Below are 101,796 nucleotides of genomic sequence, written 5' to 3'. Positions count from 1 at the left end.
GATTTTTACATGTACATTCCTCCCACGGGCAGTTCAAAACCAGAATATCTCATAGATCTGCAATATGCTAGCTGGAGCTCACGTTTCTCACTGAACAACAGAAAGTAGGAAAGTGGTAGCTCTGTAAGAGGAAATGAAAGAGAAGAGGAGGCATTACAGCTGTTCAGTTGTGTGTTTATTATAAAATTGGTTAAGACTACACTTCATCACTTCAAGCTACACTTTTTGTTACATTTTAGGCACTTTAATTTAGTTTACTTAAATTTAGAATTTATTATTTGAATAGTTATTTATTATCCTTCCAGTTTGATGTGAAAACTGACTGAAATATTATTTGATTTGACAGTCCGTTGTTGACTAAAAACATGTGTTGATACAACTATAGGTTATAGTACTGAATAATAACGCAAGTTCGTCATTTTGATGTTCCGGACCTTTGCTTCAGGAAATTTTCTCTAACTAGACCTCTTTGAAATCTAATTGAATACCCCTGATCTAGATACATTCTTCTGGCAACATAAAAGCATACAAATAATGTAACCTCGGTGTTAACAGTTGAATTTTAAAATAATTTATTTACATAATCAATATCTGGCTATTTGTAGTCAGATTTTCAGAATTTTCAGACTAAATGTGAGCTCAAATTTGAGTCTGGAAAAGTATTGAATTTTGAAATGGAAAATGTGTAGGACCCTAAATTTAACGGTCTGTATTATACGAACTCTACACTTAACCCAAGTTTGGCAATATTGGCAGCAGTGTTAAAGCACAAATATTAACAGAAGTCCTGCTACATTGATTATTTGTGGAAATCCACCTAAGGGAACTTAACGCTAACAAAAACCAAGCTCAAAACAGCGTCACAAATCTCTTTCTACCCTCTAGGCAACACAAGCTGCCAAAAAGCCCAAGACTGAGGGCGCTCAGTTGACGGACAACTCCTTTGCTGGGCCTTCCATGCTCCAAGATCAAGGTGATGCCTCACTCCTTGGAGTCTCCTCCAACCCAAGTTTTTCCAAAGCAGGCGGCGCCTTCCCCGTGCCTATACCTGGCCACGCTGGAGGTGCACCGCTGTCTCTGGACACCTTAACTGGCACATACAATCCAGCTAGCCACAGTGAGTGGCCCCAGGGCAGTCAGGGCCTAGCAGGGTACCCTTCCACCTGTATAAAACAGGAACCTCTCAGCATCCCTCTCCAAGAGCCCACACTGTCCTTGCAGACCTCCACTTCGTCTTTGCTTCAGCATCCGCCAGTATACAAGACTGAGAAAATGGTAGACTTCAACCCTGTCAAACAGGAACCGAAAGGAATTGGTGGAAGCGGAGTGGGCAAGCATCAGCCACCACCTCAGTCTGCCTACCTTCTGCCAGCTCAGCCTCCTCCCCTTCAACCTTCTTCAGCTCCGAAGCTGTCTCTGGACAAATACAGAGAGAAACATGCGGCAGAGCTGGTTGTCTGTGGGCAGAAACGTGGTCAGGAACAGTATGGAGGAGTACTGGATTGCGATGTGAAGGTGGATATATCGTCTTCCTCCTCTTCTACCTATGCACCATCCTCTACGGGCCAAGTAGACCATAGAAAACATTCACTGCCCCACCAAACATCCCATGGTGGTGGTGGCAGCACTGCCTCCCCAATGAAAATTAAAGTCCCCTCCTCAGCTTCAGGGCAAGATAGACGTCATCACAGTGACAAACGTGACAAAGGCTCGCTTAAACTCCGTCTGGCTGTTCCTGGGTCCAGTGGCAGCTCCCAGCTGGACAAAAGTGGTCAACCAAACAAAGATGAGCTTAAGATGAAGATTAAAGTTTCATCATCAGAGCGCCACAGCTCATCAGATGAAGGCATGGCGACTAACAACAAGAGTAAACATTCCAGTCCTCTGGTGAGCAAGGAGAAACAACATTATGGAGCAGATCACAGCCTCCACCGCCACCACAAGCACAGTCACCCTCATCCACACACACACAGCGGGAATGGACGAGGAGGCCCAGAGGGCCCAGGTAGCGGGGGAAGCCTTCTAAGAGGTCCTCCAGGACTGGTCAGCATGGAAGGGGCTACACTGGCTCCTCCCGGATCCACCTCTTTGTCGTCATCGCGCAAGAGGGCGTACCCCGAGGCCAGCCACAACCACCACCCTTCCTCCTCATTCTCCACTTCTTGCTCCAAAGTGAGCAAAATCTCCAAGGGTGGCACTGGTGCTGCAGGTACTACATCTTTTTCTTTCCCCTTTTTTCCTCCTTGCTCCTCTCCTGTACTGCAGTGTGTCTCGTCCGGCTTGCAGCTCTATGGCTAACCTCCTCCCCCTCCTCCTCCCCCTCATTCTTGTTTCTCCTCCTCCTCCCCTCCTGTCACACCCAGGTGGGCTGCGGACCTCTCAGCAGTACTCTCCTCCTAGTGAATCGCCACATGAAGTGGGAGAGCAGAGACACTGAGTCCATCACTCTGCAGCCATGGCCAGCACATGGAAATGGCAACAAACTACCCACAGTTCAGACTCTGAAGACTATGCTCACCCCCCTGTTAAGTGCCCTAGGACAATTAACTCTTTATGTGATGATAAACCCTTTACTGAAAGGCAGAAAAATTTATCTGCAAAGAAAACGAAAAGTATTGTTGGACATCTCAATTTCTGAGAGACATGAAAGATGAAAAATTATGCTTCCTGACTGTCAGATCTCTGGGCTGTGTGTGTACTCAGTCCTGTCTTTCTGTTAGTTTGTTTAATTGCTGCTTGGTTCACCTTCCTCCTCAAATGAGTAGGGATGTGCAAGGGTGGGTTTGTGTGTGTTTTCATCGGGAGGAAAGTCCTTCCTTAGATTTCAGATCTCCATATGGGAAAACAAAAGTATTCGTAAGTACTATAAAAGGCATGGAAGGTGCACTTTATTCATTTTCCTCCAATTTTTTTTAACGAGTAATTTAATAGAATCACATTTCTGCGGTTGTATGGAGGAAGCCAGCTGGAGATGAGTTCAAGTTATGTTTGCTGGCAATCCATTTAGTATTGTTGATGGATGCAATTATTTTTTTTAGGTGTGAAGTTTCATCTCCTCAATTGCTTTCTTGTCTTGATTTCTTTTTATACTTCAGTACCGTGCGTATGATTTGCATGTTTCAATCATCAAAGGGATTTAAAAGGAGAACACGTACTTGCTGTTTACAGAAAGAGGAGATAAATGTTCATACGTTTTTGTATGTTTAAAGAAAAAAATCTATACCATGACTACTCAGGTTTGGAGCTGCTTGTAAGTATAAAAAGACAACTATAATACCTATAAAAGACTTTTATTTTGTTGACCAACGGATTGGGCATCATCAGGTGAATGCAGCATTCTACTGGTGTGTGCTTCTTTCAGCCTTCCTACAGAGGGCGCTGGACTGTGCTTTTCCATTATAGGAAATCCGTTGATGCCCTCAGTAACACAGGCACATCCAACACCTACTTATCACATCAGAGTGATGCAATTTGTACCAAAAATAATTTTTTGGACCTCTAAGTAGACCTTAAGCTGGTTGCCAAAGGCTGTGCCTCAAAAAGAAAAACACTGACGGACAGTAGTAGTGTGCTATTACAGTTTACTTAACCCTTTTTACTTTGAAGTGCAGACATAATTTCAGCTGTAGCCCTTTGATGTCAGCCCATGAAGGGCATACACGTAAGTAGTATTCAATCCGCCTTTAACAGTGTGCTGTTCAGACGTAACACCCTTATTGGCTCTGTTCCATCCCAGCAACAGTTGGCCGAACAGTGACCAGCCATGCAACCTGATGTGCTGGATATTTTTGGAAAACTGGCGTATCTACAATATGGATGTCCCTAATAGGTTTTGTCACTGATGTCCACATACACTGATTGTATTTACATTTACAGCCAAGTCCTTGTCTGCACACGTCTTTCCATCACTTTCATACATTAAAGTCTAAATTGTCCAATCTTGTCACAACACTTCCCTCTATTCTTGACTAGGTTACTCATTTATTTTAAGTGCAAAATACCAATAAGCCTGAGGCTGGACTGGTTGTACCCTCATTAGGGATTTACAGTAGGGCACACAGAACAAATGCCATTGTGGACAAACTTGCATAAGCCACTCTTTACATCCTTTTTTCTTTTCATTTCTATATTGCAAATAAACTTCAAAGTTTCCACTACCCCGACACAGTATAAACCCTGGTTGTTGCTGTCATTTATTATGCATATATCCATGTTACTAGAACCTAGGAGTGAAGAAACATTCTGCTTTTATAGATTTGAACATGAGATATGCTTGATTAGTAGCTTGTAGTAAGTAAAGTTCTTATGAGTGTCTCTTAGGCAATATCCTACACAATGATTCTGCAATAACTCAGAGGAAAGCTAACGGGACATAGTAGTTCACATTCTAAGCCCTGAAAATGCTTGCTTATAATGTATAGTATAATGTCATGTATGCTGCAAAATGGATTACACATTTTATAAGAACCTAAATATCACGCATTACGGACACCTAGAGCTGCACGTATAAATTGAAAATTACAGTATTTATAAGATTGGCACATTTATTAGATTGCTATAGGTCGGTAATAACAATCTGGCATCTATCTGTTCACATTTTATAGGTTCTATCAAGTGAAACATAAAAGTGCTTTTCATGTACTGCGTTTTAGGGGCCCATGCTCCTAAACACACAACAGGTGGATCCCTGGGGATATGTGGCAGGCCCCTCCAAGGGTCGCAAAAGAAAGATATGTTTTGAGTCACAATCTAAATTGAATCATTAAATGTCCCCTTGTACTCAAAAATATTCTGTTGTAGCGTAACTCCTTGTTAACCACAATGTCCCTCTGGGTGACCACAGCAGTTCTTTTTCTGTGTTTTCCAAGCGTTCACTCCACTCTCATTTTGGGGGATGAATGAATGCTTCAGCAGCTGCTCTGCAGATGGCCGCAATCTCTGGTCACTGAATTTAAGAGAAAACAAATGAAAATAAGAGCATTTATTCCCAAACATCTATGAATAAGAAAGTGCACTGAATTAGGGCCTTAACTTGATTAGATTCAATGTCCTAATAAGCATATTTTCTATTATATTTAAATCAGGTATAGATTGAAAGGGTGAGTGTACGAAAGGAATTTACCATACATTCAACAAAACATCTGTTTGAGTTTGCCCTGCCCAGGAAGGACAATGGGTCTCACCTCGTCAAGCTGATTTTTACAAAATCTTTGGCGTTATCCGAAAACCCATCTGGTAAGGAGGGCATCAACCCTCTTTGAGCACCAATGTAGAACAAGGCAGCCATCTTGTCCATGTGTGCCAGTGGTGGTTTCCCTGTGGCCATCTCAAATACTGTGCAACCCACACTCCATATATCTGACTTCCTGCCATATCCTGTCTCATTGATAACCTGAGGAGTGGAAAAGATGCCAAGAGTCAGACCAGACCAATGGCAACCAATGCAAAAAATAGAACTTAAGTCATTCAAAAAGTGTTATCTTCACAGATGAGAAGACCACCTTAATGAGCTCTAGCTTTACCTCTGGTGCCATCCAGTAAGGTGTGCCATGGACAGACTTGAGAACATCTCCGCTGTTGCTAGCAGTGTGGTTAAGGCAGCTGAGACGGCGTGCACAGCCAAAGTCTATGAGCTTGATGACACCTGTGGGCATCAGCATGACGTTGTTTCCCTTCAAGTCACGATGAATCACTCTGTTCAGGTGAAGGTAGGCCACCCCCTCCAGGATCTGATGGGTGTATAGAGCCAGGACACGCTCGGGCAGAGGACCAAACCTAAGGACAGTGAAAAGGACAATGTGTGTTAAAGGCAGAAGTAAAAAAAATTTTTACTATTCTGCTCTGATTTTTTGTCACACATTCCTAAAGCTCAATGTTTCAACAGGTACTTCTGGGTAGATTTTCAAGCTGGTTTAAATCAGCCTAACCTGTGAAGGATGCTAGCGATGGATCCTCCTGGTATGTATTCCATGAAGATGGAAACCACATGCTGATGAAGTGAGGTACCCAGGAAGCCCACAATGTTGGTGTGTCTAAGAGTTTTAAGCAGCTCCACTTCCTGCTGCAAACGACTGTACTCCCTCTTTGCAGCGTCAGGATCAGAGGCATCCAAACTCACCTGCTTCACAGCTATCAGCTGGCCCTGGCTGGTCAGCCCACAGTGCACCTGTAAAACAGGCAGCAGTGAATGCCAGGGTTAAATGGGCATCAATGTGTGCTGTTGTTCATATAATATTTTGAGCATTTGCATGGTTGTATGAACAGATAATACCTAAGGAAGTTGGTGTACATTTTTTTAAGCTTCACGAGAGCTTCAAACAGCAGGAGTTGTGATGGTCCACATACTTACAGTTACAAAGTTGGTGATACAATATACTGTATCTGTTGTTATTCTAAATGAGCATACTTACTGTCCCATAGGCTCCCCTCCCGAGTACTTCACCCTTTGTCCATGTGATGGTATCATCTACAACCAACCCAGAGCCAAGCAAAGCAGCATTGTCTGTTGAATGAACCTGTGACAAAATGAGGTTGAAGGTTACCGAGAGAGCAATACAGGGTGGCTTGGATTATCAACAGAAAATCATTCTCATTTTGTATACAATTACAAAAACCAACTGTGTGTTTGAAGTTTTAGTGGATCAGAATATTTTGGTTTGTCTGGGTTAAGGTGTTGAATTAGTTAGTACCTCATTATGTCTTATATGTAAGGGACTGTGTGGAATTGATTGCGGTGGTGAGGCGGGGATGAATGTTTCGAGGCCTTTGCTACATTTGGTTACAAATGTAATCATTTTCATACAGTCCCTAACATTTGTAGAGTTATGAAAGAACGTGTTGAATGAGTAGAGATAGTTTTTGAATATGTGCTTGATCATGTTATATTATGATAATGAACAGTTCTCCTTCTTTTGACCAAAATAAAGCCAAAAAGTTAACCTCATGAAATGCATTTCTTTCTGATACTGGATTGTCTTCTCTGTGGGACTCGTCTTTACTCAGTCCCAGGTTATCGGGACATGGGCCGATGGATACATCCCTCTCGTCCAGTGAGATCAGCTCCTCAGCCAGACATTGCAACAGGTCATCTGTAAGCGGCCCGTCCCCCACTTCATCCAGAAACTTCTGGTAAACTGGTGACATGATAGTGTGGATGCTGCTGCAAGTGTTGATCTTCAGCATTTGGGGGCTTTGAGATCCTATTGATGAATTCCGGTTTTGTTCTTGCTTATTCATGTGCATGTGACTAAAATCTTCATCATGAGATGAAGTTGCTTGCGTAGTCAATGTTTTGTGATTTGATTTCAATGTTTCAGACCCAAATCTAGAAAGAGCCTCCTCTATGGTACCTAACGTGTGATCTTCAGCCTTTTCTTGAGCATTATTATGGCAAATGTCAACATCCTTAGAGAGAACTGGATCAGCCTCTGTGTCCCCATCCAATATAGGTATATCCTTCATTTTCTGTGTGCCTTTCCTTGATACGGGTGTGAGGTGAGGTCTCACCCTAGAGGACGCAGGTTTTGGTTTGCTTTTAGCTGAAACCACCATACACTCTCCTGCACTTCTCCTCAACTTACTCTGCCCTTGTTTCAGTGGTCTGTGTTTGACTTTATGGCACTGCTGTGTCTTCCTAGACGGAGCAGACTGCACGTGTCTCTCCTTAACTTTCTCACAGGAGCTGGAAACTCTAAGGTTTTCATAGATAGGACCAGCAAACATCTCATAGATGGCCGGTCCTTCATCCCTACTCTGTATCTGCTGAAACATGTCTTTGTAAGTGATGAAGTCTACAGCAGATTTAGACCTTGCCGTTCCCGCTAGACTGGGTCCCTTCAGCTCCCTCAGTGGTGGGTGCTGTTGAGCTCTGTTGCTGTTTAACTTGTCAGGATTTGCTCTTTTGCTCTGTACATGATCTATAACCTTCTTTCGTGGCGATGGGATGCCAGTTTTAAGGTGAGGACCTTTAACAGATTTAAGCTTTGATTTTACTTTTGTAACAGTCTCTCCACTATTTATTAGCTCTGGGCTTTTCCTGGTTTTATCTTTAACTTGTGTGGACAGTGAGGAGTGCTTGAGATTGGTTTTGGACTTCCTATGCAGGATGCTTCGGTCTTTGTGTGCTAGGATGTTGAAGGACTGCTGGTTCGTTAGAATATTTTCCCTTAATTCACAGTTCATGGTTCTTCTCTCCTTGTTCCAGGCAGGCTTTAAGGTTTTCAACGTCCTCTCATGTCTCTTGAGATCTATGTCTGTCTGTGGAAGCTTTACATCTGGAGTAAATAATTGAGTCCTCTCCTCCTGAGTTATATGGTTATCTGCTCGGGGTTCTTCATAACAGGAATCCTTCGTTGTTCTTTCTGTCTGTTTCATTTGCTGCAAGTCACTTCTGTAATTCCCTTCAGAGCGTTTGATAGCATCACTCTGGTCGTTTGTCATATTAAATGTTATCTCGTGGCTAATCTCAGTCTCATGTTCTGTGGTGTAGACCACATTGTTCTTTTCCTCCTTAGACTTTGATGTGATAGGTATTTCATCGTTCACAGTGTCTTTAGTATGATTTACAGAGTCTCCTTGCTGTGCATAGTTATATTTTATAAAAGACTGACTCTCAACGGGCTCGTTTGTATAATTCATATTGGTGGCTTTGCCTTCACAATGAGAGTTTATAGCTTTTTCAGTGCTGGGAAGATCACTTGTTTTAATGATAGGCTCTTCATCCAGGTTATGTGCTGCTCTGTGGATCGGTGGGATATGGCCGACCCTTGACTGAACTTTAAAATGCAGCTTCATCTCCCCGACCAAATCAGCCTTAGTGTTCGAATGCTGCAACAACCTGTCTCCAACAAACTTCAGATGGCTCTCTGCCGAAGTTCCCTCATGTGTATCCCTCTCATCTTCCTCATCCTCCAGATTGATGGAACTCTGGCTGCTGCTACTGCTGGACCCGCTCTCCTCACTACCACCTTTAGTGGTCACAGGGCCAGTGCGTGGGCTGCCCCAGGACAGCCTCTCTCTCCTCAGCCGGGTCCTGGAGCAAAGGGGGCTCTGGCTGATGGGCTTCAGGGGAACGTGGTGCTTTAGTGCTGGCAGAGCCGCAGTGTCCCTGGGCCTGCTGTCTAGTGGCGCCAACAGCTTGGGTGTTCTGGGATGCGGAGCTGGCAAGAGACCCTGCGAGGACATTGACAGTAATTCAATGGCTTTGCCTGGTGAGGTAGACAAACTTTGGTATGGATGAAAAGAAAAAGGAATATAAGTATAATGAGACAATTAGGTGAAGCTGATATAAGGAGTTTTTTGGTTGAAATTCACCTTTTGTTCATTCACTGTATCTTGAGAACCCAGTCCTGCAGACAGAAAGAAATTATAGATTTAAAATGACGTGCACATGCACACAAGCATAATCAGCAAATTAAATGACTGATTTTAAATACCTTATACCACTATTCAAACAGTTGTATTTACACATAATATTCAACAATGTTTCCTTTTGAATATTTATAATATATAAGATAAAAATAAAATTCAACTTCTCCTCTGATCTAAAAATAAAACTGCTTTGTAATTCTTAAAAAAAAATGAGTCACAGCTGTAGTAACAGATGATTTTACTCAATAATAATAGATGATTATCTTATTTGGAGGTTTATACACTTCAGTTGTACATTTACATACGGGTCTGGATGTGTGCTCTGGCCTGCATCACAGTGTTTGAACACAGTAGTGGTTCCATGATGCTGGGGGCTGACTGGCTGAGCTGGCTGGACTCAGCCACGGACAGCAGCCCTGGGGAGGATAAGCATGCTGCGACCACACTTCTTGTTCTCGGCCTGTGAAGAACAAATCAAAATCTGATTTTAAAGAGTTTGCATGAGTACCACAGATGTATTGTGTCTTCTGAACACAAAAAAGTATAAACTCAGAATACAGTAGTGCGGTAAGTAAGATTTCCGATGCCTCATAGCAATAAATGCATTTAATATGGCTATTGGCATACATTGTTGATCAAACATTAGCTAAATAATTGCTTTTGATTAATAATTACTTTTCATTTTTTAGTTTATCACTTGTGTCACACACAAGCCACCATAATTCAAGGGGATAGCAGATGTTAAGACCGGGAGCCATGCCAAAGAACAAGGTGTGCAGAACAAGATGAAGTGTAATCAAACCTTAGAACATGGTTCAGGTAACTCAGACATCTGCTTGTCATTTTATTTGATAAAAAGAATTAAGGAGTTAAGTCAGATTCTTCTTTTAGTCTATTTCATCTCCAGCAGTCACATGAGACTGGCAGTATTTTTCCCTGCTCCACTCTCTTTCTATATGACGTTGACAAGCATGGTACTGAACTGTCGATCTGCTATTGATTATTCTTTCTTAAATAATCTCAGCTACCGTATGTACCTGTGTCTAGGAGGTACTGGCAGGCAGGAGGTCCTGGTACTCAGCAAACCAGATGAGGGAGCAGGATCCAGATGGCTCCAGCGTCTGCTGTTGTCGCTCAGGCTGGGCAGAGACAAACCTCCTCTGTCGAGCAGAAGAGGACAGAACACAGGTGAGTGGTTAATTTTGCCTTTGGCAAGAAGAGAGGAAAGGCAACTCTGGGAAATTTGTTGGGGCTCAACTGAGAAATTCTTGTTAATAATATTACAATAAGAATTCACAGATGCTGATGAGCTTTATTACCTTGTGCTGACGTGAACATGATGCCAAAAGCCTCATTTTCCTCCCATCTCTCTCTATTTCTGGAAGCTGATGCTATGAAATTAGAGACCTGCTCAAAGGCCTTTAGTCTCTTTGGAGAGGTTGGAATTGATTCAGTGGTGAGAGCTCCGCATCTCAGACAATGGGCTGATTCACCAAAGCCCTCTCTCCCCGCCTGTGTGTTTCTAGCCTGTTTGGGTAGAACAGGTTGTGCCCTGGACACAGTGACAGGTGCCTGTGTACAGGACAGGAGTGTAACCGGATAGGACACTAATCTGCTGTTTGTGTAAGAGTAAGGGGAAGTTGCTGACTAGCCCAAGGAGAGTGTGCTGTTTATACAAGTGACTGTGTGTTGAGGGGGTTGGAGGGTTAACTGTACGCACAATAATTGTTTGTGGTTAAATATGAACAGATGTTGATGTGTTCACATGTTTGCACTGTCAACAATATCAGCTGAGTGCCATCAGCTTCCCAGTGCACCTTCAAAAAGAGTGCACATGAGAATGTGTGTGTGTGTGTGTGTGTGTGTGTGTAAAAGATTGTGAAATTTCACCCGACCCACCTGCTTCCCCTCCCTGCATCCTGGTAGGCTTGCCTGATGTCTCTCAGTGTTTCCATGGCGTTTTGGAAACAGAGGGGGATCCCCTTATCTGCAGACAGCCACACACACACACACACACACACACACAGTTGCACCCACCAACTAAATTGATTGTGTTCTCTCAGTGTTCACAATAGCACACAAATAATGTTTCCATTTCACACATTTGTTCAGAAATAGTAAACAACTATCACTGATACAAAAAAACTTGAAAAGCAACAAAAAAATAATTCACATTCCATTTCCTGAACTTTAAAGTGGTTTTTGATGCAGTTTGATAGGCTGGAGGTTCATAATTGCTGAAGTACAATGTAACTCCGAGGATTCGGGAGTTCATGTAGCAGCTGTATCAGTCGACAGCCTACAGATTTGTTTTATTTGTAGATTTCAAAGCCCTATCATAACACTAGAATGTGCCTTGATAACCACGGGTGAGGGAGAACAAACTCACGCACAACATGTTGATTCTCAAAAGAGAGAAAACAACGGGCAGTACCTGTTTCTGAGCCAGCTGGTCCACTCCGCTCCCATATGAAGACCACGTTTAACGATTGAATCAGATACTTCCTCTCTCTTTTGTTCTTTATTTCACAGTTGGGTAAGAAGCTAATTATTTCACCATTATTCTGTTTTTTTACTCTACATCGTGTCCATTCCTCGCTGTATCGTTCTCCTTTAGTGGTCTGCTCTTTCCTCTCTGCGTCTAACCCATGCTGTTATGGCTGAGGTACAAGACGGGCAGGCAGGTTTCTCAGCTGAGAGGTGGTATTGTGTGTAAGACCCCTCCCACCCAGTCACGCCTCCCTCACTCCCCTCCTTTTAGAAGGTGATTTAATCTGATGACCTATTTGGGAGCTGACCAACAGTAAAAAACACTGACCTGTTTAAAGTAGTTCGCTGGCATCCAAGACACCAATTTCACCTTGCTCTGATTTCTCGTTAGTCCTTTTATCCTCTAGGACTAAGGATACAATTTTTGTCTTTTTCTAACAATCCCACAAAGAGATAAGAAAAGTTTCACTCTAATTTCACATATTAATATCCCACACCTTAGCCCACAAAAACTCCAGGAGTCCTTTAAAGAGTTCGTACCTTGGCTGAGCCCTTTATGATGGTCAGATAGAAGAGGGTCCTCTGGAGACTCTAACATTTCCTGTAAAGAACAAAAATGAATACAGTGAATTCTTCAAAGCTTAAGGACTGATCACAAAACAAAGCTCTGCTACCAAACCACATAGGCATGCATTTCAGTTTAGAATTGTTAGATTTCACTGATAACAATTAGAGCTACCAATGGCTCAGTCACCGCTCATATGATGGAGCTTTTGCACGTGTACAGAGGCAAAGCTTAAGTCTCAGATATAGCTCTCTTGGTGGTTTGGAAGTCAACTTAAACATTATAGTTTGAATGATGTTTGATTTGTTCTAAGTAAACCCTTGGTATAAAGTTTATTTACTGTGCATGTACACATACATACAGTTAAATGTGTCAGTGGGCCTCTGAGATACGTACACAGCAGCTTTTCCCCGTACACCACCTGCTCTTCTCTTCCAACTAGTCAGCTGCCCTGCTAGTCTGCTCCAGCTACAAGCACACTCAAAATACAGTAGTATGGCAGCTAAGTGTCAGCTACCCAGAGCACCCCTCCTCCACACACTTACACACACTAATCTAAACATCCAATTACTGCTTCCACATATTTGTCTTCGGGGTGACTGCTCACTGCCAGCCTGTCTGTGTGTCTGTTAATTGTGGCTACATGAGATCAACAGCCCCACTGCAGTCGCACACACACACATTTAAATACAACAGATCATTATAAAGGCTAATCAGAAGGGTTTGGTTGCTGTCTCACTTAAACAGAGTGCTGTTTGCTAAAATGTGGACAGTTCAATCAATTAGTAAATACAACCAATCTCTCTCCCAAAGTGTTGAACAAGAATGACAAAAGCTTTGACATCTTGATATAGAAGAGACATTTAAAAGCATTTTCTTTCAGAGGGACTTGTTATTTATCACTTACCCCTGTGTGGCTGTATAGTAGAAAGCACTGCTGATGGATTGGTGTCTGCGTTGGGGAGGCAGCTACAGACTGATTAGGATAAAGGCTCTCAAGGTCCAACTCTGTGTCTGAATCCCCAAACTCCAAATCCAGATCCTGGCACAAGTATTTGTCAGGGGCTAGGAGTGACAAGGGGGCAGCATCTGCGCAAAATCAGAAATAATTCTAACCCTTTGTGGCTGATATTCACACATAAAGAAGGAAAAATCCAGCTGTTTCTCCCAGTTACAAGCAGTGCAGGTCAAGACTTTAAAAAACTCTATGTTTGGGTCCACACTCCTGGATTCTCTGCTGTTTACTCAAGGTAAGGAATTAGAAGTGTTCTAAAAGTCTGAAAACAACATGTTCTACCTTTCTCTGTTTGTTTTTCATTTCTTTCTCCACCCTTGCGGTGTCACCTTGTTTCTGTATCGCCATCCTTGATACGAACTCTGACTCACACTCTCATGAAGGTTCTTAGCTGCGTGGTGGCTCACAAATACACAGACAAGCCTTTCTTATACCCTCCCACATAAGTGCGGGCTTTGAGTGAGGTTTTCAGAGGTTTTACTTTGAAAAACAGCTTTATGAATAAAGCTGGTATGCTGTTTGTGTGTATGCCTGTATGTGTGTGGGAGAGGGAGGAAAATGCGTGTGCTTACACATGCTCGCAAAAACACACAGTTTAATGAGTAACTGATCAATGAATCAGTAACCAAAGTGAAGTCAATGACATGAGGAAGTGTGAGCATGCATTTGACCCATTAATTTAATGTAATGAGAAGGCAAAGATTTGTTGCTTAAGGTTGCATATAGCTACCTATTAATTAACGTATATAATGCAAGTATTGCCTTTACTTTCTTAGTTTCCATGTGGTATTTTTTCAGGCCATATGTTGTAGGTAAACAGCATACAAAAAAGGGCAACGTAGTGCTGGGAAACAGTGTTATGGTGCAAGTCTAATGTGCAGGACCCCTTTCAACTTACAAAAATGTTTGTTAACTGCCTAATTCTAATTATTATTTTGAAAGAAACATGAGAATGGACACATAACTGGATAATCCTTACTTTCCTAAAGCAGATCACATGCGCTGCTGGAATTAAGATCAGAATGTTCTCACAACTTTAAAGCAGCATTAGTAGATTTACACTGAACAAAATTATAAATGCAACACTTTTGTTTTTGCCCCCATTCATCATGAGCTGAACTCAAAGATCTAAGCCTTTCTCTATGTACACAAAAGGTCTATTTCTCTCAAATAATGTTCACAAATCTGTCAAAATCTGTTAATGAGCCCTTCTCCTTTGCAGAGATAATCCATCCACCTCACAGGTGTGGCATATCCAGATGCAGATCAGACAGCATGGGTAGTGAACAGGTGTGCCTTAGGCTGGCCACAATAAAAGGCCTTAGGCTGGCCACAATAAAAGGCCACTCGAAAATGTTAATTTTCACTGTATTGGGGGGGGGGGTATCTGGTGGGGTATTTGCCTCATGCAGTGCAACACATTTCCTACGTATAGAGTTGATCAGGTTGTTGATTGTGGTGTGTGGAACGTTGGTCCACTCCTCTTCAATGGCTGTGCGAAGTTGCAGTCAGGTCGAGAACCCGATGAGGACAACGAGCATGCAGCTGAGTTTCCCTGAGACAGTTCCTGGCTTATGGTAGAGAAATGAACTTTCAATTCACAGGCAACAGCTCTGGTGGACATTCCTGCAGTCAGCATGGCAATTGCATGCTCCCTCAAAACTTGTGACATCTGTGGCGTTGTGCTGTGTGATGGAACTGCACATTTTGGAGTGGCCTTTTATTGTGGCCAGCCTAAGGCCCAGCTGTGCAATACCCATGCTGTCTGATAAGCATCTTGATATGCCACACCTGTGAGGTGGATGGATTATCTCGGTAAAGGAGAAGTGCTCACTAACACAGATTTTGACAGATTTGTGGACAACATTTGAGAGAAATAGACCTTTTGTGTTCATAGAGAAAGTCTTTGAGTTCAGATCATGATGAATGGGGGCAAAAACAAAAGTGTTGCGTTTATTATTTTGTTCAATGTATTTTGGCCATTTGGGGCTGCGGAAAAAGCTGTAAACACAACACTGATATTTTATCACCATATGAAGTTGGTATGGCGAACTTGCCAGTAAGCAGTTAGCTACAGCACTTACACATCTAGTAGATACAGAGCAACATTAGCATTGATTTGATGTCATGTTTTTGGCCACCTGACGAATATATTCACTCACAGCTTTGTTTTGACCTCCACCAACTCCTGAGGTAAAGATTTGGATATTTAGCTGCTAAACATTCCACAGTGTTCAATGCCTGTTGTTTGGTTCTGAGACGGTATAGTGTATAGTCAATTCATGAGCTTTGTCGCTGAAACAGCTGCCCGCTGCAGTTAGAAACAATACAAATGACTAACAATGAGAGTGGTGAGACTGAACCAAAACAGTGAAGTTGTTGTGGCTGTAAAATCGAAACAAGGAGCTGAAAGACGCTAAAACCTTATGTAGAGCTGAGGGGAACTGTTCATTTGGGCAACAATTCTCTGTGGGTTCGTCACTATGAGTGTCCCCTTTCACTATATGTAGTAATTTCATCCAAAGTTAACAGAAATATAATGATTAGCAGAGCTTTAAATTGTGAACGACAAAAACCGTGTGTCCTTGAGCTGATGGATGCGTGCTTCTTCTGTCCAGATGTGATTAAGTGGGATGTGAAATGCATGTGACGTGCGTGTCCAGTGCTTTTTTTGTTTGAGTATAAGTGTGTACCTGTGTCACTCAGGGCCTCTACCATCATAGGAACGATCTCCTCCTTCAGTGGGCTTTTTATGTTAGCGGCGTAGTGGGGAGCTGAACAGCCGCTGTGGTCTTGTACCCGCAGATCACTGAGCAGTTTAAAGACAGATGGAAAAGGTCTAAGTGGACAGTTTTTCTGCATCAGACAGCTTCAGATGGTCTATAACGGTGTTCCCTTTGCATACATATTTACATTTGGTGTTTTAATGTAAGCAAAAATGTATTACTCGATGCCAAAGCAACCCAAACTAAGTAGAGTATTTTAATTCAAGATGCAACCTCCTCTGCTGAAGACTTAACAAATAGACAGCGGGCAACTGCAACTGTGACTCTAAAGAACAGCTTGAGTGTGTGCTTGTCTGTACAGTATAGTCTACGTATCAATGCATGCATGAATGTGTGTTTTCTTACGCTGAGAGTGCCAACAGTTCCTTGACCACTTCCACAGGTCTGTGTTCCCATGCCAACTGTGTCGCTATGCCTTCAAACAGGTCAATGTCCCTGACAGCAAGCATCACAGCTGTCACGCCGTCGCTGTTAGGGACATTCACATCCACCCTGTCTGTCTGAGCCTGAAACATGCAGACAAACACAAACAAAGACATATTACAAACATGAATAAGACATGACACACTTAGTTTGGAGTAACTTACTAAGTGCTGAGGTCACAAACGGGGGAACATAGCACACATACATAGACAACTGACCTTTAATGCCCTGCAGCCTTATGCACAGCTGTTTTGGTTTGTAGTCTTTTGACATTTAGAAGTTCAGGCATATTTCTAATTTTTGTATACAGTATATACACATACTCTAGCAGATTGGAACAGAATTTCTCAGGAAGTAGAAATAATTTCACTGGTTAAACCTCAAACCAGAGCTTTCTAACTCCATCCAGATATTTAAAAAAAAATATGAATAATACTACAACATTAAGGCAACAGGTGACAAAATATAAAAATGTAATAAATATATTACAGTACGGCTCTATGGATAATGGTAGGGATATGTCCCTACTAAATTCTACGCCCTTGGATAAAACAATTTACAAAAAAATCATTTTGATTTAATGAATAACATTCACACGATTCATGTTTTTACATAGTTAGATTAGTAGTAGTCATAGTTAGTTACCTCCAGTAACACAAGGTCACACAAGGACATCATGATACTGACAACCCTGTTTGTTGCCCTGAGCTGAATGCATTTAATGCGCTAAGCAACCATCTCGTACAGTCAGTGAGTTGTTTTTGAGACATTTTGATAAAATCCCCACAAAAAACCTTATATTCTTTAGAGGTATATACATATTTTCAGTCAGGATCCATATGAGAAGGGTTTTCTTTTTCAGCATTTCACCATTATAAAAATAGCATTTGGAGTCATTATATGCTACATGTTCAAGATAACCCTAGCTTGGCAGGTATACAAACTATTCCTAAATGTAATGCCTGAACTGTAAATTGGATCTCAACAACTCTAATCCCACATCACACACCAGAATACCCAGTTGTGTTTTTGAAATAAGAAAACTGTGTTGTTTCCCTTTGCTTTCTTCACTCATCAGGGGAATCCTTAACCACTCAATCTGTATCTGTGTGGGAGCCTTACTAGCAAGTGCTGTAAGGAGTGCAGGTCGCCCTGCCAGGCAGCCTGCAGCAGGTGTGCCTGGGGAGACAGATGAGGCCTCGACATCCAGCCCAACACTTTTCCCTGCAGCTCAGGAGGGGCTATGTGGAGCGCAGTCTGCTGGCTGCAGTTACACAGGGTCACATCAGCCCCGGTCATCAGCAACCGCCGTACCATCTGTTAACAGCACCAGCAGGTAAAACAATAACTGACACAAAAAATGAAAATGTGTAGATTTTTAGCATGTAGACTTGGTAGAATTTGATTTTGTGAAGTTTTTTAGTTCATTAGTTAAAAATGAGACAAAATCTAAAAAAGAAATAAAATTGGAGCTAATTTCTACTATTAATGTGCTATCAGACAACTATTCCAGTGTTTCCGAGATACCCTGTAAATGTGCAGGCTTTCGCAAACATCTTAAGAGCAAAGTTCTGCTCAATATCAGCTGTAATTTGGTGTGACACAGGGGATCACAGAGGGAGTGTCTCCCCTGTGTTACCGCTAAGTCATGTGCTTGTTTTGAACATGCCCACCCCAGAGGATGCAGAGGAGTTACCTAAAGAGCAAGATTCAGGTCACTGGGCTCTCAGATACACATAAACACATTTTATTGTTATTGACTGAAAAAATACAACCTTACACCTCAAACACCAGTTCACCAGTAGGAATTTTCCACTGAACGATTGACTGATGTCACATCTGCTATAGTTATGTAACAGCTAGTTGACCAGTGCTAGACCATCATTACACAAAGATAGTCATCCCGATGTTACACTCACACACACACATCCAGCACATAACTTGCCTCAGCAATGCCTTTCTGACATGCAGTGATAAGGGGAGTGGACCCTTCCTCCTCCTCATCTTCAGCGTCGGAGACCTCCAGCTCCTCCCGGCCCTCCAACTCTTGTCCAACTCTCACAACCATGACTTCTTCATTTTCCTCCTCCTTCTCTATTTTTAGCATCTCAGCAACACTCCCTTTCTCTCTCTTCTCACTTCTCTCCGTAGTTCACAGGTTCCCCGGTCAGATTTGTGTGAAGTGCAGCCACACAGGAGAGCAGAGACTGAGCAGGAAGGCAGACGGGACTGGAACTGTTTTGTTATTGTCTGTGTGTGTGTTTGTGTGTGTGTGTGTGATCATTATCGGGATGTTAGCCCTGTGATGCAAGTCTCTAATGATCCACTGGTCCCTGCAGAGACAGCACAGGAATTATTCTCCCACGTTATGACTGCTGGTGAGTAACATTAATGCACATCATAATGCATTAAATGAGCTTGTCTAGCAATGACAGTGTTTACGTACCTGTGTGTGCAGAATAGACATGACTCTTTGTGGGCTGAACTGGTTTAATGTTTGACAGAGCAACAGTCAAGATGGCTGAAGTCTTATAAACTATTTTGGTATTATATTAGAAAGGTGCCTTTCAGAAGATATGATGGAACATTTGGACCCTAATATGTGTTAATCCTTAATGAATGATTATCAGCACTTTGAAATAAGACTAGCAACCCTGAATTACAATACAATGTTAAAATGAACTTTTCTTTACTTACTGTAGTGATGTCATTTCATTTGCCTAGCTCCCGTCTTTCACATTCCTTGATGAACTAATCCAGCCAAACGTCTTATCCGAGCTTCTGTGGACATTTGACAAGCAAACCTTTGATTCTTTTTAACAGACTCCCCGCTCTAGTGTTTCCTCTCCTTTCTTCTTTTTTTCCTGCACGCCTCCTGCTGTTGGTTTACACTTGGTCACCTTGGAGATGTTCAGACAGACAGGCTAGCAATGGGTTTAAATGGCAGCAGGGTGTTTGTTGCCTGACACACTAAGACAGAGTGAGACTTGGAATATCAATGCTAAGTGAACATTTTTCTGAGTTTCTGAGTACCATTATGTCAAGTGGGGAGTAATCTTGAGGGCGCTAGACTTGAAATCTTTGCACTTGTAAACATAACTGATTTTTAAAGGAACTGTAGCACCCAATAATGTTTACATTTTCTGAAAAGCCTGAAAATGTCATAAAATTTGCACTTAACCTGATCAAAATGTAATAAAGTCCAATAAGGTTATAAAAATATCTTGATATTATAATCACATTTCTTCTCTTCCTGTCTTTACCACATAATTTTAGAAAAAATTTATATTGTGCTCTTGGCTCTTCTGCACCAGTAGGTGGCAAAATTGAGGAAATAGGCAGTACCAAAAAATTATACGGAAGTTAAAGCAGTGATTCAAACTTTTTTGGTCAGGCCCCCCTTTGAAGTAAACTCACATAAAAGTAAACTCACATAAAAATGAACCATTCGCCTGCTTTGTTGGTCCCTCGGTACAGCCACCAAGCCGATGCAAGGCTTGTTGTTGGCTTCATAACGGTCAATTTAGATTAGAACTTATAATGTACAATTCGGTATGCATTCGGTACAGCAACGTTACTTACTACAGTCTGTTATGTTAAAGTGTGGCAACAAACTCATTTATAATATTCAGTCTAGCTCGGTTTTCGTTATCGTCTAAAAAATTTAGCTGCGCTGACCTTTCTGAGCCTCTGGTCAAAGATGCACAGTTTTTATAAACTGTCGGCTAAATGCAGTCACTGTAATGTTATCATGCAAGTGAGCTTGGATTAGTTTGTCTGTGAAGATTCTCAGTCAACCAGGTCATAGTTATCCAAGGAAGGTTAAAATTAAGGGCAACTGGACTTGATTTTAACCTTCCTTGGATATCAATGTCAAGTTGTCACAGTTTTTGGTCTGTTTGGGGTTTTCTGTCAGTTTACTATTTTATTTAGAAGTTGTCTGTTTCTGGCGCTTGTCTCCTGTTGTCTGATAATCCTGATGTGTTTCACCTGGTGTTTCTCCCTCCCCCTGCTCATGTGTGTCTGCATATATTGTCTGAGTTTAGTTCAGTCCATGATGTGTGTTTCCTACCCCCAACACTGCCTGCTTGTTTGTTGTGTCTGTGGATTTATGTTTCACTATTTTGGATCATTGTCTGTTTTGTTTGTCAGTAGACTTATTTTTTGTTACCTTGTGGATTACTTTGCTTATTGAAAAAAAATGGCTTTGTTTGGACTCCTTATTTGTTTGGAGTGTTTGGATTTAACCACAAGAGAGTGAGTGTTTTTATTAACACACACACACACACACACACACAATTACTGTTTTATTTATTTTAATTTTTAATATTTTAAAATTTTTCTAACACAAACACACACAGGCTTTAATTACTTTACGCTTTAATTACTTGTTTAATGAAATGTATGGGGTTGATTGTTCTTATGTAGTTTGTATGATGCTTTGGCAATATTGTTGTTACACATTCATGCCAATAAAGCTAATTTGAAGTGAACTCAGTGTGTGTGCTTTATGTTCATTAATGAATCAGTTTAATTTATTCTGTTGAAGTGTGTGCTTCTGGCTGACTCAAGCTGATAAAAACATTACTGTAACGTTGCAGTGGGAGTTTACTTGAGTTTCCAGCATTTTTTGTGATGCCGTCTCTGGCACCCGAACGGCTTTTCATTCAGAACCACTTCTGCTTGGATTAGAATCCACTTCATTGTCATTATGCAGAGAACGGGTGCATAGCTAAGAAAATGCAATTAGCATCCAGCCAGAAGTGCAGAAATATATTGTTTTAACAGATGAGTGCTGTTATGCTATATCTTACAATATGTACAGTTGAGTTACACAGATATTATACAGTATAAAATAAAAATGTATAGAACAGAAGTTAAAGAATGGAGAGTGCAAAAGTATGGATGTATGTATAGTATGAACTGTAATCTATCTGTATTGTAAGTATGTATAACAATGTATATACATTAGGTTATACAGTTGGTCAATGTACAGTAACACCATTAAACAGTGTAGGGGTTTGGTCCATGCAGAAATATGGTCACTACCTAAGTTACATGCCTAGCTGTTGCAAGAAATAAATATGCAAGATTCCTCATCAGCGGTGGTTAAAAAGTGGGATCTGTCAAGAATAATATCCTAGTTGTATAACAACCTAAATAACACACTACTAATGACAATTAAATAGTCTGGCTGTCAGACGGGAGCCGGCTCCCATGGTTCACTTCAAAGAGCTGGCTCATGTTGCCTACTGTGCCGCGAACGAGACGGGGTCAGTCCTGTTTTGACTCACTCATTATTTAAAGCATGCCCACGAGCACACCCTTGGGAAGGTAGCTGTTGCAATCTGAAACCTCACCGCTAGAGGCCACTGAAAATTACACCTGGCACCTTTACAACTAGAAAATTTGTGATTGGATCTCCCCAACATAATCCATGGGGGTGCAACTGAGTAAAAGTCAAAACGTTTCTACTTTTAAATGTACTTTACTATTAAATTAAATATTAAACTTTTTTCTTAACTTCAAATTCAATTTGAAACACATTTTGAATGTGTACATTTCATAGGATCAGGCAAGGTAAAGGAGACCTTCATTCAAAAAGAATCACTGTTGACTCAGATGGAAAAGAACATTTAGTGGAGATTGAATCCACTGTTTTATGTTTGCTTGTGTGCTTCTGCTTTGCTTTGTTTCCTGCTTTAATACCTTCTGCAGTACATGCTGCTCCTATCATTCTTTTCCTTTTGAAGACTCTCTTTAAGGGAGGTGCTGTACTTGACTTTCTGTTCCATCTACTCTAAATCTTTCTGCCTCAAAAACATGGTTAAAGATGAGAGTGAGATTTTCAGGCTAGAGTTGTCCTCTGCTTTTCCTACTCTCTTTATCCCTTCCACCCTGTGTTAAACGGAGAAAATAAAACCATTACTTTTTGTCTTTTCTTTTTATGCCATCCTCATAACTTTCTTCTTTGCCTCTCCTCCTTGCTTGGTTTTGTTTCTTCCACAACAATATTCTATTTTGTCCTGAATGGACCCCTGGGTGAATGCTCCGTCTTCTTCTGGTCGTTAGTGAAGCCACTGAGTGGTTGAATAAGAATATTTGTTAAGCCATTGTGCTCCTTCTGAGAGTAAGAAGACTTCCTTTATAATCTTAAAAGTCTATCTTCAGGCCATCTTCACTGTGTATACTTCAACCATGAGCTAGGCTTATTTAATCAGTTCCTTGGTATCCTATGTTTATTTTGGAAGCTCTTCATAGTCCTTTGGACTCCTTATGAGACTGACAGCCTCTTCGTGAACCACGGCTGCTGGTTTTGTTGCTCTTTTCTTTTTGTCAGTGATATGACCCTCCTGACTGACCTTATTTCTTCCTCAGGTCATGACTATAACCATAGAAAGCCATACAAAAGGTATTTGAGAACAACATAAAACAACTAAGGTTTAGCTTAAACTACAGTCCCTGCACCAACCCAGGTACATGAGTCTACAAACGACTGTCACACTGGGTTCATGGTGAACTGCAGCCAAACAGATACTTTTTATACACTTCAATATTTCCAGCTAGATTAGTCTTTGAAATAAAAGGTTAAGAAAACTCCAATTAATTTTTTAAGGGCATTACATAATGATGGAAAGGACTAAAGGACTTTTTTTAAGTCTCTACTTAAATTGATTCCTACTAAATAACGTTCCTGCCATGTACAAGTGCAGTGCAGATCCAAATACATACTGCTGGTTTGCTGCAGTGAACTGTGGTGAAGTGAAACATTCCAATGATGTTTCTTTCTCTCTCATTATAAACCACTTTGAACTGTGGAAGATCTTGAGTGTTACCTTTATTTCTTTTTGAAATAAAGTGTGTCATGATTGGAACCACACATCTTCTTTCTCTCCTGTTTTATTGCATACAAATATGGACAATCAGGCAGAGAAAGTGTCTGAACCGCATACAGTAATTGAACGACTGGACAAAGTTATATAAAGTTATTGGGTCCTTATATTTTGATTAATATGGTCATCCATCATCATGCATAAGGATATCGATAAAATTATGATAAAAATACACGAAACATCATCAAACAATTAGGGCTCCTGTAAAGAACTCTTTTACATTAAAGTGCGCTGTAAAGCTGCAGATGACCACTAGATGGAGGTGTCGGACAACTCTGAACCTGTCCAGTCCTGACTCAGCGCACAAATCCACATACTGGATCCACACTGCACCTGTCTTCAGACCCAGATGGACCAAACCACTTCAGCACCATGACATCTGATTCATATTGAGCTCTTCACAGTCATGTCGGCCTTGCCGATTCAGGAAATGCTGTTTCCTCAAAAGTTTGTGGAGCTGTAAAGCAGTTTTTTATTATGTAGCCTGTAATGACTTTTACCTCCTATGGTATGGATCTGCTTATGATACTGAGAGCTTCCTTGTGAAGCCAGCTGGTAGTTTTGTTGCCTCTGTGTCATCCTCTTCTTCCCAAGGTCCTAACTCTCTCTCAGTGGGAGATGATTTCACAGGTTTCATTTTCTGGGTTTTGGTTGTCTGGAAGCTTCCTTTTCTGCTCTGATGTAACACCATAAAGCCACACAACCGTGTTTGAGAACAACACAAAACAACAAAGGTTTAACTAAAACTGCATTCCCTGTACCAACCCAGGTAGATGAGTCATCATCTACCTGTCACCATTTGGTGACACCAACATTTCTAAAAGAAATCTACAATCTGCAGTTTGAAGTCCGAGGTGTTGCTCTACAGACCTGTATTTCAGATGACAATTTACGGTGATAGATTATATATTGGACAGTTTTTGTTTGTTTGTTTCTTTATTTAATTAGTTAGTAACATAGTCAGTTTTATTATAGGCCAATTTGTCGGCTCGTATCCATTAACCAATGGAAAAGTACCCTAAGGAGTCCGGTGCCTCCCTCCCTTTTCCAAATGAACCTCATCCCCTCCCTGCACTGTAATTGCTGTGTTTGGGTCTATCCCGTGTCCCTGCCTCACCCCTACAGCCGTGTCCTCCCCGAGAGAAGCAGTGAACCCTCACACAGTCTCTCAACTCCGCCGGTCCCAGGCTGGTGCGTCCCGTTGCGAACAGCACCGCACACTTTCCAAAACTGCACACTTCACACGCGCGCTCCGGATTTCTCCAAACCTCAGGGCTACTGGAGGGAAAGAGAGCTACAACTTTACGAGTCAATATGTTTCATGTGTGGGTGAGAGAGGATCGGTGACAGGAAGACTCGGGGGAGTTATCAGGAACGAGGACGAGTCTTGGCTCCCCCACCCCCCAAGCAGTTTGCGCAAGGTGAAACAGCAGAGGCTTCTGTTGTGGCTGATTGGCCGGACGGCTACATGGATTTCTTCACCAGCTGTCACTTATGATGTTACATATTACTCTTTGAGCTCGTGTTAGTTGTTCCCTGCTTCACTTCCCTCCCAAACTTCAGCCAGTAGATCATTTTGAGAGCGACAGGATGGGATCGCAGACCGGGGCAGCTCCGCAGAAAAAGACGCTCCTGTGGTTCATTGTAGGTGAGTCTCTCACACTGTGGCTGCACTGACGTGTGTAACGTAGATATAAAAGGGTGGTTAACCTAAACTGTGACTTCTTTTTGGAAAATATCATTAGACAAATCAACAAACGTGACGAAATAGATTCCTCATGCAAATGAGTTTGGAACAAATGCGTTAGGATGTAGGCTATTTATTGTGTTTATGGAGGCTTAATAAGCTGTGTAAACGAGTTAAGTTACCCCCCATTCACACCCAGAACCAAAGACATACGAATACCATTATTTTAACTCAGATCGGTGTACGACTAGTTACAGTGCAATGTTGTGCCATGAGCTCCTGTGTTTGTGTTACTTAATAATTATGTTTATCTTTAATAACTATTTATCCTGGTAAAAAAAAAACCCGTTTATATCTCTCACACGTTATCTCTATATTAATTGCCTAACTTGTGGGTTTGTTATGGTATGAAATCAGATGTGTTACAGGATTAGTGGTAGTACCTGTCACCGTTTATGTTGTAGTATAAACAACAGAATCTTTGTTTAAACAGGAGCATAGCGCTGCTGGGAAGTGATAGATCGAAGTGCGAGGAAGACCACATGTTGGCTTCCTTACATTTCTCCACAATCTAAAAATCTATATAATGATATCAAGAGACAGTAGAAAGTCAGTTAGTCCTGAATCTTTGCAACCAAGTGGGGGGTTTGTACAGCTATGTTTTACTAAGTGGATACAATTAGTGGATGATAGTAACAGTGTTGTGTGTGACTTTGTGTATCTCCCTCTTTTGTTTAGAGTTATCTCTGTATTTGTTTCCATAGTTGGGGTTGCTTTCTCTTTTTTGTTTCTCTGTATCTGAATTTGAAGATAAACCATCTAATTTGCAAAAGACTGAATTTATTATTCTATAAAAACCACAAAACAACACTCAACAACTCACTCACCAACTGGCTTCACAGCTCTATTATTATAATGATTTTAGTTTTTTCACAGGTAGGAAATCTGCTCAAACTAACCTGTGCAGGTGTTGTTTTTTTTTTTTTTTTATGCCACCAGTGAAGTAAGAATAAGACTGGAGGTAACACTCTTCTCTTCTGTTATGGAATACATTTAGATGACTATACTGAAAATACACTTTATTTACAAATGAAAATCTGCTTAAAAACACAGGCTCACTTTAAAGTTGTATGTCTCCTCACAAGTGAGGAGGCTGAAAACAATGCCATACACCTTTGATATGAACATAACATTACAGCGCCTAATTAACCAGATCCGGCAATATTCAGTGTATTTAATTGATTCATTTTTATAGGTGCGTAGGCGCCTCTAAATGTTAGATTATTATCAGGAGATTGCAATCATGCTTACTGTTAAGATATTTAATTAATTTAATTCAGTTAGTCTAGCTGAGCTGTAGGGAAGGTTTACTCAGTTTGAAGAGTTGAAAAGTTAAATATATTTGTAGCAGCAGCTTTTGTCATTCAGTCTAGAAAACAACAGCAGAAAAGAGGAATAAATCAGCAAAAAAAGAGTGAATCCATCTGTTTGCAGACATGTTGGATGGTAATGTGTTACCCAAAAGTAGCTCTTTCTTAAATTCTACTAGGACAGAGCGATTTAAGGAAAATATCTAATTGCGCTTTTTCTGACTGGAATTAAACAAGCGTCATGACCTTTGTTCCCCATCTATGTCACCCATGAGTCTAATAAAGGCATTCAGCTTTAAAAAGATGCCTTTTTGGTTTTTACCAAGTATAATCACAAATGGAGTTTAGAAAAAAATTAAATTAGGCATTTGCTTGTTGAGGTCCTTTCGTTGTTTTTTTAATAATAACCCAGTCAGTTGCTGAAAAGTCAAATTACAAGAGAACTTAGATAGTCTATAGGAACATTTTAATTTAGCGATTTTATATATGTGGACTTTTGGACTTTTATTATATTTTTATCATCACACACAGAAGTGGTATTTTATTTATTCACAATAACTAGGTCTACATAAGCTGCCCATGTCACATCTGACAACGTTGTGATATCTGACTGACTGGCATTAGTGTCACAGACTGGCAGGTCAGGCTGCTTCACATCTTGGAGGTCTTAAAGCTCGGGTAGGTAATTTATTTCAGAAGCATTTTTTGTTATATTTGTCAAAATTCTCTTTACATCCCAGCAGCAGTTAATAAATCAAATGCTCTGACAAAAAGATGAAAAACATTCAGTATTTGTGGCTGTTGCAGGACTGTCATAAGCTCAGCCAATCATTTCATTCGGCTTACCTGCCTGTTTACCTGCCTACTGCCTACACGTGCGCACCCTGCCTGTGCAGTCACTGCGTATGAAAATAGGAGTGTGACTTCATGCTGCGCTTCGCAGTGCTGACTTAACTTGATGCATGATTGACTTAACATAAGGCATGCTAAAAATGTCGTGCGACTTTCGCTGGCGCTGCAAAACGTCACCATGTCACATGAAATTAAAACCTTGCGGGTTCAAGGCAGCTGCAGTTTTCTGAGTCTGGTGACTGCAGTTGCTTTCCTCCGGCTGCACCAAGTGGGAACCACCTTTGTGACAACAATAAGAAAGCTTACAAAACAGTTTAGTTCAGAGTTTTATTACTGTAAAAAAAGTAATGCCTTTGTAGGTCATTTTTTCACTTTTTTTACAGTAGCCTTGGCATATTCTCAAGACTATGGTTCTCAATGAAAAAAGAAATTAAAAAAATGTTATCTGCAGGTATACCATGAGTGATAACATTGAAATCTGCAACAAGAAAGGCAAATGCAATGAGATCAGTCATACACTCTACAGGAAGTAGAATGTGTCCAACCTGACGGCAGGTTTTTTGTACTCCATCCCTGCAGTTGCCGGCAGCTTATGTTTGACTATCAAGTCAGCGAATCCAGCCGCAGTTGTCTCCAACGTGTTTCAGGGGAGTGGCTTTGGAGGGAGGCCTGAAGGGAGGGGTGGGATTTGTTCAGTTGGATACTTTCAAAATTTAGCTGTCCCTACACTAGTTCTCCCACGTTGCCTAACCAGCTTTAATTCAGGGCTTTTAAATTGGTCAACTCAAAACAACGTAGTGATCGTTGTTGTGCTCAGAAGTTGACAGCCAGCTGTCTGTCACTCTCTCAGTAACTAAGGACTTTGAGCTAGCTGTTAGCTGCTAGCTACCTACCTGTCTGAAAATGATGTGGTGTGACCAGTTAGCGTAGATAGAAACTCACCATTGTGTTGCAAAATGATGCGCAGTGCTGCTTCTCTCTCTTGCATGCTGTTCTACATTCAACAGAGATATCTGTCAAACTACTTATGCAGCCTCTCTCTCTCTTTTTGGTCAAGTGTAGGACAGAATATACAACAACTTCATTTTGTAGTTTGACCAACATGTGAAACAGCTGTGTGTTGCAGGCTACATTTTCATTTAAGAGATAAAAATGTGAAAATATATTTGAAAAGTGAGACAATGTGCCCTCATGATGCCTTTATAAAGACATGCCTATCCCTGCATACAGCACTCTATTGGGGACTGTCATTATGTTGTGGTAAAAGGGTTAAAAAAGTGGTATTTCATGATTGTGTATAAATAGTGATATTATTAATTTTCAATCTAAGGTTTATAATACAAGAAGATGTGGTTGAATGTTATTTGAAGATTATATTGCTATAGTCATGTAATCCATCAGGATGGTAATATGTAGTTTTTGTCTTTCTTCTTGGCTCGTACCGTGAACACACCTTGTTTTTTATGGAGCTACTGTGTATCATCAATAAAGATTTTGTGGACCATCAGTTGAAGAGTTAAACCATCTTGTTTATTTGAACTGTACTACAATGCAAACCCCTTAGCTTAGAAAAAGTCAATGAACTGCATCAGTGATAATGAATATTTCAACTGCACTGAACAAACCCATTTGTATCAGCAAAGTGAGACGTCATTTCCACCTCCAGTACACTAACAAACTAGATATAATGAGAGTTTGGCAGCGTGCTGTACATAGATTTTCTGACATTGCGTCAATTGTTCCTTTATTATGCATTGTCACTAATGTAAAATGTATGATAAGACCACTCAGATGATAATGACATGTAATGCTGGAAAAGCTCAGTGAGCAGAGCCTGTCTTATTTGTCTTTCTATCTCTTTCTCTGCTGCTTGAACAAATACATTCACAGGGCTTCTAATTTTAGACTTTCCAGACATTCAGTTGACATGGGTTCATTTCCCAACCTCTAACACTAATGCTAACCACTAAATACTTTACCCTTTGCTGAACTGTAATGCGATCTCATCCCCTAACCCCAAACTAAGCTTTTAACATTGCAGAGTCATACAACAATCGGTGTCCTTGCTTTTAGTCGTTTTACAGTTACAGTTGTAACTATAAAACAGTTATACACTGAAAAAATAAAATAAAAACACATCTGCGCAGTTAAAATACGCACTGGAAAAACACTAAACTGCCGAATTAGCACACACACACACACACACATGCACACGCACACAGTGATGTTCTCTGACAAAGGTGTTCAGGTAAGCTTCCTCTGCTCTTTGCCCTTTGTTTCCTGGTACAAAGGCTCAATGTAGGTGTTCTATATTTACAGAGAGAAAGTTATGACTCATCACATCAGTACAAGGTTGCCTCGTTACTCTTTCACCACATTCCCATCTAAAACAGCAGCTTTCAAATCTCTGCTCTGAAAAATCACGTTTTCAAAAGCACTTAATTTCCCAAGAAGACTAAATAGTTATCCACATTCAGGGGGTTCATTTATCTATCTAGGACACTTTCATTCTGTCAGTTACTTACAAGCACTTCCAGAGACTGACAGCATGCTGTAATCAATAGAGCACAGATCTGATACAAATCAAAATAACCTCTGCCATTGAAGTCATCAGAATCATTTGTGCCGTGAGAGAAGCAATTTTTAATTTTCTATGCCAATTCTTCGACCAACAAGCACAGAATGGATAAGGGGAAAGGAGTCTTCACTCTCTCCCATAGATATGAAGGGCTTGGCACAGAAGGACCCTTTAATCCTCTTTCCCTGACATGATCGTCTTTCATCTGAAGGCTCAGGATTCAATTTCAATTCGTTTGAAATATTTCACACGAGCGACTCATTGGACGGTATTGTAAAATGACAAAAGGGAAATACTCTGAGGAACGACTCAGGGGAAAACTGTTGTGGGTCATCCTGTGTCTTTTAGGTTACTTTGTTTTAATAAGTCTTGGTCTTGGAAAAGCTTTTAATCAATTGCTCTTCCAAAAGGAAAAAAAAAAAGTTGTTAAAAGAAAAGTTGAAGTAAATTATTTTTGGTTGGGTGGCTTCACTTAAAATTAAGCTTTCAGAAATCCAGTTGATTTAAAAGATAAGGTTTCAGATTCTTTCAAGTCTGTCTGCATGAAATACTCTCCTTGACTCCTGGGTCAAAGTCCGGTTTATCGGCCCCCTGTCCACCCCAAGCATCTACTTACTCTGACATTTTTGATTATTTATGTCCTACACCAGGTGTTGTCCCTGTGACAGTTGGCATGATATGACACGCCTTATATCTGCACAATATCCGTCAGTAGAGTCTAAATGGCATGAAATGACACGCAATCAGCAACAAATGCGCTGGAATACCACGTGAAATGACTTAAGTAATTGCCGTGTAAATCATACCCCATATGGTGATACCAGGCTAGTCAAAATGACATCCACAAAAAGAGCTTCTTTTTGCCACTGACAGGCTCAGAGTTTTATACAAGGTATCTGAAAACACCATGGAATGGATCCTTACGAGTGACTCCTGGCGACACCCAAGTCTTATTCCGAAACTTTGACACCAAAATATGTGAAAATAGGCCCCCGGTTTAAAAATCCAGAAACTGACATTTAATATGAAATGACTGAGTAGACCATCTTTAAGAATGCATTTTTGCTCAAACAAGGCTTTTGCCCCCATTACTTATACTAAAGTTGCACAGCAACCTAAAGTGTTTTCAACATTCCTATGACAAGAAAATATTCTTTATGATAGACAGTGTTAAATGGTAACATATCTTTTAACTTAAGCCTAGAGCAGGAGACATGATAAAGGCTTCTTGATGATGAAACGCTACATATTTCTTGAACAGATAAGTGTTTGTTGCGTCAGTGGGAACTTGTTTGTCTGTTAATCAAAAACTTGTCTGCCAGTGAGATGTTGTAGTGCAGCACCAGCAGCGATGGATTTTTTTAAGGCAACAATTTGAACACAAGAAAGCAGGAGAGTTAGAAAAACAAGAAAGAGAGTAGTTGATCCCAGAGACCAATGTTAATTTCTGTCAGGTTTTAGCCCCCTATTTAAGGTCCCATCTTTCTACAGAACACGGATGCATGAGTTTTATCAATGCACCAGGCTCTTGCTGTCTCTGTTCTGCTTGGACAGGGGAGAGCGTATTTCTGATGTGAAGGACTCAAGGGGGCGTTTTTAAGAATCTCTATAAATCAGTAGATGGAGAGCGAGAGGACAATGAGAGCAAGAGGCAGTCCTCCAAGACAGAGAGATGAATGAGGTAGGTGGGGCTGGATAGTGAGAGTTTTAGTAGTGCTGATATATATCTGTCTGTTTTGTATAGTGTGTGTTTCCATCTAAAACGCCCACTAGTCTTTAGCTAATTAGATAGATGGTGAATAAGGGATGAAAGGAGGAGAAGAAAGCTGACAGAAGCAGCCATACCCCCTTTTGATGAAGTTGTTTTTCATGTGTGATATTAGATAACTACCCTCGCACACTTCCCCTCCCTAGTTAGTCTCTTTTTTGTCAGTTCCCTCTCCCTCCTTTCCCACTGAGAGTTCTTAACAGGGGGAGGTAAATACAGATAACCACCGTGTGAAAAAATAACATCGCTGTTTCATGCTTAAGTGAGATGTTTTCTGTAAGCAAACCCCACAAAAGACAGGAAATTCAAATAATGACCCACGGTCATGTTATGTACTGGGCTGAGGGCTTTCAGCCTTTGGAATCTGCCTGCAGTTAGCTGCAGCAAAGGCAGTTTACAGCACTCCAGTCAATATGTACTCACCAATGGAAGAATTGATTCTAACTTTGCTTCCAATATCCCATTTCATATTCTCTGAGAGAACTAGTGAACCCAAAGGCCCTGCCATAATTGGTGAGCAATATAAGCTGTTTTGAGTCTGTCTATAGTAGTGAGGAGAGAAGAATTTAAAGGGTGCTGAGAGTGTCTGACATCCCCCCTGTGCTAATGCAGACTGTGAACAACTCTTCCTAATTAGTTGTAGATCACTGGTAATGCTGGGGGTCTTTAACCGTCTCTCTTGTCACGATTGCTTTCTAAATGAACAAACCCCCTATTGTGTGTGTGCGTGTGTGTGTGTGTGTGTGTGTGTTTACGGTCCATTTAGCTCAGTTATTGTAACTCACTCGCCAGACAAAATGTTGATATTTAAAGGTCCCCTCCAGTCAAAATGTGTTTTTCTTATGTTTATGTCCCCTGAAATGTCAGACCTGAGTTGTATCAGTGCAAAGTTTGTCACTAGAGAGGTGTTTTCATATTCCTCTACTGAACTGGCAAACTGGCAAAGAAACCTGCAATGTCCAGCGCAGAGCGGACTTGTCAGTACAGAGAGCGAGAGTTTGCACTAGTGTAGTGAATGTTTTGACAGCGAACATGGTCGAGTGTTCAGGTTTTGGATGTAAAACTGGACCCTGGAGCTTCCTTCCACTTATACGCAATAACAATTTGACACTGTATATTACATTAAGCTTTGCAGACTCTGAACCGAGAAGCAGACTCAAATGTTGAATGGTTAAGATTCAATAAAAGAGTATTTATTGCAGACAGGGGGCAGGAGGTAAGGGGAATGGCGATGACGGCAGCGTGTGATGTGTAATGGCAGCCAGAGCAGGCAGAGAGAATGAATGAAGCTGGCGTCGCTGACTTGACGTGGTTAGCAGGGAGCAGGCAGGCAAGCACGGCAGCAGGATTCTGAGGCACAAGAGAAACAGAGTGACAAGCGAATCCAAAAAGCAACAAGGAAAACTACAGACTATAAATTCACTAGTTGACCTGGAGGTACTACCACATGAGTAGATTGTACTATTTGGCGACGAGTGACTAAAAGACCAGGGGCGAGTGCAATCTCAAAACATTTTCGAATTGAACAACACGTTTCCTTGAAATGTTGTGCAACGTTCCACAATGGGCTTCGTGGTATGTTTTCTCCCATCTGGTGGGCGTGTCACAGGTGTTACCCAATCAGCTGCGACAAGTTTCTAAACACAACCGTGTTAAAAAGGCAGTAAAATGCACTGCGCTTGCATACACAACAGGGTGTTCAAGGCACCACGGTTTCCGTTGAAAAAAACATTTTGCTACTCTCACACACACACAAAGCGGGACAGACAAAACACATGAAAGGGATAACATCAAGGACAACCTCTTACTCATGTGATACATTATTAATATAACAATATTGATTAGTGCATTCCCATCATAATTTTCCATGCTCAAAGATTTCCTAATCCGATAAGTATTTATGTGCTGGATGCTGTGTAAGATCCACTATCCAAATTATAATCTATTAATTTATTTGCTGCCATTTGGTACCCATTAATGTATAAATCCAGTATGCATAAAAGCCAGTTACTGTATGTCTAATAATAGCTCATAGTCATGCCTTGTGTCTTGTTATTGTGGGAATTTATATCCAATTAGCAATGTGTATGCATGTATTGTCTCTATTATACAACCAGAAACTATGAACATAATTCCTCCTCGTCCTCCAAATCCAAGACATCAGCCCCTTGTGCTGAGAACCAGGGAGCAGATTTTACAGCCCATTTATCCGGGCCGCTGCTCTCATACATTACATTTAACCTTACATAACAGTGACATAGTGAGCCTGTCGCAGTGGTTCACTCAACCAGTGCATCAGGCTGGAATTTTCTTTTGAAGGATTTTTCATGGCATTTCTGCTTCATGGAAAAGGGTACATGATGACATGTCAAAGTGGTTGTGTGCAGGATTCAAATCAAGAGCCCGTGACACAGTGTCATGTAAAGACACCAAAAAGCCTGATTTCTCCTAACATTTATCTAACCAGACTGGTCAAATAGTAACACAATAGTATTTATAGCAATGACCTGATGGAAGAGTGGATGAGGCATGGAGACGTGTACATACTGCTTGTGCTCAGGAGCTGTCTCTTGCAGCCACAGTCTCGCTGCTGACCACTGAGCTGCTCTGATCTGGAGCAGTTTCAGGCGTCTGGGCTACAGTGCAGGACAGCAGGTGGCTTACTAACTAACTGGACTGCATTTAACTGTCGGATCAACACTATGAGTCCCATGACCTGCTGGGAACAGAACCATTGGTATAATCTTTCAGAGACAGATCTTATTCCTACAGCAGCCTTTTATATCCAACCCTACTGCCAGACAAGAACTTTGAAATTGGACGATTTTGCTGAACGTTGGCATCATAAGGCTGATGCACAGAACAGGAGTCATTTCAAAGCCGACATGAACTGAATTAAGTGTCCTGTTTGCATCTCAAAAGTTCTAGTTAGTTTGCTATCATCCATTTACAGAGACGCAAAGGGAAACAATTATGAAGCTATTTGATTTATAAAAAAAACATTGGTGGAAACCAGAGGCTGGATTGTATTGTGTAAATACAGTAGTGTGCTTAACTTAAATTCTTATTCTGATATTTACAGAACTTATTTCCTTCTCTATGGTAACATGACATTCACAGTATATACTCCATTGGGCTCTATTGGATTTTCTCGGGAAGTGAGGTAGCTTTCAGGTATGACTGCATGTGAAAGGGATTGCTGGGAAGATCATGCTCAGTCAATCTTCCCCCAGCTTAATAGGTTTTAAATAATTCACATGCTATTTTAGGTTAAAGATTTCTGATGGCATTCAGCCTCCACATAGTTCATTTGAGGCCAGGGATTTGAACTAGTCAGCTGTAATTCGCCCGCTCTGTTTGTGACAGTGGCTTCAGATGCCCAAGACTCAGCACCATTATGCCATGCGAGCACTACAGATTGATTTCATAGCTTATTTATCTGTGGAAATCCTCTCATAAGTCACATTGAAAAGCAACCCATGTAGGAATGTAGGAAATGTATGTCATATTTTCTGAATAGGTTTCAAATGAAAAAGTGCTATTAAAGTTCGGGTTACACACTGGAGCTCTGATTAATTGCCTTCCATCAGCATTTTTTTTTTCCCCCTCTTTCCACTGCTTGTGATGCGGAACCTACCAATTTACTGGAGGGGATTTAGTATCAAATTGAGTGAGGCAGCGCAGAAAATCCCTGATTGGACTAAATAAAAGCAACTGTACATTGACATTTGAAATAGAATAGCTGTTAATTTTGCCAGTCATGGATTTAAACACAAAAATTTGTCAAGAAGCAGAAAACTCTAGTTATACCACTGTTTAGATCATCTGTTGTTAAGATGCACATTGATTATACTGTATTCTGTATAGATGTCATTGCGGCTCATTTGGCTCAGTCATGCTTTGTATCAAACATCAGTACACCAATCAGCATGTGCAAAAATAATGAAATCCCGTGGGTCTCTAATTTCTACTCTGTGTCAGTGTTCAAACCAAGATAGATCTGAGCAGTAGTTTCAATAAAACACTTCATCCCTCTTGATAACATGAGAGGAGTTTAATCTCCACACTGTAGCCATGGGTAAATCTGGACAAATAGCCCACCGCTCCACACTGATCACCTGATTTTACACCTCATAAGTCTGTGATGGTCCTGCCTCATATATCACTTTGACCTCAGGTAACAGAGGCACAGCATCACCTTCACAGGCTTTTTACTGTTCTGGCAACACATCCTGTACAATGTTAATCTCATGTGGAAATTAAGAGATGAATAAAAGCACTCTTCCTCTCAATCCACCTCACTACGTCAAATTGATCTAGCAGAAATATGAGCTGTAACTAATTCACTTAGTGTCATCTAAAGGACAGTTCCTATTTATTACGCTCTTTTATGCTCTCCCTCTTTATATCACACTTTCACAATTTTTTGTAATTAGCAATAAAAAGGTAAATATCCCCCTAGCTCTTTATTGTTGTCACAGCTCTCCCTCTGCCTCCTTTTCTCTCCACATTAGCCTGCTTTACAGCTGGTCACGACTGGTGTGTGCCTATGGAGTGTGTGCGTTTTTGTTTATCCTCGTGTTGTATACGTGTGTGCACTAGCAAAGCAGTAACCCAGTTTTCACAGTCACGCCTCAGCAGCTAATGAGCTGCGTGGAGGCACTGCTAGTTAGTGAAGCATTTGTGCATGTGTATTATTGTGTGACTGCTGTGTATGTATGTGTGGGGTCCCTGTCCATAGTGGAATAGCCATTAGCAATTACCCAGGCACCATGGAGCCAACAAGTATTTCAGCACTTTGGTAGTGGAAGCCACACTATGTGCTGCACACACACACACACACACACATACTATCATATGCTGTCATACTTGGCACATACTCTCAGACAATGTGAGACACTCACATAACTTACATACACAAAACACAAAGGAACTAGCACCCACAGTCTCACACATGCCCTATATTTTGTGAGCATTAATGTGAAGCACAAAGTGAATCAGATTTGACAAAATACCCAATGCTCAGTGTCAACAAGGGAAGCTTTGGTTGTGTGTCTACACATAGAGCCATATTTAAGGCAGTAACATGAGTGGAATAAATTACATTTATATAATAATAGAAACATACAAATCCGGTGGTTGTGGACCAGTGGCATGGCCTCTTCCCCCTAATGCTGCCTTCTAATGCATAAATGCTCTCTTAGCCTGTTTAAAAACAGGAAATGTTCATGTTATGATGCATTTCTCTCTACCTCAGACTGCAGTATGTTGACTGAAACTATATTACCACATGCCAAGTGTTGGAAGCTTTTCCACAAGTGCATTATTGTACCATTTAACTTTATACATTATTAAGCATGTGGGATCCCAGTTGGACTCCTAGTCTTGGCAGTGTTACTGCCTTGCTCTTCCCATTAACCCCTAAACATTAAGACCCACGTGGAACGCGTGTAAGTTGTTGCAATAAAAGTTTAAACAGATCATAAAATGTCATCTTAAACTTTTGAAATACATCCAAATACATTCAAGAGCCAACATTCTTGCACACCCATAAACTGCTACACGGTGTGACCACATGAACATAGATATATTCAGTGCACAATTGAATGGCTAAGTGCAAACACATCACATGATAAATTCTTATCATACAAAAGCAGCTATATAGAGCACTCTTGTGCACATCCAAAGGAACTTATATGTGCACACACTTTACAGCCAAAGATTTCTGTTTATATCACAGGTGATCGCACTTGCCAAAAAAGTCTTCCGCTGTGAGTAAGTGAGTACCCTGACACTGAGACATTCACATCTGCTTTCAACACATAATCTAGATCTAGATGCATAATCAGCATAATGACATTTGATCACAAACATTTGCATTAACTTGGTTTTAGTTGTTATTAATTGATGTTCATGTTATCTTTAATCTGCCCACATTGTGATTAGATCTCATTATACAAATTGGGTTGGTGCAGCTGGGACTTGTCAACAAACATGCCCCTTGTCCAGCAAAGCAGTGCTGCTGTATAGGTTATACTTAGTTTTCGTTTTTGGAGGAAGGGGTTGTCTGTAGATTTTCAATGGGCAGCTTGACACTGCAGGAAGAAGCTAAGTCAGGTGACATATTAACTTACTTTTTTAAAATAAAAATGTGGCCAAACTGTGTAGATTGCATTTACATTTTGCTGAGAGCTGACAACAGGGCAGGCTCAACCATCTCCAGATGTGGTCTGACTGATCCAGTCGCAGTCAGTTTTTTACATTTGGGGCAATTGAGGCTGAATGCATTCAATTGCATTCAGCCTCAATTGCCTATCCTGTCCTGGGTAGCCCAGATGTTGTTCGACTTGAATTTTTGGATCTGAATTTGGTGTTTACATTTAAATATTAAATATTCAGTGGCTTTAAAAATTCAAATACTTGTCTCTTATTTCCTTCCATGGTAATCCCAATAAAAATATGTTTGCTGCGTCTATTGTCATGTTAATTAACCAGTTCTACAGTCACTGCATGTCACTCTTTTGCATAACTTCACTTGGCTCCCTACCAGTAGAGCCTGACAGAATTGTTATTCCTAAAATGATCATTTAAAGTAAAATCCTAAATATTTGCAACTCTCGAGTATATGACAAAAGAAATGAATCACTATGAATGTTTTCTCTTAATTTATCTTCTGTTTTCACCAGTAAGGTACAATATTAAAATTATTCTGGAGATCCTGTTCAGTCTCTGCCAGAAGAACTGCATCATCTGCATAAAAAAGTACCAACTGTAAAATCAGAAATTCTGATCCCAATACTTGCTTGCTTATTTCAGTGGTTCAATCAGAAATTAATGTTAATTATGTTAACCAGATGGGCATGGCATAAAATTGTTACTTTCTGTCTTTAACCTGTACTAACTGTTAAATCCCCCTGATTTCTCCTGCAAACATCTGTGAACTGTGACCTTGTTTCTTTTCTTTTAGTGTTTAGCTAACAACCTGTTTGAACATTCTACCTCTGAAGAACTGATGGGAATATTTAAAGAAGAATAAGTTTTCTCAGTACCACATCATTTTTATTGTGATACATTTACACATTCAGAGTCTATGTCTAAGTGGTTATCAGAATTCACGGCTTAATTTCACTTCCTGCTCCAGTTTTGTCAACCAGTTTATTTAGACTTCAACTTGAGCCTTGGACTCAGTTTAAGACATGTTGGAATTTCTGATGCTATTGCCAAGTATTCAGTTGACTGACTCAAAGTTTAACATTGATCTCAAAGAAATTTGGCACTGTCGCTTACAGTCTGTTGTCAAGCGCAGGACTGTGCAGTCTTCTTCTTTTAAATTATTCCAATCAACATACCATCTGCTTGAATCAAAGGTGTGGTGTTCTCAAGTAATATGCTTTGAGTCAGACTCAGTTTGATACTCAAAAAAGACTTGCAACATGCAAATTTGCACCAGTGACACCAGTGCTTGATGGCTTGAAAGGCCTAAAGGTGTGTTCAGAGAAAACACTGCAAATTAAAGGAAAGATGCGATTGTAAGGGAATTTTACTGGGTTAGTGGGAATTGAAGAATTTCAAGCAAATATAAAAATAATAGAAATATCTTGTTGTCACTGCTTTTAAAATGACTAAATCCTTTAAAACCTATGGTATGTACAAATTGTACTTTTAAGTAGTGTGATGTTGTTTGTTTATGTATCTTAAGAGTCTTGTTAAATGTCCTTTGTCATTGTGCGTGTGCTTGGTATTTGTATTTGTAACTGTGCTCTATCAATATGCAGGTCTCTCTTGAAAAAGAAGTTTTTATTTATTTAAAAATAATACACAAAAATCTGGAGTATAAAATTCCCTCTGTGTTTGCCCAGACAGTGTTTCCCTGTTGAGCTGCAGTAGAGTGATAGAAACACAAAAAGGGAAGCCTCATGTTAACTTCAGATACACTTTGGAATTCATTTTGTGGATTTTGAACTATGGATAATCCCCTATCTCTTACATTGAAAGCCCATTAGAAAGGATATTTCGATGGTCACTGTGAACAGGGGGAATGATTAAAGTCTGACTATAATTTCAAGATATACTTTAAAAATGTTGAACCTATCCTTTAATACTCCTTTAAAGTTCACTGTAGGCCCACTGAAAGAATATGCCATTAATGAATTGAATATATGAAACTTTATGGTAGATTTTCTGTTGAGTCACAGATTTCCTTTTACTGTGAGGTCTTCAAGTAGATGTTTTCCTTACAAAAATCTCGCTGTTTCAATGCAGTAATAAGAATTATGGAAGCATGCAAATTGCGTGTAGGACATTTTTTATCTTTCCCTCTCTGAGCTTGGGTAATAACTTTTTTTTCTACACAGCATAATTAATGGTTTGACTTGACTATGTGCATTCAACATGTTGTATAGAAGATAAGACCAGTTATTACATCTGCTGGTGGTACAAGTGAGAGTCTTTGTAGTCTTATTTCTGGCATTTAAAAAGTGTTGTTCACGTTTGTCTGAAATGATTAGACAATTATAGACATGGAAAAGCTACGTGATCTGCCAGATAGAGTAAGCCAGACAGTGCCAGTCAACTGGAACTTCTAAAAATTTAATCAACCATTTCACCAGCATGCAATTGTCAGCCTGTCAGGCCTGTATGAAGAGATTACAGGTGTAATCTGAACAACTGATAAAAGTTTCATACTCGACCTTTGCAGGTAGGCGGGCGCAGTAAGACGACGAAGAAGAAAGAGAAAGATTCAGTTGACAATGAGCGCTGGGTGGAGAGACAAAGACAGACTAAGTTTATAATTTAGTCCCACTGAGAGAGTGATGGCATGAGGGAGCATGGATAGAGTTATTGCAGCTTATACATGACAGACCCTTACATGAGCTATTATGCAAATGAGTGCTGGCCTGTGCTAGCATGCAGCAGCCAATGTATCATGTAAATGTATAGACGGGTTTCTTGTATACAAACACTACTGGATGCGTGTGCAGCCAGGGGGGAAGCGCTTTGGTAGCCGGTCAGAAGACTGTAGTCAACCACTGTAATCAACGTAGAGAATGCATTGTTTGGAAATTCTTGTTGACTTAATAATGAACTTCCATTTCAGAGTTGGATCTGTTTGTTTGTGTTTCATTTTGAATATTAACATATTAACATACATATGTTAGCAGAGCCGGTGTTGTTAGCGTATGTTAGCAAAGCCGGTGTTCTGATGATATATGCTGCCTTGTCGAAAAATGCTACCGTATTGCAAATCAATAGCAGAATCTATCGAGTCGCTCAGCCCTATCGAAAAATCCTACCTTATGTGTTCCCTTTTCCAATCCCATAAAGTTATAACTCTCACAGTATTATCACATCTTCTGTTTTTAGATTATAACATCATTTCAGGGGCAGTATATTCTGACTAATATCCCTTATAAAATAATGCTCCAACTACAAAATAATTTTATATTGCACCACTACTCCCTCCATATATACTGTAAGGAGATGAGGAGCACGGTGAAATACTTTATTATGCCATCTTTATTTAAGATATCAGGGGTAGCGTATTCTGATAGACTAATAATGGTTTTATTTTCATATTGCTGACGATCAGCTACTCTCTCGACAGCATGATTTATGGGCGTGAAAACAGACCACGCTTGTGGGTCATACGCATGTGCAGAACCGCTAAGTAGCACATTTCGATAGGTAGCATAAATCGACAGAACACCGGATGTAATGTTGTTCAAGTCAGCTGCCAGCCAAAAGGCTAATGGAAAATGGAGAATGAGGGAGCGAGGCATTCTTTCCAGAACTGTACTGTGGTACAGTGAGTACTGCCATTTGGCCTAGCTGTGTCACACTCAGAGATGCAAAGAACATTGTCTTCCTTTGTAAACTCTATAGTGTTCCTGTTTGCGTAATTTTCTTTCATGCTTTCTACTTACTGCAATGTTCAATGGAATAACACTTTCTAATGATTTAATATTCTACCACTTTCTCTCTCTCTTGCTCTCTCTCTCTCTCTCTCAAACACACACTGTTTTACTGTCTACCCTCCTGTCTATCTTCCCTTGCAGTGAAGTATCATGCTGCTTTTGCAAGTACACCAGTGTTATTACTTAGCCTGAGCTATTGTTAATGCCATACAGACACACACCTCTTTGTCACTGTCCCTCTCATCCTTCTGTCCTTTTTTGGCTGAAGATCTGGCTACACATAATGTCCACTGAAAAAGACAGAGATCTCAGCTGTTTGTGGCAGCGCCTGTGCCCTTTGCTGGCTCAGAAGTGCTGCCTGCATAGCAGCAGGAGCGGCTTAGTATCTTTTCTCTGATGGGATTACAACAAAAAGAGAGAGAGAAAAGAAAACATGGCAGCTTTTGTTTGTTCACTTAACATACCGTTGTTTGCACTGAGGAATTAAAAGATTTGAGGAGTAAATGGTAAATGGCTAAATGAGTAAAACCTGACATCTCCACTGGCATTTTAAAATATCTGAAAATAAAGCTCTTTCATCATGGTCAGACTGTTTCAGTGAGAATTTGAAAGCAAATATAGGTAAATAGATAAATAAGGTAACTTAATTCAAAGGTTAAAACAACAAACAAAGTGAAGAAAGAGAGACACAGACTGAAATTTAGGCCCTATGGCAAGAATGCGACCCCACAGAACCTCTTTACTCTCCTCTGGGTCTCCGGTGTTGAACCAGATACTTGGATAAATGAACAATATGGATAAATGACTTATGCCTCCATGTGGTTTTAGGGCAGAACATGAGAACACACAATATAGTTGAGAGGTTTCTGTGTCTCTCTCACTTCAACATAATATATAGTTGTACATTTTACTGACTCAGTAGGCACTTAAAGCTCACAGCAGGGAGGTTACACGACAATAAATCAAGAGGTTTGTTGTCGAAACAGCAAAGAAAATGTAATTTATTTAAGTGAAAAGAAAAACACAGATTTGTGTAAGATTAGTTTTATTTCCAAGTAATATTTCACCCTGTTGGCAGAAAACTATAATTAAACACAGATTTTGAAGTGTGCAATGGCTTTCAGAATCAAATTCTATGTTTTCAAATGCATTAACAGTCAGTTAAATTGATGATGTGAGAAATTAATTCAAAATTATTAGTCAAAGGGAAAGCTAGATCAAAATAATGGAAGGGGATACACACACACACACACACAGCAGCAGCAGCAGCACCAGCTCTGTAATTTCACTCGTACTTTTGGCTACTTAATAAGTCCTCCACTGCAGCATTGGAGTGGATAAGTGGTTTGGTTCTGGCAGCTGCAGGCTGAGCTGTGACATGGGGCGAGCCCCCCGCACAAAATCATTCCCACCCAAAAAATTTCTGATCGGACCACAAACTGAACATGGCGGATTTCCATCAGCCAGTTTAGGTCTTTAATCCCAGAACTACTGCTGCTACGGGAGTGTAGCCAAAAGCATACTGCACTACCCCGAAGGATGAAAATTAACAGGGAACTGACTATGTACACCTTTATGACTGTTTTCATCCGAGGCTATAAGAGTATTTGACACTCATCACTCAGTCAGTAGATGTAATCATGTGTGTCGTCCAGGTAGTTATCAGTATGGAAAAATAAACATAACCAGATGTTGTAAAGCACCCAACATCTCACTGCAAGTTCTGTTTTATCATGTTATAGAGTCCAAATAGAAATCTTCATCAGTAAAATAAAATGAGGATCGTTTATGGTGTCCAGGGATGTTCTGGGACTGAAATTCAGCCCACGACTTTGAGATGGAGAGGCCTTTTATGCGAGCGCTGTGTGGGGGCGCAGAGAAAGATTTTTTGCTGTTTAATAAATAGTGTTGTACTTGTATACAGTCAATTTCATCATGATGAAGACCTTTAAGAAACTTTTTATGACACCTGCCTCATAATTTTGTATAAGCAATTCACCGCTGCACTGAATAAGACCAGGTCAGGCAAGCCTGAGTTAGTCAGAATACTAAAATAGTCAAATATAATCACAAACTACAGTGCAGTCTCATAAAATAGAGCAGTGTGTGTGTGTGTGTGTGTGCATAAAAATCAAATCCCTCAGCTTCAGCTCTGAGTGTGCCTATCTCTGGCTCAGCTTCCTCTGTGCTGGACCCTGACTCTGCTGATTGTGCGGCTACATATGAATGTTAAGAACATCAGTAATAAATATGTCTAACAATAATCCATTTTCTTATTCTATCTATGGATAATTGCCTACCCAGCCCTGCACAGGACCTTGTACCTGTCACTGTTTCAGGTTCCATGGTCCTTCTCCTGCAGCTACTCCTCCTCTTCCTTCTTCCTTCAACTGTTGTTTATAATAGATATAAATGATATGATATATATGCCTATACATAACTGCATATAAGAATAACCTCAGGTTATAATAAAAGCATTACTTGTCAGTGCCTGTGCTGGGTCCTGCCTCATCTGTGCCTACCTTTCCATGTTGGCGCATTTATAGCTGCCTCTTGTGCCAACATTTTATTTCTTAATTCTTATTTTTTCACCACACATTTCTTTTTCCTCTTTCTTTCTTTTCGACATTTTTACCTGCTCTGTTGTGCTTGTCACACAACCCTGGGCTGAGTTCAGCCCCGACGAAACGTATTGAGATCAAACTCATCCTAGATGGAAAGTAAACTCCTTTGATCGACGCCGTTAAGCCAATCAGATTTCAGTAAAAACTAGGATCGTCCAGGTTGGGAGGTGCCGTCTGTATCCCCCCTGAATATCCAAAGTATTAGTTTGGCCCACTCTGATAGACACAGACAGCGTTCGCTGCAGCTGACCTATCGGCCAGGGCGGTCGCAGATCTTGTAAAGTTGAACACGAGAAACTGAAAAATAAAAACTCTTGAACCGCGGCCTGAAATGGACCAGCCGTTCGGGATTGTTCTCAAAATTCCCAATGGCCAATCCGCCCTCAAAGGTGTCAATCTCCTCACACAGTCAAAATGCTTCTGTGTGTGTTAGCGCATGCTGCCCTAGGGTTGTCACTTTTTATTTGAACTTTGGACATAGGAAAAAATGTAATACTGGAGTTGTAGGCCTTCACAGTTTGTGTGACAATATTAGGCTATCGCAACTCACTCTCTAGCTTTTAGAAGATTTAACTCCACCTGACGATCAACAATCCACAATGTATAAGTGCAACAAGCCGTTTCTTGTACGTTGTACTTGTGGGGAACTATCGTAAATGCACTCAATCACATTTTTCCAAAAGCTTATTAAATATTAAAAACTATTTTACAAACTCTCTGAAGCTTAAGATTAATTTCGCAAAAGCATCCCAATTGTAGGAGAATAAGAGCGTCTCAAGAAGCAGCTTGAGTTAGAAATTGACATTTTTCTACTTCTTGTTCATTTTAAAGTCTACATCTTTATCATGACCAATGATTGCTCTCTGTGGTGTTTGACGTAAATTCAGTCAAACAATTTAAACTAGAAATAGCATACTATACATAAAAAAAGTTAAAACAAGACAAGTTAATTGAATAATTTTTGATTCTCACCTAACTGCCCATGTGTTGTGTATACTGATCTTTTGTCATGTAAGGCTGCCACCATCCAGACAGAAACTTACAGAAAGCACTGCCTGTTGACTGCACATTGAGCTGCCTTTTCAAACTGAATTATTTTAACAAAAAACATTTCTACTGTATGATTGACAACAGTTTAAACTGTGTGATTTATGTGCTTGTAATATAGGCCTATAGTAGGCTTACGTCTTCATCAGCATCAAAGAAAGCCGGAGTTAAGAAGTTCTTAACGGCTTCGCTGCACTCGCTTTTAAAAGCTGCTTTTGGAAATGGACATAAACAATGCTCCTCTGTTTGTTCGAGCTGAGCTGATCGAATGATCATTAACGCAAAACCTCTGAAACTGAAAAGGTAGGTGGGATTTCAATCCAAATTCCCACCAGGCAAATGTCACCTGAAAAGGCAGATCAGTTTTCAGTTTGAGTAGACAACAAATTTCTGTGACAACACTTTGACAGTACATGTAGGTGGAGAGCATGTACAGCATTTGTGTGTTGACAGCTGACCAGGCAGTTCATTTCTTTACTCTCTCTCTCTCTCTCCCTCTACATTATCCTGACAGGGCCATAGCCTTTGTCTTCACCTCAGTGACTTCACCAGCCCTCTGCTCACCTCTGATCAAACTTGCTCTGACACACACTCTATCTGCAGACCTGCGTTTCACAGCCTGTGTGCATGCACCCGCTCATCACAGCAAATCAAGTTAAAAGCGTGTGCCTGCGCCGGCATTTCCTGTGTGTAAGTGTGTACTTGCTTCTGCAGCACATGGCCTCTCTACTGATGTGTTGTGTAATTGTACTCGCCCGCCTCAAGCCCACTCTCCTATGTTATTTTGCCTTTTATAAACTCTCTCTGTCTCCTTGTGGGTCTTTTTGTCTCTCTTTCTGTCTATAAACCTATGTATAAATCCAGGTACACTGAACTACACGTAGGGGATATTGGGTATGGTTGTAACATATTTGACATTTCTGTTCGTATCTCTGAGCTCTTTTAAGCCAGTGTGAACAAAATGTGATACAAACTAGTTATATGTGTCTCATATTAAATGGTTTAACTGTTATCTCTGCAGCACAGACAGAAAATGCATGGTTTAGTCTCAAACACAAGGAGTAAAACGTTACCCCACAGTACGTTCACCCCATAGTCTGGGTTAGTTGTAACATACCCTGTGGTGAAATGTAACATTATGTAAAAAGGAATATTAGAAATACTTTAATTCCTTTCTTTGGCACTGTATGTGTGTGTGTGTATGTGTGTGATTAGGGGTGATCCAAGTATCTTAATTACTGTCAATCATAGTAGTGGCATAAAAATTTAATTTACAAATGTAAAAAATGTGCGAATTAGGTGATTTGTAGCTTGGTTTGGATTGGCGAAATTGGCTCATGTTACAACCATCCCAGGTCCCACCTAGGCATTTTTCAATTAAAAATGTTTAAACCGAAACTACTGAGTGAAAACACCATGGACTTAAGCTGTTCTCCAATCTGTAACTCAAGATGTTTTAGCGCACAGGGACAGTTCTGCAGGCAAAAAACAAAGGGCAAATCCCTGAGTTTGCGTGTACTGAACTTAAGCTCAGCTCTCAGTTTCATCCAGCTGTTTCTTTTTATTTGTGAGCGCTCGACGGAAGCCTTACTGCTCACACACATCCAGTGACATGATTCCTCTTGCTCACATTGATTGACACTCCCGAGCCCATCCTCATTTGATCTCAGAGCATGTTTGGTGTTTTATAAATCAGCCCCTTTCTGCCTGCTATGATACATATCTATGCTGCTTGCCCTGTATGAAAATGTTGGGGAGAAATCTGACCTGACTACTGCTACCACTTTTGTTCATAATCTTTATTTTCATTCATAAAGACGTTTTCTGATCATTAGGATGCAGCACAACACCTTTTCTATGTTTTGGGTGCTACGATTCAGTGTTCAGATGGTCTGTTGGAGTTGTAATGCTTTTGTGCCAGATTTCAGGAAAGTAGCTTCTACTCTGATCAGCGTAATGAACAGCTTCTCTCAGCTTGGGGCTGATGTGTTCCTGCATCTTTTCTCATACTTGACACTAAATTCCCCTATTCCTCCCTTCTTTTCATTTTTTATACAAGATGCACTCTCTATAATTGCTCTGTAAAATAAAAACGGCTGAATGTAAATATAGAGTATGTAAAATGCTCAAATTTGACACAAACAATTGTTGCATAGAAGAAAAGTATTTCTTTATTATTCCTTGAAAAAATAAGAGTTGCATAGCACAGTGTGTTGTTATCTGCATTATCACATTTCCTATGCTACCCTCTGGTCTTTGTAGATAACACGCCACAGTGGTGTTGCATCTCCTCCTATTGTTGTGTCCCTTTTTATCTACATTAATTGTATGCTATTACCAGAGAGCCCCAGTGAGGGCAGACCTCTATCTGTGCTGAAAGCCCTGTTCGTTATAATGATTAGCTGGTGATGGATGGGACTCGATTTGACAGAGATAAACGTGGCAGGCACACACACACCTCTTCAGTAATTGTCCCACTGTACAGTATGTTTGTGTGTGCAGGTGGAAAAGCATGTGTATCATGACACACGTGTGTCTGTGTGGGTAGATGTTAGGATGTGTGTGGGTTTGTAAAGTTGTGTCTATTTGCAGTGTGTAGTAAATGTGAGCTGTCTGTCAAAGAGGAGAATTAAGAATCTACCAATTAACAAGTGTGAGAAACATGTTTTCCAACCTGTATGTCTGTGTGCTTCCATGAGGTTTCCATCAAATTAAGGTATTGGACACTGAACCCATGCTATAATAGACCCATGTCTATAAACACATTTATAATGGAGTGTGTGTGTTAAACTGGCAACCAGTGAGGGTCAGCTGTAAATAAGTAAGTTGTCACTCTGAAATCTTGCGAGATTTGAGTTGTTGCAGGAAGACGATGGCAAAAATGTGAGTCAGAGTTGGAGAGAGGCCAGATTGTTGTGTTGGAGCAGAGTACGTTAGGAAAGTCATAAAAGCTTTAAGTCATAAAAGCTAAACATAAATGCATCCAAGAAGCATTCAGGACAGACTGAAAGTCGATAGTTGCTAGCTAGTTAGCTGAACTGTTGTTGTAACTAAACTGCTAAAGCGTGAAGTTTTGAGTTTTCTTCTTCTGGTCTCTTTGACAGTTATCAAACAGCTTCAGATGCATTCCCACTAGCCGGTGGACAGGAGGAGGCCAACCTTATATTGCAGACAGATGCTGTCAGATTTGTGATCTGGCCAACGGAGACACTTCTAAGTGTAAACTAAAGTGTATTAGACAAGCTTGTGTGTAATTTTAAAGGGGGACAAACTGTCAGAATCATCATCATCAGCTCCTTGGGTCAGGTTGACGGTAAAATACAATGTAAAAGAGGTTTATATGTCCAACTTCAACCATATGCAGTCAAGGGCATATTTTTGGTTTCAGGAGGTTACGCCCCATTCCTGGCAGAAATTATACCTTTGTTTGTAGATGAAGCCTGTACTAAGTTTGTGTGCCTGATTTTAGTCTAACCGTGATTTAATTTTGGTGCTTTTTAAACACTGACATCACACAAAACTATTCTTGAATGTTGGAATTGTTAAATATGCCACCCTGTTCTTCCTCTGTGATGACGACGTGATAATGAATCCTCTCTGTGATGTATCGTCACTGATTCACTTGAGACAGAGTACACACAAGATATATAAATAGGGGGAGTGGTGGGATTACATGCAAAGTGGGCTAGTTCTCTCTCTCTCTTGCTCTCTCTCCTTTTATTAAATACCAAATCAATTATAAATGCAATGAAAGTGGTTTTACATCGGATAGCTAACAATCCCTAGAGCCTAATCCCTGTGATAAAAATCTCATTTACTTCCTAATCATACTGATATGAGCGGGAAACCATGCAATCATTTATTATTGTGCCTTGTTGACTGGTCTAATGCAGGGCATCAAATGTGGTTTGATAAGTCTCGGACGGCCTATTAGTTCCAGTATGAATAAGCAAGATATGAATTAGAATGAAAAATAAATAAATTTTTTCCAGCACTTTTGAAAACAGTGATGCAAAGCTCTTAGCCTGCGGACTGAAACCTCTCCATAGTTATCTTTCCACTGATCCATGCCACTCCATATATTCTAGATATATATGTATATATGTATATATATATAACAAATCCCCCTCTCACCCCTTGTGGAGTGGTATGTGTCATCCTCAAGTTTGGGTCCTCTACCAGAGGCCCGGGAGTTTGAAGGTTCTGCGCAGTATCTTAGCTGTTCCTAGGACTGCCCTCTTCTGGACACCTCTGATGTTTCACCTGGAATCTGCTGTAGCCCCCAGTGCTCCGATTACCACTGGCGCCACTGTTGCTCTTACTTTCCACATCTTTTCTAGCTCCTCTTTTAGCCCTTCTCGTGTTCCTTCTTCTTGATGTTTCTGTCTCTTGGGATCGCCACATCTATCACTGCAGCCTTCTTCTGCTGTTTGTCGATCAACACGATGTCTGGTTGGTTAGCCATCACCAGCTTGTCAGTCTGGATCTTGAAGTCCCACAGGATCTTAGCTCGGTCATTCTCAACTACCTTAGGAGGTGACTCCCTGTCTGCATCAATTAATATATTTCTACCAATATTTGTTTTGATTATAAATTTTATGGAGTCCTTTTGTAGGAAGCCTGCTTGTTTTGTTTAGGTGGCCTATTTTGTGCTTTTAAATGTGGACTATTTAACTGTTTTACCAATTGCCACTGCCAAGTAAAGAAAAACTGCTCGCCATGGACAGCATGTTAATTTTGACCCTGCAGCAAGAGCGGAGTCGCTAAAAGAAGCAAAAAATGTTGCGTCTTAAGGAAAATTTAAAATGAAAACTAAATGAAACAACATGTGTGTGTTTCCACTTCCTAGGAGGAAATGCATTTTTTTGTGGACATGTTGGTGTAGCAGCCGGTCCTCACCAGAGAAACGGTGTTTAGGTCGATTTATTATGCTGCTTAACGACCCATGCCTAGTTGGCTGTGTCAAACCCAGGACTTTCACACAGGAGAACCGCGTTCGATTCCCCTGTGAAATCATGTAAATGTAGAGTTATTTTCAGTTTGAAGCCAACTTTAGCCCTAACAAAATGTAGCAAAGTATTTATTTCAACAGAAATGGTGGTGCCTTGAAGATCCTGTTGCGTACGCACTGCACTTCACTGTCTTTTAAATGTGGCTGCTGATTGGGTAACACCTCTGACACACCCGATAAACGAGAAAAAACATACTTGCAGCTAACACCACATGCCTGCAGTTAATGAAATTAGATTAAATCTATTGTCAAGTTATATGTTTGTTCAAAACAAAGCCGTAAATTTGTACTGCACTAAAATAAATGTGTATGAAATGTTTGTGTTCAAGAAAATTCTTATAAAAATTTTAATAAAATCTGGTTAAAATATTGCCCTGTGATGGACTGGCGACCTGTCCAGGGTGTACCCCGCCTTTCGCCCGATGTCAGCTGGGATTGGCTCCAGCCCCCCCGCGACCCTGTGTGCAGGATAAGCGGTTGACGATAGATGGATGGATGGTTAAAATATATTTTTGGTTTAGAATTTTTTGTTTATTGATCTCTTTAAATATATATATTTTTAAATATATATGTCATTTGGAGCAACCACTCATCATGTGGTGTGACCAATAATAACAATAACTGTATTAAATAAAAAATAAAATATCTCATTCCCGTGACTGAAATATTAATTACTGATACAGTATGTTTAAGTGAATGGTATTTTTTCAAACATGTTTATCAGTTTTAATGCGATTTACAGAGAAAATTAATCAATTAACTACATTTAAGAAGGGGGCTGTGATATTATAGAACAAAAATATGAGACCATTATTTACAAAAACCCAAAAGAAAAGCAAATACATTGTATCTAAAACCTTTATATTGCTGAGAACTTGTAAAAAATAAATAAATTATGGTCGCACCACATGACATTTTGTAAGGCCACAGACAGTTTATGTAGATGAAAAAACACTAAAATCATTTAATTTGAAAAAAATAACATTAATTTATGTGTACACAGCATTCTTAATGTTTGAACAACGGCAATAAATATTCTCATTTTTTGTATTTTAAAATTGGCCTGCTGAAACTCCTTACACGTCATTGACCCAGATATTAAACAGTATATGTGAATATGTTAAAAACGTATACAGGAGAAGTAGACAGAGTAAGAGAATGGAGGACGCAAATGCAAGTTGTATGTACAGTTTGATCTGCATCTATGCTTTTGGTACATTTACATTTATTTACATTTATTCATTTAGCTGACGCTTTTATCCAAAGCGACTTACAGCTGCTATACATGTTAGAGGTCACATGCCTCTGGAGCAACGAGGGGTTAAGTGTCTTGCTCAGTGACACAATGGTGGATGTGTCACAGTCGGGGATTGAATCCAGGTCTCTCACACCAAAGGCAAGCGTAATTTACACCTTGACATCGGAGTAGTGGGCACATTGAAAGAGGAGTTACATCACTGGGTAGCACATTACAGGACGCAGTTTGTTTACTACCACTATTACTATTTGCTGGTTTAGACAAGATGAGAAGATAAAACAGCAGCTTTCTCCCACCTCTGCAGTTAGCAGTATAGTTCTGGAGGAAACAAACAAGGGAAATCTGAAAATAATATATTCTGGCTGGACTGTTTCTTTGAATTTGTTCTCACACTCCTCTGAACTATTGGTAACAGGCAGTAGAAACATATTCAGGAGTTTTAAGTCATAAAATACACATAAGCAGTACGCTTTATCACCAGTTCTTTTTCTTTCTTCTGTACTTCTGTTCTGTATTGTTAGCTTTCTTTTTGCGACATTGTTGCAGTTCAGGGTGACTTTTCCTTGAGTTTTTCCTTTTCACTGTAGAAACACAGCTGCTACAATGGAAGATGCTGAGCACTTAGTTTGTTACATTCTGCTACAGTATATATCCAGAACAATCCCAGTGCCCTCATGGTTTTGACCGCCGATTCCGTGGCTCTGGCCAGGACTTTAAAACATGCTATCCTGCGAGTCACATTAATACTACAAATGTTTTGCATCTGCTTATGTAATCCTACAGTTCGTTGCCTTGTAGCAGATTTTTCTGTGCTGTTGAATACCTTTTTTTCATTAATCAAGGACAAAAAGAACAGGTGAAGGATGTGTATAGAATATGTAATAAAGCTGAATATTTGATGCGTCAAATGTGTAATGTAAGGACCTGCTCACAGTGATGAACCCACAGAGAATTATCACCCTGCTCTGTAGTTTCCCTCAGCTTTATCAAGCTGGATTGTTTGATTCATTTCCATCACTCCCATGAGCAGCAGGTAGCCGTTTTGAAAAGTGAAACAGCTTTGATAAACCCACTGTACAGCCATCCTCTTTTACAGGGTGGTAATATGTCAATATTAAGGATATTAAGGTGAGACCAGACAACTGCTTTTTTTCAGTTGTGAGTGTAACAGTTGTAATAGTGGTTGTGCTTCAGCCTAAAGAGGCTTAATTGCCTTTTCATTACTACTCCATTATACAATTTGACGTTGGCTTCAGGTTAGCAGTTTTCTGATCAGTTTTGCTCTAACCAATCATCAGTGACTAATACAGTATATCAGGCCCTTATGACACCATTTTCAGTAAACACTAAATAGGGTTGCCACCATTGGGATTGTCCTCTTTAAAAAAAAAAAAAGCCTAACCTTTGGAAGATTCATATACACAAAGTGGGTTATTGGTTAAATTTCTTTCTCACACATAAACACACGCTCGCATGTGGGGGTGGGGGTGGGGGGTCAACTTACATCCTCAGAGAACTGTTAACTTGTGTAGGACATCTTGGAGAATGGCACGGCCTAGCTAGATGTCACATGGTAGCCCCCCTGCTGAATGTTGCTTCAAGTCAGACAATTCACCATGGGCAACAAAAAAACCCTCTATATCAAATTGTACAGTTTGCCTTTTACTCATTCCCACTGACAGGAGGACTTACTTGTAGTCCGTCTGCAATTCATAGCTGTATTTGGACAGCCTCTTTCTTTTTATGGGTAGATTTGAGCTTTAAAATGCATGTCTGAGTCTGAGGTAACAGGCAGGTTGGCAGATACAGGTCCAGGTCCAGGTCCAGGTCCAGGCAAGGCAAGGCCCAAAAAGGCATCTAGGCACATGAATGAACTGCCAACTGAACTAGTCTGTATATGATGAGGGGATGATGAGGGAAGCGTGAACAGGTGTGGTTGGGTGTGGCAGTCAGATGATGTGGAAAGGAGGGAAAGGACGGAAAGTCTTAAGGCATCTGGTGAAGTCTGAGGGACAGGAATAACACAGAGTGGTTGAAAAGAGGGACTGTGGAGCAAACTGACTTGTATTGATTTAGTGACAGTGCACTTCATTTTTCAAAATGTGTTGACTGAAAATGGTCACTTGTGATTGGTTAGAGCAAAACTGGTCAGAAAACAGCTGACCTGAAGCCAACGTCAGATTGGATAATGAAGTAGTCCTGAAAAGGCAATTTAGCCTCTTTAGGCTAAAGCACAGCCATTATTAAAACCGTCACTCTCATAACTGAAAAACCGCAATTGTCTGGTGTCACCTTTAGCCATTAAAAACACTTTCACTGCACAAGCTGATGCACTCCTTTTTCATAGGCTCTCTGTGTGTGTTTGTGTTGTATGGCTCCTCTGATCGTGAGCCCAGCCAGGTAGCTCCAGGCTGTATTCAAATTCAGTTGCTCATTTATGTTGCTGCCTTTCAAGAGGCAATGGCACATTGCAGTGATCCATGCTTTGGGCTTTAATAATAACACTAAGAGTACCTGGGAGGGAGAGAGTGGCTTGTTAAGCTTCATGGCCAGCTCACGTCGCTGTGTCATGGATAGACGATTGAGTGTGTGCATATGTGTATGTGTGTGTGTGTGTGTGCGTGTTGCAATAAAGTTACACAAGAATGGAGAGATTAAGGGGATAGATTGTTTATTTTGAGGTTTCTTCGAGGGAAATCTTTCCTCTATCGCTCTCTCTGTCTCTCTATTTAATTATGTGAATTCTTTCAGGGATGTTGTTAGATCTAAGTGAAACTCATCCCCTGGGTCTCCAGCTGTCTGATTAGGACGACAGACAGCAGAGGTGGAGGAAAGCATTCATTTGTGTGTATTTGAGTGTGAGTGACAGCGCTAGAGGTAAAACCGTAATACGATGTAATGATGGCAGCTGATGCACTGCTACTGGCGTTTCTCTCCGCTAATTCATCAGACATGCACAGCTCGAAGAATGACTCACTTTCATCAAGCTCATTTGTATCCTACTGTGATAAACAGCCCATATACACATCAGTAGTTCACTATGTTGTCATTTCCACAACAAGTCTTTTGGCACTACCAAACATCAACCTCAGTACAATGGGTGCTAGGGCCTTCTCCTATGCTTCACCCAAACTCTGGAACCCCCCACATCCTTACACTGGACTCTATTACATAATTCAAAACTCATCTTTTTAAACTAGCATACTCACTGTAAAAATGTACAACACTGATTCCCATTTGACTGTTGATGTTTTAAATTTTATTTAACTTTTGTTTGTATGCTGTTTTTATGATTCTATGTACTATTGCTGCTTGTCGTATTTTATGATGTAAGGTGACCTTGAAAGGCGCCATCAAATAAAATGTATTATTATTATTATTATTATTTATTTATTTATTTATTATTTTGGTCTCTAATAAAACTCGGTAACCAGCAGTAACATAGAAAATTTTTGATTGGTATGTAAAATTAGTGACATCACCATGTGAACAGACATTCTGGGGTTTGACATATCGGACTTCCACATCAATGTGGGTAATGTATTGAAAAATATGTTTGACATTTTGTTGTTGCTTGCATTGCCCCATAATTTTCAACAAAGAAGTACAGTATAGCAAGTTCTCAGGAAATTGGTCAACCTTATTTTCCCATGTTTTTGTGTCTATGTGACTAATGGGGGACATTTTTTCAAAAGTCGCTGCAGTCGGGCTGCAAAGTAATACTTGTGGGCAATTGTGCCCCCTCAAAGTACGTCTTTGACAAGAGCGATATAGCAACTGTCTCTGGTTAAACAAGAAGGCTCTTAATCTTTAAAAAAGGTCTGTCTCTGTAGGGATCATTTCTATAAAAAAGCACTTTAGCAGACGTACTTTGACAGTGAACAATTGCCAACAAGTATTGCGCTGCACCCCTGTCTTACTGCTGCAGACTGCAGCATGCTCGCCAGGGCTCTCAAGTTTTATCAAATGTCTGGAGTGAGATAACGCTTGTTAGAGGAGGAGCCACTCAAATATTTGCAGCAGCGGCCCCTCGGCCCCAACCAATTCTCTCAAGTTTTTACTAGCAGTAAATTTTACCTATAGTTCATTATTGACCCGAACAAATAAAAATTATAACAGTAGGTTAATCTGATAAAAGACTATTTATATATATACTTATATTTCAAAAATACAAATGTATGTGATAAATACTAAAGTTACCATTTAAGACCAAAATCATTTCATTGCCCCTAAACCTAACCCTATTTATTTGTGCTATGCTAAGCTAAGCGGTTGTTGGCTGTTGCATTGTATTTAATGACAAATCAGTATGAGAGTATTCCTTTAAGACCTTAATTATTTTAGTTCATGTTATTAATGAACCTAAATAAAGTTGTGTTTTATCAAATTGCTATTAGCATCATTCCAGCACAGGAGTAGTGATTGGTCTTGGGAAATAATGAAGCTGCCATGTATATAGGTGCACTAAACATGAAAAGTAGTTAAAGCAGTTAATATTTAACCAAACACCTACACAAAGCTGCCAGAGACTGACCATATATCACTTAAAATCCCTGATCATTAGGATGCTGCGACAAGTTCCGTTGTTCTGACTATCACTTAATATATATGTCACTTAGTCAACTTTTTCACAGGGGACACATGAATGATGAACGGATGAATTTGCTGTCATTGTTCATACTACTTTGAACCCACAGACCAAAAACCTTGTCTGTTTCTTTAAGCACATGGCGAGGTTTTTGCTTTTCCATGTCCATAAAGTACTTCTCTTTTGATAGCTTGCACTACAGGCAGACTGCAGGACATTTAGAAAGAAGATGAGGAACAAAAATATCTGTGCCCAGTCATTCTGAAGGAACATGCCACAAGTGAAAGATACCCATTTTCCATAGACATTCAAAAGAACGTTACATTCTGCTGGTTTATTCTGATATGGGGAACAGAGAGAACAGAGGTGAAACTGTGAGAGAACAAAAGACAGAAAATATATTAGTAGAAAGAAAAATACTTCCTATTAGAGAAGAGAGAGATAAAATGAATCAAACAGTGTCAGGGTTTAGTGATATTTGTGACCTGACTACTAATTCTACAGCAGCAATAAGTAAAAACAGATGCAAATATTAAAAGATGGTGCAGCAGAACATAGTTTTGTTACAAAACAATTGGTTCCATATGAATTTTTTAGACACATGTGGCACCCATCAGTGAGGGTGCAGACAGTGTAGACACAAAAAAATGCTCTGTTCAGTTTCGGCACAAATGCAAATGCAATTAGAGACTCACTGCTCAGTGAGTTGACATTAGGAAAATTAGGATAATAACATGTTATTCTCACAACTCACCCATAAAGGTTGACCTGGAGCAGAGACAGTATCAAGAGAGGAGGACAACTGATCATTTTTTTCAGTGAGTTTGACTGCTTCTTGTCTCATCTGGAAGCTGCTGCTCTACACAAATCCAAACACAGGTGGTATTACCCTTCTAAACATGCAGTACATTGGGAACAAGGGGGAGGTGAGGGAAGAACACTTTGCTCAACTGAAATCTAGTTATTGTTGAAAATTTAATGGTGATGTTTTTCAATGAATAAAATGGGAACATGCCCTGATTTTCTGGTGTACCAACTGGAAAGACTAAGATGCGCAGGTTAAAAAAAGTTTTTACTTACCCAAACTTTGTGAACATCAAATATACCAAGTTGTTGCAGGAAGAGTTGAATATGCATAAAACCTGTGTAACTTTACAGAAATTAAATTGAGCTGTCAGAGAAGTGGGAAGAGAAACAGATCTCTCTTTTCTCTTTCTCCTCGACTACTCCGTGAACTGAGATGATTCATGACTAAAAAGAGTTTGAAAGTCAAGGAAGTGGGTGTTTTGATGTTGGATTGGGTGATAGGACAGCCATGGTCAAAAATATTTCCAGATCAAAGGCCAAAGATGAAGATTTACTTCTCTTTGAATCATCAGTGAGAAAATGATGACAGTGAGAGAGAGAGGACAGTGGGATGCCAGTTAATTTGTGAACAGCAGCTCTGGCTGCCTAATTAGTCCTAGCCTTTGACAGAAAACATCTGTCTACCTCTTGCCTGTTTGTCACTTTCAAACTGGAAGGAGTCATAGGCTGCAACTTGTGAACAGTTTCAGGAGGATGGATATGACTCAACAGTCTGTCCTCAGTGGATCTGATGCCAGAACAGCTGCTACAGTCCATACACAGGCAGAGATGATTATTTATGATTCAGTTTAGTCTGAATTTAGAGCATTTAATGCTCTAAATTTCAAATGGGCATATTTCATTAGGAATTTGCTTTTGGAAAATACATTTGTTGTCTTGTCTGTGCCCTCTTGTCAGATATTTCTCCAGCCAATCAGCCAGTGCACAGAGCTGTTGGAGGTTTTTAGCTGGGTGACAGACAAGCACACAAAAAATGTTTGGAGAAATCTTACAACTGTAACATGTTGGCATGAATATTTAAGAAAGGTGTAACGTCAGATTTTGTCAAACGTCAGTCAAGCTAGCACGGCTACCGAAAAATAGGCGACTGACATCGAATGATGATCAAAATCATAAGTTGTAATAACCCAAGATGTAATAAATCCGAATTTCAGAGTTTGGAATTTCATAGCTAGAAGAAAACAATAGGAAGGAAATAACTAGAGTGAAAGTGACGAAAATTCATAGTATAGAGGAAATAATTCAGGACTGGACAAGGGGGGATGAAAATGTCCCTCCATTGTAACTCCTGAGTCTCAATAAGCTCGCTTCCTGTCAGAGAGGACCAAACTGCCTGCTGCTGAGGCCAAACGCCCCCAATCTGTTTGGTCTGCATCATCAAGCAGTGTATTGAAATTACCATTTTTCTCTCAGGAGCGTGCTTACTCTGCCAACCCCTGCTGCTGTGTGTAGAGGAACATGTTAGAAATGCATGAGAAAAACAGCTTATGACTTAATTGAATAGCACAAGAAATGTAACAGATTTTATTCATGCTTATTAGCCATTGCTGTTATTTTCCAGTGCAAATACATGATGCGACTAAAATCAGGTCATAGTCTCTGCCCTAATCTGTGATGTGTGGGGAGATTGGAATAACATCAAACTGTAAATATTCCCAACTGCTGAAAAAATTACAGAGCCATCCTTAAAACAAACCCACCAATTTAAAAAAGTCATCTTTGCTGATCAGCTTTTCCAGTGTTGGTAATAGTGGTCTGCCTTTTTGTGCCTAAGTTCACTCACTTGAATGAAGTTCCTGAAAAAGACTAATCTGCAGAGAAAGTTATTCTATCCCACTGAAATGTTTATCAGCCATCGTGAGAAAGACAAATTCAGTAAAGAATGTTTAAAGACCTCACACAACTTTCACACGACACCATTTGCATTTAGAGTCAGTGTTCAAGAACACACAAAAAATTTTGAATTCCACACTCAAAACGCTTTGTGAAGTGTCATCTGTTTCCCCTGCCTCATCTATATTTAGACCTTCATTTCATCAGACTTGAGTCTCGTCATCTGCTGCATGCCTGCTGCATCCCTCTCTCTGTAGTTACTATATGTAAAATGCATTTAGTGCCTGCATCTTTCATCTGTGTTCCATCCTATTTGCTTTCATTTTCACAAATTCCCCGTGTAACAAGTTGAGCTTTCATCGTGTGCTTGTTTCTGTTCATTTCAGAGCATCTCACCATGTATTAAGTCATGCATAACCTCAGACGCTGTTGCTTGGAAAAGCTCCAGATAAGATAACAAGTAATAGCTCGCAGTGTGATGGAACGGCAGCAGATCATCGGCTGTCAAACTAGACTTTAAGATAGCTGTGTATGTGTGTGTGTGTGTGTGTGTGTGTGTGCAAATATACAAATATAGGCTTTGGGGCATTCGCGGGGGCAATGTGCTTTAAGTGTGGGTCAGAGCTGTCACGAGTAACAGCTCTGTAGCTCTAAAGCTAGTATGTGCACACATGAACACATAAATCTCCACGCACTAAATGCAACCACATTGTAACTGCCTCTCACATCCATCTTTGTTCTGACATGTTTTTTTTTTCTGTCAGAATAAACAAATGAGAAGAATCCAAATAGAGAAATTCTTTCAGTAAGGAGATCCTAATATGCAGCTCCCTTTGTCTGGCTGCAGGGTCTTAGTTTTTCCTAGTGTTTCTGAGTTTAGTTTCTTTTGCATCTTGAATGATGATGATGATGATGAGAGAACAAAACACACTATAAATAGATAGATAGTCCGATTCCATCTCACACAAATGAAGAATAACTCATGTACACAGCACACAAACACACATAAAGTACACGGAGCCCTCCCAAGCTTGCTGCTGGATTGGCTTGTACACTGAAAGCGATGCATTGTGGGGGACGCCCCGCAGAGAGGAGGCAGCATGTGCCAGGTCAAAGGTCACGACTGTCTACTTACTTAGAAGAACGCAATCTACTTCAAGGGTTTTATCATTTTCTTGTATATTATTAACCCAGACAAGTTGACAAAGAGCATGTTTGTATTTACAGAAGCAGCCTTAATGCACTAGTCAAGTCAGGTTAAGTCAAGTCAATTTTATTTAGCCTAGAATCACATGCTGTACAGTGTCTCAGAGGACGTTACTTAGACAAAAGCAAAGCCTTGTGAGAGGCAGTTCAGAGCAAGAGATTCCCCCATCGAACAGAAGGTAAAATATACAAAATACAACAATGAGGTTATAATCCACAATGGGTGTTATCATAAATCCAGTTTTAATGGTGGGCGGCTGTGGCTCAGGAGATAGAGCGGCATTCTCACTAATCGGTGGTTCAATCCCCAGCTCCTCATAGGCTCTATGTCGAAGTGTCCTTGGGCAAGATACTGAACCCCAAATTGCCCCAAATTGCCCTATGTGTGTGAATGGGTGAATGCAATGTAGTGTAACAAAACTAGAGAGGCGCATACATTTACACCAGAAAGGCAGGTACATTTACATTTAAGTAACTCACATTTTAAGAAGTCAGAATAAAAAGTGCAGAATGGGTTCAGTGAAATGAGTCCACTATCAGTATCATCTACCTCTATCTTCTCTAAATACAGCAGTCTTCCAACCTGCGAGATGTGTGGGTATTTTGTCTGAGGGAGGCAACCGTGTCTCCTAAAAAATACGTCCATATACTACTAATTTGTAACGGCAAATACGTTTTGAAGGAAATGTTCAGCCACCGGAAATTACATTTTTTATCAATGTAATAAGGGTTTTGTTAATTAACATTAACTCATTTAGCAGAGGCTTTTATCCAAAATGACTCGCTTAATTAATGTGCAGTATCTGATATAGGGCTGGGGTTTGAAAGCAATTGATCAAATCTGAATCCGGCACCATTTCCACTTATTTGCAAGAAATGAAAGTCTCAACTCAAACATTCAGGTAAGATGTAATCTGTTCTTGGCTAGAAACACTACTGTTTTGACCTTTAGACCTTTAGAGGCAGCTAATAATAACATTTACATTCATCAGCGAGCCTAATAAATGTTCACTAGCTGTAGCTGCAACCTGAAAATGAAATTGATGGTTAGTGTCAGCTATAAATGGAAGCCTGCTAACGTTACATGAATGTTTTCTCCATTGGTCTTTACTAATACAAAATAACGAGGGGATATAAAATGTTTGATTAGAGGTTTGTTAGCATCAGTACTTAACTGATCTGTGTACTTTGCTGACAGGAAAAATAAACAATATGTCGATATTGAGCGAATCAGGATGCATCTTTTATTTGTTTTCCCACAGTGTCCACTCCTGCAATACAATATCTGCTTGTAGACTCTTAAAAATTATTAAACCTCTTTATGACTTGGTGGTAAAATTAGGGAAAGATCATGGTCTTGGTTTAAAACAAAAAGTTTGCAATGACAGAAGACAAACAAGATGTTTACTTCATTAAAATACAAAGTGTTTTTGTTGCACAAACCTGACCACCTGCGTGATTCAGGATGCAAACGCTGGTCTGGGCTGTCAAACTCCCAAGTCTAGCACTTTCTTCACCCAAACAAAACATTGCCCGTATACACAGTCAAGACAGCATCTTTGTACCATAACGTAATTGGGAAAGTTAGTATTAAATAATTCTCTTGGGACACAATGCAGTGTCATCCTGACACACACACATGCAGGCTGAGTTGTCAGGGTGAGAGGTGGCCTCACTGCATTATTTTTAGTTTCAGCTCTAAATCAATATATGGTTGCAGGAAGAAATGGGAACTTTTTCAGTCAATCATGACCTTTACTGCCACATTAATAATGTATTGCCTCACTACTGAGAGTATGAAGGGAGTACATTGATTTGACAAAGAGAGACACATGTTTAAGTGATGTGAAAAGGTGAAAATGTTAAGGAAAACTGTTTGGGATATTTCATTGTAACCTTTTTTGGCCAAGTCAGATGGGTGTTTTTCTTTGTAACACAAATGTGTTTTTCATTTGGCTACCAATAGACAAATGTGCAGTTTCCACACAACCAGGAGCCACATATGATTTTTTTGCTGCACTTACTGAAGCACTTTATTTTAGTTTGAAGACAACCTAATGGAAAGTTTTTGACATTTCACAAATCCACAAGAACACAAGTAAAGACAAGAAACCAGCCCTGGACTATGAAGTCTTGAACTAAAGTAAACTAGATTAATTTAAAACCACCTGTGCCAGTCTGAATTAGCTGGACTGAGGTTGCCTATAAAACATGGAATGGACCCAGAAAAACGCTAAAATCGTAAGGAACTGGAAAATCATATTCAAGGAAAACAATGGCAGCAGAAAAGAGACTGCGATCAAAAAAACTTTAGTGAACACGAGAAAACTCTTTTAAAATCAATAGTATCAAGACACGTGGTCATTGAAGACAAACAGCACACATCTGCCGTGGAATCAAAGAAAAGGACTGCATGAAAATCCATCTGTAATGAATTCAATGCAAATGAACAAACATCTACAAGAACAATGCAACAACTTCAGGTAAGAATTGTCAACTTTATTACCTTGATAGCTGTAGTTTATCACCGTTTTGTGATGTCATTGGATTGACATTACAGTATCATAGTCAACACAGGTTTTGTGGAAGAATATAAAAATCAAAAACTGCCGCAGAAGCCCGAATAGAGAGATTTAAGACTGGTGGAGGACCTGAAAATAAAGATACTGATTAGTTGGATGACTTACTGACAGGAATAATGAAGAATCAGCAACGTTTGGAGAACATACCAGATGATGACCATCTAGACAGTTCAGATGAGGGATCACACACACACATATGACCTGTTCTTGTTTAAAGGAGACAAAGGGACAAAACTGTAGAGTTGCAAGGTAATTTACCCTCCACATCCTCATAAGCTAGGGTGACTGTGTCTAGCAGTACTGTTCACCAAAACAAAAGAGTCACAATCCACGAAAAGCTGGCTATTGAATTTCATGAACACAAGTTGAAGTAACTTAAGGAGAAGCGTGAAATGACACTGAAGATACTCCAAGTAGAACTGGAAATGAAGATGAAGGAGATAGAGATGCAACTGTCTCAAATATCACAACAACGCATGAATCTGCAATAAATATGTTTGTAAAAATGTTTTGGGTGTTTCTTTAATATCCCAGACAAAAGAATACACGTTTACTTTTAAAATACATTACATGTGAAAATGTGTGAAAAGGTAATGTCAAAACTACTGCTACTACTACTACTACTACTGTAGGCAAGTCCTTCTGTGTGGTCTGTTGTAAATGGTGGTACATCTGGAATGTCATCCTCCTGTATTGGGGCATCCATGTTGTTTCAGGTAGTTGTGAAGAACACCTGTTGCAGTGATAACAGTGCAGCATCTTCTTAGTTGGAATATAAGTTTTCTCCGAAGGCACTGAAAACGACTCTTCCAAACACCAAACATGCACTAGTTCCCTAGTGCGCATATAAGCCTGGTTGTAGCGCCTTGGCTCAGTTGTTGTTGCAAGTATGGTGTAAACAGAAAGAAAGATCCGTGAATCATGAGTTGCACCTTTCCAACGGGCAACAATGTTTAAAAACTGTAACTGGGGAGTGCATACACTTTGGACATTTATAGAAAACCAGTTCCTGTGGTTCCTGTATTCCTCAGCATCTGGAGTAGAGGGACATTTTATGGGAATATGGGTTCCATCTATGCGGCCTATGACTCCTGGGAAGTTCCCAAATTCGTAGAATTGTACCTTGTAGTTTGCCTGGGTTGCAGCATCAGGAAGTTTATGTAATGTCTTCTCAATTCACAAATAGCCGTGCATTTATATACTGTTGGTTCACTGACACCACATAAATCCCCAGTTTCTCTGTGAAAGGTGCCAAAAAACATAAAGTTATGAGCACCTGCCGATAAACTGCTATAGGCCGTCCTCTTTGGGTAACAGATGAAAGCCTGGGTTGCAAAAGTGAAATAAGCGCCACAGCATTTACTTTATGCATTCGAAAACTATCTCGAAAACTAAGTTCATCAAAACATTGCTATGGGTCAAATCTGTCAGCAAGAGCTTGCCTAGCTGGTGGTATTCTTTGTTCTTCATTGACATACTCCAAGTAATCCATGTGTCTTCTTTAACAAACAACATTAATCTGAAGTTAAAACTGCTTCTAATCTTCCTTCAAAATATCATCTTAACATCTGCGCATTTACAGAAAGGAGTATTGTCAGGAATGAGTAATCAGTCAGCAGTGTTTGGTCCACATTGTAATTTACTAAATAGAGTACTAAGATAACAGAGAACATGTAGGTTATATGTTACTTATGCATATGTCATGTGTTCTATATGTATTATATTTAAATTTAAAATTTGTCATTTTCTTGATGTAACATGTAGACAACATGCTACTAAAGCAAGCAATCTAGGTATGCATTAGATGATTATTACACTGGCTTACTATATTAAAATTGAATGCAACAAGTCCTGAAATTTAAAAACACTCTCAGCATCACATTTGCTACAGCTTGGCAGCCATAACTACTAACCAGGTACTTTTACCAGTGAAAAATAGCAGTAATATAAATTTTATAGATATATTTATATGAACAGGCCCCAACAAGTCCTCCAAATTTTTGTTTGTGTTTCGTGGTTTGACACAAGAAACAAATGAAGTCCGATGGTTTGTTGACCCAACCATCCATCCACCCGACCTCCTCCCTATATGGAGTTTCTCGCTCTATAATCACCTGACTTGATCACTTAAGTGTAAACATATGTCATTCTGTGAGAATTGCTTAAACAACTGATTCAGTTGTTTTTTTTCTTGGGAGGACAGCCTTGTCCTTATGCACAAGCAAACATGAGGATGGATAATCTGTTTGAACAAAGAAGATAGATACTGTCTGTTCATGGAATAAACTGTTTTGCATTCCCCATTCATCATGAGCTGAACTCAAAGATCTAAGACTACACAAAATGCCTATTTCTCTCAAATCTGTCAAAATCTGTGTTAGTGAGCACTTCTCCTTTGATAATCCATCCACCTCACAGCTGTGGCATATCAAGATGCTGATCAGACAGCATGGGTATTGCACAGGTATGCCTTACGCTGGCCACAATAAAAGGCCTTAGGGTGGCCACAATAAAAGGCCACTCGTGAAATTCTTATTATCATAACATTACTATAATTATCTTTACCATTATTCATTTTCAGTCTGTACCACTTTTACCTTTGCTGTCTGTATTTCTGTGTGGATATTGTGTTGGCTGCTCCCATCCACCCCCCAGCCCTCTCTCACTCTCTCTTGTTCTCTCCCTCTCTCTCTCTTACCCCCAACCGTTCGAGGCAGATGGCCGCCCACCCTGAGCCATGGTTCTGCTCGAGGTCTCTGCCTCTTATAAGGAAGTTTTCCTTGCCTCTGTGCTCGCTCATGGTGGGAATTGTTGGGTCTCTGTAAATAATATTAACCTCGTAACATTCCAAATTAGCTGCTGAACTCTAACCTTTCCAGTGACACCAAATCCAACCCAATAGTAGATCACATGTCCCTTTCACAACCTTCAATAGCCAACGAGAGCCCGCGCTGTAAGGAAGGGCCAGCCCCTGTTATTTCGTGGGTAGGCCGAGCCAATTGCAACAAATTGTGCAAAATAACGATATCCAGCTTTAAGTAGAAAGTTCTTTGCTTCTCTACCAGCAAAAAAACACATCTGTGTCAAGCTACGGCGTGATGCAGCAGCAGCCGCCTGCCACCAAGGGGCGGTGCTGTTTTAGAAAAGCAACGCTAAGACATACATTTAGAAAAACCTGTGTAAAATAGTCATTTTTCATGGTATTGGTATGAAATTTAAACTTGGGGTAGGTAAGGCTTAATGCCGTGGTCCTACAGTGTTTTCCAGCTAATAAGTCCCAGCTATAGTTGTCTGCATGCATTTGTTAGCAAGCATTTTCAAGCGGAAATGAAAAATATATTAGTTTTAGTGTCTTTTAACTTAATCAATTCCAGTAGCACTTACAATCATTCTTTTGGGTTAGACACTCCAGAGTGTTATTTTTCAGGGAAGCCCAAAAGCATCCATATACTCCAAATGGTTCAAGAACTACGTTCAATTTACTTTGGCTATGCCTCGTTTTACATGAATTTTACAGGAATGTTAAGAGGTACAGAATATGGTCTAGACCTGCTCTATGAAAAGTGCTATGAGATAACCTTTGTTGTGAATTGGCGCTATATAAATAAAATTGAAATGAATTGGCCAACGGCCGGTGCCTATTCTCGGCTGTCCTCCCATGTCACGGCTCATGTAGCCTATTGTTACTCTACACTTCTGTAGTTTATCAGTGAAGCGTGTGGATTTGCAGACTGAAATCTCTGTTAATGACAACAGACAGATAGATCTGCATTATGCACTTGTCTCCTCTATGAAATGTCTGTACCCTCACTACAATGCATTATTATAGTTCATTTTAGTAGCTAACTATGCTCGCTGACTGGCAAAGCTAGCTCAATTTCTAAAAACACTGAGGTGTTTAGGCAGATTAGACATTTAGACATCAGAATGATCAAAAACATCATATACAAAAATAAACAGTAAATATTATTAAAATATATACAAAGCCATCTGTGAGCAGTACCTAACATAAGGATGAAACAGTACTGTAAGGAGAATGGCAGTGAAGCTAACCCTACTGGTGAGCTGACAGGAAGTAAGCAGACATAAAACGGATATATGTTACACTACATTGTGTAAGTAGCCTATACTCATTCAAAAAATATTGTCCCAATTAGCCACATACACACAAAAACATGGGAAAATATGGTTGAGGTTGAAAAATGCTTACGTCACCCTTTAATTAGTGAGCTCTAAAACTGCTGCTAGGTGGATTTTTTAAACATTGATGGAGCCATGTTTCCACCTTCCCCTCTTTTTCTAAGCTGAACTAATTGGCTACAGGTTCTAGCTTCATATTTTGCTCAATCTTCTTAGTTCTCAGTAAGAAAGTAGATAATCGCATTTCCCAAAATATCAAACTCTTCCTTCAAGGGGATTATAAGGCATTATGTGATATAACATTTTTATGTACTTTCAGATATTACCAAAGCATGGTGGATGGTCTCTAGTAAACACTGAAAAGATATTACAAGTTTAGGTTTTATCCTCTTTTGACCCCATCTCTCTACTTAAGTTAACAAATAATAATTGAGGCTGCTTTCATGTACTGTACATGCTGATGTACACCATTATGATGACAACAGGGATGCTGTAAACCAAGCAGTGTGCAATTTGTTGGTTGATCTGTACATGTATTGTGAGAATTGTGTGTGTGCATGTGAATGGGTGACAGTGTGTGTGTATATACCGTTTGTATGTACTATGTTATTTGTATTTTAACAGTATACAGATACTGTACGTGTGAAAGAAAAATTTCCTTCTAGACAATAAGAAGTCTAAAGAACTCCCCTGCTCACTGATGAAAATAGAAAACATCCAGCAGGAATTCACTGTAAATGTTCCTGTTCGGTTTATCATTTCTATTTTGTCTGTGTGTGTATGTGTATGGATATATAAAACTGTGATAGCAGTTGGTGTTTCAGTATCATGTCCCACAGATGGAGAAACATCAACAGACGACAACATAGGCAAGGTCAAAGGCGCTTTCCTGTGCTTTCAGCGTTCATAGCCTTTAACTAGACCATGAAAGTTATTTGCATTTACTGTGTACTACAATCTCTCTCTCTCTCACACACACACACACACACAGAATGATAATTAGTAACTCATATCTCACTGGTTTGCATATTTCAAATACTCAGGAAAAAACTTTCAGTACCTTCTCTGCTTCTGCCTTTTTCTCATCCACATTTGTCTTTCCTCCCACTTCACAGTGTGTCAGTGTGTGTCGGCACTGGGGTGTGGACCCCACTATGAGTTCGCCATCGACAAGTACTGCCTGGCCAAATTCGGAATGGACATGGAAGAGCTGGACGAGAGACGCTGGTGTAGCTGGGAGGACACAGTCGAGTGAGTAGGGATAAACACACACACAAAGAGAGAGACAGAGCGAGCGAGAGAGAGACACATCCAAACACAAATGCAAACAGATTTACTTTCACACAAACACAAACATCACATGATGAGTTTCACATTTAAAATTTGCATAAGGCTTTGGATCTGCAGGTTCATCCTCTTTGTTCATTTTAATGCAGTAAGGACAAATGCCTGAAATGGTAATGTGTTCCCTAAAAGCTTATGGCACAATGATCTCATCACAGAAAATGTAACTATTCATCACCTTTGATCCAGTTTTAAGCTTTACATGGATGTTTTGAAGAAGAACCATCGTTATCAATGAAAAGCAGTTTATTTTTTTATTTTTTGCTGGAGGTCTACACAATCATCCGGCGAGTTGGTCACCTTCCAACGGCTGATTAGATACGGGGTGAGAGACAACAGAGAAAGAGAGTGAGTGGAAAGAATGGAGCGGGATAAGAGGGATAAGCAGAGACAGTTAGTGTAGAGAACAAAAGCTGTACGCCTTTGGCATCAACACAGATCTTTTGTGAATGTACAAATATTATCTTTGCACTCGCTATAAAAGACGTCTGGCGCCACAGGCTTTCACAATTGCTCTTATGATTTCACTGCCAGTTATCGGCATCATTTACTACAATTAAATAAATACATGAATACTACCCACCACTTGACTGTCAAATTAAAGCGGCGCATCAGCTGTTTTGTATTTAAACAATAAATCCCCTGTTGTGAATTATCTGGTATGATATCATGTCGCCTCCTTCAGGGACCCGTCCAACCTCTATCACCAACCTCGAAAGGGGAATGCAATTAAACAAGCTTCCAATAGATCTGACCTTTGACTGGGTTGTTCTCATTTCATGAGCAGCATTGTCTCTGCCCTCACAAGCAACAGCTGGTACTCCCTTTCATACAGTTATGGCCCCTAAGACAACCATGTCAGAGTAAGTTTGGAAAAACCTGCGAATGTTGATAAAGGAGAAGTGTTTGTTGGCCTTTAATGGTCAGTCAGCCTATACTTTGCACTAAGTAATCTAAATATAAATAGTCTATTATTAATTATTTTCATTAACAGTCATATGCTCAATTGGCAGGTGCTGAACAAGTAGCTGCTAAGCTGTCAGAAACAGTGGAGAAAGTAGTGAAATAGCTCGTCACATTCTCCACATCAGGATACACTGCCAGTGTATTTTAGAAATAAACAAAAACGAATGTCCGTCCAAATATTTTTGTGAATGCACAGAAAATACAAACATTTATCTGTGAGGTTAAAGGCAGAATCCATCATGCATAAAGAAATGTAAAACTAAGCTATGAACCTGCTATCCTACTGCAAATGAAAATCAAGTATTTCAGGAAAATGAAACAATTTTGATGCTGGTAAAGGTTAGTTTAAGTAATGTTTGTTAACAGAAATAAAATATGCCTTTAATTTTAATTATAACTAAGAAACATTTTTTATGTAAAACTCTTCTTAAATGCGTGTTGGTAAACAAATAACAGATTTGGGCTCTGAATATTTAGGAACTGTTTGGAACCTAATTCTGGTTTATTTCAACTTGTGTGTCAATATATGACCATCATATTTGTTGGTTGTGATTATATATACACACAGTCAGACCGACAGTTTATCCACATTATTTAACCAACAATTTAACTTTATTTGGAGGTGAAACTGAAAAAGAGCAGTCGGCAATCAATTCACTTCAATTCAATGGGCTTTATTGGTGTTAGGGAAGCTGAGTGTATCCAAGAGTGGACACAAGGCAGGTTAATTCACACTTAGAACAGTTTATTGACAAGCTGAATGTGCAAAGTTGGGTTCAGTGGGCTGAGGCGGAGAGCGGGTAGGCAGAGTGTAACCAAGCTCAAAAAACTCAGAGCTGGACTGGCAAGCAGTGTCTTCACAACCGGAGCAGGGATCTGAATAGGAGGAAAAAACACAGGCTGTAAATAGAGTCACAGACTAGATCAAAACTCTACTCTCAAGACTAGAAAACTAGAGCTGGGCCTTGGTTACCACTGTGGCTTAACGGACAATCTGGCGCTGACTGGTTTTTATTGCAGAGGTTGATTGTAGGGATGAGCCTCAGGTGTGGACCGCTGCCGGAGATCAGCTGGAGCACCCCGCCTATTACCACACACACACACTAGACAGACAGAGACTGACTGGAATGATAAGGGAAGGGACAGAGGAAAACATGAGGGCAGAAGAGGTGGCACAGCCAGATCATGACAGCTGGCATAGGAAACAGACGATTTTCATTGCCAAGGCAAGTGTGAAATAAAAAATTTACACAAACAGAAGAATTGTGCTATTAAAAAAAGATGAGTACTTGAGTGCTATGAAAGGCGCCCACGAATAAAATGTATTATTATCCATCCATCCATCCATCGTCAACCGCTTATCCTGCGTACAGGGTCGCGGGGGGGCTGGAACCAATCCCAGCTGTCATTGGGCAAAAGGCAGAGTACACCCTGGACAGGTCGCCAGTCCATCGCAGATGTATTATCATGAGTAATAATAGTGATGATAATAATAATAGGTATTATTATTATTATTATTACAAATGTAACTGCTCAAAAATATAAATACAGTCACTCTCATTTCAAGAAAACTATGCACACAACTGTGGGAAGTATAGTTCAGTCAGAGCTGCTTCCTTCAAGCCATTGACCATTTATAGTTTTACAGTTAGATATCGGTGGGGAATGCTCTGCTCTTTGAGAGAGCTCTCAAAGAATGCTAGCTGCAAAGAGGATTCTGCTGGGAAACTATGTGTTAATAAACACATAAAAAACATTAAATCTTAGTTGCATCAACAAAACCAAGAATATAGCACATATGGAGGAGGTTGCAGTGGTCTAGGGAGCTGGTGCCAGCAGAGTAGAGTGAGAAGTGTCAGGTTATAATGGGCCGCACTGTACACCTGCAAGAATATAATTAGATGTTACTAATCAGCTGCCAGTGATGCTGAGGCATGAATAAAACAGCTGATGCCAGTCAGCTAATACAAGCATGACTTTAGTGCTCTGCCTGAACTAACTAGGGCTGCAGCTAACGATGATTTTAGTACTTGTAGCTTCTACAGATTATGTCATCGATGTATGTAATGTATGTATCGTTTAAGAAGTACTTTTGCCCGTAACGGGATCAGCTGTGTAAGTTGATAGATGATTGATATTTATTAGTCCTTTCGGAAATTCATAGTGTCATACAGCAAACATCAGACATCAACCGACCAACAACCAGTGCTAAACAAGTTAAACTACGGTGCAGCTCCCCGACATCCAGTTAACTCATGACCTTTACAACCCAAACTCACAGCCCAACCAGGAGAACAACAAATGCACGTGTGTACATTTTCAGCTGAGGATGGCGGATGACTTACTTTGGCTTCAACTCAACAATTAAACATGATTTCAGTTAAATGCTAAAGTTGCTGTAACTGTTACCTACCTTGTCTGTGGTCCATGAGCATAACACTGGGTGCTTTCTGATCAGGTGCCATTGTGCTGTTGCAGTAGGCGACATAAGTTTTGTTTTACGGTGGACAGACATTACATTACGCCGTTGTGCTGGTGCGGTAGGCGACATAAGTTTTGTTTTACAGTGGACAGACATTACATTACGCCGTTGTGCTGGTGCGGTAGGCCCTTTTTATATACAGTCTATGGGTAGGCCACGTTACTGTGGACGGACTGTAACATTCAGAGTTGTTGTTTTCTTTTAGCTTGAAATAATCCCATAATTTGGACACTTTCTTCTTCGTAACTTGCTATTTTCTCTCTCTTCCTCCATTTTGGAAACTGCGGCATCATAATTACGTCGTCTTCACACAGCGTAAGCGCGATGTGTGACAGTAATAAATGTCCATGCGAAACAGTGTGCTATATAGTTATATGGATTAATGAAGCATTTTTAGTAATCGAATTAATCGAATTAATCGATTTAATCGATGAATCATTACAGCCCTAGACCTAACGTTCCCAGATTTGTGAGTAGAATGTTCTTACCAAAACAAATGATGGCCAAAACATCATATAAGATGCATTTGGAGAAAATGAGCCATATGCTGAAATATAGCTTTAGGCAGATTAGAAACAGTGCAATTACATTTTTCATTGCTATTGCTGTATATCATGGTCTCATGGAAGATAGCCTTGAAACCAATAAGGCTCTGAAAGATTAATAGAAAAGAAGGACACTGTTATCATTATTACATACCAAAAATAATGTGTTGAGGTTTGACAGCTTCATTTTTAATCAAATGTCTGGTGTTTAAAATAACTCACAAAACTGCTCCTCCACTGTTCAAAAGCATTCCGAGCAAATAGGAGTGAGGAAGGCCAGTGAGGAACAAAATACTTTTAATATTTCCCCATGATGAAAGAGATTTTAAATAACCTTTTCATGTGCCATGTCATGTCAGCATTTATTTGAAATTACATATAACTGTAATTATTTAATTTACACTATGACATCTGCCGTATATTCTTCCTGCGTGGGGATGAGTGGATATATATGGAATTCACTGCACATTAAATTCTATATCTTTATGTTGCAGTGTTTGTGTGTATCTGGTCATGTGGACTGCAGATCAAAAGTACTGCAGCTACTAGCTAAACTGGTTTATGGCATCACGTCTTATTGCTTGAGGTGAAAGTTTTTTGTACATGGTCCCTGACAAATGTAATTTTAAAGATATTGCTTTCTAAGTTGTGGAAGAAAGTCATAGTTATATCTTTACTTTTCTCCACCACAGAGTTTGACCTACAGTTGGGCAGCAATTGTATCAGTCAGCAATCTCTAAACAGCACAACTACTGGGGAGTATAATTTTGTCTTAAAACCTTGCATCAAACTGTTTTGTATTTAAACAATAAATCCCCTGTTGTGAATTATCTGGGTATGATATCATGCTGCCTCCTTCAGAGACCCCCCAACCTCTATCACCAACCTTGAAAGGGGAACGCAATTAAACAAGCTTCTGATAGATCTGACCTTTGACTGGGTTGTTCGCATTTCATGAGCAGCATTGTCTCTGCCTTCATCAAAAGTACCAACTGTTGTTTTCGAACCCCTTTCATACAGCTTTGGCCCTGAGCCAACTATGTCAGACTAAGTTTGGAAAATCCACGCTGCAAAAGTGGATAGAGGAGAAGCATTAGTTGGCCTACGCAAGGCCTTTAATGGTCAGTCAGCCTGTACTTTGCACTAAGTAGTCTAAATATAAACAGTCTATAATTATTCTTAAGTGAATAAAATCATACACTGCATTCTTTGTGTTTGGATGAATAATGAAGTGTCATTAGCAAGAGCCTGAAGAGACCAGAATGCTCTATATTTGGGTCTCTATTATTCTCTTCCACCTACTATATGTGGAAATCCTGATGTATGCTGATGATGGTGTTATATATGTTTAAGTGACTGCAGCTAATGGCTAAACTGGTTTAGGCATCTAATCTTATTGCTTGAGATCAACGTTTTTTCTAATTGGCCCCTGTCACATATAAATTTAATTCAAAAGATATTGCGGTTAGAGTTGTGAAAGAAAGTCATAGATATCCAAGGAAGGTTAAAATCAAGGGCCTCTGGTTCTTTAAACCTCTTTTTTGCCCTTGATTGTAACCTTCCTTGGATATATATCTATGACCTGGATGACTGAGAACCTTCACAGACAAAGTCATAGTTAACTTCTTTACCTTTCTCCACCATAGACTTTGGTCAGAATAGTTGCTGGACAGCAATTGTATCAATCCGCAATCTGTCAACAACACAATCTCCTCACAGAAAACTGAAACAGCAGGACAAGAACAAAAAGAAAAGACATGAAAGATTGAAATGTCAAAAATGGTTCAGTTGAGTAGAAAAGGTCAACTATCAGGACAGCTCCTCCTTCGAGGAAAAGCTGCAGATGCCACTGGGGATTTCTAATTCAGCTCAAATGCCATTTGGTGTCTGTGTACGTGTCTGTGTGTGTGTCCAAACCCACAAGATACCTCTTTCTGTTATACAAGCTTTCACACAGAAACTGACGTAGCATGACTGCCTTTATTCTGCATTTAAACATATTTGAACAGGTGGTCCCCACCATGAGACTTGTCCTTTTTCCTAACAAATAATTTTGTTCTGCTTCCTTCATTCGCTTGTTCCTTCTGCGGCAATGGTTTTCATTTGCTTTCTGTCATCCCATTTTGCCTCTGCTTTGTGCATTGCAGGTGTTTTTATAACCCACAGTATACCCTAGTGTCTCACAGATGGTAATGTGAAGATATTGCATCTTTAGCTGTCCTCCTTCAATTTAGTGACATTTCTAATACAGTGTACTCCCACAGCCCCTCACCTCAATATGTTGTAGTGTCCACTACAACAGGGGTGGTGATGGCGCAATGGATAAGATACCTGCCTTTGGTGTGAGAGACCCTGGTTCAATCCCCACACTGTGACCCATCCACCATTGTGTCCCTTAACCTCTGACATATATAGCAATTGTAAGTTGCTTTGGATAAAAGTGTCAGCTAAATGAATAAATGTAAATCCTAGCATGCATGTCAAATTAGACAAGTTGTTTGTCAGTGAAACAGGAGCACACAAAATTCATGTGAGTTTGTGAGATGACACTGCAAATCACTAAGCTACTGTAAATCTCATCAGCAGAAAATCACTCCAGTTTTTTGTTAATCAGATCTGCTATCAGTTTTTTTTTATTGTACAAAAAGAAAATGATTTTGATCTTTGTCTTTTTTGGACATTATATGTTGTATATTAATGTATTTTAGGTGCAGATTGATTTGAAAGTCGTAACTGCATTTGTTTCTGTAAACTTGATGTTTGCTGTGATGGAGTTTACAACTCAAGCAAGTTTCAAGAGTCTTCCAATTGATCGTCACATTTTACGGATATGTATGGAAATCAATGGCTACCTGGAAGAAAGGAAAAATGCATCCAGACATGAAACAAAAAAGCAGCAACATTTATAAAATGTAATGGTTAAAATGGATTAAAATATGAAGAATTACTGGTATGGCCTTTTGAGGGTGTAGACAAGAACCAATGCAATTAATTATTTCATTCCAGCTGTGGTGAAAATACTGTGCAGCTAACCCAATGCATACTAATTCATGTTAAAATGTTTGCCACTGGATGTGCGGCTCAATGAATAAATATAACATGTACTGTCAGGCTTATCTAATTACTTCCAGCAACACTACCCAGGGAGGTGACAATGCAGCACCGTGACCACTTCTGAAAAGCTTTTAGAAAACCTGTGTTGTTTACCCTGAAAGAGGAATGACCTTATTAGCAATTATTGGAAAAAAGAAAAATAGAGAACTCCTTACCAACAACATAAAAAACAGTGACATTTATTTGGGAATTGTACAAGAAGTGACTGGGGCACAGTCAACCTGTTGACACAGTGATCTTTAATTGGAACTAATCAAATTATTCTGATACTGGCTCTGCTGTGAAAAACATGCCGTTTACTAATAAACCCGCTGAGAGCATGCATTTGATGGTAAGTTTAGTTGTATGATTCGGAGAAGTATGATATTGCAATTAATAATTTTGGTCTGGTAGCACTCAGGTATGTACAAGACACTTAGCAGATGGAAAATATGACAAGTCTACTAATACAGATGGAAGGCAGATGGAAAGACACCAACGTCCAGCTGGAGACAGGAATGATAACATGTCACAACTCTGTTCAATTTGAACATTTTCCAGCAAATTAAAGCACGCAGGGTCTGCATTTTAAACACTCACCTGATACTTGTCTCCAGATCACATTCAAATTAGATAAATAAAATGTAATTCATTTCTATATCATTATGATTATAAATGTCCCGCTAATCAAAAACAATGACAATGAAAACAATTCACTATGTTATTTATTTGTTTTCCCTCTGTGCTAAGTATTATTTTTCAAACCTCTCACAGTTCTCCCTCTAATTATACCTACATGACATTATGTTGTGGTTAATCATGGCCCTCCTAGGGCTGCATGATCAGTCACCCTCAGCACTAACATTTATATCAGATTAGTCAACAGAAGCAGTGCCATTACACAAAACAAGCTGAGTTGCGGTGAGGAAGCAGCTATCAAATTGTTTGAACTGTCTGCTCATTTAACTGAGGTATGGTCATTTATAGCCAGCCTTAACACACAGTGCCCAACCACACAAGTGCTAATAACCAACAGTTCACCGCTGCCTCTCATTAGGCTATTAAATCTGTCATTAAAGTTTTCATGCCACATAGTCTGGCCTTGTAAAGCTGATGGTTTGTAAAGGATCATTTATGGCCAAAGAAAGTGTATACACTGGAAAATGGACTGTTATACCCGAAAACCCCCCTGATAAGATATCATAATTATGAAACAGCTGGAGAGAAAAATAGAGTATGATAAAAAAAAAATTGTGGCATTCTGCTGTCATGTCCAATTACTCGCTGCATCTCTGAACAAAGAAAGAAACCGTTTAATTGCTTCAAGCTGATGAGCACAACTCCAATCATTAAGTGTCTGAAACTTTAAAGTGATCTTTTCTGCAGCAACCATAACAAAAAATGCCTTATGACAAACAGCTGGGGCAAGAATCTGTGTTTTGAGGGTTTTCCAGTGACCATAGTGATTACAAAATAAGTAATCATAGTTGTTTACCCTAATAAGAACATTAGCTGAACATCAAATGAATGTTAACACCCAACTGAAATCACTTTTGTAATAAAAGAATTCCTTTATGCAGTCCAAAACCATGTCAAAGTATATTGAATTTATTGTTTAAAAGGCCTCTGGAGATTGGAAAGTTTTCTTTATTCTTCTGTATAACCTAAACACAGACACCCTTTGTTAACCACCTTTTCACCTTTTTTAGCATGTCAAGGTGCAACACAAGATATCTTCGTAGATGTTCAAAGATAAGAGAAAGACATTAAAGCTAATGTAGGTAAAGTCTCTGTGTCACATGCTGCTATAAAGAATATATCTGTCGACATAAAAAGTTCAACAACGGCGTTCTGACTTGTATATTGTAAAGAAGAGGGAGGTGTCATGAAACAAAATACATTAAGATACATTTCTTCCTTTTAGGTTTAGGGATCCAACTACACAACAGTCTGACCATAATGATCTATCTGCCCCACTAGCTTGAGTGTAGTAACTCTAAATCCTAGCCTTAAACTTTAAATATGTCATGCTTTAAAACAAAACTAGTATGTCACGTTCAAAAGAAGAAACAAAATATTATTCCTCTTAAAAATACAATGTCTACTTCATAAGCAATAAAATGCACCCTTGCTCAGTTCAATAGACTCACGGGTTTTGTTGCTACAACCTAACTATGTTAGCTAATGTTAGCTATCGTGATATTATGTATATATGTCGTGTATATGTATTTGACAACTGAGCCAGTTTGCTGTCTGTTTGACTCTGGTACTGATGCTACTATTTACTTGGCTAAATTGTAGTGTTGTAAATCACTGAGATGGATGTTTTACAAAAGCCACATTATTGTAAAACATAATTTTATGTTAAACTACATAATATCCCAACAATCATTGAACTTTCTGCAGACATAGTAAACTGAAACTAAGGCCATGCTCCTTAAATAAATTCAGTTTGGGACGTGACAGAAATAAATATGTAAAATGTGAAGCTGCACAACAACACTAATATGCATATGATGAAAAAAGAAAAGTTCAGCTGCCCTCCATCTCTTTCTGAAAACTTCAACATCAACAACTTGAGATAATCCGCTGCATATGAATATGTATCGGGTCTAATAACTTTTGCTTTAGTCAATCTATATGCCAACCTCAGCACAAGACCCTGTAGGCTGTATCTGCTCATCCATCCGCTCTGTCTGTTGGGTTAGTCTGCTAATTGTGGCATATTATTACATTACTGAGTGTATTTTTAATTTTCTGTGTAAACATGACGATTTGACACAAATTCTAAAAGATATTTTCTACTATTAGCATTTTCCCTTCTTTTTTCTTTTTTTTTAAAAAAAAAAGCTTTTTAATTCCTGATACATGCCTTCAAAGTCCTCATTACAAAATTATCTCACTGCATGATGCACTATCTCCTTTCACATATTCTGTTACAATCAGAAAAGGAGCTATATGAGGATTTTGGTGACCTTGTAAGCTAAAGTATCACTTTGTGAAATGACCAGTAATTCTTTAAAATCAGCTTGTTCTCAGCACTTAGCTGGCGTGACATTAATGCAGGATCAGAACACAGCAGAATAGTTTGTCCAATAAATCCAAAGACCAATATTGTGTTTTTGATTAATCCTAATTCATGTCTAATTCTCTCAATTTGCCTGTGTCTGTTTTTCATACCGCAGGCTCTAGTTTAAAGATAGATCTGTTTCTTGTTTCTGTGTGATTGTTGGAGGGTATTTTAGTCAGTCATGCATGCCTGTCAGCCGTCTGTAATAATTTAAGAACCTTTTTGTGAGTGCAAAACCAGGTCAGAAAAATCCAGTAAGCTCAGTAGTGTGGAACACTAATTGAAGTTCCCTTTCTACGGACCTCTGTGATTAAACGGCTGATTAGTCAGTGATTAGAAATAGACTGATGTTTTTACAGCTCGGATGACTGGAAAACATCCAGCATTGCCTGGCTTGTTGAGTGGCTGCAGATATCATGCAATGCATTCATAATAGCATTAGTTCAACTATTCGAATATTTGCCTTAGTTAGGATGGTTTTTCATTTGTATTAGCCTCATATGTCATAGCTGGACACAGACATGGACTTATGGAAGTACATAAAGCAGCATGTCAGTCACATTTTTCAGGTAGTGTAGATTAGGGACGAACCATTAGTAATCTGGTCTAGTCTACCATGTGTTTGGGTCTGAATTGTTGTCTGTCTGTTAATATATTAAAATGAAGAATGCAAACAAATTAGCCTTTTGTATTTTCTATTTTGAGCAAGGTGGTACGAAGAAAGACTATCTTTGATGAAAGAAGTCACTGGTTTTTGAACCTCATCAAACTGGCTGGTATACATTTCCTTCCACATCCAGTTCCTCATCTGCTGCTAGAAAGGAGACACCTCTGCATTTGATTTTGTTCGTTGTGGGGAACAAACATATAATCTCCTTTCCTCGCGCTTTGTTGCAGTACAAATAGTTCAATTCTTTGTTATCTTCCTGTATTATTAGATTTTAGTGTATTGTCATTTGCCCACAGACTTTGAGTGTCCTTGAGAACTCCTTAAATTTGATTTAGAACTGAGCAGCCCTTAGAGGAACACATAAGAAGAGGTATTTTTCTGCTATAATTGAGCCATCTTCTTGCTCTGAGCCTTTGCATCAATACTGCAAACATTCATTTTGACAACTCATTGGTCCCACTGGGTTTCAGTTGAAACAGGAAAGGAATTTGTGATGAGCCCAGGAGTGATTTCTTCCCGTCATTGGGCACAATTGCCTCTCATTTTCTCTCTCTGTATGTGTCCGTTTGCATTGATAACCCATCTTTTGATGATACATTATCTTTCTCACATACCGATGCAGATAAAATATACAGATATCAACAGAGAATATGCCCTTGGATAATATACCTAAATTGTCATCAGGCTCTGAATGAAGACAAGTTCCAATGCAGTGTTTTTAATTTTTTAAATTTCTTCTAACAGCTCCCTTTTACAGTCAAAGAAATACATTCATTGTAGTAAAAATAATTAAAAACGTTAATAAAACAAGTAGTTTTTGGTTCCTCTGGAGCCTATTAAAATGCTCTTAGGAGGTGCTCATTAATCTACAACAATTTCAGTTTTGATGCTTTTGGGAAACACTTCTTAGGCTTAAGAAGGTTAGTAACATGGAGTTTGCCTCTCCATCGGAGCCTTATGATGATTTTGAAAATTGAGGCTCTGTAAGTGAGCCACTGACATTATATGCAAGCATGCATCACGGTCCATATCTGGGTTCATGCTTGTTGCTGTTTGACAAGTTGAATTGTTTAAATGTCGGTGTTTTGGATGGCAGCACGGGCATCTGTAAAGACTTACCTTCATGATGTTAAACGACCAGGCTCCAGCATCTGAGTTAGTTTATGGGAGTCCCAGGAGCAAATTTATACCTTGGTATAAACATACACAAAGCACTCAATCACAAACACATGTGCAGTACACATGCAATTATTCACACAAGTACAGGCATGTCAAAAACAAACGTCAGCACACACCAAGCTTCGTCTGTTGACATCCTGATGTTGACTGATTGGAAACAGATACAGAGGGAGAGAGTGAGAGTATACAATAAGAACAGAGGAAAAAACATTTGTTTGGATGTATTTTGGGGACCACAAACATCCAAGCTACTATTTGAAAAAAAGCATCTTTCAAACTCTGGAAAATATTTTATCACTTTTGCTCTCATGTAGGAAAGGCAAACACACACAGACACACGCTTGTGCACATATTCAGATGTTCAATCTCCCCCAGAGGAAAAGGGATGTGGGAAGTTAGCAGAATAACAAAGTTGAAAGAAAAAGAAGAACATTTTGTCTGATGTAGTAGTAGTGACAGTTTGGCCAGTTTTTTTCTTTTGCAGGGGGTAGGGGTTTGGGAAGGTGTTTGGTTTCAGAGGGAGGAATCTCTCCCTTTCTGCTGGGGTGATCTCTCCAAGACGTCGTGACAGAAACTCAACCTTTCTCAACAGTAAACGCGATAAACAGTGAAAGTGATGAAGAGAGACTTCTCTGGGTGATGGACCAAAATTCTAGATAGATTTGGGGGAAGGTGATGACACGTAGTTCAACATTACAGGACACAGGAGACACAGTGACACCAGGTTATGTTTAGATTTTTTTAACTGGAACAAAATCAGCATAGATACTGTATGTATCTTTGTGTAATATGGATAATCTTTCATCTTCAATAGATTTACCTCTGTAGGTTTTATCCTTTTCTCAGCTTCTTATGCAAATCTTTGAAGCTTCATGACCCAGTTTTCTCTCAGGGATCTCTTTCTTATCTGATCAGATGTTCTCCTTAGTTATAATGAACTAAAGTATAATGACAGCATCACTGTCCATCAAAACGATATGCAGTGTTTTGTATCTTATCCGCAGTCGAGTCCATGAATAATCTGATTAGTTTCTTCATGTCGCGGGTTCCAACAATGTTTGATTTGGTCGCTGACAAGGCTAAACCGTTCTTTTGGTTCTTGTGTACTTCTGGTTGAATATTGTAGATTTTATTTCAGGATGGCATCATAGCACTCAGTGTTTAATGTTTGAATGATTATATATGTTCTTTAGACAAGTAGGTAAACAAAGAGAAGAGATTTAACACGAGATTAAAAAAGAAAATCCCTTTTGAACAAATTTATAAATATAGCTGATATATTTACTACACCAGACTGTATTAAGACAAACTGTTGTCATTAAAACTGATAATAATAATATGCATAATTGCATATTCACACAAATTGTCATTTTTTGTACATTATAATGAAAAAGACCATTCATTCATTCATTCATTCATAATTAAGAACAGGAGTAAATATTTGTACATATTATGTTCTGCAGTTTTGCACCTGGCATTTCTTGTGTGGTCTGACCCGACATGTTTACTGTATGGGCTATCTGGGAACATGCCCAGGGGCCCCTGAGCGTGAAATGGGATGGTAGAAAATAATGCACCCGAATGGACATTTTACTCCACCTCTGGGGGTCGCTGGGCCATACTGACTTCATGTTGAGCAGTGCAAGCTTTCCAGGTGATTTATTGATTGTGTCTTGTAATATTTGTGAGACTTTTCTTTAAAGATTAACTATAATTATTACAGAGTCTGCTGTCAGTCATTTTTAACAATTTCATGTGCGCAGGCTGTCACAGCAAATATCTTGGGACATTTAAGCAGCAAAAGTAAAAACTGTAGTGACACGCCAGACTGAGGAAATTCTCCCGAGGAAACAGAATTAAACTTCTAGCTCCTTTTAGCTCTGAAGGAGCTCAGGATTTATTAGGTCTTTACTCCAGACAGTTTGTCTGTATGAATCTGGACTGTGTGTGAGACCTTTTGGAGATTTAAATAATCAGTAAAGTTACTGCTGCTGTGCCTCGTGCGTAAATGCGCACAGCATCTTTCTTAATGGGGAGACGGTTCACCCAATTACATCCACCCACAACCCATACACTATTATCACAATGTTCATTTTTATGACTCGGCCCGCCCGATCTGCGGATAATTCGCAGTCATAACTGTGGTCAGTGCATCACTAATGCGATGTTGCGATTTTCCAGGACCTCGCAGATATCTGCAGCAAAAGTTGAGCCTTGTTCACCTTTTTTGCTGGTCAACTGTGTTTTTTCTGCCGCAACCCCCCATGTTGTCGTCCCCTCTGTGTCACCAGTCTACCCTGTTTCAAATGAATGAGAGCACACAGCATGACCCCTGAGATGTTTTCCTCTCTGATGGTAATTTCAAAGAGAGGTTTAACATTGCCAAATATGAACTGCTCCTAAATATAATATAACTCAGAGGTTGTCAGGAGGGCAATAGCACACAAAACATCAAAATTACATTTGGATTTTTCAGACTTTCAGAAAAATGTGACATAGTGAAAGCGGGCACAGCTTGATATTAGTCCGTTTTTTAAACATTATTTCAAACTGTGGGCAAGGTTTCTGAAAATATCACTCTTTCACACTGCGTGGGAATTTTTGTCATTTTGAAAATAGCAAATGTACAAAAATACGGATCTGCACCAGAAACTGACCTCTTGCTCCTTGGCCACATCCGAACTAAAAGGAAGTTAAAAACATACCTGCCCACGTTACACACCTGGCACAGTGGGTGTCCATCAGCGGAATAAAGGAACCGTCATGTCTCATTTCTCAAGTCTGGAGCAGCTTTGCTCTGTGTTGGTTTTATTTATTCATTATAAAGGTTTTATTTATTCACACTGTGCTCTGCAGTCAACAGATCAGAATCCTAAAACAGTATGCCCCTGCCTAATTCAGCTCCCCCTGTCCTTCTCTATCAATACTCTGTTTTTTCATGTCTCCCTGATGAGATAATTATGAGCTGATATACTACTCACACACAATTTCTACCTTAATCCTTTATGTACATGTTTACACCTAAAGATACCAACCTGTAAATTGTATCTGAAGGTTGATTTTCCATATGCTCACAGATGATATACGAGCAAAAGCTGTGAAACTATTTCCAAACACAATTTCACAAGCTCAAACTCCTAAACAGCCCTTAATGAAAACCATATTGCATACTTCGTCTCCGACACACTGGTTGAGAAAAAGCAAAGAAAAAAAAAACAGGAACAAAATACAAACTTGGCGTAGGAGTGGGCACACAGTCATGCACAGACTTGACCATGCATACTCATATTTTTACCGGTGTCTACAATCTGGCAAATTGATGAACCAAACAAAACAGAAAAGCAGAAAACATATGTCAGCAGTAAAGACAGCTAGATATTCTGATTCTTGTAAACCCCTTGTTTATGTGTAGCCCTTTTTTATGAAATTCATGCATGTGCATTGGGCAATATAAAGGGGTGAATCAAGCTGCATAAGGATGCAGTGTCACATTTAGAGGATTCGGCTTGTGGCAGGCAGTGGAGGGCTCATGTGTCTATGGGAAGTTTAGCTTCTTGATAAACACTAACCGGACATTCCCTCCCAAAGAGTATCTTCTTGGAGCTGTGTTTGGAATGATGTATTACAGATATGTAATCACTATACTGTATTAACATCCTCACCCCAAACACACCTGTTTGGGGTCTTCTTAATAAAGCTTCAGTGTTGTTATTTGGTTTGTCAGTTTAAACATGGGGAAAGTAAAGGAAACACATTTCTCTATAATAAACAAAACAAAATACGGCCACTCTCTCCTTTTTCCCGAGTTACACAAGTTCTCATTTCTATCTGATCCACCTCCCTTTTTTTAGTTTATCCTTTATTAGCAGACAGAAATGTCTACTGTAGATGGGAGCCAGAGTAAGAAACTCTGTTACTGACTGAAGCTGTCCCAAGTCTTAGTCTAAATAGGAAGAGTACACTAGTACACTAGTTGGAGAATGATCTATCTCAACATCCATTAGTGCTAACATAAGCATCCAGTGTGCAACTGGATGAGGGTGTCTGGCTTTCTGAGTTAATGTAATACTTTGCCCTTTGTTAAGCCCACTGATGGAATCAAAAGGCTTCGGTCACAAAAAAGAGTCACATTTTCTCTGCTCTCTGCATTGTACGTAAAGCATATCCAAATAATTTGTTTTCAGATTGTTTTTTTTGTTTGTTTTTTTACAGCAGCCAGCAGTAACCCTCTTATCACTCACAGCTGTTGCTGTTTAGTGATTCCCACAGAGAAAACAACAAATAAAAACCAATCTGTATTATGGAGTCTCCATCACTGACATCACCGTCACTGACTAATCCTCAAGTTGCACTCCTTTAGTATAAGATTAACGCTGTGTTAAATCTGTGGTAATACTATTTGTCATGGCACTTCATTTTAGGATGCAGATCAGCTCTGCTAGCCAGCATGAGAGACAGAAATAGTAAGAGGAAAAGGAATAACATGGAAATCAAATTTTACACACTCCTGGCTACCTTATTGTTGTTTCCATGTCTTACTCCTGCCTGCTACATATTCTGGGCAGTACATGCATATTACATACAAGCATGTTCCTTCTGTCCAAAAGTGCACGCACACAAACTTGCCCTGAGAGACAGTCTTGGGTAATAGTGGGCGAATAGTTAAAAAGACAGTGGCACAGTACTGAATGTCTTGTTCACAGCACAAAGGCCACGTTAAGATAGAGCTGAAACTGCTGTACATGACATTTCTTCAAAAACCAACATTAGTTTAAGCAGTACGATATGTCTGCCATGGCTGATTCACTCTATGCTCTGTTTAATAATGTTGGTAAGATGGTAAAAGAGAAATAATTACATAGTGGAGTACATTCAGCACACACACTTTCTCATAGAAGCTGCACACTGTCAGGTTTAATTTGAAGCCAACCTTAGCTGAACTAAGGAGGTGAACTAGTAACCGGGTACATCTCTTTGTATACACTGCCCCTGTTTCAACTCTGCTGTGACTTCTTTCAGTCGGTGACTCATAAACATCCACCGAAACCTCAGTGCTCATTAGACCAGCAGCGGGACCAGAGCTCTTTTTTTTCTCTTCCACGACTGATTTGTAAAACTTCAAGGAAAAAAGCAGAGGGAGGAAGTACACACCCAGACAGAGTGAACTTGCCACCTGAAGCAACCACAGTGCTTCCGCAGCGTTGGTGCCATGCCAAGCAGCCCTGAGCTGTTTACATCATCAAAACTTCCTCAAAAAAAGACAGTGTTGGGGTGCATCATCAAAAGCTGTTAGAAACAAACATATTAAATCTGAGCTGTGCAGATAGAGACACTAGAGACAATGTTTGGATATTAAAGCTGCACTAATTGTCAGGCAATCAAAGTTAGTGACTAGCTGGTGAACATAGTGGAGGATTTAGCTTCCAGAGATATTTCTCTCAGGAATTGGTGGAGACTCAAACAGAGGTAAAAGAACAGCAAATATATTGGTCTTAAATTTTAAATCTAAAGTCTAAATCTTGCCCCTAGGGGCTAAAAATATATCAGTGCAACTTTAAAAGATCAATAAGTAAGGACTGATTATAGGCACGTTATCAGCAGCTGGTTTGTTTTTTCTCCTTATTTGGGGTTTTGGGTTTCTTTGAATAAGCAGAGACACAAATCTACATGAAGATCTCTTATTTATACCTATTTATACAAACAGAAATCTGTGCATTTTTCTGATAAAATCGATAAACCAGTGATCCATAAATACAAATAGCTATGTACTAGAAAACAGTTAGGAGGCAGCCTGGCCATGTCAGAAAACTTTCATTGTGTGCATACGCTATGTGTGTGGTGAATTGGCACCTGAACCTTATATACTCACTATGTCACTATGTATCTGACCTTAATTAGTACAGTTGCAGTGTCCTCTGTGTGCTCAGTCATAATGATGGAGTCCTCCCTCTGGAGGGTCTCTAACGGTGAAGGACAAGTGTTTTGTGTCTGAGCCACCAGGACAATCTGGTGCAAGAGTTAGCTCCTAGTTACACATCTTGTTTTATCAAATTGCTATTACCGTGGTCAAGCTTAAGTCTTTTGTTGTTGTTGTTTTATTTTTGAATTGTTTAGACAACTCTGTAGTTTATTTGGTTTTCTTTAACTAAGAATACAGTGTGCTGCACTGTAGGTTTAGACTCAAGCAAAACAGACAAAGATGGATCTATAGCCCCAGACAAAAAAAAATCAACAATCAATTTACAATGACTGTTGTTGACCGTGCATTAACCCCCCCCCCAAGTCTCTTATTGGTCTATCACGGTGTAACTTTTTATCCTTTTCTTTTGTGTCACCAACATACAGACTCTATGGCGAGCTGACAAACTGCACGTTCGTGGTGGCGCTGCAGATGGAGTGCTACTGGCCCAACAGGCTGGTGGATGAGTTCTTCATCCGAGTCCACAAGCACTACTTCCACGACTGCTCGCTATCTGGACGGCTTCTCAAGGACCCACCCAACCACATCCTGGGTCCCTTTATTGTAGTGCCCATCCTGGTCACCCTCCTCATGACGGCCCTGGTGGTGTGGAGGAGCAAACGCAGTGAGGGGATTGTGTAGTGAGGGGAAGGAGGGGTTCAGCAGGACGCCAGGGTCACAAGACTGAAGATTCACACCTGGAAGCTGAACAAGATGAACTCAGAAGCTATTTGAGTGATGACTGAATACACTGACACCAATATAAAGCCTTTGCAGCTCAGATCTATAGTTACACCAAACATGGAACGTGGAACTTCTCACCTGAATCCTGGATTGAACCTGAACCAGCATTGTTACTGGTGGAAAGTGTAAATATTAAAAAAAAAAACTTTATTGAGAGCTGCTTCAAAGAATTTTGGATGTAGTAAAAATGCTACTACACATACAAGAACAACTACTTTTGTTCCACGGAAATAACTATTACCTACAGCCAAACAGGAATGAAACACAGTGCTGGACTTTCCCATGAGACCTGTTTTACACTATGGCTAGGATACAGAAGGGCAGTTCTGTTAGGGAACCAAGGTCAGATTTTATGTACATACCTAAATTGTAAATATACACAGTATGTACAATATGAGATTAATCTGTCAGTGGATTGTCAGAATATCTTTGTCACACAATCAAGTGAACAAACCATAGTACACTAAATTAATTTCTCAGATACAAATTTTGTTTCCATGTGATACAAACTGATTTAAAACTGATTTTAACAGATGTGTATTATATTTGAAATATACTCTGAATCATGCAGATGGCTTATGTTCACGCTATCAAGTTATGGTTGGAGTAAAACATGTCTGTTTTTAGTTTTTATTTCTTTTCCTCTGCTCATATCCGACACCCTGGCATCATGTCCTCAATCTCTTGGCATACCCATGGCTCAGTCTCTCTTCTGAATGGGAAAATGAAGATATGTTTCCATAGCATAACGCACACTGAACCCGCTCGAAAAATGCAGGCGGCAAAGATGTCACAGACTAAAGATTGGCAGATGTGCAGTACAGGTGAGAGACAGCACAACACAGAGCGGACGATCACCACGCAGGGGTCGAGGCCCCAATTTGTACGGGCTGTGATGATAAAATGTTCTGCAGCTTCCGTCGTCCATCACCAAGGACACTAAAATGAAGAAATGCCAGCGGACACAGATGGAAATGGTTGAGAGTGAAGTCTTTGAAGGTCAACATACACAGGCAGAAGTTTAGGGACTGCAGACAGTTAATTAACCAAAAATTCTCAGTTCTTTTCAGATTTTTCTTGCTCAAACACCTCTGTTATCCATGTTTTGTTTTACCATATAGAAAAACTCTATCCCAGCAATGATTGATTATATCCAATTGAATGAAAGAATGAAAAATAGAACTAAGTGTGGAAAATTCACAGTGGAAGTCCAACTACAGAGAAAACATAAGGCAATGGATTAGCCAACGCACATCTCTTCTGAACATTGCCTCAGCCTAAAGCAAAGTTTGTGTATCATGGACCTTAGGTTTCTATTGATTTATGATCTTCCAGTGTGCTAGAGTGTGCTGTGTGAACTGTTTTCTCATTGATATTTTTGAATGCTCTCTTTGCTTTATAGATTCATTGACCTGTAACCTGCCTAAAAAAACACACCCACACTTCCCCACCATGATCTTACTTTGTGCTTTGTGCCAAAAGCTCTTGGAAAACAAAGGGCAATGTTTGCTATGAAATGTCTAATTTTCTTGGCGTGACTTAAATGTTTGAATTCTAAAATCTATGATTTGAGGAAAAGTTAAATAAAATGTCTGATTAATGTGTCTGATACACTGAGGATTGGCACCTGTGTTTCTCATGAGTTAGAGATGGTACAAAAGGCTTTTGTATATTATGTGTAAATATGAATAATGAATCATTCATCTGCATTAATGTATGCATGGCGCACAACACTGAGTCATAATGAATGCACTGGGCTCAAGCCCCCGTGTCATTTACTGAAGTGTGAAAAATATGAGAAAGGAAAAAACTATATTTAGTAAAGTGTAAACAAAACAAAGGCCTGGTGTTTATATATCACAAAGCTTTGTGTCCTGAGGAATTTCCGGTATATGTCAGAATAGATGCATTGGACAATAGCAGTGTTGTCTGGACAGAGAAACAGTAAATGAAGGTCCAGTAGTCCGTCAGTAGCATTGTATCTTGCAGATAACGCTGCCTTTATATTGATGCTCTCAGAGCACAGGTCAGGGTAAATCACAAACCAAAGGAATTATACTCACAAGTTAATTAGAGCACACAGCTTAATAAATGAAATGATTAATTTGTCCTCTGAGTCAATCAATCAATCAAGTTTATTTGTTCCAGGTAATCATATAAGTTACAATCAAGTCCTGACCAGCTGTTCAGTGCCACAGGGCAGTAGTCATTCAGGCTAGCTGGTCTTGTTTCTTGGGCACAGAAATGACGGTGGTCTTCTTGAAGCATGTGGGGTATGGCAGACTGAGCCAGGGGCAGGTTGAATAGTCCTTAGGTCAAAGTCCAAGTCAAGTGACAAGTCATTAGAGAGAACTCTCAAGTCTAAAGTCTCAAATCTAAGTCAAGTCTTAAGTCTTTCAGACCAAGTTTCAGATCAATCACAAGTGCATTAGGGTGCAAATCTGAATTCTGGGTGTTCATATCACGTGCCATCTGAACATTACACTTTTCTGTGACTTTCCTGTCATTTTTACATTGCTCACAATAAGTCCCGTTAGTAATGTTAACGATCTCCGAGTGTGTTAAGTTTTCTAATCATCTATCAAGTTGAGATTTAAAGCTATCGGCTACACCTCTCTGTCTGTGAAACCTCTGGCTGATTTGTGTGCCAGCGTGCTTTTATACCCCTCCGGTTACGCCGTCACACGCTACCGTTCTAGCAACACCAATAGGATTGGAGTAGTTTCATTCATAGTTCAGCCCTGCCACGCCCAGAGGCGTTCCCATAGTGTCGTCACCGACGCAGTTCGAGTTCCCTCGAAGGGGAACTTTGCTAACACAGGCAAATATCAAGAAAGCGCAGCAACACAAGACAACAGTAGTGTTTCAATCAGCTTTTTTTATGCACATTTTGCACCAGGCTATCACATTAGAAAAGGTTGATGGAAACAGTAAAATTTGTAAAAACACGCCTCAATCATTTAATTGTTTTTACAACCGTCTGAGGTGTTTTTTTGTCTTCTTTGAGAAAGAGTTAATGTGCTAAATGACAGATGGAAACACCTTTGCCAAATAAATTCTGATGTAGCGAACATTTACCTCACATGCCTAATCAGCTTTATTTGCTGTTGACGTCTTCTCGGACATTACAATGCGCGGGAGCATGGCTGGTACAAAACCACCCACTTCTGAAGACTTCTCTCAATTTTTCTCATATCCATGGTCATCAGGGCCATGCGACTAGTTTTGTTTCTGATTTGCAACCTCTACTTCTTGTTTATTATAGCCATGTGCAACATCAGTTTCTGACGTAACTACGCTTTGCCTAGCCTGGTTTATTCGCTCCAAACCAGTTGATGGAAACACGCTTTATTCGTACATTTCAAAAGTTAATTTAAAGGGGCTATATGTAGTTTTTCAATGAAATCAATTATAATAAATCAAATATTTCCTGCCTTATTGTCAATGGGCTGTAGCCTCGCTTACAGAAATAAACCACGTACCTGTTTTCTCTGTTGCTTGGAATAGTCAATGCTACTTCACTAGTGATGCAACGGATCACAAAACCCACGGTTCGGATCGATCCATAGTTTTGTTAGAGTTAAATTTATTTTAAAATGATGTAGCTGGTCAATAAGGTTGCAATAAGGTTTTGATGTCATTTATTGGAGGCACTGGTTAAGGTTAGCTAACATGTCGTGTTAACACTATCTGTACCAAACTGGAACTTACAGTTACTCAAAGGCTAACTTGCTTGCTAACAAGGCAGCAGTTTGAGATGCAATGGGAGAATCATTCTTTCTATGTGTGGTTCATAACATCCACAGTTGTGGCAGGCTAGACTATAACATAACTTGGTTGAAAGAAGGCAGGTCACAGTCAACAAGCAATAGTTTATTAGCTATCATTGTCTGATCAACCTGCCAGGGGAGTTACCAGTCAGTTAACGTACGGTAAACAGTGACATAATTCAAAGGTTCTTTTGGACATGATCAAATTTGAAGAATAACAAATTACAAATCAATTTTACATTCACTTCACAGCTTTGGGTGCACAGACAGACTTTTGCTGAAATTTCTTGACTGTCACATCTTTTCATTAGCACAAATGACAAGGGTTAATAACAAGTAGAGATCTAATGCAAAAAAAATAATGTTACAAAAAAATCTACAATAATACAAATACTTACAACAATTCAACAGGGTTTGCTGTCAGCCATAACCTTTTCTCTCTACTCGCTAACTTAACTTATTAAAGACTTGACCCCCCCTGGTGAATTATTTATGGAGGAGAAAGGCAACCTGAGGAGATTCAGATGCTGAAGCCACATGTGACTGCGAGGGCAGTGGATATGTTGCCAGTTGCTATGATTCACCAAACTGTTAATTATTATATAATAACCAAGGAGAATGAGTGGGTTGAGGTCAGAAAGATCAGATGCAGAAAGTCCAAACTATTTGCCCCAAAATATATTACTTGTTTTGCTGTCCAGATACATTGAATCTTAATATGAAATGTGTCTAAAATTAACTTTTTTCAGTTGACATTAAAGTTCTTGTCAGTATTGATTTGCATCCAAAGAATGCTCAAGAGAGATCTTACATTGCAATATTAGCTGTCAAAGTTTTTTAAAGTTTGCACGATCTACAGAGTTGACCCATTTTATCGTACAGAGGCACACAACTTATCTACCCTGTCTAACTAGGTCAGTCACACTGACAATATTTGTAGTTATCAGCTTTGTGTCATTGTTCTCTGTATTTCTGTCGCTATTGCTCTGCTATTGACAGTCAGCTTCTTAAGCTGAAAACTAGAGTAACAGTTATGTCTCAATGACACCCTTTACTCTCCAGTGTACAAAGAACTGTGTATAAACATTATCAGAGGTACCTTAACAGAGGTAATGTTATAAACTGCTACCAAGCATTAATTAGCCAACCATCACATGCAACAGACATAATTCTTGATAATAATACCCTGAGCTCCTCTCTTCTCCTCTCGCTGTCTATCTATATGCAACCATATCCATTAATGCATGTTAGTAACTTGATTTCTTCCCTCTCCCATATTCTTTCCTATCTCCTTCTGTTGCTTTCTGCAGGTGTTTCTGGCTCTGGAGCTGTGAAGTCTGGATCTATGGCTGCGAGTCACCTACTGTCCCCATGTTCCTTCTCAACACTGTTTGCAAGAATTATTATTAGTAGTCCTATTATTATTATCATTAATATGATTATAATTATCTGTACCATTATTCATTCTCTGTACCACTACTACTTTTACTGTTTTTATTTCTGTGTGGATATTATGATGACTGGCATGCATGTTTCTGTTGCAGGGTGGTGCAGATGTCAGATGAAGCAAGACAAGGACATAATTGTCAATATGCACTGAAATCAATGTATTATTGTAATTTCAACATTGGATGTACTTAACGAAATTTTGAATAGTAATATTTAGATTTTAATCAGTATGCACAAGGGAATTAGTATGTCACACATTATTATTATTATTTTGGATTATTTTACATAGAAATACTTGCTGTCTTATGTAAAACATAAGTACAGGCTAGTTTTCCTTCCAACACTTCAGCAGCAAAAAAAACAGAAACTGCTTTAGAGCATGACCTGGTGCATGCGTTTACTGCAGCTTAGAAGATTAGATGGCACTACCTGATAGCAGCGAGGACACCCACATGCACACACACACGACATGTTCTTGCTGTTCTCTTCTGAGTAGAGCACTTTAACTGCAGACAGATGCTTGAGCTCAGGCAAGTACCAAATACCCCACTGACAACACACACCGAAGGCTTTATTCTGTGGAAATTTCCATCAGGAATAATTGTGCCTTGTCTGTTAAGTCTCTGTCCGGTCATGTGTAGCTTTGTGCTTGTCTCGTCTCTGCCCTGTCTGTCTTGGATCTGTCCCCCGTTTAGATTACCTGTTTCATTTGTATTGTTTATTCTTTGGATGTATCTCAGCCACTCTGCCAGTAAGTGTGCTCGCCTTTTGTTTGCCACAATAAACCTTTTTGAACTGTACCTGTACCTCTGTGTCCTGCATTTGGGTCCACCATCCTGCTCAACCTTCCCTACACCCCAAACCCTGACAGAGTTGCAGTAGTCAAGTCTGGAAGTGATGAGGGCATGGATAATCATTTTTACAGCAGTAAAGGACCACTGGGGGGTAATGTTTTTGAGGTAGAAGAAGTTTTTGTGACCTGGTTGACATGGGGTAAGAAGGGGAGGTGAAAGATGGTGGAGGGGGTGACAATGGAGCCGTCGATGTTGAGTGAAAAAGTGTGGGTGGAAAGGAAAACGAGGATGGTGAAGTCAGCAGAAAAAAGTATGTCATTGGTGATTTTAAGTCGGGCAGTTTTTATGCTGTGCGTGAAGCCTGATTGGAAAGATTATTAGAATCAAGGTGGGATTTGAGTTGAGCAACAGTGGACAAGGAGGAGTTGCATACATTGGTTATGAGTGGGGAGAGTGTGGGCAGGCAGGCCTTGAGGACTTCATGCTGGTGATTATGGTGGATATGTCGGTTTCAGAGATTTCAGTAAAGGATGTGAGTGAGTAGCTTGGAAGTAGTGGGGGGTTAGGTTGAGGGTCAGAGAGGTGGCAGAAGAGGACGCAGCGAGGTGATTGTGTATTGTGTCAATTTATGTTTGGAAAACATGTAGAAATGAGTTAGAATATCACAGAAAATTTCTATGAATTGCAGATTCAATTCAAATTAAATTTATTGGCATGAAAGTGTAACAACAATATTGCCAAAGCATCATACAAACTACATAAGAACAATCAACCCCATAAATTTCATTACTCATACTAGTTACAATGGGTAAGTAAGCTGTGTAGTTAATTGTTAAATGTATTTTATTTTCACTTTTTATTGTGTTTATTGTTGATATACTATGAGGAGTCTGCACAGTGCGTTTTAATTTCATTTTTTTAAAACATCACTGTACTTAATAGGGAACACAATTTAATTTGAAAGTTTCCTGCAGCCACGGTTCATCCTGTCACCAGCTGTGCGGTCAGAATTGAAGAGAATGAAGGAAGTGGCGGTGAGAAAAGACCCATGTGAGTGCCTGACGTACAAAAAGACTCCCACTCGCCTCCTCCGGATGTCCCCACAGGTTAATAACAGATGCCATAATGTCATCCACAGATGTCTGCTGTTAATGTTAATACATGTTATTTTCAGTGCTCTGTGTGTGTCAGAATTCATGTCGTCCTCTTCCCAAGTGGCTCTGGTGTATTTCTGTCTTGTTCGCAATTTCCCAGCGGAACCTCAAGCAACATTTCAATCTGCCAACAGGCAGCCTGAGAGATGAGACCCTAACAAGAACTGCCCAAAAAAGTAGATTAACTGGTATAAGTTTTCCGGTGACTCAAGAAAAAAATATCTTGCTAGTGTAAATTGTGGTCATATCCATCATTTCCATGTCAGTATGGTCTATGTTATGAAAAATCCTGTGAAAAAAAAAGTAGGGTGTGTGGGTGCATCTATGAGACATGCAGTGCCAATTTACCTTCTCATTCACATTAAACAGCTTCATCAGACCCGTCTCACGCTCTGCATTGAGAGACCTTACAAGGGCCTGTCTCATGAGACAGAGAGAGAGGAAAGGAGGAAAAAAAGGATGTTAAGTGTAAGGGTTATATATTTATTTATTTCGGATTGTTGTGTGCCATTCAGAAAGTAAGAGGTGCTGTCCTGATATGTGTTATACAGAAATTAGGCTTAATTGGCCCCTTTGGGTTGCGTTTCTTTTAGTGTTGTTGGTTGTTGGTTGGTTGGTGTCAATTGATTTCGGACAACTATCTCAGGAGCACATCCTTGTGATTTTGTAGGTGCTGCCTGCTGCATGTCATTTTTCAAGTCAGCTGGTTTTCAGTGCTTAATTACCTGTTGCAAGCCACATCAAGACTTCACTTACAGTTAAACTCTCTTTGAGGATTAACTTGTACCCAAGAGTGGATATGTCACATCACTGTTACTGGGGACAATAAAAACAACTCCCATTGGGGAGACACGACAATGAACAAAATTATCTCATCACTACAAAGTCTGCTGCTTATCTACCACCCCACCTTGTTCTCCTCCTGAGAGTGTTGGCGTGTTGTCGTGAAGTTTCAGCGCGACGGAGACAATTGTCCCTGTAATAATTGCAACTCACTCTAACTCCTGCCTTGCTGCACACAGTGCGAGAGGAGAGATGTTGTCTGACATTACCCTGAGCAGCAAGCACTAAATAAATTAGCCTACAATATGATAGACTTTTGTATATTTCTCACTTTTCCCCTGATGTTCGGACTAACTCACTGGCTTTGTTGCTCATTGCTTTTTAGGAATAAAGTCTGCATGGTGTCTGAAAAAGGTAGGCAGCGAACCAAACCACTGTGAGGCAGATGGGGGTGGGGAGGACATAATCATACCTGACACTTTTTTCACTCACACGTTTGATCATGTTGCTGATGCAAAAAAATTGGCCTGATACGTAGAGAGATGCTTCAGCGCGTTTTCACTGGGACAGCTAATGAGGCTTTTTTTTTCAGTTATATGTGCTGAGGAGGATTTGGATTATGATACGGTGAAATCAGTTCATATCAGTTGGTCCCTGAAGCGTATCACCAGAAGTTCTGGCATTAGGTAAAGGATGATAAGCACACAAATGTGGAGTTTGTTCATGATATGGCTTCCCAAGCTGCTCATTTAGACAGTCTTTGTGAACTGATTGTGTTGGGGCAGTTTAAAAACACCATCCCTTAACCCATTGCTACTTATGTAAATAGAAGCCCTTCACAGCAGCTGAATTACTTTCTGACTTTGTGTTGACGCATAAAGGTAGTTTTCCGGATTGGAAAAATTTAGATATTAGGTGTGGTAACTCCCGCATTTTGGTTGATGGCCAGTTCTGTGCTTTTACATTTAAGGTCCCAGTGGAGGGTTTGGACAGCTAGAGGGATGAAGCACCAGATGGTCCACTCATATGTGGTAGGCTAAAAAATCTTTGTGCAATCTGGGTTTGTTGGTCCACTTGCCTGCGTCACAGAGAGCTGAGTTGATTAATTGGATTAATCAGGAAGTTTCCGGTACTGTTTGGCGAAATGCCATTGCGCACAAACCTAATCGAGCATGATAATGATGTAGGGAAAACTTTTCCAATTAAGCAGTGGTGTTATCGTTGTGCAGCAGACAAACACAGAGTGTTGCCGTCTTAGGTAAATTACATGCTTGATTATCACATTGCAGTGCCATCGCCGTTTAGTTGTGCATCATCAAGCTTGCTCAGAGGTAAATCTGATGAGGCCTTACAGTTATGTAATGACTACTTTAAGGTTAATAAGGTCCTTAAGACAGTTTCCATTCCCTTGCCATGGATGGAGGATTGTATCAATCAGGTGGGCTCAGCAAAGTATGTTTGCAAATTCAGTTTAGTTTATAGGGGTAACACAGTCATTAGTGTTGACAGCCTCTTGTAAATGTGTGTTTTTGTTTGTGTGTTAAAGTCATCTTGGGGTTTATGTTGCTAACCTATAGCTCTGTTTGGGCTGCAGGTGGATGATGAGTGTGACCTGGAACACCTCTGGCACCCAGGATGCTCCTAGGGTACTTAAGTCCTAAATGCAGTTTAATTACCGTCTCTGCTCCTTCCAACAGGCACACCATGTCTTGGTTTGGTTATATGCCCCTCACACACCACTGACTTACTGATTTCCAAACCCCATTTTGAATATATTTACTTTGGCATTTTAATGTCATCTAATTTTGATTAATAAAATATTCATTGTTAAACTTCCCTTGGCTCCCTTTCGTAGTGGCCACACAAGACACCCTAGCCAAAGCCTGTTCACCCTGCTTCTGTCTGGAAAGAGATACAGAATTATCCTTCGTCAGAGCAGCTTCTTTCTTTTAAATCCATCCTCAGCACTGCACCATAAAAAATACTATTATTACTTCACCGTCTGCTATTTTAGTCAGTTCCTGGATGACTAAGGCATTGATGCCACTGACTGTCTCACTTGTTCCCCGGACCTGAATCCAACTGAGAACCTCTGGAACGTTATGTATTGGTGCATCTGGCGCCGCCAAGTACAGCCACAGACTGTCCAGGAGCTCCCTGATGCCCTGATCCAGGTCTGGGAGGGGATCTTTCAACTACTGTGGAACAACGTTTTTACAACTGGGTCCTGTTGTGTTTGTACTGTGCACATGCACACAAAACAATACAGATTCCAGCTGCTGGTTTCACACTATTTGACTGAAAGTGGCAGTAAGTGAATAATGCAGAGAAATGTGGCAAATCCAGAACAGGCAAAGAAAGCCAGGTGGCCCATGTGTCCACTTATTTTCTACACGCTGTGTGAACACATATGCATTCTCTGTGAACACTGCCATCAAGATGCTGATATAGTTAACAATGGAAATTATTGACAGTCTCATCTCCAGCGACTTCACCAGCCCATTTAATTCTCGCTCAAAAACATTGTCTCTACTGATTGCAGTATCTTCAAGGTTCGTGACTACAGTAAAGAGCCAATTGAGACTACTTTGCCTTCTGAAACTAATTAGTAAGCTAACAATGTTTGAAACCTCAGAAATTGCTCATGAGGTCATTGGTGTAGGATGCAGCTGACAGCAAAATATGCACAGGTGATTTCACAGAACAGTGCAGAGTACGGAAACATTTTTCATTTTGGGTGATTTTAGGTGATCCTTCAAATGTAATGACCCAGATGCTAAAGTAGACCACAAAGTGAAATATTGTTTTTACAGGAAGTAGGTGCACAGTTTTTTTTAGTGATTTCTTTCTTAATTTCTTAAATTAACATAAAACACAAAAAAAACTGTGCCACGGAATCAGTGCTGTGGTGTAGAGTTTACTAGATACTGTGTGTGTTACCTGTGAGAGAAGAAATGTGTTCTCAGTTAAACTGAACACATAAATCCACACAGATATCCTTATGATCTGACAGCTATGGGTTCAAGCACATTCAGGTTCCCTGACACAAAATGAATGGTATTAAAATGACACTATGGTCTCTTTCTTGTATTTGGTATGTAGAAAGAATAATCCATCGCAGGAGAAAATTGAAACTTTGCCAAAATCAGTGATCCAGACTACTGTATGTTGGCTTGCCGTTCTACACGTTGAAACATATGTTGCATCCAAGCTGGAAAGCCACTCCTGAAACTCCATCACACGCATTGCAAGCACAATATCACAGGACATCACACACCCACTAAATCGCCCCTTCACTCTTTCTACTCCCTGGGCGCAGGTACAGGTCCCTGTGGTGCAGAAGGCTTGTTTTGGCAAAAGCCTGGTACCCGCAGGCATATGTGAAGAGGATGATGTTACAAGAAGGTGATGTACAGTGGTGTGAAAAATAATTTCCCTCAGGGGACAATAAAGTCCTATCTAATCTAATCCTGTTTGATTCATTCCACGTACGGTGAGTCCATCTCAGTAGTTTGTTTGTAACTTGACAACAGAACAGCTGACAGCACCCATAATGCTATTTTATGGGTTGTTGTGGGCATGCATGTCAGATATGCTGTACAGTGCTCACAGCAGTATATGTTTGAATGTTGATTAAAAAAAATTCAGACATACAGCTTGTTGCAACTTTTTGATATGAATATCTTCTTTCATTTGCATTTGTACATAAATGTGCCCTACAAATGAACTTGAACTAGATTAGTTTTATGCCTTGCATTCATGCATTTCAGTGACCACAGTCTCACATCCATGAGCCAAGGGCTCTGACTCTGAAACCACAGTTAACCAATAAATGACAAAAATGCATGTTCATCCGACATTAACATTGTTCCAATTCAACAAAGCAATCAGAGTGGAGATGGAGTTTTATTTAATTACAGTGATGTCCTCATTGTTTCTGCTTCTGTAAAAGTTGGCATGACTAAATGTATTACTGCTTGCAGCCTGCCAAGCTAATCTCACAGCACAATGAAATGCCTCCCACGGCTGGAGTGAGAGTGTGGGCAGTGTTTAAGCAGAACAAAGGAAATAGAGAGGTACTTACTGTTAGGCATACACTGTGGAACATATATGGACACGTGTGAGCCTACATACATCTGCACCTTTCATTGCGCACACAGAGACACTCCTGGACGCACACAGAAAATATAGAAAAAATTTGCAAGACGCAACAGCTACCACATCAAGTAGCTGTTGTTTTTCAGACTTGTATTCTAACAAACAGAGGTCGCACTGCCTTTTGATGTTTGATGAAAGGCACACACCATGCACATATTGATGTAGACAAAGTATCAAGTATCAAACAACAAGTTAGCTACACCCAGGTTAATTCAACACTTCATGTAGTATGTCACATGCTGTATAACAAGTGTGACAGCCCCAGGTTTGGGCCCTCTCTTGTTCTGTGTATCTTGCTGTGTTTTGTCCCTTTAATCTAGGTAATTGGTGGGTGGAGTTGATACCTGGTGTGAGATGCAACACACCTGAGCAGGCGGGGCTCAGGAGCCTGCTGGAAGATTTGACTCCCTCTCTCCTCCTGGCTGATTCTGTCTTGTTTGGTTCTTTGTGTTCTACACCCACACAAACACTGCATACATACTGATCTGACACCTACAATAGTTAAATTTTCTTATTAAAATCTCTATTATTATTTTCAGACTGTGTAGTTTCCCACTTTTGTCACTCACTGATGAGCCAGGTTGTGACACAAGCTAATGCCCTTTTTTGACATGCACCTTCTCACATAAATGTGATTAGGAGATCAGTTTTACATAAAGGCCCTGATGTCACTCTCATCAGATGTAGTAAGATTTTCTTATTACCACAATAGTAAACACACCAGCACTCCCTATCCGCTCACAGCGGTCAATAGTTAAGACTTCAATTGCAAAATAAATTTAAAAAACAGTGATGCAGACTGACATTCTTTATCCTTGGCATTATTATTATCCAATCATCCCTGTTATCCAGTGATGCTGTCGCTGTTTCCATAAAGATCCTGTTAGGTCTGAAGTTAGCCATAAAAACATTTACGTAACAGTCTCCTTTGTCTGAATGACACACAGCCATCACTTAAACAGATGGATATAGCCAGCGATGTCTGAAAAGGGCTCATGACACAGAGAAATAAGTACAGAGTATAAGTATGTCTGGCTCCAGGACATGGACTTACCCCTTTGTTTGAAAAATACATTGTTGGTATCAATTTCACCCCTGCAATTTCTGACCTGGACCCTGCTTTTACTATAATGTTTCTGCCTTTAGTGCTCGCTGCATGGGTTGTAGCTCCACAGTGACATTTTGGTCAGAATTGTCAGGGATGTAAAAAGGTGCAGAAGTCAGGTGGAAACAGGCAGAATCAAGCCAGCGTGAGAGATGAGATAAAGTTTCCATACAGCTGAGTGATGGGAGAGGAAAGACAGAGAAGCAGTGAGGGAAAAAAGCAGCTGTCACCACACGCCCACCAGATCACCACAACAAACACAAACACACAGATGGAGAAAACACAAACACACACACGCATTTGTGAACTTTATTTTTTAATATGTGGATTTTTTTTCCATATACAATATTATTTACATAACTTCTATACAACGATAATTATTTTTATGTGCATTGAAAAATATTTACGAGTCATTTATGTGTAAATCCCAAAATACATTTGTGTATCCTTCTGTGTGCATTTATTAATGTTGAGACTGATCTGACTGCATACATATTTATACTTTACACACACACACACACACACACACACACAAACTCAAAGATAATTAAAGGTGCTGTAGAATGAAAAACTGTATTTAATTGTCTAAAGAGATGAGCCTCAATAACCATTGTTTCCTCCTTCATATGTTACTCTATACGTGCCCTGGAAAAACAGGTGCATGCCAACAAGCACTACATGTGACGTAACATCTGGGATCATTCATATTTCATCACCAATTTGTACCTGCCCACTTGGGAAAACCAGCAAATATTTTCTCCAATTTCACCAAAAGCACTGAATAAAGTTATAAAGTTGTGTTTTTGTACAGTAATCAGAGAGGCCTGTAGCAGGCCGTGATTCAGGGATGCGCAGCTAGGCCCTGCCCCTCTGCTGTGATCGGGAAAGTTGGCCAATCAGAATATCAGCAAGTGGGCTCTCAGGGTGAGGGGCCTTAAATCGACAGGAACTAAAACTAAACTAAAAGAGGATGTTTTTTTAAATTAAAGCATGTAAACAGTCTCTAGTAGAAACCCTAAAAATGAGTATGAACCTTTAAGGAGCAAAGATGAACCTTTGATATCTGATCCATTGCTTACTGTATGGCTTCAGGGCAAACTGACTAGTAGTAGTAGTAGTAGTAGTAGTATACTTTATTGTCCTCGAAAGGAAATTTGTTAATAAATAAACTAATAATCTCTGATTCCACTACCCCACTCCATACAACACACAATGAATCTATTCATAAAATAGATTAAGCTGCCATTCATATGTAGATATACAGTGGGTACGGAAAGTATTCAGACCCCTTTAAATTTTTCACTCTTTGTTTCATTGCAGCCATTTTCCAAAAATCAAAAAAGTTCATTTTATTTCTCAGTAATGTACACTCAGCACCCCATCTTGACAGAAAAAAAAAAAACAGAAATGTAGAAATTTTTGCAAATTTATTAAAAAAGTAGAACTGAAATATCACATGGTCATAAGTATTCAGACCCTTTGCTCAGTATTTAGTAGAAGCACCCTTTTGATCTAATACAGCCATGAGTCGTTTTGGGAAAGATGCAACAAGTTTTTCACATCTGGATTTGGGTATCCTCTGCCATTCCTCCTTGCAGATCCTCTCCAGTTCTGTCAGGTTGGATGGTAAACGTTGGTGGACAGCCATTTTCAGGTCTCTCCAGA

General features: G+C 39.8%; 2 protein-coding genes across 3 annotated transcripts in view; both read left to right on the top strand.

Annotated features, from left to right (window-relative positions):
- Positions 1-4,174, top strand: part of ccnt2a (cyclin T2a) — a 12,442-nt gene extending 8,268 nt beyond the window's left edge. The window contains exons 9-10 of one of the 2 annotated variants that reach the window (XM_046053691.1): positions 886-2,209; positions 2,364-4,174. In XM_046053691.1, coding sequence (XP_045909647.1) covers positions 886-2,209; positions 2,364-2,437 — 1,398 coding nt within the window. In that variant the 3' untranslated portion in view covers positions 2,438-4,174. Of the gene's footprint in view, positions 1-885 lie in introns of both variants that reach the window. The other variant, XM_046053690.1, reaches the window with a different exon arrangement.
- Positions 4,175-25,131: 20,957 nt separating this feature from the next.
- Positions 25,132-87,381, top strand: ramp1 (receptor activity modifying protein 1). Its single transcript, XM_046054464.1, has 3 exons — positions 25,132-25,189; positions 67,982-68,117; positions 86,561-87,381. The coding sequence occupies exons 1-3, from the start codon at positions 25,132-25,134 to the stop codon at positions 86,814-86,816; spliced, it is 450 nt and encodes a 149-aa protein (XP_045910420.1). The 3' UTR covers positions 86,817-87,381.
- Positions 87,382-101,796: the final 14,415 nt, after the last annotated feature.

The sequence above is a fragment of the Micropterus dolomieu genome, linkage group LG07 (assembly GCF_021292245.1).
Source record: "Micropterus dolomieu isolate WLL.071019.BEF.003 ecotype Adirondacks linkage group LG07, ASM2129224v1, whole genome shotgun sequence".
NCBI lineage: Eukaryota > Metazoa > Chordata > Actinopteri > Centrarchiformes > Centrarchidae > Micropterus > Micropterus dolomieu.
The sequence above is the reverse complement of the archived record's forward strand: the minus strand, read 5'-3'. Positions and strand labels throughout refer to the sequence as shown.

Excerpts from the sequence above, each read along its gene's own strand:
- ramp1 (XM_046054464.1), top strand. The coding sequence starts at position 25,132 with ATGGGATCGCAGACCGGGGCAGCTCCGCAGAAAAAGACGCTCCTGTGG. Across the intron at positions 25,190-67,981 it reads GCTCCTGTGGTTCATTGTAG|TGTGTCAGTGTGTGTCGGCA; the intron begins GTGAGTCTCTCA and ends CCCACTTCACAG. Across the intron at positions 68,118-86,560 it reads AGCTGGGAGGACACAGTCGA|ACTCTATGGCGAGCTGACAA; the intron begins GTGAGTAGGGAT and ends ACCAACATACAG.